The 134751-nt window shown below is 39.9% G+C and overlaps 1 protein-coding gene across 2 annotated transcripts; it reads left to right on the top strand.

Moving 5' to 3' along the window:
- Window positions 1-13193: 13193 nt before the first annotated feature.
- KCNA2 (potassium voltage-gated channel subfamily A member 2) lies at window positions 13194-113762 on the top strand. 2 transcript variants are annotated; one of them, XM_056819191.1, is made up of 3 exons: window positions 13194-13349; window positions 99797-100124; window positions 100609-113762. In XM_056819191.1, the coding sequence occupies exon 3, from the start codon at window positions 100789-100791 to the stop codon at window positions 102286-102288; it is 1500 nt and encodes a 499-aa protein (XP_056675169.1). In that variant the 5' UTR covers window positions 13194-13349; window positions 99797-100124; window positions 100609-100788; the 3' UTR covers window positions 102289-113762. The 2 variants fall into 2 exon arrangements, with proteins under 2 accessions (XP_056675169.1, XP_007485179.1); XM_007485117.3 differs by having other exon boundaries at window positions 13194-13547.
- Window positions 113763-134751: the final 20989 nt, after the last annotated feature.

Below are 134751 nucleotides of genomic sequence, written 5' to 3'. Positions count from 1 at the left end.
TTCCAGGACTTTTAAATCCTCTACCAGTAATCTTTATGACAAAAGAAGTGGGATGGTAGAAGTAACTGGGCCACTGATTTCATAAGAAAGGGAATTCCCAGGTGAGGAAACTCCCTACATTAATATAATCTAGTACTCTCTTAGCAATTTGCAGTCTTCATGACTTTGAAAATAATCACTTGGATATCAAGAGAATGGAAGATGGGATTTCTTATTTGATTTAGTGAAATTAAATGTTAAATTTTCTATGTGACATGCTGAAGAAGCACACAGATTTGCTGGTGAAAAATACAGTTGAACCTTGCTTTAGGCAAGCCAAAATTCTATATTCGGGAATGAGATAAACCAGGGAGTTGTTAAAGATTCTTTGCTTTATGTAGGATTCACCTTATGTTACAGTCTATTCAGAAACACATCATTGCTTTCACCCTTTTCGCCATGTTGTCTCTCTCTCACCATAAGGGTTCTAGAAATATTTTGCATCAGTTATAACCTAACATTTCTTAAGTTTTAGAATTGGATATCAAAAAGTATTAGAAATTTAAATGTTTATATTTTTATTTTTTGAAAATTGGCAACATTAATAATTAGTGGTTCTAGTATTTAAAGAGATAACAGAATAAGAAATGCACTTAGTCAAATTTCTAATGTTCTTGTGTCACCTGAAATAAGCACAAGTATCTGCATTAAATATCAACTTCATAATTTCTACATTTTATAGCTTTACCATTGAGTATTGATTTAAGTATACATATAAGATATATATTTACACTCCTACCTAAGGCTACTCTTTGACCAGCAATATATTCTTAAGACTTTAACAGATCTAAAGTAAATATATTTTAAAAAGAGAATTAATTGATCAAGCACACTTTTGCCACATATAAATAATGAACTTTTTTTGGTCCTTGTAATAGGTACCATGGTGTTGTTTTTTTAATCATGGGCATTTGTATGGTATTTTGATCCTGTCAGAGGAGGCCCAATTTATAATCATTTTGTTGTTATTTGTGTTCATGAAATATAGGTACATTGTGTGCCAAATTGTGGCCAGGGTTGGCATCAACTTATATGTTCAAAGAGTTGTCAATAGTAAGGAGAAGGGACTTGTATGTTCTGCAAATTATACACCCTGACTTTGTACAATTAAAAGGTAACTGATGAAATGCATTTTTCATTGCCAATGACACTTTTCTGGAAGCCAGTCTTATACTATAGAAATAATTTAGCTCTGTTGAATGATATCACTGGGAACATTATTGAAATCAATTAAACTCTTCATTAATTTAAATAATTAAAAAATCTCATATTGTGATATTTATCAGGAGTTTATGTAGTTTCATTCTATCCCCACCATTCAAAAATAAAAAAGAGGCAAGTTTTGATCGCTGATTTTAAGCCTCTGTCACAACTGGAAATGTGTATTTTAACAGAATGATTCATTAAAAGATCATTTAGTCTGGCAAGTTTTCTTTTCAGGTATGCCCTTGCTCTCCTTGTGTATTGGTGTTATTGAACTTTGCTCATAGTGAGTTCATTCATAATGGAGTTAGTGAAATATGCTAAATTTGAAACCTAGTATTTTGTATTACCACTGTTCCTAGCCAAAATTTGTGATGCTTCTCATATAGAAGCTTAACTCATTTTAATGTTTTCATGGTCTGGTTTCTAATGCTGGATTAGGGGGAGTTTTGTGAATTTATTTAAAACTAATTGTCATTGTGATTCTCTAAATAGTCATAAAATCTTGTAATGCTGAATTTCAGACTAATGTTATCATCGTGTAACCATAATCTAGCTCAGAATATTGCCTTGTGAATTTTAACTGTATTGTGTAGATTATATATTAGAATTGTCACACAAAGCATTGTCTTTCTTTGACAAAATCTCTGGTATAATAAGGGAAAGCAAATTAAGTTTGTATAACAAATATGTGTATGTAAAATATTTCTAACTGAATAAAAGAGAAATACAGACTATCTAGGCAACAGTTCCTTTTTAAAGGCCTATCCTGGTGGATACAGCATAGGTGAAGGCACTTGCATATAATTTGCATAGATTAAAATAACAAATACATTGCCTCCACACTGAAACATTCCCTCACCCCCCAGGTGACCACTGCTACCTTTCTTCAATTAAGCTAGAATTTTTATTTCAGACATTCAAAAAATAATTACCTTTAAAGTTCCATTTTTGTGGTACAGGTTTTTTTATGCTTTTTTTTTTAAATTCTGAGAGTTTTTCTTCCAAATTATAGAACTAAATTGAACCACAATGAATTATTTTCCATGAAAATAAAAATCTTTATGTCCACATATCCTTATTATAATAAGTGAATTTGATGTCTTAAATCTATTTTTAAAAATCCACCTTAATGACTGATTTCTGCTTAGTCAAAGGGATCAGCCTTACAGTCAATCCTATTCAGACATAATTATAGCTAAAGCCATCAGATGATTTTTAATCTAATGTTTTCCAGCATATATTTTTTTCAAGATGTATAGGGAAAAATCACTCTTACATTATTTTCTGTCCTAAGAACGAGATATGTTATATCATATGTCTGACGTTAATCTGGCTAAATCTTTGATGCAGGTTGATAAAAATCATGATTTCCCCCCCCCCAGATTTATTCCCTTTCCCCATTTTTAGAAATTTTAAAGTGAATTTGATTTTTAAAAAAATATATAATTCAGGTTAATTCATTAAGGTTTATTGCTAGTCAAATCAGTAACATCAAATTATTTAATTCTAATATTTTCTACTTTCAACAACTTATTTCATCTTTAAGTTCTATAGGCAACTCTAAACTACAGATAGAGTGCCAACCTGCATTGATAGAAGTGGTTTCCTTACCTGGGAGTTCTCTCTACTAATTAAATCATTTTTAGTCCCTATCACTATCCTTTATTCCTTGCACTACTCAAGAACACTCTCCATTTTTTAATACTGATTCATATAGAATAGAGGATCAAATGTAATATTTCATCACAATTTAACTCATGTATGATGAGGCTTATGACGATTCTTTAAAATCTGTTTAAGAATTGATTTCTTTCCCTTTATAACCACTCATTTTGAAAATGGAGTCCAATGAATTGTTAAATGATGTTGCCTCAACAGCATTCCAAATATTTTGGGTGTATATTGTTATGATTCTCTAGAATAATTGATATGCATCAATATTGCATTCCCTATGTGAATCAACCATTTGTGATATATACTGTACTTTTAATGGTTAGTAATGTAATGTTACTATGAATATTTTAATGGAACATACATTTTAGCTAAAATTTCAAATTTCCAATCCGATTTTACTTTATTGACCAACATAGGCAAACTACACAAATACTATTTTTTTTTTTGTAGGGAGTAACATTTAGCTTTTGAGTAATGACCATAATCAATATAATTCTAAATTAAGATAAAACATCGTACATATGCCAAATATTTCATTGCTATGTTTATAATTTCCATTTAAAAATTTTAATCCTGCTTATGTCACACAGGATGTAAAGTAAAAGGTCTTAATTTCTGTTTACTCATTTTGATTCTATTATGAGTTACCCTTTTTGTTAAGTAGCAGTAAATATAAGTGATTTTTGATCATGTGATTAAAAAATCTGATCATTTTGTTTTCATTGGAATTTTGAAATGTGAAGTTATTTCATATGCAAAACTCAATAAAATGGCAGAAATGCATCATGTTATAGTAAGTATTTTTTCTAATTGATAAGAAAGTGAGAAAAAGGCAGGAAGGGAGAGAAAGAAAGAAAGAAAGAAAGAGAGAGAGAGAGAGAGAGAGAGAGAGAGAGAGAGAGAGAGAGAGAGAAAGAAAGAAAGAAAGAAAGAAAGAAAGAAAGAAAGAAAGAAAGAAAGAAAGAAAGAAAGAAAGAAAGAAAGAAAGAAAGAAAGAAAGAAAGAAAGAAAAAAAGAGAAAGAAAGAAGGAAGGAAGGAAGGAAGGAAGGAAGGAAGGAAGGAAGGAAGGAAGGAAGGAAGGAAGGAAGGAAGGAAGGAAGGAAGGAAGGAAGGAAGGAAGATTTAAAGACATTCCTTTGTTAGTAGCCTTAGAATTAGTCATTTTCAAAAATAGCTCCACACATACTTCATGTCTAACTAAACATCTATGGGAAGGTCTTTTGTCTTTGCTAGTTCTTTAGAGCTTAGGAATGCCCTCTTATTTTCCCTCTGTGCCTGTTTCACAGACAAGATGTCATTATAATAAGCATTTACAAGGATAACCTATAAAAATGTGTAGATTTATTACTGCTAGCTTTAAATCATTGCTTCTTAGGTCATCTCTGTATCCTATGGTCAAGACATTTCTTCATAAAAGTTAAGTCAGCAAACACTTATTGAGTACACACTGTGTGCTGGGCTCTGTAAAGATAAGAACAAAGAGAAAAACAGTAAAGGCATCACATATATTTCTGTGGGAACAGGCCCTGATGGCAATAGTTAAGAGTGGTCTGACTTTAATCTGATCAGGAAATCAAGTAGTGACCCAATTCCATATCACTTAACTGGGTAAAAAAAAAAATCTCATTACAGTTCACTGTTTTCTAGTCTTGCCACACCAAAACAATAAATTTGGATTTGGATGTGGTTAATGCTGACCCCCTCCCCAATCTTTTTTTTAGGTTCTCGTAATTAGCTAAAATTTAATCCTTATTTATTATCATCAGTGCTTTGAAATGTTACATTTGCAAATGCTTTTATAATTGTTGCGAATCAGTATAGCATGATAGTTAGAAAGCCTTTCTTGGAGTCTGGTTACAAAAAGCTTAAACTTTTCTTCTGTCATGATTACATTTATTGGTAATACCCATTATAGCCATCAGCAATTTTATTTTTGTTATCATTATGTTTTAAACCCTTATCTTCTGTTTTAGTGTCAATTCTAAGAAAGAAGAGTTGCAAGGACTAGGCAATTGGGGTTAATTTACTTGATCTTGGTCACACAGGAACAGGTAGTTTAAAATAAATTGTACAGCTCACAAATTGAGAATTGGAAGGGACCTCAAAAGCCATCCTACTCCTTCACTTTATACATAATTTGTATGCTAATAAATTTCAGAGATTTTAAAACTCAACTACCACATTTTTTACTTTTCTCATATAGTGATAACCTCAGTAATCTCAAGTAATGGGTATGGGGAAAAACTGAAATGTCCCAAGTCTGTCTATGCTATGAGTTTACTCAAGACGAAGGATTGTACAGTGCCCACTTGTCTAAGGACTCAAAAATATGGGTTGTGATCTCAAGTTCTTACACTTAGTAGCTGCTTAAACCTTCCTTCCTTCCTTTCTTTCTCTCTTTCTCTCTTTCTCTCTTTCTCTCTCTCTTTCTCTCTTTCTTTCTTTCTTTCTTTCTCTCTTTCTTTCTTTCTTTCTTTCTTTCTTTCTTTCTTTCTTTCTTTCTTTCTTTCTTTCTTTCTTTCTTTCTTTCTTTCTTTCTTTCTTTCTTTCTTTCTTTCTTTCTTTCTTTCTTTCTTTCTTTCTTTCTTTTCTAAGATAGAAGGGCAAGGGCTAGGAAATGGAGATTAAGTAACTTATTCAAGGTCACACAGCTAGGAAGTATCTGAGGCCAAATTTGAACCAAGGTCTTCCCAACTCCAGGCCTGATGCTTATCCATTGTGCCACTTCACTTCCCCTTTGGTAAATTTCAGTGCCTCTTTGAGTCTCCTATTCCTCATGTATAAGATGGAGACAATCATATTTGCCCTCCCTATGTCAGGGATGCTCTGAAGGAAATGTTTTTCTAAACTCTAAAATATGTAACATCAATGTAAATTGTTATGATGATCTAGGAAATGAAGACCCAAATGAAGCCCATGATTAAGCCAGTTTTGCTTATTTCACATTTCAAAATAATTAACTAAGAGAAGACAAAAGGAGGAGGAGCTGGACAAGTAACTCCCCCTAATTCTTAATTTCCAGAGACTCTCATCATCAAGACTGTAAGGCACTGTAACATTTACCACCTGGCACAGAGCTAAGTTCTGTTTGGTACTTAATACATGCTTTTGGATGAAGAGGATGAATACATATCAAGTCCTACATAGGATCACATTAATCTTCATGATGTGAATACCTTCAGGAGGTAGGTGTCAGGTATTGCAAGTTTCACTTATATTATTATGCTAACCATGAAAATAAATAATGGTCTACATGATGAGAATTGAAAAGTAAGTGGGAATGAAATAATCAGTAGTAAAAATTAGGTGAAGATCTAGAAGGGGTCATGGAATGGGACTAAAAGATTGTATGTGTGGGAGCTTACCATCACCTCTTTGGTTTTCCTAAAAATCAATATCTGTGGGAGAACTGAAGATATTTACTGCAGGGAAATGCTTGTTTGCTTATATTAGAAATGTGGTAGGAGGTAGAGAGAAATAGCATTTGTTAATATGGTTAACCAGTGTAATTTTACTTATGTTAATGTGTCCTAGATTTAAGAGGAAAAATGAATTCATGATTTGAGAGGTACTTGTGGAATAACAAAAATCCCAAGTTCAAGTCTCTGACTTCCCCTTCCAGGGACAGAAAAACCTCTCTTGGCCTCAGTTTCCTTTTCTGTAAAATGTGAATAATATAATATATTGTTTATTTCAAGGACTTATAAAGATCCAGTTAAAGAAAGAAAACAAGGCAATTTTAAAAGTTGTAAACTCCAATATAAATAGCAGTGGGTAGTAATATTATCAGCATCATAATATTTTCCCCCTCTCCAAAGCATTTTCTATGACAAATGGAAATGTATTGAACGATCTACCATAGAACAGTCTCTCAAAAACATCATCAATTAACAAAGAAATGTTTAAAAAACTATTTGTGAGGTATAAATGGACCAGTGAGCTGATCTCAAGCTTTGTTCCACTTTTGTCATGTTCTTTATGTTCTCTATAATTTTCTGGGAGCAATGTTGATTAAGAAAGGAGAACATTTACTGTCTTTTTCCTTAAAGAATTCTTTGGAGAAAATGCCATTGCCTTTGTCCTTTGGATCAATTACTTGCCAAGCACAGCTTCTCCCTGTTCTACTTGTGTTGCCAGATCAATGGTTATTAGAGTTAAGGCTTGACTACGATCAGTCTTTCCTTTTTTTCCCCCAATTTGATAAAGGTCTTTCCATTTGAAATTCTATTGGTTTGTTTTTATAAAGCTGATGCTCCAATTAAAGTCTCATTCTATTAATTTAAAAAAATCATCGAGGGTATGCCTGATAACCATTCTCCAAGAGACAGAATTTGCTGAGTCTTTCTGCCTTGCCAAGAAAATCTCAAATCTGCAGATTGTATCCCTTTATGATATCCCTTTTTAGATTATCAGTGGGAAAATATTTTCTAAACCCAACACAAGAAGGAATGTGAAACTGTTGCACCTATTCAGTATTACTTTTCCCAGTTAGGCAGAAATATAGATTAAGGCTGGACAGGTTCAAAGGGTATTTGTTTATTGGCTCAAAGGTCAATTTTCCCAGCCAAGTAGAACTATACAGGGACAGAGATGGGGGTCGGAAGTGGAGGGGTGGAGTGGCAAAGAATGGCATAATCATCCTATCCACACTCTTAAAAATACTCTGCTCACATAAGGGTAGTAGTACTTTATATTTCCACAGTACTTTATAGTTTTTAAAACATTTTCACATATATAATTTAAAAGGAATCTGATCATTTCATGTAATAATAATAATAGCTAACATTGTTATAGCACCTACTATGTGCCAAGCACTATGCTAAGTGCTTTATAGCTATTATCTCAATTGATCTTCACAACAACCCTAGGAAGGGGACACTATTATCATCCCCATTTTACAGATGAAGAAATTAAGGCTGACAGAAATGTAAGTGACTTTCCCAAGGATACATAGCGCGCGCGCGTGTGTGTGTGTGTGTGTGTGTGTGTGTGTGTGTGTGTGTGTGTGGCTAGATTTGAATTCAGGTTGTTCTGAATCCAGACAGCATTCTATCCACTGTACCACCTAGTACAACAAAGAGAAGGAAATTGGTATTCTAGACTCCAGTTCAATAAATATACTGTGGTGAGGTATAGATATCATTGGATTTGGAGTCAGGAGATTCGGCATTAAATCTTTGATCTCCCCCCTTATTACCTGTTTGTCTTCTACTTATCTTATACACACACACACACACACACACACACATATATATATATATATATACGTATATATATATCATATAAAAATAAATCTCTGGGATTCATTTTTCTCACCTATAAATTGAGAGGTTTCAATTAGACTAACTCTAAGTCCCTTTTCTGCTCTATGTCTATGAATCTATGAGAAAAGAGGATCTTCTGGCCAAAGGAGAAATGAGTGTGAAATTGTTGCCAGTAATACTTTTCCTAGCCAAGTAAAAATATGCAAGGAGAGAGATGGGGGTGGGCATAGGGGGCATGGAGAGAGGAGAGGGACAGAGAAAGGCATGATCCTCCCATCTTCCAGTCAGGAGTAAACAAGGGATCATAAGGCACAAGCTGATAATACTCTAAACTGAGAGAATGGATTACAACGAGCACAGGTAGGTAGGATCTTGTGTTCTCAAATTTAACAAATTGAGCCAATTTCAAGTGAGATGGGAGGTTCTCTGAAATGCTTTTCTGGTGACAGGAATGCAAATTATTTTGATGAGTAAGACAGAGAGGAGCTCTAGAAAGAGATTATGTGGTTGCTTAAGTAATGTATCTGCCAACTAGATTTGTTTTAAAAATCTTAGAAGCAATACTGTATATTGGTCCCTCAGCAGAAGAGTAAGAGCTAGGCAAAAGGTGTTAAGTGATTTGCCCAGGGTCACATGACTAGGAAGTGTCTGAGGTCAAATTTGAATCTAGTACCTCCCATCTCTAGTCTTGGTTCTCAATTGACTGAGCCACCTAAGTGCTCCTCCCACCCAACTAGGTTTTTAAATATATGCCTGAAAAGAAGATGTTAGCAAGGGTAGATAATTGAGCATATGGTATGATTCTGCAAGAATTTCTAGAAAACAAAAACCCAGAGTAGACTAGGGGTTGCAGTGAATGCTAAGGACAACAAAAGAGACTCTTTAAGGTGTGTTGGGGATGAAGCAAGAGAGGAAAGGGAATATAATAAAAGAAAATGGCAGAAAAGCTCATAAACTAACCCTTTGATCTAGATATTTTCCTGGAATTAGTAAATTCATTTGTTTTCTTTTGAAAAAGCAATTCCATTCAACAAACATTTAAGCATCTTCTATATGCTAGGTGCTAGAGATATAATGACAAAAAAAAAATCCAAGAGATATTGCCTTCAAAGAGCTTGGCATGTGATACCCAGTGGAATCATGCACCGGCTATGGGAGAGGTGGTGGGAGGGGGGAGGAAAAGAAAATGATCTTTGTTTCCAATGAATAATGTTTGGAAATGACCAAATAAAATAATGTTTTAAAAAAAGAAAGAGCTTGGAAAGAATTGGAAAGAGTTGGAATAATATACAACATGTACACAGACAAGTACATATAATTAATCAAAATGAGCAGCTGTGTAGCTCAACAGATAGAGTACTAGACCTGGAGGCAGGGAGTCCCAAGTTCAAATCTGGCCTCAGATACTAGCTTTGTGACCTTGGATGAGTCATTTAAGTTCTGTTTGCCTTAATCCACTCAAAAAGTAAATGACAAAGCACTCTACTATCTTTGCCAAGAAAACTCCATGGACAGTATTGGCCTGCTATGATCCATGAGGGTCATAGAGTCAGATACAACTGAATGAACAACTAAACAAAGTAATACAAAATAATTTCAAGAGGGAGAGAGTGACAATAACTAGGGGACTGGGGAGGAGATATATATATTAGGAAAAGCCGTATAGGAAACATCTGAGCTATATCTTGAAGAGAGCTAAGAATTACAAAAGATGAATGTGAAAAGGTAATGAATTTTAGACATAGTCCTTCACCCTGCCAAGCCCAGTTCAACTTGTACCTTTAGTTCCAACTGTTAAATACAAGCAAGTTCTTTGAGAGCTTGTTTTACTTCTGCCTTTATATCCTGGCAAGTAGGACACTGATTGGCCCAGAGTAAGGACATGAGGGACCATCTGGGCAAAGCCCAGGGACATGAGCTTCTTCACTCTCTACAGTTTTTCCTATATTCCCAACAGTGGTTCTGCAATCCCATTTGTAGATTTTTTTCTGTGCATTGGATTCAGTTTAGATGGCACTGGTTGGATGACCAGACTCAGAGTAGAGATGAATGAAGGGGATATCAGTCTAGAGACTGGTCTCTAGGGTAGTGGCAGAAGACTCTTTCTTTAGCCTTGTTTTCGTCATTAATATCAGTGACTTGAATGAAGAAACAGAGAGCGTGCTTATCACATCTGTAGATGCCATGAAGCTGGGAGAACAATGTGCTGAATTACAGAATCAGAATTCAGAAGTATTCTTGATAAATTGGAGGAATGAGGCAAATACATAAAAAGATAATGTTGTAAAAGAAGTATACATAAGGTCCCCTACTTAGTTATATAAAATCTACTGAATAAGTACTGAATAGGAGAGAAATGGCAATAATATATACATATATCTCTATATATTTATATATAACATATGTGTGATATACATATATACATACATACACATATGTATATGTGGAATCCACATGCCCACAGAAGGGTGTCAGAACAAGATTCTATCTGTCCCTCAGGGTTCTAAGGAAACTCTTTAAAAAATTTTAAATATTTATTTTATTAGATGTTTCTTAATTATAGGTAAAAAATTTTTAACATTCATTTTTAAAAATTCTCTCTCTCCCTTTCATCCTTCCCTCAACCATTGAGAAAGCAAACAATAGGATATCCATTATACATACAAAGTCAGAAAAGTTTCGATATTAGTCATGCTGCAAGAGAGAACACACACATATACAACAAGAAAAATAAGAACGTAATAAATGTATACTTCAAACCTGCACTCGGAGTTCATAATGGGTCCTTTGGAACTGTCTGGATTGTTGTCTTGATCAGAGTAGCTAAGTCTTTTGTAGTTGATCATTGTTACAATATTAGTTACTATACACAATGTTTTCCTGGTTTACTCACTTCATTTTACATCAGTTGATATAAACCTTCCTAGTTTTTTCTGAAACCATCCGGCTGATCATTTCTTATAGCACAATAGTATTACATCATAATCACATACAACAATTTGCTTGGTTATTCCCCAACTGATGGGCATCTCCTCAGTTTCTAATTCTTTGCCATCACAAAAGAGAGCTGCTATAAATATTTTGTACAAATAGGACCTTTTCCCTTTTCTTCTCTCTTTTTGGGATATAGACATAATAGTGATATTGCTGGGTCTAAAGGTATATAGTTTTATAGCCCTTTGGACATAATTTCTAATTGTCTGCCAGCATGGTTGAACTAGTTCATGACTTCATCAGCAGTGCATTGGTGTCCCAATTTTCCACATTCCCTCCAAAATGTCATTTTCTTTTTCCATCATGTTAGCCAGTCTGATAGGTGTGAGGTGGTATTTCTCTAATCAGTAGTGATTTAGAACATTTTTTCATGTGACCACTAATAGCTTTGATTTCTTCTTCTGCAAACTATCCATTTCTTTTTACCATTTATTGTTTGGGGAATGGCTCTTATTTTTATAAATTTGGCTCAGTTCCCTATATATTTGAAAAATAAGATGTTTATCAGAGAAATTTGCTATAAAAATTTCCACCAGTTTCCCGTTTTCCTTCTAATTTTAGCTGCATTAGTTTTATTTGTGCAAAAACTTTTAATTTGATGTAATCAAAAGTATCTAGTTTACTTCCCATGACCCTCTCTATTTCTTGTCTAGTTATAAACTCTTCCTCTAAGAGACTCCTAAAGCATCAAAGGTGTTTCTCTTCTCCTATTAGCTTGAGCCCTCACTTTGTGTGCTTCCCACAAGATTGTGTGTTGAGAATCAATCTACCAGCCTTAAGCAACTTTTAGAAAAAAAAAATTAATAGGGTGGTACAGTGAGAACAACTGGTATAGAATATTTCCCCCTTCCCCCCACAAAAAAAAAAAAGTCTGTGACATCTTTCACAAGTACATACAGCCCCAGTGAAAAAGTACTCAAGCTTAGATAGAACATGGGGCAAAGGGGTAACTCACAGCTTCTAGTTGCTGGAAGTCCTTTTCTCCCATTCATGAACTACTTATCATGTTCCTCTTAAGCATGGTGTATAGTTTGTTTGTTTTTTTACTGGGCTCCTTATACAGCTACAAATCTATATTCTTTCAATCCTTGGCTCCAGATAGAGATACTGCGATCAGCTTGATCTAGAGATGCCACCAAGATTCTTCTGAGAAGTGGAAAGTCCAGTATCCCTCAGATTCTTTGATGGTGATGGAGAGGGTGGGGAGAAGTAATGGGAGAGAAGTTGGAGTCAAGATCTCTCCTTCCTTCCCAAGTTATTCCTCCTCAGGTCAATTAGCTGAAAACTACACTTGCTCCAGTCTTTCAAACCAATCTGGTTTTTCCTAGCTTGGCAAGTTATATATGGCCCTTGGTGCCATGGCCAAGTTTCTTAGTTTATCAAAAAACAAAAAAACTGATGGACATTTTGCATTTAGTCTAAAATTTATATATAGTTATTCCTTCCACATTTTGACTTTCCCCATCACAGTTTTGATATATCACAGGTCAGCATAAGAAATTAAACAGGAATTTTTGGAGAGCCTCATGGAAACCTTAGAGGATACACAAAGGCCAGCAGATGACACAGAAAGAGTTTAGAAACTCAGAAATGCATAAAATATATGCATGGGATTGTATAATATCAATATATTGTGTCTTTTAATATCAGAAATATAAACAATTTCTTTTTTAAAGTTAAAGTAAGTAAAAAGTTACTGTTTACAAAAAGAATGTGAAAGCCAGAAGATGACACACAATGGCTAGAAATGTAGATATCTTAACATTGACCTAGATATAGCCTATGACTAAACACTCAACCCAAATTTTATAGTAAGGTAGTGTAAACCACCCCATAAAAGAAAAAGAAAAAATCCAGACTTCTTCTCTGTATGAAGGGAGGGGAAAAATTTTTCCACAGATTTTCTAGATTGTCAGGGGCCCCACACCTCTAACCCGGTGATGTGGAAGAGATACTGTTGCTGATTGGTTGACAACTACAATGTGTTCTTATCCAGTGAAGTTATCCAGGCTAACATGAAGTCAGATGGTTTCAGCCCCGTCCTCACAATAGAAACAAAATATCTATGACAAGGGACTCCTACTGTACTGTGCCCTGACCAAACCATATATGGATTGTTTTGTTCAACTGGAAGGACAAACTGAGCCTGTTTAGAGAGAGCAGCAAGACTGGTGAGTGGAAAATATCATAGAAGGGTAAATTGAAGAACCTGGCAATGTTCAATCTAGAGGCAGGAGAATTTTGAAGTTAGAATGTTAGCGATATCATCAAATATTTGAGATGCTATCATTCGGAAGAAGGAGTCAATCAATTATTTTGACGTTTCTCATAGGGAAGGATTTAGACCATCAGGTGGACACTTCAAAGAGGTAAACTTGATATGCTTGATATAGATATATATGAAATGTAAATCAATAATATCAAAAAATCATCAATATTTAAATTTAATTTATATAAATTATATTTATATAATCAATAATCAGATAATATCAATAAGCTTGATGTTAGGAACCATTGTTTTACACTCTATAATGATTTGTTTTATGTTTTAACCATCACAACCATATTAGAGTGGTTCCAAAATATAATGGGCCTCTTTTTAAGGTTCAGCAGAATCTGGATGACCTTATATCATCAGAGCTGCAGAGGAGACTCTTTCCAACTCTGAGATTGTATCATTCATTTGATGTTTACAAAATCTGTGAGGTAGGCATGGCAGGGATTATCTGTACTTTCAAGATGAGATTTAGTGAGGTCAAGTGACATCTTCAGTCACTTAGGTAGTAAAAGGTGGGGCTAGAAGTCGTACTCAGGTCTTCTGACCTCAGTCTTCTTTTGGCTTAGTTCCATCCCACCTTGATCTACTCTATAATACCCTTACCTCTAATTCGGACTCTGGGAAAATGGGGAACTATGTGAAGGATCCTCAAATATGCTGGAAAACACAGGGTATGGGGGTGGCAGGAGGGGGGAACCTTCCTGGTTGTTTCACCTCATTTTCTTTTTTCCTTTAAAAAACAACACCACCTTCTGTTTTAGAACCAATACCTGTCAGTTTTAAGGTAGAAGATTGGTAAGGGCTAGGCAATAGGGATTAAGTGACTTGCCCAGGGTCACACAGTTTGGAAGTGTGTGAGATCACATTTGAACCCAGGACCTCCTGTCTCTGGGCCTGACTCTCAAACCACTGAGCCACTTCGCTGCCCTCTTTTTTTATTTTTTAACTTTTAATTTTTCTAATTACAAATAGAAACAATTTTTGACAATTGTTTTCTGACATTTTCTGAATCAAATTCTCCCACTCCCTGAGGTGGTAAATAGTCTGATACAGGTTTCATGCAATGTATATTTCCATATTCCTCTGCATCAGTTCTTAAGAGAAATCCCAAGGGGTGAAAAATCCTCAGATGCTGTATATTTTGAATCAGCTGTTACTCTCCGTTTTTCCTTCTCCTCTAAATTTCATTCAGTCAATACTCTCATATCTCCCATGAGGCAAAAATGACTTTCCAGTTTAGGCTTTGCTGTCTCAATGATCTACCATAACATAATGAACACATTTTCATGTTTTGTTACATTCTCCTTTATGATATCACTTTTTTTGTGGGCCCCCTATCAAATGCTAACTGTATTCAGGGTATCCAGAAATTGGCCTGGGTCCTAACTGACCCCATTGAGGAATACTTTGCTTTCATACTAATGCAGGTCAGAAAGCTTTTTTGTTTTGATAGAGCATCCCTGGCACACACTGATGTGGTTACACAGTCCAGATGCCAAAGGGAAATGGCATAAGTAGGCACTCCCTTCCCCCCACCTCCAAGCCCCTTCAGATTCAAAGTTTTAGACAAAGAACTGAAAGAAGACCAAATCCGTCTTTCTCCTGGCACTTTTCCCTCCTAATTTTGAGATAGCTGAATAGTGCAAAAGGAAAGTAATCTGTCCCCTTGAGCAGTCACTGTTTTAAAAAGCTGTTTGGTATTCAAGGAACTCTCAGAAAGTCTTTTGAGTTAGAAATACAAATCAAATTTTGCCCCAAGTACAATTTTAGCCTTAGAATCAAAGCCATTTCTGATGATTTCTAAACTTCATCAAAAGCTCCTCCAATCCCCAGTTCATTTAAGTATTTTATTTGGACAAGGACTCTTGTGTTGAGTTTTGCAATATTTGCTCCTTGGAAACCACACTGAGGATGCCCAGTTAAAATGAATCCCAGTTGGTAAAATATGTTTACATCTTGTAGTTCTCATTTCATCTCATGGACATTTGCCCACAGAAGACTATGAATTGAAGACCCAGGCTTCAAACTGCAAACCACTATTATCACAAACATTTATTGATAATAACTGCACCCAGGAGTGAGGCTTTGTGATAAGAAGGAAAGAGAAAGGGCGAAGAGAGATATTCAAGGCATTGGAGAAGCCAGTACGAAGGTATGGAGATGGGAAATCGAGTGTCATGTGTGAGGAATATAAAAAAAACCCAGTTGAGATGAACTATAGTGTGTAAAAAGAGGAATAATGTATAGGAGGTACCTGGAAAGATAGAGCGCGGTCAGGTTGTAAAGGGCTTCAAGTGTTAAACAAAGGAAATTGCATTTGATTGTAGAATTCATAGGGAGCCACTGCTATTTATTGAGTAGGAGAGTGACATGATCAGAGATGTGTTTTAGGAGAGTCACTGGCATCTGGGAAGATGATGAATTAGAATAGGGCAAGACTTCAGGCAGGGAGACTGATTAAGAAACCACTGCAGATGTTCAAGTGCTTTCAAGCAAGACAATTAGTCTTAGTTTACTATCCCTTGCCCTCCTGCCTTAGAGTTGTTACTTAAGATATAAGGTAAAAGTTAAAAAAAAAAAAAGAATTCAGGATGATCCCAAGATTGGAAAGTGTAGGTGACTATAGGAAAGTGGTATGTATCCTCAATAGAAATTGGTGCCTTTGAAAGCGGTGTGGGTTTGGGGGGAAGATTCTGAATTCTGTTTTGGACATGTTGAATTTGAGGTGCCTATAGGACATCCAATTCCAAATGTCCAACAAGCAGTTGAATACCATAGCTCTGGGAAGGGACTAGTGGTGAATAGATTGATCTGGGAGTCATCAACACAGAGAAGATAATTAAAACTTGTCCAACTCATTAAGTCATCAAGTTAGAGAGTGAAAAGAAAGAGAAGCTGGCCTGGGCTGGAGCTTTGGAAAACACATATATTAAGGAATGATGAAACAGCAAAGAAGACTAAGAAGGAGAAGTCAGAGAGTGAAGGGGAGAACTGACATCAAGAAAACCCAGAGAAAAGAATTGGGGAAGGTTCAGAGGGAGAAGAGAACAAATGCAGGTCAGAACCTATCTATCCTTGCTTCATTAGGGGTAACTTGCCCATTTCCTCCCTGAGATTTTCCATAGTTGATCTATAGAGCTAAGTGAAGGTGGGTACCAGCGCTGCACTTGGACTATCCATGCCCATCTCTTGCTTTTACTACGTGACTAGCCCACGCCCTTTTCCTCAACGATAGCCATCCCTTATGGCACTCTTCACACATAGGTCATAATTGAAAATATGCTGCAGCCTACTTTCGCCCACCATGCCTTTCATGGAGCCCAATGGTAAGATGTAATTAATGTAGTGTGGTATTGGTGATTTAAGCAGTGACAAATTATAAGGATGCTACTGTAACAGGCTCCCACAGGCTTAAAAGGAACATTTGTTCTATCTTAATGATGGGTCATGATAACCATTCTTAGACAGTACTCTCTATATTTTTTAAAGTGATTATCTGCCTTTCATCTGGCATCCGATTATGTGGGCCTTGACTATAACAGGGTAAGTTTGACAACCCATTGTTTACATCTGAAAAGACCTTTCCCATCCATTATTTACCTGTTGCTGAAGACTTTTAAAAAAAAAATCAACCATATATATATATATGTATATATATATATATATATATATATATATACATATATATATATAGTATTATGGATTTGCTCCTGGTCTCTATAATAATCTCCTACTCCCAAAGAAGCATTTAACCCCGTTGTTCCTTCATCTTTAAAGGATGTTTAAAGGTCTGTATGTTTGACCCAGATGGACTCGTAGTAGCAAGGATCAAAGAGTATGTCACTCAACAAGTAATTTCTCTGCAGATTGCATTAAAGTATCTTTAGGACTGTATATCTGAGTATTCTGTAATCATTAGTTAAGAGTATAGGATGAATTTGTTTAGGTATGAAACTACCTGGGAACAAGAGAATGGCCCTAACTCAATGTGATCCTTCCAAGTCTAGTTTATTTGATCCTAGCTCGTGTTTACAGAGGATTTTGTAGTCTGCATGATTTCCTCAACACAACTACAACCCTCTTTTTTTAAAAATCAGAAACTGATTTTATTGGTTTAGGGCCACCCCTGCTACCCCACCTCAATTAGGAAACACTTCCTATTAGTAGAGATTGGCAACTGTTAGCCACTCTAAGATGCCTATTTATGGTCTTATAAAGGTAAAGTGATGTGGAAGCTAAACCTAACTCAAGTTTGAGCCTTCCATCCTCAACACTAAGTTGCCCTTCAGGGAAAAATATATTATCCCCATTTTAAAGATGAAGGAACAAGGGGGTTAAATGCTTTGTCCAAGACCATATGAATACTTACAAGAATAACTAGCACCCATGTGGCATTTCTTAGGTTTTAAAAATATCTTATATATATATATATATATATATATATATATAATCTTAATTGTTGCTCCAATAATCCAATGAGGTAGATACCATAATATCTCTATTTTATAGATGAAGAAACTGAGGCTGATAAATTAAGTTGCTCAGTAAGCTAGTATCAGAGGTAGAATTTAAATTTAAGTCTCTCCTAATCCCAGACCTACTGCTCTATCCACTGATCCACCTACCTTCTGAGTAAGTAGCAGAATTAATATTTATTCAGGCTTTTGGGCTCTGGACATATCACATGTGGTCTCAAAGAACAAGATCACCTAATCCTTCCTCCTAATTCTCTAGACATAAAAGCAGGCTTTCTGACTCGCAAGTCTATTTTTCTTTTCCACTGCACTCAGATATTTTCCCAGGAATCCAGAGATAATGCATAAGCATCCTTGTGACCAATGACAAATTTTCTAGGATTTCACACATCATAAGAATAAGTTGATATTAACCAGATTTCAAATGTTTCCCTCATTGCACTTATGTATTCCCAATATGCCCATTCTTCCACAGAGATACACCTCGAGGTTTGCAAGCACCCGACTCATTTCTGTGAGTCATTGTCTGATTCATCTAACAAAGCAGCTAAACCTTTTGTCTAATCATACTGGCCCTGATTTCTCAGCTGGTAACTCGGAAGTAAGCCTGCAGCTGTTGTACATCATTGTTATTGTTGGTTGTTAAAAACACGTCAAGATTTTTGTTTTGGTTTGGTGGTGTTTTTTGGATGCTTTTTTGGCAAGGTTTAGGAGAGACTTAGAGATCATGAGATTTATAGTAGGAAAGCGGTTGTGTGAAGCAGGAACTGAAACTAAGCTAATGCTTTTAAAATGACATGTGCTTTTGGCTTCATTTCTTCTCAATTTCTATCCAACAATCTTCTTTTCCAAATATTCTGCAAAAATCAAGCAAAACCCCATCCACACCACCAAAAAAAAAAAGCATCAAGAGTTTACAGAGAGGGAATGTGCTTAAAAATACATCTTTTAAAGGAAAACAAAGTTAATAACTCTTATATTTGATTTATAAAAGTCAAAGGAGAAATTTGGGTCAATGCCAACCAAGATTCCTTTTGGGCCTTCAGGATGGGAAGCTAAAAAATGCTAGAAAATCTTGCCACATTCCCCATTTGAAAATACAACAGAAAGGAGAAATGAGTGGATCAAGCAGCAGACAAACCAAACACAGGACCCTCAGGAAACTTTTCTTAGGCTATTAGAATCAAAGGCAGTATGAAGTAGTGGGATAACCTTGGACTAATGAAAAAAAAAAGCTAACATTTATAGAATGCTAACTATGTGCCAGGTCCTTTATCAAGTGCTCTTATTATCTCATTTTATCCTTAAAAGAGCCCTTGGAGATAGGGTTTTTGTTTTTTATACCTAGTTTAGAGATGAGGAAACTGAGGCAGGCAGAAGTTATGACTTACTTGCCCAGGGTCACACAGCTTGTGTCTGAGGCTGAATTTGAACTCAGACCTGAATACCTTTCTCAGTTAGAGTCCTGCCTCTTAAACATATTGTGTGACCTGAGTATCTGTTTCTTAAAATACTAAGAGGACTATGAATTCTTGGAGGAAGGTCCTCAAGTACAGCCCTTTGTACTGATAAAATCAGGGGTCTGGATTGAAATCAGAACCTACATCAGAGATCACCTAATTTCTTTGTGAGTGATTGGTTGGGGGAAGGAAATCACTAGCTATATTCTACCTTTTTCTGCCTAATACATAGGTCATATCTAACAGTATCTCAAAAATTTGGGGAGTGGACAATAAAAGGTGAGACATGACCGGTTGACTTCCTTCCTCCACCCATCATGCAAAAAGGGAAACTTGAAAATCTTAGGTGCATTTCTAAATTCTGTGGTTCTGTTATCCTAAAGTAAGTCCCCTGAGGACCCTAAGTTTGATCCCTTTGGTTGGAGTGTGGCCCTTTCTTTTCCACATTTTGTGTTCCATTTTCAAATTATATTATATAAATATAAAAGTTGGGGCTGATTTGAGTCAGTCAATGAATCTGTTATTTATTCCCAATATGTCCATTCTTCCACAGAATTTGTTAATACATTCAGGGCTCTAGTCCTAATATCTTTGTCAGATGCTGTTCAGTCATTTCCTTCTTCAATGGAATGAGGCAAACAGAGGTTAAATGACTTGCCCAGGGCTGTGTCTAAGGTTGAATTTGAACTGATTCCACACCCAGTGCTATATGCACTGAGCTAACTAGCAGCCTTGAAATAGGAGGGGTAAACAGAGATGGACTTGATTTACCATTGTCCTGATGGTTTCTCCTTTATCTTTGTTATTGTTCACTTGTATCCAACTCTTCATGATTCCATTTGGGGTTTTCATGGCTGAGATACTGGAGAGATTTGTCATTTCTTGCTGCAGTTCATTTTATAGATGAAGAAACTGAGGCAAACAGGGTTAAATATCATTCCCAGGGTCACTCTGTTAGTAAGTGTCTGAGGCCATATTTGAACTCAGGAAGATGAGTCTTCCTGACTCTCTGGCACTGTATTGTTAAAATTAATTGTGGTTGAGACTGAAATATATTAATTATGTGGTTGCCAGGGATTTAATTTCTAAATCCCAAAATGAATTACTAAAGTAAATGGAATTTATGGTAGTTTATTTACAATAGAGGGAAGATATTAAGGAATGGGGGGGGGGGGGACTCTGGCTTCCTCTGAGCCAGGTAGAAATAAATACTAAGGCCCTAACTAGGGGAAAAAAAATCCCAAGGAGATGGGCCTTTCTCGGAGGTTTATAACTCTGAGAAAGGCAGGGTCACTAAGTCAGCCTTTCACTCACCTATGGTGACCATCTAAATGGAAAGAAGTCTGGGTCTCTGTCTTCACGGTCACTCTTCAAGTGTCTGTCTGCCAGTCTCTCCTCTGAGTAAGAGAGCTCTTTGAACTCCTCGAATCAAATATTGAATATATTTCTTCTGGTCTCTGGTCCTCTTTTAAAGATCTTTTTCTCTTGTGTCACTTCCCCTAAATTTCACTTTGTGAGATTTAAAATGGTTGATGTCTTAAACTGTAGTGAGTTAAAATGGTGGAAGATATAAATTGTGATAGATATAAGAGAGGGTGAGTAAATTTGACCACAGAAATATGTTTCACTACAGTGTCTTGGTTTTTAAATCAAATATAAGGTGGTCGCCAGGGAAATATTCCCAATTATTCAAATACCCAAGTCAATTGGGTTTTATAGAGATTTTAATTAACAATACAATGAGTAATCAAAGAAAGAGAGAGAGAGAGAAAAAGTATAAGTATGAAGGGCCTTAAGCCAACATGGCCTAGACCTGAGTCTTAAGAGAGAGAGAATCAGTCAGTTTTTTTTTTTATCACTCACCACAAGATTTGTCTTAAGCAAGGATGTCTAGTGACACCAGGCCAGCTCCATCTCAGCTGACTTCACCAGAGAGAGTTCCAGCCTCAAAGTCCTCCTCAAAGAGCCTTCCAGCCAGAGACTGTTCCAAAGGGCCTCTCTCCAGAGCCTCCAGAGGGACAGAGTCCCCTCAGAGGAGCTCCAGCGAAACCTCCTTAGAGATTGTCCTCCAAGAGCTTCCCTTTTCCAGAGCCTCTCTCAAGAGATTTTTCCCAAGCAATCCTCATCAGAGATCCTCCAAAAGGATTTCTCCAAAAGGATATCTATCCTCAAGAGATTCTGCTTTTTCTTATATAGGGGTTTTTCTCCCATGTCACCTCCCCTAAGTCCCTACATCTACCAATCACTGTAGATGCTTTCCAAAGGACTGCCCATCTAAAATTCCTGCTAAGTCAACCAATCTCCTCAGTAAGTCTGAACTAGAGAAAACACAGCTGAGTCAACTAATCTCATCAAGAGAAAACTTGCCTGACCCTTTTAGGTACCTATCATCCCATTGTATCAATTCTAAAAACAGGCCTAGCTCAAAGAACTCCTTGCCTTATTAAGTATGGTTTTCAAGTACTTTCATTGTTTAGCAAGGAGTTTTCTCCCCTAAAGCAGTCTTAAGTATGGGTGGAGTAGAGGTCCTCCTATAGCAAGGAGTTTTCTCCCCTAAAGCAGTCCCAAGTAGGGATGGGGTAGAGATCCTCCCATAGCAAGGAGTTTTCACATTCAAGTAGAGTTCTCACTATCTGGTAGGGAATTATTTCAAGTAGGGAATTGGAGGATTCCTCAATGTGGAGTAAAATTTTTAACATTCATAAGTCTGTGAAATTTTAAGGTTTATAACTTCTACCAATCACAGCAGACGCTCCTCTCCAGGACTGCCCACTCTTTAGTTCACACCTTCTTTGGTTAGATTATACCTTTTGGGTTACTTAACACCTTTTTTGGTTAGTTAACCTTTTGTAATTACTTAACACCTTTTTGTAGTTAAAATGGGTAAATATACTTCAAATACTGAGTTACCACCTTTTGGGGATTAAAATCTAAAAATACATTGTGGATTACAATTCAATCCTCCCAATAAAGGAAGAGCTAAGTACCTTCATTGTTACAATCAGGAGATAGCTAAATCCAATCTTCACAGTATCCACTCCACTCCTCCACCTAGCTACAAGTCAGGTGAGAACAAGGCTATTGAATCAATCAATGACATGGAAATAAATGACAGCAACCTACTTACTCTATTTCTACTCCACTAGTTTAGAATGATAAATTAGAGGGTCTGGCATAGGAGAGGAGACAAGATTTCCTAAGATGGACATGTTTGGTGATGGAAGTGGTAGAAAATCTTTGTTCTCTCCCCCCTTACCAACATCTTGTTCAGAGCCAAAGCCTCCGAATTTGGGAGGGTCAGAGGAATCTGATTTCTTCTTGGTGTCCACATTTCTTGATTAGCCACATTCCAGCAGCAGAAATGACTGGCATCAGTGTCTGCATAAGGCATAATTGACCAAGGGTCCATTAGATATACTTAAGAACAGCAGCTTTAGGACTCTGCTAAGAATCTAACTGAAAACTACAGAACACATGAGAGGAATATCTTGAGGACCCTACTAAAAAGATGTCCAGGAGCAGCGAGTTATCCCCTCTGCCATGGGTTCCCTAAGCTTTAGTCCTGTTTTTCTTGGCTTGTTTGTGTCCTTGTTAGAGAGTATGCCACAGGCATGTTTGTGGGGGAGAGAAGGAGAGATGGGAATACTTGAATGAATTATTATTCTTACTATAACACTTTAGTAAAGACCTATTTCTAAAAACTCATTTTGTCTGGCAGGTTCATTGATATTAGTTTATGAGATCAAACAAAATAGTGGAAAAAGCATCCTAGTGGGGAGCATGGATTGTGTGCCACAGAACTACAAAAACCATCTCGTGCCCTCTGGGTTACCTCCAGACTTGGTTGTGCCAGTAGGTTCTTAGAAAATATAAAATTTGAGGAGCAGGTAGGTGGATCAGTGGATAGAGAGCCACACCTAGAGATTCTGGGTCAAGTCTAGCCAGGGACACTTCCTAGCTGTGTGACCCTGGGCAAGTCACTTAACACTTCTTGTCTAATCCTTATTGCTCTTATGCCTTGGAGCTAATACCCAATATTGATTCTGAGACCAAAAGTAAAATTTTTTTAAATGTACTTGGGAGATATTTTAAAAAATAAATAAAAATACAACAAAACATAGACAATACTACCTTTCAAAACTAAGTCAATATGTAGCCTGCAGAGACATGTACAAATTAGTGGCTGCCAGTTTCTATCTGAAATTGTACTTACCTAGAGAGCACTGATTTCTGCTTATATAAAAATGTTTAATTTTAAGCAGACATAGAATGTGTATCTTATTATGACCTGAATTTGGTAGCTTATCTGAGTTCCTTGTTGACAATAGGTTCATAGGACAAGGTTTGTCTCTTGGCCTAGAAACTTGGAGTAATCAATCCTAAATGAAACATCTCTTCTTGGAAGCCCTACATCTTTTTGAGGGTTTTTTTTATGAGGTCTTTGAATTTAACCTGCTTGTTTTAGGGAAAGGTGAATAAAAACTCCTTTCTGATTGCCTTTGAAGTGTTTTAGATTTTCTGGGGGAAATTTGGGGTGTTGTTTGGTATAGGGACCCATAGGAAAATTTGCCTAGATGTCCCAGGAGATAGGCTGAAGAAAGTTTGGTGTGCACTATGTAGAAAGGGACCCTTTTTGGCCCAAATACTCAGGCTTTGTAGCCTGAGGAGACTATGGAAGAGCTTTTAACCAGGACACAAGGATGGGAGGGTGATTTTCTGTTGACAGCAGGTTTATAATCTCTGTGGAGAGAGTTCCATGTATTCTGAGATCTGTGTAGGGAATACCTTTCCTTCTGAGATAAGAAGCTTGGTTTTTTCTTTTCTTTTCCAGTTAGTCAGTGATGTAAACTTGGTGTCTATATGTAAGTCTTGAGTAGAAGAGTATCTCAGGAGAAGAGGGAATGGGTAAAGGTTACAGCTCTACTGTTGGCCAATGGATGAGGGAGGAAATAGAGGCTCCTGGCTTTCTTTCATTTCCCAACTAAAATGTCATCTTCTCCAAAAGCCTTTTCTGATTCTGTTTAATGTTATTGCCTCTCCCGTCTTGATTATCTCTAATTTATGAGATATGTGTGTTTACATATGAATATATATCTCATTTATATATATATACACAACATACATCTCATTTGTAAATCTCTCTCTCTCTCTCTCTCTCTCTCTCTCTCTCTCTCTCTCTCTCTCTCTCACACACACACACACACACACACACACACACACACACACAATTTGTAAACAGGTATTTTCAGTTTGTCACCCTCATTAGACTATGAACTCCTTTAGATCAAATCTTGTCTTTTGCCTTTCTTTGCCAGCCTTAGTACAGTGTCTCAAATTTAGAGGGTGCTTCTTAAATACTTAATGAGGGACAACAAGGTGGCTTAATGGATAGAGAGCTAGACCTGGATTGGGGAGGATCTGAGTTCCAATCTGACTTTAGATACTTTCTAGCTATGGGCAAGTCACTTAACCACAATTGCCTAGCTCTTGCCACTTTTCTGTTATATAATTGATATTACTTTGAATCGATTCTGTGACTGAAGGTAAATACTTAAAAAAATACCCAATGATTGACTAATGAGGACTAGTAAAAATACAATTGTGTAGGGACTTATAATCTTAAAATGGAGAGAGAGAAAGAACATTGTGTATGTGGGGGGGGGGGAGGAGAGAGAGAGAGAGATTTACAAATGAGATATATGTGGTGTATATATATATATATATGTACATATATATATATAAAAATGAGATATATATGCATATGTAAATACACACAGATTTCTCTAAATGATAGACAAGTGAGTTTCATTTTTTCTAGAACATAGTATTCAATATTTTTTTTGGTGAACTTTTAGAAAGCCTTCATCAGGAATATGTCTCATCAACTTCATCTCTTTTTTTCAATGGCCTCTCTGTACTGGTGGTTAAGGAGAGTGACACAAGTACAGTATATTTAGGATTCAGTAATGTATTTGACAAAAGTTCCTCATGTTATCCTTGTGACCAAGATGGAGAGATATGGATTGGATCATAGCAAAGGAAGGTGAATTTGAAGTTGGTGAAGGACCAGATCCAAGGACTATTAACTAATAAATCTATGTCTCTTTGAAAGAAGGAAGAATCTTCCTTCAGCTCTATGCTGTTCAGTAATTTTGTCAGTTACTTAAATAAAGACAAAAGGATTAGAATTAGGGGTCTTAATGGATTTGATATTAGGTCCCATTCTTATCAAATTTGTAGGTGACCTAAAGGTGAGAAGTATGGCCAATGTCATAATTAAAATGTCAGTGTGATGTTGCTGACTCTTTTGTTCTCAGAAACCTCCCAGGCCTGTGGGGTGTATGGGGTGCTCAGGGAGGGGTAGTATCTCTGGTATGGAGGGCAGCTCTCCAGTCTCTGACCCTCACTTGACACCCAGCTCTCACTTGTGGCTCCCAGTAGCTGCTAGCATGTGGCAGCAGCCATACCCTGGGCAACGGCTTCGACAGGCCAGCTAAACCTTGTGAGGGTAGCCATCAGGTCGTAGACCCCTGGTGAACCAGGGTTTTGCTCACCCAGCATTTGAAGACTGCTTCGGCTGAATAGACAGAAGAAACCAATGAGAAGGTTCAACGGCTGAGATGGCGACGCAGCAAAGCACTGTGGAGTGCTTAGGGCATGTTGGAGCACAAAAGACAACATGGCCATCCAATGCAGCTGAGGAAGTCTCCAGGTGTAACGACTTTTTGTGCCATTGGACCCAGGCTTCCAACGCCAAGAGAGTGGGACTGTCTCTGTGCAATGACTTTTCCACTTAAATCTCCATGCACAAAGTGTCTTTGTGCACACTCATCTATACACCATAGATGAAAACGCACAAAGACAATCGTCATTCTCGGTTACCAAGATACTACTACTACTACTACTAATATATATGTGTGTGTATGTGTGTGTGTGTGTGTGTGTGTGTGTGTGTGTGTATGTATTTCCTCTTGGGAAAGCTCAAGATCCAGAAATGACAGCTTACTTTTCTTCCAGAGATCAGATCTTGGCCACTGGATCCAGTGCTGGATCTCATGTCAAGGCAGATCCCTAATTCATCCCTTGGATGACTTGTAAATTCTTGGAGTGGCCCCAGCTACTTAAAAGAATGGAGGATGGGGTTGCTAAATATCGCCTTTTCATTTTGCTGTTCTCCCTCTTACTTTTTACAGGGTTTTCATATTGCCAGAATCAGAATCTTGTCATGGAAAAAGAAATTGGAGGTCATCTAATTCAACTCATACCTACATAGAAATTCCCAATATAACATCCTAACTAAAAGCCGATTAGCCCTTCCCTCCCCCAGATCTCAAAGCTTAGTTTCCTTCTTCATTCTTTTATTTGAGGTAATAGCATCCACTACATCCTAACCCCCCAAGGCTAGATTTTTAATCTTGCTATTTGAAATTATTCATACAGGTCAAACTCAGACAGAAAGGTATATATATGTTCCCCCCATGGCTTTTACTGGAGGGTTTCCCTGAAAGTTATCTCATTGGTATTCTGCTCAGACAGGAAACCTCCTTTTCAGAGCAGAGGTGGAGGGAAATACAGCTCCAAGTGCTATAAATAGTATATTTTATAAAAACGTATTAAAATAGTTGAGAAATGGAAAAAGGGTAAGGGGTGGGAGGTTTCCATGGTAACTCAACTGCCGCTCTTTCTCCAGAGAGAGGGAAAGGAGAAAGAGTATAGTAAATAAGACAAGAAAAGGGAACCTAGGAAGCTGAAATGACATGTAATCACAAATCTGATGTGACAGCTCAGCAAAGAAACCTGTTTCAGATTGAATGTTCAAATTGAAAGGTGTGAGGCTGTTCTCTGGGCAAGAGCTCCCTTTTTCTGGGTGGTAATTGGATATGCAGGGAAAATGAACTGCCTTCTGTCAGCCATGTTTTTAGTTCCCCAGAGATGGGGGAATATGAACGTCATGAAAGGTACTGTCCTCTACCCAGATCTCAGGATCCAAGGGCTGTGTCCTTCCAAGCATTTGGTGAAAAGTATGTCCCTATTCTTTTGGTAGCCACAATTGATTAGTCCCTTAAACCCCTGGATTTATTGACATACCTTTGCCACTTCTGAAATGGAATGAGAGCAAACTTGAGAGAAAAATTCCAAACAGGAGTTGTCTCAAGGGTTCTTGGCTCTGGGGTCAATGGGAAACAGTAATAAAGAATGCTGCATTTGAAGTTAGGCTACTAGGGCTCAAATATCATCTTTGTCACTATCTAGATAAAAGTAGACAAATTACTAAGCCTCTTTTTTCTTGTCTAAAGATAAGAGGGTTATATTATACAGTCCTTAAGATCACTTTCAGCTCAAATTTGTGATCCTATAATCCTCTGTGGTTTTGAATTGGACTCAGAAATTAGGAATCTCCTTGCTCACTATTAATGAGGTTAATATGCTGCTTACTTTATATGTGTGGGTACAGGTATATATGTATACATCATGTGTTAATGATGTATGCCTACCTATTGTTACATTTGTAAAGTAAACTGAGAGACAATGATCTGAACAAGATCAATGGCTATCAGTAACCAATAAATTGGGTCAATGACCTCCCTAAATGACCAAAAACTATAGGGTAGGGTTCACCAGCTTTAATATAGTTTCGAGGAAAACAATGTGATTGGTTAAGTGTAAATAACATCATGGGTGTGGGGCAAACAGTCTAACACACATGGAACTAATGACTACCCCTCTTTGACGATTAAAGAATGTTAATTGTTTTATGGGACCCAACAGCATTTTTCAGGTCTTGTTAGAAGATCTGAGTTAGCAGATTCCCTAGTGCCTAGAAGGGTTTGATAGGGAAATAAGAATTTATAAGAACAGGCAAAAATGGACAATATGCCTTTTAAGAAGTTAATTTGTAACTTTAACTCAGAGAAAAAGCCAACTCAGGGACAAAGACCAGGCAGTTATACAAAAATGATTCAGTAATACAAAAGAGGGTCAATATAATCAATTATCAAATGATAGAGAATAATTTTAATTTTCTCAATTCCCCCCTTTGATCAATGGGAGAACTGTCTCCTATGGATCACTTATCTCTAAACTAACTCTAGGATCTTTAAACTTTCTGGTGTAAGTTCAGAATAAGTTTTAACACAGCAACTAAGGCAAAGTCTAATAAGACAGAGGGCAATAGGGGCCCATTCATCAAGGTGGGATAACTGGCTATTTCCCTACAGCCAAGTGAACCAAGAAAAGAGATTCCACCAGGGGTCATTTGGAGTGTGCAGTTACATGTCTCTGCTATCCCTTTTTGAATCTTACATAAGTCTGTCACAATTTTCCCTAACTAATTAATATAAGAACAACAAAATTGATCAATTTTAACATGAGCCATTGTTAGGAGATTTACATGTCACCAAGATAACCAAGAAAAATCAGCAAATAGATACTGTGAAACAAAAATCCAAAATAATCCAGTAATGATCATAGAAATCAACTAACATCAAGTGCCCTTGTATCCTCGTAGCCCACAACCAATATTCATTTAATCTGCACATTTTATCTTGGATCCCAGATGCCTCATGTAGTGACCCAGTCCCTGAAAACAGTTTCTCTTGGACAAGCTAGGATAGATCTCATTCTCAAGGCAGGTCTGAAGAAGACTTCCTCTTCAATAGAATTGTTTTTATCTTTCCAAGTCACTTATAGAAATTCTTAGATGTTTCTGCTAAAATCTTTTGCAAAACAGATCTCAATCCAATTTAGCATATCCTCTTTAATTTTACTTCTCTAAATATCTTATTCATGTTGTGAAAACTACCGAAAAAGCTTTATAGTTATGATTTTATTAACAATAGAGCTATAAGAACCTCAAATTAGACCACCATCATTCATTTGAAACTTTAGAGAATTTGTTTTTACATACCTCTTGCTGTCTCTGTCTTTATCTAAACCCTATACCTGATATCAACAATGCCAGCAACAAAAGAATCTATGAGGATCTGATTCATAAAAAGGCCTTCTGGTTAAAGATATATACCAAAGTAGACAGGAAAGCTAAGAGTAAGAGTGCTTTTTCTAAATTGACATTGACTCCATTATCATTTAACTTCTTATGATTTGCATTCATTTGTTTCCTTCTTTTTTTCAGACTTAAGCTTCACAAAAGGAAAAATTTCAATCTATTTGTAACTATCCTATGATGTAAGCAAATTGTTATGTTGCTATATTTAATATAATCGTCTGATCTTGTTTTCTCAAAATTTTCCACTAAAAATGTTTCCACTCCAGCTTATTCCACTCCAACCAATTTCCCCCTTAGGAGCATCAGATGATGTTAAGGATCTAATCCTATACATGAACACATAGATAACAACATTCTTTATAAGTAAATGACTTCTATGCCTAAGTTCAATGGTTATACAAATGAATTTACTGAAATGATTCCAATTATTCCACTTGTAACAAAAGATCTGGAATGAGATGTGTAAATATACTAAGTAAAATTCATTTCAGATTGAAAACAGTGTATATCAAATGAGTTGTCTATATTAAAACAGGACATACTCTACACATAGGTGTTAATCTCAAATTAAATAATAAACCTAAAAAATTGAATTTCTTTTTGAGGTAACACAAGATAATTGGTAAGTTATTTTCCTCTAAGTTAACTGATTGTACTAAAATTCTTTTCCTTAAACAAAACAGATATTTCTGATTTTAGCCTTACTAATTAATAGATTTATATCTGATTCCCACAAACTCATATCATTGTCTAATTCTTCCCATATCATTTTGAGATGTTTCCAAGACTTTATCTTATACATAAAGTAAATAATTATTAACAGGCAGATGGCAAACCCAAGTACTCATCTACTTAACTGCTTAGGATATGGAAACAGAATTTCAGGCTGAAAACAGTTAAGATCTTATATACTTGCATCCTATAGTAGTGCAGAGGTGTTGGAGTATTGCAACAAGATTCATTATATTTTTTTAAATGATAGCCTTTTGCCTTGGTTAAAGATATTTACTATGTAAGGAAGAAGCAGGGACATAATGATAATAGCATCGAAACTGGCCCTCCAGGTCTAAACCTAAGAGCATAGAATGACAACATAGGTATAAGAAATATAAGCATCCTTAGTCTGTTTGACTTCAGATAAGAGTCATATAGGCAGCCAATTGTATGACAAAATGTCATAGCCAGGCTCAGAATTAACCAGTTGGAAAAATTACTTATATATGAAACTGAGTCAAGAGGATCCTCCCTTAGTTTTCCCAAGATCGTGCCCTCCTCCAACTATTCCCCAAGGCCAGATGTCCCCTGGTAACAATTCATAGATGTCACTCCCATTGAACTGCTAGCATTTTTCTTGAAGCAGTGAAACAATGACACAAACATATCTGAAAATAAAACTCAAAAAGAAGGTTTACAGCCCCCAAAGGGTTTACCTTAAACAGCAAAGCATCACTAATCGAATCTCAACTTTGGATATAGTTATTACTACTGTAATGTTGTTGCAATAAGTCAATGATAAAAGTTTATCAGACCCCACACACAAAGACACACACACACACACACACACACACACACACACACACACACACATAAATCTCTTAGTGGCAGTAATTCCCTGACTAACAGATATCCATCTCTTGGATATGAGATGTGCACCACTTTAGCAAAATTAAATCCCTAAGACTCTAGAGTCTGTTCAAACTATCTTGGGAAAGATGTAACTTCAATATATACTCTTCTAGGTATAAGGCTAAAATGTTCATAATCACATAAAACATTTCTATACTGTAAAGAAACTTTCAAATTCTACCCTCTTTGTCAAGGACCATTTGTAATGGAGAAAAAGAGCCCATTTCCTAAGTAAACCAATTCATAAATGCTTTGGTAAGGCTGATGAGATTTTTATGATCCTGCTAAAGAGCCAACCAGGACAGCTAAGTAGCACAGTGGATAGAACGCTGGGTCTGGAATCAGGAAAACTCATCTTCCTGTGTTCATGTCTGGCCTCAGACACTTCTTGGCTGTGTGACACTGGATAAAGTCACTTAATCTCCACTGCCTACTCCATATTGCTTTTCTGCCTTGGAACCAATACATAATATTGATTCCAAGATGGAAGGTAAGAGTTTTTAAAAATCACACAGCTAACAAGTTTTCCGAGATTGGAATGTAATTCAGGTTATCCTGGTTTATGTATTTTCCAACATTTTGTCAATGCCAAATAGTAAAATAAATTCTGGCTGGTCATAATTGTCCTAATAGAAGAACATATCCCATTTAAAATAGGACTAAAATAAAGGCAGTCACATCTGGATCCATTTTTGTAAATGATATTATACAGAAAGGGAAGCCAAGTTGTCCAGTGGATAGATCCTGGAGTGAGGAAGATCTGAGTTCAAATCTGACCTCAGATACTTACTAGCTCTGATCCTGGGCAAGTCACTTAACCCTGTTTGCCTCAAATTCCTTGTCTATAAAATGAACTGGAGAAAGAGTTGACAAACTATTCCAGTATCTTTGCCAAGAAAACTGCAAATAGAATTGCAAAGAGTCAGACATAACTGCACAACAACAATAACAACAATGATCATACTCCCAGCTCCCAATAACCTTTTCTCTATTTCCTTTCAAATCATCCAAAGAGCCAGATCAATTCCTTTTGTGCCCATGATATAGTCCCCACCCTAACTTATTCCCAAGGTTTTTCAGGTAAGGAGTTGCCCTAAGTAGCAGCTTCACATCCTGTCCCCCTGCTTTGGAGCCTGGGAATTTCAAACTGCAATTTTTATTATATTTTCTATATCTTAAAAATATATGCATAAAGGTTCCTACATCCTTCTTGTTTCAACAAAAACAAAAACCTTCCTCAGATCTTACTTTTCCAACATGCTTAAACTTTCTTTAACTTGATTTTTTAAAACCCTTATCTTCTGTCTTAGAATCAATATTTAGTATTGGTTCTAAGGCAGATGAGTGGTAAGGGTTAAATGACATGCCCAGGGTCACACAGCTAGGAAGTGTCTGAGGTCAGATTTGAACCTAGAACCTCCTGTCTCTAGCCCTGGCTTTCAATCCAATGATCCAACTTCCTGCCCCTTGCTTCTTTTCTTTATATACACCTCTAGTGACCTTCAAAACCACATCTTTCTTCTTTCATGTTCTTTTCCTAAATTTTTCCTTACTTGCTCAATTACTAGTCTTTTTTATTTCAAATTTAATCTTTACTGCTTTTAATTCCTTGTTTAGCACAAAATGTTGTTAGACCAAACCAATGACTTACTAAGCATTTGCCTCCTAAATTGCATAGTTCACTTGAACTTAGGTGACTTAATCATTAATTTACCTTTAACAACTAAATTATTCTTTTTTTAATTAAAAAAATTATCATGCAAAACAGAACTCCATTTTGGTCATTGTTGTAAGAGAAAAATCATATATAGCCCAAACCTTAAAATAAAACCATAAAAGTACTCATGTGAAAGACGACTCCAACAGCCCTTTCTCAGGAGGTGGATAGTATTTCCCATCATGTCTTTCAGGATTGTCCCAAATTATTGCATTGCTGACAGTAGCCAAATTTTCACAGATAATCATCTTACATTATTGCTGTTACTGTGTATGTTCTCCCAAGTTCTGCTTATTTCGCTCTGCATCAGTTCCCACAGATCTTTCCAGTTTTTTTCTAAAATCACCTTACTTATCATTTCTTATAGCACAATAATCCATTACCAACATGTACCACAACTTCTAACTACTAATTCTAAACTAAATTATTGCTTGATTAGTTGTGATTGTGTTACCTGCTGGGAGAGAGAAGCACCTCATATCTTTCCCACTCTCCCAAAATGTGGGGAAAGACCTACACTGCAAGATTTTAGTCCCAAGGAAGTTTGTGGGACATAAACCCTCCAAAAATCCCTTAAGATGTCCTCAATGATTGTAAAAACTTTTAACAAAGGGAAGCAGGAGAGAACCTCTGAGTTCTTTAAACCCTAATTAACAGCGTACAAAAGCCTGATCTAAGTAACCATTATTGGGTTATCTTGTTCACAGAAGTGACAGAAAACATTTTTCCAAATTAAACTTTCTTCTTTCCCCTCTTTCCATAACCCTGGAATCCTAATGCCACCACTCAATTTCTCAGAATCCAGATGATGTTCTCCACGGAGAATCCATATTTCTTTCCCTTCCCCTAAACACTCAGATAACACCCTGCAGTCCCAAATCAAGGGGGCTGCTTTCTCTGATCTTCAACATTTCCCACACAATAGCCCTACCACAGTAGTACACATTGTCTCAGGTGGAAAATCATGAGTTCTTAGAGATTTTTTCCTGGAGGACTATTTCAGGGATCATTCTCCCAACTTCCATCACTTTGTGGGTCACCAACTAATTATGAAATTAAAAGTATTCTCTATCATTTAATAATTGAGTCACTTCTACAATTGACTATTCTGTATTACTGCTCCATTTTTGTATAATTGCCCAGTCTCTGTCCTTGAGTCACATTTTTGTCTGGGTTGGGTTAAAGTTACAAGTTTGCTTGTTATCACCTCCAAGAAGCATATTGTCCCTCTTTGCCTGGTCCTCTAAAAGTCTAATCTCCCTTTCTAGGCACCAGGGAGTCTGCTGACTCAAGTATGCTAACAAAGCCTGTCAAAGAATCAAATTAATTGTCAAAGGGTTACCAGTTCCATGTGTGTTAGCCTGTTTTCTTTAAAATAATCAGTCATGATCAATTCACCCCATGATGCTGTCTACATTGCAACTGATTGTATTGTCTTCCTCACCTACCCAACTCTGTTACTCTCAAAACTATGTTAAGGCTGGTCTTGTTTTCCTAGGGTCTTTGCTTATTGAGAGAGGCCATTGGCCCAATTTATTGGTTACTGGTAGCCTAACTAATAAATTGATCATGCTCAGATCATTGTCTCTCAGTTTACCTTAATTTCCAATTATAACTATGTTATGGATGTGTACATATATGCATGAATTTATACACATATATAACCATACATGCACATGTATACATATATTTAAATATATATATATATATGTGTGTGTGTGTGTGTGTATCTTTTGTTGTTTAGTTGCTGTTGTTTAGTTGTGTCTGACTCTTCCTGACCCCATTATGGGGTTTTCTTGGCAAAGATACTGGTGTGTTTTATCATTTCTTCCTCCTGTGGATGAAGGCAAATAGCTAGTAAGTATCTAAAACCAGATCTGAACTCAGTTCTTCTTAACTCCAGACTCAGTACTCCTAGTACCCCAGTCACCTAGCTGCCTCCAACAGAAGAGGGAAATAGAGCAGAATAGATTCACCATTTTTGTCCTAATGGTTTCTCCTTTATCTTTGTTGCTGTTCAGGCACTTCAGTTGTGTCTGACTCTTCATGACCCCATTTGGAGTTTTCGTGACAAAAAAATAATACTGGAGAGATTTTGCCATTTTCTTCTGCAGCTCATTTTACAGAAGAGGCAAATAAAAATTAAATGATTTGTTTTGGGTCACACAGATGGTAAGGGTCTAAGGCCAGATTTGAACTTGGGTCTTCCTGTTGTTAAACTTGATGTTCTATCCAATGTGCCATCCAGAAATGTGTTGGAATCAGAGCATATTAGTTCTGGAGCCACTCAGTCATTTCAGTAGACTCTTAGAGGATTAAAAGATGATGGGGGTACAAGACCAAACTGGAGTCCACAAAATATCTCCAAAATAAATTTGATTCTATCCTTTTTCCTCAGGGAGCTCTGGGAGTTCTTCACTTTCCCAGAACTCTGGGAATTCTCCTCCCCAAGATAAATTTACTCCTTTTCCTCCAGCCCCCACTCTTGGAACCAAAGACAAACCTATTTTAATTGTCTGTGTAGAAGAATTTCTTATCTCTGCTACAGACTAGAAATTAGTGATTTAAAAAATGTTTGTAGCTTTTTTCATTTCTGGCATTATTTTATCTGCTGTGTTTGGTTATATGTAATTCCTGTTATCACACAACATTTTGATTATTTCCTTCTCTGTATTTGTTTGTGCAAAGGAAGATGAGTGAACTACACACACACACACACACACACACACACACATATACATAAATATCAATCAGTTAATAAGACATTCGTAGGCACTGTACAAGGTGAAGGGTTCTAGAATGGTGTGGTCCATGGCTTCTGACCCAGATGTACCTGAAAGATGAAGCAAGAACTCAGATGTTACCAGTTTAGCTGTGGCTGACTTTGTGACAGTCATAATGTGGCACTGTGGAAAGAGGAGTTAGAAGTTCTGGGTTCAAATCCAGATGAATTCCTACCCAGTGATCCTGATTGAGTAAATAACTTAACTTCTTTGGGCCTTGGTTTCCCCATCTGAAAATATAGGGGTTGAATTAGATGGCCCCTAAGTTGTCTTCCAAACCAAAATCTAAGAACTCATGATGACTACTAAACGGATTAAGGAAAAATGCTGTTTTCCTCCAGAGCGAGAGCTAATTAATTCTGAGTTTTAGAATTAAGCTTATTTTGTTTTCATTTTATTTCCTTTTTTTTGCAACGTTGTTAATATAGAAATGTTTTGCATGATTTCATTTGTGTAATGGGTATCACATTTCTTGCCTTCTCAATGGGTCAGGGAGTGGTTGTGAGAGGGAGAGAATTTGAGACTAAAAATAAAAATTTTAAAATACAAATAAAAATATTTTAAGAGAAAAACAATCATATAAATAACTTCATGAAAATGCTTATTGCAAATATTTTAGTTATATTTATTCTATTTAAAATATTTTATTCATTAAAATATTAATCTTGCCTCAGACATTAGCTGCATGACATTGAGCAAGTCATTTAGTCTCCAACTCAGTTTCCTCACCTGTAAAATGGAGATATTAGTAACACCTTCCTCCCAAGTTCATTGCAAGGATGAAATGAAATATTGTATAAAAATACTTTGTAAACCTTTAAGGATTATATAAATGTTAGCTATTGAATGATGATGATAATGGTGGCGGTGGTAATGGTAATGAAGATAATGGTGAAGACTAATGATACTGAAGGGCCATCACTCACCTCTGAGATTGACATTGGGGAAAGTGTCATATCCTGCCATGAACAACCTACTTTAATCACTGACAGAGGCAGCTAAGTGGCTTAGTGGACAGAGAGCCAGGTTTGGAGTCAGGAGGACCTGGGTTCAAATCTTATCTCAGACACTTCTTAGCAGTGTGACCCTGGGCAAGTCACTTAATTCCCACTGTCCAGTCCTTGTTGCTCTTCTGTCTTGGAACTGATATGATACTTAGTATTAGTTCTAAATGAGAAAGTAAGGATTTTTAAAAAGGAATCCTTGAATTACATTAACAGATTCTGGATGAGCATAGAAGAGATGCCAAAGACCATCTAATCCACCTCCTTAGACAGTATCTCATAGATCTTCCAAGGTCATTGCATATTCAGACCATGAGTTCACCTGGTCCCTACCCAAAATCTATGGAAGGGGGAAAAGCCCTAAATTCTGATCCAAATGACCAGGCACTAACCAGAGAAAGTAGCTGCAGTGAACCTTGTTTCTGCAGCTTTGGCTGCTTGGTACATTCACAATGTCGGCTGGGCACACAGATATTCAAAGTTACAAATTGTGAAACTGCACATCAGAGTATTTCCATCACTTTGCCAACTGCATACATGTTCTAGAGATTAAACTCCTGTGGCCATAGCATCTGGGGTTGGAGGAAAACCTAATCTTATCAGTATTCACAGACATACTTGTCTCTCTTCTTTCTTTCTTCTTCCTTTTTATTTCTTTCCCACTTGGTCACACACATACACAGTGGCCCTTTCTCTTCCCTTTCCCTCTGTCTCTCTCCTCTTCTGCACAGATTGGATCTACACTAGGCAAATATTTACAAACCTCCTGCTCAGCTGGGTCCCAGGGGCCAGATGGCTTTATCCATTCTTGGATTTCCAAAGATGCAAAAAAGGGAGGATTGTGACTTTCTTCTCCAGCTCCTGTCCTTCAATAAGTCACTATTGTTAATATTTGACAATTTTCAGCTCCGTTTTAAATTTTTTTTTCTTTAGGAATTTTTTGAACTTTGATAAATAGATTTAAATGGCATAGAAGTCTTGTTTTATAAGCAGATAATTCTATTTTGTAGACAACTGAATTTTTTAACTCTTCCTAGCTTTTTTTTTCCTGTGGGCAGTTTAAATGCATATTTGTAAGGCTTCAAAATATCCTTTTTCAATAGTCCTGGGTCCTGCAAAACTAACTGCATTCTCTTCTAATCAACAAAGGCTGCTTTGTCTGATGCTTGCTCCCTTTGCCCACCACGGCTCTCTCTGAAGGCAGGAAGGGTTGATTGAGTGAACACAGGGCCTTGCTTTGATTAGCTAAAGGCTCAGGCAGTTATGCCAACAGCTCGAGGGAACAGTCAGTTTCAAGATCTATGGGCTGACCTCTCTTCCTGAAGCCAGTCACCCTTTTCTCCATTCTGCCTTTCCACCTCCAGAATGAACCTCCAAGGCTCCCCAGAGAGCTGAGAAGTTGAAATGCCATGGATAAATTCCACTTTTCACCAATCCCTGTACATGAAGAGAATGCCAAGACTTAGAAAATGCAGATGAAGGAAAAGGAAGCTTCTTTATTGGACAGATTCTACCCACTGAAGACTTGGGCTGCCTATTTCATCTCTACAAATCTCTCAATTTGCAGGCATGAGCAACTCGGCATGTGTCTGCAATTGGCTGGATTGAGAAAATCTGTCTTTGCAAAGAAATGCCATTTAACAGTTTCTTCTTTATATTTGTTGCCTCCCTAACAAAGCTGCAAGCTGTAGAAAGACAGAGATTATGTTTTATAATTATCTTGTTTAATCCCACACAATACTGGGCACATTAAAAACACTTGATATATCTGTCAGAATCAAGTTAAATTGAATGTTTGTATAAAACAGGCACCGCCCTCTAACATCTATGTTTTCATTAAACCTTATTTAAAGCCAGCACTGATCCCACCTCATCCCTCCCAGCACACACAAACTCTATAGTTCAAGTGCAAGTCACTAGAATGAAAGCAGAACTATCTTGTTGGAAAAGTAGGGCTTTCTTCAACTATTAATCTATTAATTGGGGAGAACTTAGAAAATGACAAATCCATTCTGCTTAAATATCTGAAAACCTCTTGGACCAGTGATGGAGAACCTTTTAGAGATTGAGTGCCCAAAGTGCACCCTCGTGCCTTCTTTGTGAGCCATTCCTGTACCCCAGACGGATGAGGAAGGAAGCGTTCCCATTGGGCTGCTGGGCAGAGGGGCAGGTGATGAGAGAAATGTCCTCAAGGAATGTGTGGAGAGGGGTAGGAATGGAGCCACTCTGGCACATGTCCTATAAGTTCACCAACACAGCACAACCCAACACACCATCAACCATCAGCATTTGGAGAAGAATAGTAGGAAAGAAAGGTCAAGGTTTTAAAGAATCTATGCTTTGGTTATAGCTCTTGCAGTGGGAAAAGGATCAAAGGACCCTCTGAAATTTCCTGATTTATGTGGAGGGGAAATCTCTTTTCAAAGATTGATAGGCATATTAGCTAGGTGGCTCAGTGGACACAGTGCTGGGCCTAGGGCCAGGAAAACCTGATTTAAAATCTAACCTCAGACATTTACTAATTGGGTAAACCTGAACAAATCACTTTTGTATGTCTTGGTTTTATTATCTGTAAGATGAGTTGGAGAAGGAAATGGGAGGCTATTTTAGTATCTTGCACCCCCCAAAAAGCTCCAAATGGGTCACAAAGAGTCAGACATGACTGAAAATGACTGAAGCACATTGCAAAGAAGACAGAACAGGCCTTTCCCTACCCCCCACCCCTGTGCAAGGCTGACGAGAATGAGTCAGAATCTTACTGAGTAAAAGCAAGTGTTTTGGAATAGCAGGAAAATAAAGAAGACCATGGACCCAGGCTATTTTACTATTTATCTGCTTGCATTTTTGGAGCCAAATTAGATGTGAGAAATGTGTGCAATAAACCATCTGTGGCTGAGGTAAAGGGATAGGAGTGGCCCCGCCAGCTGGTCTCCAACTGAATGACATTTAGTTGGCCCTTTAATAGAGCTCTGAAGGAGACTAGAGAAGAGGACAAGGGAGAACAGGCTTAGGAAGCCAAGAGTCCAGTTCTTAGGCCTCCAAAGCCCCATTAACTCAGTCTTAACTCCCATCCTCTTATCCAGGCAAGCTGTTTTTTTAGGGGCTCCTCCCACACACCTGGATCTGTGTCTTAGCCCTCACCAACAAGCATGGAAACTGCCTTACCGCATCCTGTAATATGACTTCCTTTCTGTTGTAACTCAACGTCTTCTCTTAAGTCTTTGCTGATCCACCCCACCCATTGCCAACCTTTTACAATGATTTCTGACTCCACCCTTTCTTATTAGAGCAATGCAATATTGCATCTATTTATATATACATTTCTATGGAATATGTTTTCATCTTATCTCTATAACCTTGTTTACTCAATATCCCAGACACATAGGAGAGATTATACCAGTTCAGTCAATACTTGGAGCCTAAGAGATATTTACTGTGACTTAGTCACTAGCCTGAGGGAAATGTGACTCACCTGAGAAGACACTGGCAACCTTTGGGCCAGAAACAGCTAAGCAGTTGCCTCCAGAAGGGTTCTTGGGGAACCAGATCTTCCAGCTTCATTGGTTTAGACAGTACAGAGGGAAGCTAAGCAGCCACCTTGGACAGCACCTCCAACCTTCCAGACTTGGGCTCCCAGGCTTCCCTTCCTTCACCAGGCTCTGAGAGATAGATAGAAATGATTCCAAACCAAACCAGAATTTGATGCCGTGTTTGTTGCTTAGATTGGGGAGCTATAGCACTCATGGGATTGGAGCTTCAGAAAGCATTTGGTCCAGAGGTTTTTGACAAGTTCTGTGTCTTGGTTTGCTTTGGCAGACTGCTGAAGTCTATAGAGCCCTTCTCAGAAAAATACAAGAATAACAAAGGAAGGGGGCAGCTAGGTGATTCAGTGGATTGAGAGCTAGATCTAGAAATCTGGCCTCAGACAGTTCCTAGATGTGTGACCTTGGGCAAATCACTTAACCTCCATTGCCTAGCCCTTATTGCTCTTCTGCCTTAGAACTGATATATAATATTGATTCTAAGATAGAAGGTAAGGGGTTTTAAAAAGAATTATAGGAAAGGAAGAAATTTAAGACCAAGAAAGAGACAGAGAACATTGCAAAGTGTAAAATGAATGACTTTGATTATATAAAATTAAGAAGGTTTTGTATCAACAAAACCAATGCAACCAAAATTAGAAGAAAAGCAACAAACTGGAAGAACATTTATATAACAAAACTCTCTGACAAAGGTTTAATTTCCCAAATATATAAGGAACTAAGTCAAATTTTTAAAAAATCAAATCATTCCTCAATGGACATATGGTCAAGGGACATGAATAGGCAGTTTCCACACTATGAAATCAAAACAATCAATAAGCACATGAAAAAGTGTTCTAAATCCCTCCTGATAGGGAAATGCAAATTAAAACAACTCCGAGGTACCATCTTATACATAGCAGACTGGCCAATATGGCAGCAAAAGAAAGTGACAAATGTTGGAAGGGATGTGGCAAAATTGGGACACTAATATGCTGCTGGTGGAGTTGTGAATTGGTCTAACTATTCTGGAGGACAATTTGGAACTATAATCAAAGGATTTTAGAAGAATGCCTACCCTTTGACCCAGCCATGCCACCTCTGAAGTTGTACCCCAAAGAAATAATGAAAAAAAAGACTTGTACAAAAAATGTATAGCCGTGCTCTTAGTGATGGCAAAAATTGGAAAATGAGGGGTTGTCCTTTGATTGTGGAATGACTGAGTAAATTGTGGTACCTGATGGTGATGGAATATTATTGTGCTGAAAGAAACGATGAACTGGATAAATTCCATGTGAACTGGAAAGACCTCCAGGAATTGATGCAGAGTGAAAGGACCAGAACCAGGAGAATAATGTACATAGAGATGGATACACTGTGGTACAATTGAACATAATGAACTTCTCTACTAGAAGCAATGCAATGATTCAGGACACTCCAGAGGGACTTATGAGAAAGAATGTTATCTACATCCAGAGAAAGAACTGTGGGAACAGAAACACAGAAGAAAAACATATCACATAGTTCGATAGGGACATGATTAGGGTATTGATGTTAAGAGATTACTCTACTACAAATATAAATAACATGGAAATAGGTTTTGAACAATGATACATATATAACCCAGTGGAATTGCTTGTTAGCTGTGGGAGGTGGGGAGGAAAGAACTGGAGAGGAATATGAATCATGTAACCATGGAAAAATATTCTAAATAAAAAAAATTTGAAAACAAAGTACAAAGGAAATTAATTATATTGAAATAGTAATTATTTTTTAAAGCAAATTCACAGAATCCAGGTTAAGGACGCCTGGTCTAGTAGTCCAACCCCCTCATTTTATAGATAGGCAACCTAAGGTCTAGATAAGGTAAATGATTTGCCCAAGATCAAATAGCTGGTTATGTAAACTGACATAAAATCCTGTAACAAACCCTAACCATCTCAGAAAAGGAAGTGGTATCTGAGACTTTCACTTCCTCTGTAGGCTGCAGAGTTGGAAACCTCCACCTAGTTCTGAGCTCAAATTATATTTTGTGGAATCTCCACCCATTCCCTTCTCTTTCTATCCAGGTGAATTCAAGTTACTAGGATCCATCCAGAGTTTCCTAATATACAGCACTGCCTCCTATGTACCTTTGGGCTGATTGTCCATCATGACCAGGATGCACTGAATCCTCATCTCTGCCTTTTGGAACCCTTAGTTTCTTCAAGGCTTAAGCACCACTCTGTGTGCGTAGTGTGGTGTGTGTGTATTTAAAAAAAAAAAAACCTCTTACCTGCCATCTTAGAATCAGTACTGAGTATGGTTCTAGGGCAGAAGAGCAGTAAGGGTTAGGCAATGGGGGTTAAGTGACTTGCCCAGGGTCACACAGTTAGAACGGGTCTGAGGCTAGATTTGAACCCAGGACCTTCTGTCTCTAAATCCACTGAGCTACCCAGCACCCCCAGAAACCACCTTTTATATAAAGTTTTTCTTGACCCTTCTCAGGTACCTCCTCCTACTAAAAATAAATAAATAAATAAATCATACCTTGTATTTAATGTGTATATACCTTTATATGTGCCTGGCACTAAGTGGCACCATAACACACAGAGCACTGGTCCTGAAATCAAGAAGGCCTGAGTTCTTTTTATTTTTTTAATCTTTACTTTCTGTCTTAGTATCAATTCTTAAGCAGAAGAGTGGCAAGGGTTAGACAATTGGGGTTAAATGACTTGCATAGGATCACACACAACTAGGAAGTGGCTGAGACCAGATTTGGACTCAGATGCTCTCAGTTCCAGGCCTGGTGCTCTATCTACTGTGCTACCTAACTGTTCCAAGACCTGAGTTCAAATTCATCCTCAAACACATAGTAGCTATGTGACCCTGGACAAGTCACAATCTCTATTTGCCTCAGTTTCCTCAACTGTGAAATGGGAATAATAACAGCGCCTACCTTACCGAGTTTTTATAAGGATAAAATAAGATATTTGTAAAGCATTTCATGGACCTTAAAGCCTTTTTAAAATAAACGCTAGCTATTATTATTAACTATTATTATATGAATAAATTATAAGCTCCTCAAAGACAAGGCATGTTTGACTTTTTTCTTTGTATCCTTGTCAGCTAATATGAGATTTGGTCCATAGTCTGTGTTTAATAAATGTTTGTTGATTGATTCAACAAATTTAATTCAACAAGCATGCATGGTTCACTTCCTGATGCTTCCAGGCAGTGGGAGTATAAAATTATGCATGGCATGCTCCATATTCTCAAAGAGCTTGTATTCTAGCAGGGACAATATGAAGGGGACTTAAATATAAGACAAGATTGAAAGTGCTTTATGCCATAAAGGAGGTATATGTGAAGTGCTCTGAAACTTCCCGGAGAGAGAGAGATCACTTCTAGCTTGAGCAAGCAAGAAAGGCTTCATGGAAGAGGTGGCATTTGAAATGGATCTTGGAATGATGGTTCTTCTGTCATGATTAACATTGTTGATGAAAAGAACTATAATTTAAGTGACAATGATGGGGATGACCATGATTTGGATCACTAAATGGGGAGAAGCATAATGGTGGTGGCTTTAATGGGAATAACCACAAAGATCATTATTAAGTCATTGTTGTTGCTTTCACAAATTAAGGCAATTAAATTTTTCTTAGGGAGTTCTTTGATGGTTTGTTTAATTTCTTTTTCTGACATGAGATTAAGTATTCTATTTCCTCTTCTGTTAATCTAGGCAATTTATATTTTTGTCAATATCCATTTATTTCACCTAGATTGCCATATTTATTGCCATGTAATTGGCCAAAATAGTTCTTAATAATTACCTTAATTTTCTCTTCATTAGAGGTGAGATTCCCTCTTTTTGTTCATGATACTGTTAATTTGGTTCTCTTCTTTCTTTTTCTTAATTAGATTAACCAATACTTTATTTTATTTGAATTAAACTTTTTATATGACCCAAAAATATTAGAGATGAAATCAATCAGTCAACATTTATTATGGGGAAATGCATGGTGTTTGGGGATCAGTAAATGACCCCCATCTGACATAGGGTTAGTGAGGGGAGTAATTGATTATAGAATCATAGTTTTAAATCTGGAAGGGATTTTTGAGAGTATCTAGCTTAATTTCCTTATTTTATAGATAAGGAAATTGAGGCTTAGACAGCTTAAATGACTTGTCCTAAATGTTACATTAACAGAAATGGTAGATCCAGGTATCAAGATCAGATTATGCAATTCCTAGCAGCATTCTTACCATTCTATCTTATTACCTCTTCAACTGTAGATCAGACTAGAAAGATAGGTTGGGACCAGTACCTTAACTAGCTAATTTGCCCCTTCCCCCAGTAAGAATATGAAATATTCCACTACCACTCCCCATTCTAATGATATGATATGTTTAGGGAAATCGATAAATAGTCTATATAATTTTTCTATGCTACTCAGCTTTGTGTGCCAGAAACAAGTAAGATATTATTTGCTTACACTCTAATTAGAACTAGAGTGGAGATCTTGAATGTCAGGCTGAAGATCTGGGACTTTATTCTGTAGGCAACATTTCTGAGCACAGGGATGGTATACTCAGAAGCAGTAACAGGAGTGAAAGATAAGTTGGGAGAGAAGAGAAACAAAAGATGAGATTGTTATAGAAGTCCAGGCTAGAAGTAATGAGGGCCTGGGCTAAGGTGGCAGCAGTGGGAAAGGAAAGGAAGGAATGGAATGGAGAGACACATCATCAAGGTAGAATTGACAAGATTTGGTGGGTGACTTTCAAAAAGAAAGATGAGTTAAAGATGAGAGAAAGGTTTCAAATTTGGGTTATTAGGAGAAAAAGAATTCAAAACTTAACCAATTAACCAACAAGCAATTATTTGTCACTTATTGTGTGCCAAATACTTCAATAGATATTAAGTATGCAGATAAAAGTAAAATAGTGCCTGTTATAAAAGAGATTATATTCTAATGGTAGAGTAAACATGAATATATAAAGGGACATAAAAAACCCATACAAAGCAGAGATACAAAGTAAATGTGACAGAGATGGGGGGGGGGGGGAAGCAATGCTGCTACATACCTTGAAATTGCAAGCATAGAGTTTTTCTCTGGTGGTGATTTATGGATTTGATCCAATAGTACTTTGTTATCTGCATTCAAAAATTCTAGAAAGTATTTCTTACATTATTTCCTATATGCATATTATCTAGATTTTTAAATGCATTATTTTCTTGGAGACCGATGAATCTTTAAGTTACCCCTGCACATTCTGTGTCCAAGGTCAGCTACTTATACATATTTTTCATTTATTTTCATTTTCATTTATATGTATTTTTCAAAATAATCATCTTTTGTTATTCTGCCAAATTTTGTTCTATTTTGTGTTTTTTAGTTCAAAATCTGTTATTTTTTCTGAGGTGCTACTTCTCTGTGGAGGTTCTCATTGTGTGTGTGTCACAAGTTGAATATGTCTAAATAGACTAATATATAATTTATAAGATCATAGATATAAAGTTGGAAGAGATATCAGAGGACATCCAGTCCAACCCCCTTCCCATTTTACAAAAGGGGAAAGGAGGCCAAGAGAGTTTCAGTGAGTTTTTCAATTTACATATTTCTCAAGGTAGAATTTGAACTCATATCTTCCTGATTCCAAACCCAGAACTCTATTACACTACCTGGCTATGTCATGGCTGGTGATAGAAAGACCATAAGGTCATCATGAGAATGGAGAGTAGTGAAAAGAAATGAGACAACCTGAAAAGTCTAAGAAGTCCTGGTCAACAGTTTTAAAAGGCATTGAAGGATGCAGTAAAAACCAGGAATAAGTCTATGAAGATTCATTAGATGATGTTGAGAAGGAGGGTGGGGAGGGGGAAGCATTGTTGAAATGGAAGAAGAGTGGTCCCATTCCTTTTCTTTGAGAATGGGGGGGCAGGATTGATGGGCTGGTGTCTCCCTTAGCTTTCGGTCCCTTTTAGCACCAGTTGTGAGAACTTCCTCCTCTTCTCAAGATGAATCCTTCCCTGAGTCACAGGCCAACTGTGAAGTACCACAGCAGAGTGGGATTTGGATGAAATCACCTGGCTTCATCTTACTCTGGGGTGGCTCAGAGGGAAAATGGGAGGAAGGTCCACTTAGCAACCCTAACATTCACATCTCAAACAAATGAGAGTCTGTCCTAGGAAATACAGAGCCCTACGTTGAATTAAGTGTGTCTGGCACATAGTAGGTACCATAGAAATGCCTGTTTTCTTCTCTATCCAAAAGGACTTATGGGATTGTCGAAGCAACCTTAAGAATACTTCCCCTCCACCCTCATCCAATTGAGAAACCATTGACTTTTAGGGCTTTTTGGAAGGGATTTCAGAGAGATCAGCCAGTCTCCTCTAATTATACAGAAGAGAGAAGTAGGGCATGGGACAGCTAGGTGATTTATCTTGGGTAAAACCATTACTGGCAGAACCAGGGCTCGAACCCAAGTCACCTGATTCTCAGGTCAGTCACTGTGCAGAAAAGATTTTGTACTAGATAATATCCATAATATTAAATCAGATAAATATCTAGATAGACTAGATATTGTAATATAATAATATTATATAAAAATAAGTCATACCCCATGCTCCAACACCCATCTCTTTGCCTTTGCTCTGTCTGTCTCCCTCTAACGTCCTCTTATATTTTCCTCTGAAACTAAGGCTGGGGTGGGGGATGAGGGCAAGCTCAGCACTTGGTTTTCTCCTCTGGAATGATTCCCACAGGTAGTTTCCTATGCCCAGAATGCACTCCCTCCTCATTCCCACTTCTTATAAACTCTGGCATAATTCATAATAACAACAACAACAACAACATTTATTTATCTCAATATTCTCACAAGAAACCTGGGAGGTAGGTGCTTTTATGATCCCCATTTTACAGTTGGAAAAACTGAAGCAAACAAATGTTAAAAATGTCTTGTGCAAGGTCACTCAGCTAGTGGCTGAGGCTAGATTTGAATTCAGGATTTTCTGAAGCCAGGTCCAGCACTCTAAAGTAGTTAACCACCAAGCTGCCTCTTAGAATCAACTCAAGTGCTGCCTTCTTTAGGAATTCTTTCTGAGTCTTTCCCCACCATCCCACTGCCTGCTAGTGCCTTTCCATCCAAGCTTGTTATCTTGTTAATGCTTCTATAGGGTTGTGTTGTCTCCCCTATTAGAATGTACATTTTTTTAAAAGCAGGGACTGTTTCTTTTGACTTTGAATTCCCAGTATTTGGGACTTTATAGGCACTTGATAAATTCTTGTTTATTGATTGATTGTTGGGTCAAATAGCTTAGAAGCAAGAAACCTCGAGTATGGAACCAAAGGAAGAACTGAGCAATTTTTCTTTTCTTTTTTAGGTGGGAGGTGTAAGTCCTGGAGATTTCACCCCAGAGTTAGAGTCAGTTTGCCATTTAACTGCCAGAAAGCTGAGGCATTTACCTTCTTTGGGCCTCAGTTTTTCTCTTCTGTGAAATGGGTAGAATGATACTTCCATAAAAGGAAAACTACCAGAGATACGGAAAAGTGAGAAAACCAAAATAAAGTACCTTCCATTCTCAGTCTTCCTCCAGTGCCCTATAGCATCCTCTGAACCTGGGGCCTGGCTGGGCCAAACACAGCAGCTGGTTTTCCCCAGAAGAATGACTCATCAGAGGTAGTTTTTCTGACAATGACTGTCAGAAAAGTCCCAGCTGGGCAAATCTCCCTAGGCCTGAGCAATCCCTCTCAGCTGCCCCAAGGCATTGATTTCTGCCCATGGTGAAGGGACCATGCCCTTGTTCAGCATGGCTGCCTTCAGAACACAAAGATCCATGAAATGGCTTATTAGTCAACCCCGCTCTGTCAGACCCTTCTCAAAGACTGATTTCATCAGATCAGTTTTCTACTTAGCATTACCACCAGCACCACCGCCAACATTATGACCAATTGGGATCTTTGCCCAAAGGGGTTTAAGTACAGTGAGATATCCTAGATTAATTTCTGTTGACTTCTGTGTGTTTTCTAAAACTGTCTTTGACCTTGGCATAAAAGTAGCAGATTAGCAAGGACCACTGAACCAAGATGGAGGTCTAGATAATAGAAATTAGGGTAAGGAAGGATGGGATAGAGTGCATTTTTCTCAGTATACTTCACTAGTTCCCTATCATCTCTAGGATCAAATATACGATTTACCAAAAGTCTTTGGGCAGCTTTAACTGATTTTTGGGACACCCTGCATAAACTCTTGTTTAGCTTTTAAAACCTTTAATAACATGGGTTCAACCTATCTAATGATATGTAGAGATGGATGGATGAATGAATAGATGAATAGTTAAGAAGAAAGAGAGAAAAAGAGAGGAAGGGAAAAGAAAGAATGAAAGAAAGGGAGATGGAGGGAAGTATTAAGGGAGAAATGAAGGGAGGAAAGAAAGAAAGAAAGAAAGAAAGAAAGAAAGAAAGAAAGAAAGAGAAAGAAAGAAAGAAAGAAAGAAAGAAAGAAAGAAAGAAAGAAAGAAAGAAAGAAAGAAGGAAAAGAAAGAAAGAAAGAAAGAAAGAAAGAAAGAAAGAAAGAAAGAAAGAAAGAAAGAAAGAAAGAAAGAAAGGAAGGAAGGAAGGAAGGAAGGAAGGAAGGAAGGAAGGAAGGAAGGAAGGAAGGAAAGAAGAAGAAAGAAAAGAAAGAAAGAAAGAAAAGAAAGAAAGAAAGAAAGAAAGAAAGAAAGAAAGAAAGAAAGAAAGAAAGAAAGAAAGAAAGAAAGAAAGAAAGAAGAAAGGAAGGGAGGAAGGGAGGGGAGGAGGGAGGGAGGAAGGAAGGAAGGAAGGAAGGAAGGAAGGAAGGAAGGAAGGAAGGAAGGAAGGAAGGGAGGGAGGGAGGGAGGGAGGGAGGGAGGAAGGAAGGAGGGAGGGAGGGAGGGAGAAGAAGGAAGGAGGGAAAGAAAGAGATTTATTAAGTGCTTATTACGTGCCAAAAACTGGGAATAAAAATACAAGCCAAACACACACACACACACACACACACACACACACACACACTCCATGTCCTTAAGGAATTTACATTCTAAAGGTAAAAGAATAAGTAAACATATCTTTTCTTAGACTGCCATCTCTTGCTATGCACATAACTGCTTAATCTCCCTCCTTCAGTGGGAAGAGGAGTAATGAAAGGTAACCTCCTCTCTGATCATCTGACCATGTACTTTTCATCTCATACTGCACTTGCCTCCAGCTACATCACCAGTCTCCTTTAGGAAGAGTAGTGGCACTTTCAACTCAATGTTGAACATTCATACACTGCAGTGACTTTGAACCTCTCTAGGTCATCACCCAAACCCTATTCCCCACCCTTACCTCCAGATTCCCAATTCCCATTCACCTTAACCTTCTCCAAAGTTTCAACAAAACATCACCATCATCTATCCCTTCCACTGTGCCCTCTGGACTGCCTGCCTGTTCCATAGGCAACAAATAATCTCTTCATTCTAAATCTTTTTTCTATCCTACTCCTTCCATCTTCTAGCTGTCACTTGAACCTTGATCCCCCAATGACAGCCTTCCTGCCTATCCTTTCCAGTACATGCAATTTCCTCATTTTCCATTAGTGGTAGGGAGTTTTCCCACGCTACAGAGTGGACATGGATATTCATACCAGTTGCAGTGACCAACTATAGATCTTCTAGTAAAATGGAGGACCACAAAGTCTTTTCAGCATCTGTCCTTCTACTTCCTAAGGTTCTCCAAGTCTTACAGTCTAGGTGTCATAATACCCTCTAGACCTCTGAGCACTGCCAATTAACCTTCACTCTAAGGACTATTTAAGACTTGTCATTCACTTTACTACTAAGCCCTTAAGACTTCTGTACTTTCCAGTCTACCCTGAAGCTGAATTTTCCTCTAAGTATTGTTTCCGGAGTTAGAATGAGATCTCGCTGAGGGAAGAACCATCTGGATTTTTTTATTTGCAGCCCCAGTGCTTAGCACAGTACTTGGCACTTAGAGAGTACATTTATTACATTAATACATTTTTTTCATTCATTCATTTGAAGGACTGCCATGTGGATGAGGGATTAGACTAGCTTCACTTGCCCTCAAAGGGCAAAACCACGGGGAAAACTCCCTACCCATCTGAGCTACAAAATAGTAGAATAGCCTTCCTTGGGAAGTTGTGAGAAGGTCTCTCATGAGAAGTCTTCAAGAAAAGGATGGATGGCTTCTTGGCAGGCATATATGTTGTTGTGTGTTGTATGAGGGGAATTGGTGGGGGGAGGACTTCTTTTGGCTCAATGGGGCTGAAGGGAACTTTAGAGATTATCTAGTCCCATCCCCACAGCATTTTTCCAAGAGATCAAAATGCCTTGTCTAGAGATCACAGAACCAGGGGGGGACCTTAGAAATCAACTAATTCAATTTTTTTTTTTTAATGAATGAAGAAACTATGGCTGAGAGAGCTTTCTGAAGGTTAAAGAGCAGTGAGCACAGCATTAGGATTAGAACACAGGACCTCTTGCCTCTTGTCCAAATATAGTTCTTTTCCCACTACAAAAGCTGAATTGTACTGAATTATGTAAATGAAGTAAAGAAGGTGCGTGGTGAGGTGGGTAGGCTTTCTCAGCTAAGGAGAGAAAACAGGGGATTTCCTGAAAATGTAAAAGTCCTATTTCTCCAGGACTGCCTACTTTTCCTACTTAGTAATTTCTAGAATCTGGTAACATGTCCCATTTCCTGCAGTAACAGTTACCTAAAGAAAGATGACTTACCAGTAGAATTCTCCAGGAAAGAACCTGGGTTTGCTTTATCCCGCATGTCTCAGCTCTCTCTACTAATCTCAGCTTTTGATCCATTGCTTTCCTTCATCCACTCAGCCAACAATACTTAGCAAAGCTTACTAGGCAGGAAACTGGTTGAGTGAAGGGTTTGAAGTCTTGGTTAAAGTTCCTGCCCCCAATGATAGCTAGCATTTATATGGTCCCTACTATGTGTCAGACCCTGGCTTTATAATTGTTGTCTCATTTGATTTTCACAGCAACCATGGAAGATAGGTATTATTATTATTCCCATTTTACATATGAGGAAACTTAGGCAGCCTGCTCTTAAGTGACTTGCACATAGAAAGTGTCAGAGGCTGGATTTGAACTTGGGTCTTGCTGGTTACAAGCCTTCTGTTCTATCTATTGCACCACTTTGTTGCCTAGGAACAACTCCCCAAGAAACTAGCAATTTGGGTAAAAATATAGAAAACCCACAGGAAGAATACTTCCCCTCACTCCCTTCAAAAGCAACAATAACAGTGAGGTGTCAATAAAGCTATCAGCCTGAGGTTAGGAAGACTTGAGATCAAATCTAGCCCCAGATACCTCCTAGCTGCATGGCCCTAGACAAATTACTTTAGCTCTGCCTTCTTCAGTTTCTACATCTGTATGATGGGGATAATAAAAGGGGCCCACCTCCCAGGGTTGTTGTGAGAATCAAGTAAGATAATAATTGTAAAGTGTTTAGCATGGGCTCTGGCACATAGTTGGCACTTAATAAAATCTAGCTTTCATTGGGGGCAGGAATAATATTGGTAAAGTGCTTTGTAAACTTAAAATCAACATAAATATGCTAGCTGTTAATGTTGTTTCATCATTTTTAGTTGTGTCCAACTCTTCATAGCCCCATTTGGGGTTTTCTTGGCAGAAATAATGGAGTGATTTGCCTTTTCCAGCTTATTTTAAAGATGAAGAAACTGAGGCAAACATGATAAGGTGACTTGCCCAGGGTCATACAGCTAATAAGTGTCCAAGGCTGGATTTGAATTCAGGAAGTAAGTCTTTCTGACTCCAGACCCAACACTATGCACTTCAACTCCTAGCTGCCCAGCTATTATTATTACTTTTAAACCCTTACCTTACATCACACAATCAATATTGTCTATTGATTCCAGGGCAGAAAAATGATAAGGGTTAGGCAATGGGGGGTCAAGTGATTTGCCAAGGGTCTTACAGCTAGGAAGTGTCTGAGTTCAGATTTGAACCCAGAACCTCCCATCTCTACACTTAGCAAATCACCTAGCTGCCCCCTCCAGCTATTATTATTAAGTGAATTTTAATAAAGGCAAAATGTCATGATAGCAAGAAAATAGATTTGTAGTCAGAGGGCCTGAGTTTGAATGTCAGTTTTGCCACCTAATAGGCAAGTGATTTGGAGAACATTAATCTCTCTGGTCCTCAATTTCTTTGCTGAGAGCACTGACCTAGATAATCTATAGCCTCGTTGGCAAAGCTGTGGCACAAGTGCACAGCCGGCACTGGGGGAGCTGCTCCATTGTTCCTCTTCTCAGTGCTGAAGGACATTTTTTGCTTGCCCCAGCCCTCTGGCCAGCAAGCACTTTCTCCCTCAACTCTCTCCCTTAATCTGGAGGCTCAGACAGTTTGAATTTGCCCTCTGGGTACTCGAACTGTGAAAAGGTTTGTCAACCCTGATCTATAGCAACCCTACCAACTGTAAATCTTATGAATCTATGGGGAGACCACATCAATCTCAGGGGAGAGAGAGAGAAAGAGAGAGAGAGAGAGAGAGAGAGAGAGAGAGAGAGAGAGAGAGAGAGAGAGAGAGAGAGAGAGAGAGAGAGAGAGAGAGACAGAGAGAGAGACAGAGACAGAGAGACAGAGACAGAGAGACAGAGAGACAGAGAGAGAGACAGAGACAGAGACAGAGACAGAGGGACAGAGACAGAGACAGAGAGAGACAGAGAGAGAGAGACAGAGAGAGACAGAGAGAGAGAGAGAGACAGAGAGACAGAGACAGAGACAGAGAGAGAGAGAGAGAGAGAGAGAGAGAGAGAGAGAGAGAGAGAGAGAGAGAGAGAGAGAGAGGGACGGAGGGAGGAGGGGGGCAGAATATCAGGCAGAGAAAGTGGACCAAAACAGAACTGGGAATGAACAAGTGGTATGGAATAGGGTGGAAGGGCTGAATAGACAGCTTGAACGGGGGTTCCATGGCAAAGTACAATCTGTATTAGTTTGTTGTTGTTCAGTTGTTCCAGCTGTATCTGACTCTTCCTGACTCCATTGGGGTTTTCTTATTTATTTTTTTTTTTTGGAAAATTTTATTTAAGTAATTTAAAATATTTTCCATGGTTACAAGATTCATGTTCTTTACCTGCCCTCCCTCAATCCCCCTCTCATAGCCCACTGTACAATTCCTCGATTTACTTGTTATTGATTAAGCCCCATTTCCATACCATTAATATTTGCACTAGGGTGGTCATTTAGAGTCTAAATCCTCCATTGGGGTTTTCTTGACAAAGATCCAGAAGTGGCTTGCCATTTCCTTTTCCAGCTCATTTTACAGATGGGGAAACCGAGGCAAACGGGGTTAAGTGACTTGCTCAGGGCCACACAGCAGATCCTCCTGACTTCGGGTCTGACACTCTCCATTGAGACATCTAGCAGCCAATGTTCTTTCAACTGTACTGCCCTTTGCCCAAATTTGTACATAAAGTAGTCCCTTGGGCTTTAGCTTCTTCATCTACGAAATGAGAGGGGTGGACTATTGCAATCATCTCAAAGTTCTCCTCCAGCCAGAAGGTCTTCCCATCTCTGAGGCTGGGTCTCTGGCCAGTATACACCAGCTGGTCCTCATTGTATTATTTGACATCATTCTTTTAAGGGTCCTTCCAAACCTAGAGGACGGCCAAGCAGATGAGAAAAGAAATCCCAGGCAGACAGACACATCTTGTTCTAAAGATACAAACAATGTTCTGCATTTGATACATTCTTCAGGTCCTTCCTCCCACCCTCCCCAGCCCGGGCTTCCTGAGAACCACCACTATGTTGCGTTTTTAAATATAAAAGCCAGGGTGGGAACGGGAAGGAAAGGGAGCGGATCCCAGCCGCGTTAGAGAGAAATCGCGGTTGGGTGTTAATCCTGGTTTCCCGCTTAGTCCCTAAATTCGGGAGGGGAGGGGGGGGTGAGGGGGGTGGGGTTCTCTGCTCCTTCCTCTGCGTATACTGTCTTAACCTTTCTCTAGCTCTCAGCACACATGGACTCCTTGCAGAGAGGGGCGTTGACTCATGCTTGGTCATTACCGTCTGCAGCTGTCGCAGCTACTCTCTGCTGCCCTCTGCTGATCATCTCTGAGACCAGCCTTCTATTGCTCATGTTTTGCAGCCACCAGTCTAGGATGAGATGGATAATGGGCTCAGGCTCCAAGGAGAGGGAAATCATGCCCCAGGGACCCTCTTACCAGCACTCCTCTAGCGTTCTTACTCGATGTTTTGGTGCTCTCTCTTTTCACTCTCTTCATTCATTTAGCTCCGTCACGGATGGAAAGGGCCCTGTAGTCCTATTTTGGTCCAAGGTGTGCTGGATCAAGAATCCTTACTAGAAACATCAACAACAAGTCATCATTCATCAGGATTATCCAGTATTTCTCAAGTGTCCATTAAGTTCAGGGCTGGGACCATGTACAAACAAAATGGAGAATTCTTATTATTTCCGTTCTTTTTACTTCTATCCTCAACTGACTTCCTTCTTTCCTCTATTATCTATGCCTCCCGATCAAGGTTCTTAATCTGTGCTCTATAGATCTTCGTGGTGAAGTGAGATAATCTAAATCATTGACCAGAAAACCTGTTTTTCCCTGGGGAAAGTAGAAATCAGAAATAAACTTTCCTTTGAAGGTCAGTCATCTCAGAACCAAAACAATGTAACAGCCAGGATCCATGAGAAAGTAACTCCCTTACTAACAAGCAGCCAGTGTAGGATAAGATATACAATGCAAAGTCCTGTACCCCCACGCTACTGATGAATATAGCTTCTAGGGGATAAGGTTTGCTTGCTCCATCAAGGTTATGTCTCATTAATGAGCATTGTTTGCTTTGTATCTTGCACCCTATAAAACTGCATTGTAATTTCAGTCCTGGGCAACTTTCATTAAGAAGGTTGCCCTGGCCAGTAATAAATAAATGTTGGTTCCATTAATTTTAACTTCTGGGCATCCAGACTCACTTTATGAAGTGCACCACTTCAATGGATAGATTTCAGGAGGTCCATGAACTTGAATGGGAAAAACTATGTCTTTATTTTCACTAACCTCTAGCTCAGGATTTTAAAATCTTTTTGTTGTTGTTGTTTAAAGGCCCCTACTTAAAGTTTGGACAGCCATTTTTTGGAATAATGTTTTTTAAATAGTCGAAGGAAATGTTAAATTTCAGTTATAGGGCAGGCATTGCAATAACAGGAGACTTTTGGGATGTCAATTTCTGTGGTGTGAGTTTTTAGGGAAAGGACTTAAAAGAAGGGATGCCTCCATGTATAACATATCAAATTGTTCATTCTCTCAGGAAAGGTGGAGGGAAGAGGGGAAAGAAAGAATTTGGAACTCAAAATATGATAAAATAAATGTTTAAAATTACTTTGACATAATTGGGGGAAATATTACTGATAAAAAAGAAAGGCATGCTTCTTTCCAGTTTCCCTCACTACCTAAGTGGTGCCTGGAGTCAGGAAGACTGCATATTTAATTTTTCCTATGTTCATGGAGTTCATAGATTCCCTGAAATTGCTCTAATCCATGGAGTTTATGTTAAAAACAATTGCTTTAGATCCTGTCTCATCAAGTCTCTTTATCATCCAGTACCCAGCACTGTATCTTATTCATAATGATGATGAATCAAATTGAATAATCAGCCAGCATGCATTTATTAATCACTTACTATATTCCGAGTACTGTGCTAAGTCTTCAGGCTATAAAAATATGGTCCCTGCCCTCAAGGAGTTCATAATCTGGTGGGGAAGCCATATATACTTGTACAACACAGTCAGGCAAATCAACCATTGCCTATGCAAAATTAAAGTCTAAACCAGACAACCTCCCACATCTGGGGAAATAGAAGACATCATGGAAATGTCATACATAGTCTGAGCCATCTTCCCAGGTTTCAGAATGAATTTTCCCTCACTTATCTATTAAGTCTCATTTGAAATTCTATTGACCAACAGCTGACCAGAATCAGAGACAGAGATTGTTCTTCATCCTTTGTTTTCTTCTTTTCTCCTATAATTAGTTATCTTCAAATATGTTTGTTTCATTAAAGTTCTCAGGCATCTACCTCCCTCATTTAACTCACCATGCCAGAGAAGGCATCATTTGACAAAAAATTTATATATAAAACTATGTGTTGGATGTTTCTATTTGCCAGTTCTTTCTCTGGAAGTGACAGTTATTTTTCAAACAATATTTCTGTATCATTTATGTTGGTACTGCACATGTTTTCTTGATTCTGCTTGTTTCACTCTCCATAATTTCATGTAGTTCTTTACATGTTCTAAAATTAAACTATTTGAGATTTCTTAGTGCACAGTCATATTCTATCACAAGCATATGCCACACATCCTGTTAAGCCATTCTCCAACTGATGGGGATCCCTCACTCTACCTGTCATCCCAAAGTGAGCTACTAGAAATATTTTAGAACATATAAATTATTTTCCTTTTTCCCTGATCACCTTAGGAAACAGACCTAATAGTGGTGTTGCTGGGTGAAAGGACATACACAATTTTATAACTCTGGGTATAATTCCAAATTGCTCCTCAAAATGGTTGGATCAATTCACAGTTCATCATTTTAGCCAATTTGATAGGTGTGAGATGATGTCTCAGAGTTGTTTTGTTTTGCATTTCTCTAATCAATATGATTTAAAGCATTTTCACATGGCTATATATAGCTTTGATTTCTTCCACAAAAACTGTTCATACCTTGTCCATTTATCAGTTGGGGGATAGGTTTTATTCTTAGAAATTTGACAAAGTTCTCTATGTATTTTAAGTATGAGAATTCTATTTGGCACTGTCTATATAATTTTCCTCGGATTTTCTGCTTTCCTTCTTTAAAAAAAATTGTTACATTAAAATACCCAGTTAACTCCCTCTCTTCTCCTTTTCCTCCATTAGATAAGGCATCATTTGACAAATACACACACACACACACACACACACACACACACACACACACACACACATATATATATATATATATATATATGTACATATATATATATAAACTATGTCTTCTTTCTAGTTATCAATTCTTTCTCTGTAGGTGGACATCTGTTTTCCTTCCAAAATTTGTTAAAATTAGTTTTATTTATATAAACTCTTTAATTTAATGTAATCAAAATTATCCACTTTACATCTCACAATGCTCTCTGTCTCTTATTTATTCATTAATTCTTCTCCTGTCCACAAATCTGAAAGCCAAAATGTTCCATTTTCTTCTAGTTTGCTTGTGGTATCTCCCTTTATGTCTAGGTCATGTATCCATTTATACCTTTTCTTGGTAAATAGTGTAAGATACTGGCCTATACCCAGTTTCTACCCGACTATTGTCCAGTTTCCCCAACAATTTTTATCAAATAATGAATTCTTGTCCTTTGTTTTCAAAGAAGACCAATGACATCTTGACTTGCATGTGAATTGGACTTAACTGAAGCAGAGTAGCACAAAGCTGTCAGACTCATTGTTTCTTCTGGAGTCATCTAAGTTCAGTGGCAAGACAAAAGTCAGGACATCTGGTGATGCTCCAGAATGCAGTGGATGACCTTGGGAGCTTCAAATGTTTGACCAAGCTCTAGGTGCTCCATAGTCCCTACTTCATGTGCCATCATGATCATTGCAATGAATTGTTCTCATCCACCCATTCTGCTTGCAAAAGTCCTCACATGCTTGGAATAAATATCCCCAAGTCACTGATGGGCTTGAACCCCTCAGCCAAGAAAGTTTTATGAGGGTATGGCAGCTTTCTGTGATGCAGCTTCTTGTTGTTACAGGTGAGAGTTGGACACAGAGGTAGCATGAAAAGTTATGTAGGATAGTAAGTAGAATATTGAACTAGGAATCAGAAGATCTCAGAAGAGTAAGTTTCTTTACATCTCAAAGCCTCAGTTTCCTTATCTACAGAATGGAAGCAACACTCTTGTCACCTGTTCCACAGAGCTATTTTGAGGAAAGCATTTTGCAAACTATTGAATATTACATAAATGTGAGCATCTATTCTAACAAATTCTAATAGATGTTTCTAATAAATGACTATAAGCTAACTATTATGAAAGAACAGAGGTGGCTGTTAAACACAGTAAGGCTCAAATATTCATTCCAGGTGTGCTTAGCACCAGGATTTTACCGACTGGGCTCTAACCATTAACTAAAAGAGGTACTGCTGGGTCAAAGGATATACACAGTGTTATAACTCTTTGGATATAATTCCAAATTGCTCTCCAAAATGGTTGGATCAATTCACAGTTCATCATTTTAGCCAATCTGTTAGATGTGAGATGATATCTCAGAGTTGTTTTGTTTGTCCCTGAACAAAAGCATAGATTGAGTCATTTATCATCTGATAGCCAGTGAATGATGAAGATTCATGAAATCGATATAGAAATATGGAGTATGTCTTCCCCTCAGATCCGACCTTGGCAAAGTCTCTTTCTCTCAAAGCCCTCACTCATTGGAAGGAAAGGATTATTCTCTGCATTATGGTCTTTATTGATTATGAAAGTGAATGTGGTAAGATGCAAGTGCTTTGAGATCCTAGGAAATAGGTGCAGGGTAGAGATAAGGCATTATTAAGCACCTTGTTCCTAGTCTATTGTACAGATGCCTGGGCAGACATTTTGGATGCTAGTTTCTATGATGTGAATCTATAGGGAAAGTACTTTAAGAGAAGGGTACCTTAGGTTTCCCCACTAATTAGGGAGCACAACAAAATTGCATTGGGTCTGGAGTCAGGAACATGAGTTTAATTCCAGCCTCAGTCACTTACTAAATGTGTGATCCTGGACAAGTCACTTAACTTCTGCCTGCTTTTTCCTTAATGGGGATAATAACAGCATCTTCCTCTAGATTTATTGTGAGGATCAAATAAGAAAATATTTGTAAAGAACTTATCTCAGTGCCTCCCACTTAGAGATGCTTAAATACTTGTTCCCTCCCATAGGAAAACTATTCTTCTCCCTAATGATGAATGTGAATTCCTTAAAGGCAGAGGTTGTTTTTATAACTCTTCATATCCCCAGTGTTTAAATATATTCTTAGAGGATAGTGTTTACTATATAGTAATATATAATATGCTATATACTTGCTGATTGGTTAATTGGAGGTCTCTGACCCTCTTTCAAAACATACTTATTTATCTCCAACATAAAACCACAAAAAAAATTAGGGAGGGATAAAGGAGGGCCTCTATTACCTTTATTAAATGGGTAACAGAAGTGTGAGTTTGGAAATAGCTTGGTTAAGATCAGATAGTCAATCATTCACCAGACGAAGCCTGTAATCTTAACATCCTCTAACTCTTTTCCTGGTCAGTTGTCTTGGGTTCTCTTCACCATTCCCAATCAGGCCTCCTGGAGGAAATTCCACGTTCCAGTAGAATTAGGGGCTTCAGTTATTGGTGAACCCTTTCTAACAAGAGGAAAGAGATTACAAAGAAAAGATGGAGGAGAGTCTTCATCCATACCAAATGTGGATTATATTTGTTTGACTGATAGGAGGAATTAAACAGGGAAACTATCTTAAAGTCTGCTTGCTGTTATCTGTAGTCAGGAGTCCCCTTTATAAAAGACATCCTTTAATCTGCCCAGAGAAAAGGAAGAAGATGAGTGGGTTTTGGAATCTACCAGTACTACAACTGGCACATCTGGGCTCCTCCGCTGGCTTAATTACAAAGCATATTCATAACAATACTCAAAATAGAACAGACTATTCACATACTACAGTCAGCTTTCAGTTATCCATGCTAATAGAAGGTGAGGAGACTATATTATTTAGGCAGTTTTAAATAGCAGACAGTCTAATAACCTTGTTTTCTTTGCTTGGCTTTAAAATGTATTTTGATGATTTAGGGGGCAGATGACTTGACTTTCTAATTATGTTTACCTTAGATGGATATTCAAATTAGCTGGTATTCCCTGGGCACATGCCAGATGGTCAGTGAAGGAAGGCAATCTAAGAATGTCAGAGGACGTCAGTCCAGGATTCCATAGAGAAAATCCCCAAAGCAGATACTCCTTCTGTGCACTGGGGACCTTTGCTGTATAATAATAATGAAGGCAAATTTCATTTCACATATATTTTCTCATTTAGTTATCACAGCTCTATGAAGTAGATAGAACCAATATCATCATCCCAATTTTGTCATTGTCATTATTCATTTTCCAGGCATGTTCTACTCTTCACCATCCCATTTGGGGTTTTCTTGGCAAAGATACTGGAGTGGTTTGCCATTTCTTTCTCCAGCTCATTTTATAGATGAAGAAACTGAGGCAAACAGAGTTAAGTGCTTTTGCCCAAGATCACACAGCTAGTAAGTGTTTGAGGCTAAATTTGAAATAAAGAAGATTAATCTTTCTGACTCCAGGTCATGCACCACCTAGCTGCATTTCCTCCTGCCCACAAACATATTTCAGCCTTCCCATCCTCAAAAAACCCTCACTCGATCCATCCATCCTTGCTGGCTATAATCCCATATACCTCCTCTTTTTGTAGCTAACCTCCTTGAGAAGGCTGTCTATTCTCTGTGCCTCTGCTTCCTTTTCTCTAGATCTGAAGTACCAATGACCTCACTCTCATAAAAACCAGTTGTGTTTTAGAATACAACTGTTGAGGGCAACAAGGTAGTATGGCAGATATAGTGCCAGACCTGGAGTTGGGTAAGAAATGGGTTCAAATCTGTCTTCGGATGCTTCCTAATTCTGTGACTCTGGACAATTTACTTAACTCTGTTTGCCTACTTCTTGCCCTTTTGTCTTAGAATTGTTACTAAGACAGAAAGTAAGATAATTAAAAAGAAGATAGCAGTTACAGCAGATTTTAAACTTCTTTCCCCCCAAATTAAAGAACCCCAATTCCTTTTTAAATCTTTGTTCATAGAACACATTCTCGATACTTTTAATTGCCCTTAGCCAAGGATGTATTGATAAATGTTTAACAACCAGATCTCTGGGGTGGGGGAAATATACATATGACAAATTTTTAAGTTCAATATGTAATATTAACTTTTGATGAATTGCTTTCTTATGTCTAGACAATGAAAAAATAAATCAAGCCTTGATTTGTAGCATTTGCTATTTTCTGGAGAATAAATACTTATCCTGAAATTTTTAAAATGAATATAAACTGGCTCCAACACACCATCATCCTTAACCTTCTTATCTTGGCCCTTTATAGTTTTTCTCCATTTTAAAAATCCAGGGACCAAAATGGAACATTATACTCTAAGCAGTGTATGATTAATGAAAGCTATAGTGAAAGAATAACTTCTTTTACTTACATGATATATTCTCATTTATATAACCTTTTTAAAAAGGGGAGGGGGTGCAGCTGGGTAGCTCAGTGGATTGAGAGCCAGGACTAGAGATAGGAGGTCCTATTTTCAAATCTGGCCTCAGACACTTCCTAGCTGTGTGACCCTGGGCAAGTCAGTTAACCCCATTGCCTAGCCCTTACCACTCTTCTGCCTTGGAACCAATACTCAAATGAATTTCAATGTCCCCTGAGTCAGTTGTGAACACAAATATATTCACAGTACCACATATTTAGTGCTGGAAGGGACCTCTGGAACTGATGCCCTAAGGACAAAGAATGGAGGACCTTCAGGTTCTCTGCTCATTGGATGCTGAGACATCCAGTAGAGTTGCTGCCTTTGTACATGAAGTTGGTAGGACTAATGCTGTGTCAGAAATGAGCTAAATTGGATCTACTTTCCCAACACAGAATGGGGTATGCCATAGAGATATTGGGTGAGTGGGATGTTTATACTTTGTTCTTGTTGACTCAGAGTTAAAAAAAGATTTCTTGGGAACTTCTTATTTTAGGGGATCCCAGAGACTACTATATTTCTTATGTATTGCCTCATATTGCACTAAAAAAGTTCAGGTCATTCTCTCAAAGTTCCCTTTTTTTGCTTGTCTCTCATGAAGAGATGGTCCTTCTTCCTGCAAAGGGAATCTATATACATAAATGACCCCATTCCATCCTGCCCTCTTCTCCTTTATCATCTTTGTCTCATGGCTGCTTCTCTACTGCCTCCAAACATGTCCATAAGCCACCCCATTCACAAACAAACAAACACATCACTATATCTCCAACCCTATGAGATATCATCCTATATCTCTTCTCCTGTCCATGACTAACCTCCTTAAGAAGACTGATGCCTCCCCACCCCCAAACCCCTTTCTGTCTTTCTCTTTTCTTAACTCTCTTCACTCTTACTTCTGGCTGAATTGGTTCCATCCAAAGTTACCAGTCATTTATTATTTTCCAAATCTCAATGCCCATTCTCAGTTCTCACTCTTCTTGACTTCTCTGTAACCTCTGACACTGTCTTCTCTTTCCTATTGCCTTCTCTCTTGGTTTTCATGACACTGTTCTGGTTCTTCTCCTAATAATCCTGACTAGTCCTTTTCATCTCCTTTGCTGGATCTTCATCCATGGTGCATCTGCTAACTCTGAGTACCCCCCAAAGCTCATCCTGAGCCCTCCTCTCTATTCCTTCTACTCTTTCACTGGGTTATCTTATCAGTCCCCTTGCATTCAATTTATCATCTCTATACAAATTATTCTCAGATCTATTTATCCAACCCAAACCTTTCTTCTGCCTTCTATCTTGAACTAGATATTCCAGATACATATCTAAGCTATTAGGAAAACAGAACTCATGCTCTTTGCTCCCCAGAACCTCCTCTCTTCCTAATTTCCCTGTGACTTTAGAAGACACTACTTACTTCCCAACCACCTGGGCTTGCAACTTGAGTATCATCTTCAACTCTCCACTCTCACTCCCCAAGCTCCATATCCACTTGTTGCAAAGTCTCAATAATTCTACCTTTGTAGCATCTCTCCTATATACCCCCCTTCCCTGCCCTGACATTGTCAGCATCCCAATAGAAGTCATAACTACCTCACACCTGGACTATTTCAGTAGTCTGCTGGTTCATCATCTTGCCTCAAGTTTCTCTTCATTCTAATCCATTCCCCACTCAGTTATCAAAGTAATCAATGCATAAAGGGCAGTTTGATCATGTTGTACTCCCTGCCCCAATTAAATAAACTCTAATGACTCTCTTTTACCACCAAGATCAAATATAAAACCCTCTGGTGTTCAAAGCCCTTTATAACCTGGCTCCAGTCTTCTTATATCACATCCAAGTTTTGTTTTGTTTTGTTTTGTTTTGTTTTGTTTTTAACGCAATGGCATTGGCCGCCTCGCTTTTTCTCACATGACACTCTCCTTCCCTCCTGACTCCATACATTTTCTTTCTTTTTTAAAAAATAAATCCTTGCTTTATATCCTAGAATCAATGCTATGTATTGGTTCTAAGGTAGAAGAATGGTAAAGGCTAGACAATGGGGGTTAAGTGACTTGTCCAGGGTCACATAGCTAGGGAGTGTCTAAGGCTAGATTTAAAACTAAGACCTCCTGTCTCCAGACTTGGTACTCTATCCACTGATCCACCTCGCTGTCCCCTGACTCCATTTTCACTCTGTCTCCCATTCCTGGAATCCTCTCCCTCTCACCTCTACCTTCTGGGTTCCCTGACTTCTTTCAAATGCCAACTAGAATCCTACCCTCTGCAAGAAGCCTTTCTTAGGCTCCCTCAATGCTAGGTAGTATTTTCTTTTTGAGGATAAATCTCCAATTTATCCTGTGTATGTATATACATATGTATGTATCTATGTGATATATATCTTGTTTGTATATGGTTGTTGGCATTTGGTTTCCCCAGGCTCAGCAGGGGAAGGAATTAGTATTTTCTTTGTATCCCCAGCCCTTAGCACATAGCCAGGCACATAATAAACATTGAATAAATGCTTGTTGACTAGGAGAGAGTAGAGTCCTCAGGGGGAGAGACATGGATTTGTTTCAGTGGAAAGAGCATCTGATTAGGACACCTGAGTTCTGGGGTCCACTTTGCAATTCACTAGCAGAATGGCTATGGGCAAATTGTTTCATCTCTCTTCTAATGAGGCCTCCCTCATTATCATGCTTCCTCATTAGTAAAATAAGAGCTTTGAACTAGATGGGCTCTGTAGTCTCTTTCAGCTCTGAGATTTTAAGATTCATTGATTCAGAGAGGTCAGAAAAATTCTAATGAGAGGAAGAGGGCAGGCAAAAATGTGAACAGATGGCAAATGAGGTGAGACACTATAGACTCTGGGTAATGGAACACCTAGGAATGGGGCCTTTGAGCTCCAAAAATATCCTCCATCCCTTTCACCATTGCCAGCCCTAAGAAAGATCCCTGATGGGGATTTGGATATTCAGGGTAAATGGGTAGTTTCAGGCAGTACAGAATAAATCTAAAGGAGACCAGACTCTGACTTGGGACTCATCAATATCGTGAAATTTGGATTATTTCATCAAACAGTGACAAAGAACCTGTTGTATGAAAGGCACTCAGCTAGGTGGGGTGGGGAAGGGGGTAACAAAGATAAAAACTAAACAAAATCTAGCCATCAATTTTGCAGTATACTGGGCAGGACACAACATTTGCACAAATATACATAATACAAGGGAAAGAAGGGGAGTCAACAACTAGAGGGATTATGGAAGAATTCATGGAGGAGATGAAGATGAGTTTTAAAGGAAGACAAAGAAGAGAGGGAGGGAGACAATATAGAATTTGTATGATTTCAGAAAATGTATGTTAAAATTGTTATTACATGTAATTGGGAAAATAAAATACTAAATAAAAATTTGAAAAGAATACAAGGATTCTTGGAAGCAGAAATGATGGAGTGCTTTCTGGGCAGAAGGAATGCATGGCAGCAAGAGATAATGTCAGGTTTGAGGAGAATGCTACTAATCTGGTTTTGCTAAATTATTCAATTTGTATTGGGGAAAATATAAAACCTTTGGACACTTGGGTGGGAGCTATATTGTGGAAAATCTTAACTTCCAGGCTAAAGTATCCATGATTTATCCTATAGGCAATAGAAACCAATGATGCTTTATCAACAGGAGAGTGACATTTATAGATCTGGGCCTTAGCAAGGATAGTTTGTCATCCATGTGGAGAATAGAATGGAGGGAGGAGAAATTTAAGACTGGAAGACCAATTAGAAGGTAATTGTGGCAACCGAGGTGTGAAGTGATATGGGTCTGAATTTGGCTTTTAGCCATGAGAATGGAGAGGAAGGAACAAATTCTAGAAACATTTATGAAAGCAGAAACAATAAGACTTGGCAACTGATGAAATGTGTAGAGTGAGGGAGAAAATCTAGGTGCTGAGGTCACCTTAAAGTTGTGAATCAGAGTAATAAGGAAAAGGTAAGTTCAGTAAAGGAGTGGGTTTGGTGAGGAGGCTGAGGTATGGGGTGAAGATAGCTTCTATAGTGGGTTTGTTGAGTATGAGATGCCTACTGGATATTCCCAGTTGGAAATGTTGAATAGCTAGTTGGTAACTCAGGACTGGAGTTCAGGAAAGCAGGTTGGATCGGCATAAATATGATAATTGAATCCATGGAGGTTGATGGGATCACTGTGAGAGAGTATAGAGAAAAGAGGGACAAAGCTTTGGGGTCTATTTATAGGATGCATCTACTTTTCATTAGGTATATGTGTAGGAGGATCCAATCAACAAGGGGTATATAAGGAAAGAAAGGAATGAGAGTAAAGTAGCCTTATACATACTCAAACCTTTAGTGGCAAGATCAAAAAAGACCAGCCAAGATGGCTCTTCATGGGCTCAAGGGCTCTAACTCATACATAAATATCTAATTTTGGAGAATTCTTTCTATTTTAAGTGTATAATGATAGGTACATTATTTTGAGACATCAGTATATCTATAATCACCTTGATTGAGTTCTTCCTCCATTGCTACTGATCACAAAATATCCATACTATCTCATCTGCATAAACCTTGTATGTATCCTTCCATAAATCCTCCACATATGGTTCTTGCCATTTCATCATACCCCTTTTCAAATGCCTTGAAAATCAATCCATTAAGACTATCAAAATTGTGTTATTTTAAACATGTATTTTTCTGTATATATTTGGTCTAGTCCTGCCTCTCTTCCCATCTTTCCTGTTTTCAATGCCATTGCTATTCCTTCATTCACATGAAGTACTGTGATATGAAAGTTGAGATGAATAGGCTCTATTATCAAGATAATTTGTCAAAGGGAATCTTTGTAGAGCCTTTCCATTTTTCATCTATTCCCATCCTCCTTTCAGATTCATCCAAAAAGTATTCTCAGAATGTCATGTATCTTCAAGAATGCTTTAAATGTCTTTTCACAATCTGGGCCCTGTGCTTTTTATGAAGCACTATAGCTGATAATTTTCTGTCATCTTCTCTAAAACTATCTATTCCAAACCAGCATTGTCATTAGATTCCATGTATGTCTACTTGAAAAGGGTACCAAATGTTTCTTAAATCAGGTGATTTCTATGTTCTTTTTACCCCCTTTCATGAGGATTCATTCTAATCAGCCCAGTTAAGCTTTCCTGGGAAATAGTAATGTTTCAATATCTGTTTATTTATCCATTTCCCATTTTCACAATAAATAATGCATTAAATATCTCCACAAACATATACTTCAGGGTGTTCTCTGGCAGGTCCTGCCATACTATGATAGATAGATTTGACATAGAGATAAAAATGAAAATACAGATAGTAGATTGGAAAATAGACAGTCTGGGTAGCATAGTGGATATTGTGAAGATTGGTTTTGGCTCTCCCCTGATTGTAACAATGAAGGTACATAGCTTTTCCTTTATTATAAAGATTAAATTGTAATCCCCTGTCTATCTTTAGATTTTAATCCCCAAAGTGTTAACTCAGTATTTAAAGTAGATCTACCCATTTTAACTACAAAAAGGTGTTAACTAACCAAAAAAAGGTGTTAACTAACATAAAAAATCTAACAATAGAGCATTGTACTTGGAATCAGAAAATAATGAATTCAAATTCAAACCCAACCTCAGTGAGCTGTGTGATTCTGGGAAATTCATTTTAACTTCTCTGTATTTCAGATTTCTCAAGTATAAAGTAGATATAATAAGAGAATAAAATGAGATAACATTTGTAAAGTGATTTGCAAACCTTAAAATATTACATAAATACTAGCTATTAATATCATACATAGAAAAATAAGAAGATGGACAGGAAGATAGGACAATAGGTAAGTAGGAAGATAGGAAGAGATGAAGAAAGATTGAAAAACAAGAGTAAGAAGAGAGCTGGGAAAATAGAAAAAAAGTAAGAAGATAGGAAAAGAACCAAGAGAATAAAGTATCATAAGAATTCAAATGATGAAAAAGTATCTAGGAGCACAAAGTGGTCCACAAATGTCAAATATTGTGGAGATGAGGGGGAAATGAGGATTGAGAAAAGGCCATTAGGTTTGTAAGAGATTACGGGTAACTTTGGAAAGAATCATTTCAGTTGAATGATGAGGTTGGAAGTCACAGATCAAAAATAATTGAGGAATGAGTGAAAGGAGAGGAAATGGAGATGGAGATAGCATTTTCTGGGAGCTTGATTATGAAAGGGAAGAGCTTATCGGATAATACCTTGAGGACACAATAGGGTCAAATGAAATGAGGATTGGGCATATTTGTAGAAAGCAGGGAAGGAGCCACTGAAGTTTAGAGATGTACAGAGGGATCATGATCTGACTCAGTTGAGAATAACTAGAGATTCCAAAATGAGGAAAGAATGCATTCCAGGCATGTGCAAAGGGAAGGAGCCAGGAAATGGTGTGCCAAGCTCAGCAAGCTGGCCAATTTGGCTTAAATGTAGAGTTCACAAAGGGATCTTTTGTTCAATATGGGAGATGGAATATTGAATCCAGGGAACAGCAAATGGGTCAATTGGACTGTAACAGAGAGTATCTCAATAGACTTTTGTCTGATATCCTCTTTGTCAGTATCCATTCCAGTTGAGTGATCAGTCATTCTGGGCACTGTTGACTATGCCCTTGTCTTAAATAATCTCTTTCTGAGAGTCCATCATTCTGTAACTTTTACCTCTTTCCATTGATTATTAAAAAAACCATATCAGCTATAGCTAAAGCTCTGAGGGAAGGTCCTTAAAGTGTCAGATAAATTTACATTATCAGATAAACTTCTATTGATATTAATGCCTTGTGGACTTACTCTCTTATTCAGGGTTTCTCAGCTTCTCTTTTCTCTGTACCTTGTGTAAAGGATTAGCCCCAAGTACACATAGCCTTTTAGCCAGGTAGCTATGAAACATCCTAGAATCTCAAGTCTGCCCCCAACCAGGCCAGTCCTTTACTTGAGATGCCTGATGCCTATATTCCCAGAGTTCAGGAATCCTCTAAGTCAAATGCTAACAAATATCTCTCCAGTTTTTCTGCTGCCAAGTTGGACATCTCACTTATGCCCACATTGATTTAAGATTTAAAACACATTAGAGTTGAAACGAATGCTTTATGATTTCCAAGGATGGGCCAAAAAAGTCAGCATGTCATAAGCACTTAGTAAATGTTTGAACTGAAATGGAATTATTCCTTTAAAGAACTTTATATCAGAATGCCAATTTGATTCATTCACAAGTCAATGTTTTTGTTATTTTTATGGGCTGAAATATATGGCTAAAGTCTATACCTTACTCTTCATTCATATTAGTAGTAGGATATAATAGAAAGAAAGGAATGAAAAAAAATAAGTATTCATTAAATGTCTACTAAGCACCAAGTACTATGCTAAGCATTTTACAAATATTATCTCATTTGATAATCACAATAACAATAGGAAGTAGATAGTATTATTATCCACATTTTACAAATGAAGAAACTGAGGCACACAGAGTTTAAGGTATTAAGCTAATGCAATAAAAGCAGAATAGGTAAGAGGTACCATAGTGCTGGCTATATGAGTAGAGAAAAGGGGTTAGATGCAAAAGATATCATGGAGTTGAAATGGCAAATTTGGCACCCTATAGGATATATGGGGTGAGGAAGTGTGAAGATTTATTTTTAAATATTTTTACATGTTTACATGATTCCTTTTCTTTCCCTCTCCTCTTCTGTCCCTGCTTCCAGAGCCGACAAGCAATTCCACTGGGTTATACAAATGTTATCACTTGATACCTGAGAGTGAAGATTCAAAGAGGATATTAAAATTAGGAACCTGAAAGACTTGAAGAATGATGATATCTTTTACAAAAATAAGGAAGTTTCAGGGGCAGCTGGGTGGCTCAGTGGATTGAGTCAGGCCCAGAGATGGGAGGTCCTGGGTTCAAATCCAGCCTCAGACACTTCCTAGCTGTGTGACCCTGGGTAAGTCACTTAACCTCTCCATTGCCTAGCCTTTCCCATTCTTCTGCTTTAAAACTAATACCCAGTTTTGGTTCTAAGATGGAAGGTAAGGGTTTAAAAAAAAAGAATAAGGAAGTTTGGAGGAGAGGTTGGTTGTCCTTTTTACTCAAAGAGGATCAAAATGATATCATTGGTGTTGTCTTTTGACTCATGCCTAAGTTGGATTTAAGTGAGGCAGAGTTGTATAAAGTTATCACTTTCTCTCTTTCAGAGTCATTGAGTCCAGTGACAAGACAAGTCAGGATGACTGTGTATGGCCCAAAGTGCAGTAGATGACACTGGCATCTTCAATGTCTAACCAAACTCTGTGTTTCACATCATCTGCTTCAGCTGTCTCAATAGCCATTGGAAAAAAATGATCCCATCTACTGATTTCATTAGGAAAAGGCTTCTCGTGCCTGGGGTAGACACATCCTAACTCAATGATGGGTCTGAGGTCTGTTGGTTATTGGCCACATAGTATAGCCCAGTTGCCAAGACATGTTTTCTAGGATGTGGCTGCTGAGTATGCTATGGCTTCTTGGAGGCACAGATGAGAACGGGGTGGCTTGTGGACAGCAAAGGTGAATGAGCAGCCCTGAAAAGGACTTGGTAGACCCTGACACTAGAGGTGCTAGTCTTCTCTGAACACCCCATGTACCTCTAGAAGAGAGGTAGTAGGTTGGGGACAAAGATGACCAGTTCTGTTTTAGATATATTGAATTTGAAATGTATCTGGAACATCAAGTTTGAAAAGTCCAATTGACAGCTGATGATATTGGACTGAAATTCAGGGGAGAGGTAAGGGATGGACCAATAGACCTGTGAATCATCTGGTTTGTTTACATACTTCTCCTTGTCCATATCCAAGGCTTCCATGCTTGTAGTCACTCAAAAATTCTTGTCTGGGGTGGGAAAAGCTTAATTTAATACTTAAATTAAATTAATGAATTTAATACTTAAGGATTTTGCTGGTGGTGATCCTATGCTTCCTCCAGAAGTAGTGATTGATTCATGCTGAGTCATCTATGTCTTTCCCTCTTGACCTACTTCAAACCCTTTGTTTGATAGACTGTAAATTCGATGATCATGAGTTAATAGATGTAATACTGGAAGGGAACTTAGATGTCATCTAACTCAACTCTATTATTTTACAGATGAGGAAATGGACCCCAGGGATAGAGGTTAATCCCAGACCATTCAGGTGTAGAGAATCAAGAGCAAGAGCAGACCATGACATATTGCTAGGTAGAAGTGGGACAGAAGTCACCAGCCTTTGAACCCTTCTCTAGAAATCTCTGTTCTTTTAACAAAGTACAAGAATCATCATGGGTGAAGATTAAAAACAATTCCCTCACTACAGTGTCACTAAGGTCAAATGCCTACTGTCCATCCCTCAGATGCTCCCCAAAGAGATAAGTATCATTCATTCTTGAGCAAACAATTATATTCCAGAGATATGTGGGTGTTTAAGGAGGATGAGCACCTCTAATACGATGGCTTGCCAAATTATTTTCAGGGCTGCTCATCCATCTTTGGTGTTCACCTGGTGCTCAACTTTCACTTGAAGCTCCAAGGAGTTGTAGTATTGCAGCAAGCACACCCCAAGAAACCCTCTTGGGAGACAGGCTGAACCAGGTTGAGGGAAACCCACAGGCCTTAAACCCATCAGTGAGTTGGGGAGGGGGTGTCTACCCCAGGCATATGAACACTCCCCCTAATGGAATAGGCATGAAGACAGCTGAAGCAGGTGCTGTGGAGCACTTGGAGATTGGTCAGAGATCAATGATACCAATGTCACCCACTGTCCCCAAGCCATCACCAGTCATCTTGACTTTTGTCTTGCCACTGGGCTTTGATAATTCAGGAAGAGAGACTGAGACCAATGACTTTGGGTAACTCTGCCTCACATAAATCCATTTCATATACCAGTCAAGACACCACTCTGTGATGTCATTGGTCCTCTTCAAAATGAAGGACATACAACAGCAACATACCAGCCACTAAGGTAGGTAGACAAAAAAGAAACAACCTCGGTCTTAAAGGAGTTTTCATTCTACTGGAGGGAAAGGGCATACATCTAGATAAGTAGAAAATATGTGCAAAGCAGTTGTTGGGGCAGTGATGTACTAGCAACTGGGGAGTGGGGAGAGTAAGCATAAGTCTCATGTGGGAGGGTACTGATGAGCTGAGCTTTGGATCATGCCAGAGATTTCTAAGAGGGAGAAGTGAGGTAGAACCTTCTAGATATGGTATAATGGGAGGGACCACTTGTAAAAAGATACTAGGTTAGGATATGGAATTTCCTCTAAAGGTAACAATGGCAGATATGTGTGCGTGTGTGTGTGTGTGTGTGTGTGTGTGTGTGTGTGTGTGTGTGACAAAGTAATCTGGGGTACTAAGTAGCTAGGGCAGAGGCAACTAGGGCTTAGTGATTAAGAGCACTGGGCTTGGATTCAGGAAGACAAGTTCAAATTCAACTTCAGATGCATTCTAGTTATGTGGCTCTGGGCAAGTCACTTAACCTCTGATTACCTGACAAAATGATCCCCTGGATCGATTGGAAAAGGAAATGGCACACCATTCCAGGATCTTTTCCAAGAAAATACCATGGATAGCTGTGATCCATTGAAATCATTAAGAATCAGACATGATTAAATAATTGAACTACAGTAGCTGAAAAAAATGAGGAGTCTCAGGTAAGAGGGGACTTTTGAGCTGAACTCTGAAGTGAGGGAGGGATTTTCAGAGGTGGAAAGAGGAGAAAGTGACTTCCAGGTATGGAGAACAGGCTATGCAAATACTTTGAGATGGAAAATGAAGTTTTCTGTGTAGAAGGAAGAGTAAATAGGAACAGCAACCAATTTGGCTGGAATATTGAGTTTGAGAAGGGTAGTAAATAGGTAATAAGCCTGGGAAGTCACATCACAAAAGGTAAAAAAATGATTTTAATTAAAAAATTAAAGGTCAAATAAAGACATTTGTATTTTATTCTAGGGTAATAGGGAGCCATTAAAATAGCCTGCTCAGACCTGTACTTTAGGAATATCTCTTTGGTAGCTGTTTGGAAAACAGATGGGAGATTGGAGAGATGAAGCAGAGACCATTTAGGTCATTCTTGCCAACCAGGCAGAGTGAAGAGAGTCTGAATAAAGTGGTGGCCCTATGATTGGAGATAAGGAAATAGATGCAAGGGATATTGTGGGAATAGAATTAATAAGACTTGGCAATTGATTGGATGTGTGGGGTGAAGGAAAGTGATGAAGGAAGTGAACCTGGATAAATGGCAGTGCTCCTTATAGAAACAAGAAATTCAGAAAAGGGATGGATTCCAGGGGAAGACAAAAATGTATTCTTTTCTGGAAATGATGAGTTTGATATGCCTAAGGGAAATCCAATTTGAAATGTCCAGTTGGTACATGGGACCAGAGGTCAAGATAGACTCTAGAGTTGGATATATAGATCTGAGAAGTCATCTGCATAAGAATAATTAAACCCATGGGAACTGATGAAATCTTTGAGACAGAAGATATAGAAAGAGAGCTAAGAACAATAGAGTTTGGCAGTGTACTCACTATTAATGAGGGCATAAGAAATGATGACCCAGCAAAGGGAGATGGGTAGAAGAGAAAACACGAGAGAACAGTGCCATGTTGATACTGATTCAGTCATTGATTATGTTTGCTATCCCTCCTTGTTATCTGCAAATTTGATAAGCATGCCATCCATCTCTTTATACAATTAATTATTTAAAGTATTAACTAGCACAGGACCAAGTACAGATCCCTGGAGAACTCTACTAAAGACCACCTTCAAAGGTGGTGGTGAACCATTCATGATTGCTATTTGAGTCCACAACCATTCAACACATTGTAAATCCATTTAATTCTATCATCTAGCCTTTATCTCTCCATATTTTCCATAAGACTAGCATTAAAGACTTTCTCAAATGTTTTGCTGAAATCTAGGCAAGTTATGTCTCTATAGCATTCTCTTCTTCTACAAGTTTAGTAACCCAAAAATGTAAATGAAGTTTAGCATGACCTAATCTTTTTGAAGCCATGTTGGGGTTTTGTGATCCCTTTAATAATATATTCTAGAATTTTGCCAGGAAACAAAGTTGGGCTTGGTGTGCTATAGTTTATAGATTCCCTGTTCTTTTCTTTTTTTGAAAATGGAAACATTTGCCCTTTTCCAATTCTGTTATCCCCAGTCTTTCAAATGTCACTGACAGTAGCTTATCAATCATACCCACCAGTTCTTTCAATACCAGAGGATGAGCGTAGTAACTTGAACTTATCAAGGGCAGCTAAGTGCTCTCTTAAATAGCTCCTTATTTATCAACTCTCTGTTAGTCATTTCTGTTCTGTCCTTTCCAATCTAAAGGTTATTGCCCCTGGCAGAGAAAACAGAAGAATTCAGGAGCAACCTCACTGAAGAACTCACGGATCTTTCCAAATGTTCTTATGAATACCTTACCTAGACTATTTGAAAGTGCTTTCATCTCTTTTATCTCATGTTTCAGGCAATATTTTTCCATCTCCCAACTTTGCTGATTTTAGGTCCAGAAAGACAAGCCAGGGGGCAGCTAGGTAGCTCAGTGGATGGAGAGCCAGGCTTTAAGGCAGGGTCCTGAGTTCAACTATGACCACAGATATTTCCTAACTGTCTGACCCTGGGCAAGTCACTTAACCCCAATTGCCTAGCCTTTACTGCTCTTCTGCATTGGAACCAATACTTAGTATCAATTCTAAGATAGAAAGTAAGTTTTTTAAAAATATAAACTTGTGAGCCATAGATCAAGACTACAAAATATTATTTATGAGTGCAAATATCAATAATATGGAAATAGGTCTTGATCAGTGACACGTGTAAATCTCAGTGGAATTGTGCGTTGGCTATGGGGGGATGAGAGGAGGGGAGGGAAAGAACATGAATCTTGTAACCATGGGAAAATATTCTTAATCAATAAAAATTATAAAATAAAATATTAATTATGAAAGGAACCCTAGGGATAACTTTATGTAGCTCATTAATTTCATAGATAGGCAAACTGAGGCCAAGAACATGAAGTGACTTATCCAGCATCATAGTCTTTGACAGTCCTAAAGGCCATGCTCTTCCTCCTTCTATCTTGACTGAGACAGCATCGCTAGGGGCTTCCCCTCACGTTTACAAGTCTTTCTGCATTTGGGACAACTCTCTTCCTGGCTTTATTCAAGTCTCTGTAAACCAAAAATACATGCATAGTGGAAGCCCCTAAGGGGCTGACATTGGGAATTTCCTTGACTGGCTTGACATGTTGGCCATAGAAGGGTCCATGTCCATGACATCATCAACTCTGGTATTTATTCTGCCACATGCCTGATCATAGCTCTCCTGTCCCAAGCAGAGCTTCCTCAATCTATGGCACAGCCAGATTACTTAACGCCGCATCCCCAACACAGAGTCAAGCTATTCCTCTTTATCCCTCTGTCTGTGGCACTAAAGATTATGAGAAGTCACTCTGCCAGGCCATGGAAGGCTTTGGAGAGTCCACAAAGTCTCCTTCACACCCCTATTCCCAACACACACACACACACACACACACACACACACACACACACACACACACACACACACTTCAATGGAATCTCCTGGAAAGCCTTTGCTCAGTATAGGGGAATTAACTTGCATTGACAAAAAAGCTGTCCCAGAACTCTTATTCCTGGATCCTGAAAGACTTCTGTATTCCCCAAGTCCTCTGGATATGGGGACCCCTTGTTCCTAACCACTGAGGGGTGAAAAGAGAATTTGGTTCTAGACAGTCCAACTTGGAATGGTTGGTGGCCCCTCTGGGAGAGAAATATTTTCTGGGGTCCCCCAGGGTTTCTGACCTTACCAAGAAGGAGAATTCTTGGGTTTTTGTAGATAATACAGCTAATGTGGGCATAAGGAGTTCCTCCAGGAGACTGAGGAGGGGAGATTTCACAGAAAGATGTGTCAGATTTATAAGGAATCTGCTGAGGATCAAAACCTGGGTTCTAGATCTTCTAGAAAAAAGTTATCCAACACAAGGTCTGCTGGTCTGCATTGCTGCTGCCTACAGCACTCTCTAGTACACAGTATTGATTCTCAGATTGAAGATAAGGATTTTTTAAGATGTAATTAGGAAATATTTAACAAAACAAATAAGATAACAAAATATAGATAATGTTCATTTGTAGTTTTCTATATCAATATGTGACTTCAGAATTTAGTGGCTTCTTTCTATTTGAATATGGCACTATTGTTCTAGAACAAAAATTATTAACCTGGCATCCGTGAACTTATTTTAAAAAATACTTTGGTAATGATTTCAGAATAATTACTTTTTTTGCATAATCCTCCATATTTCATTTCATACATTTAAAGGCATATTCTGAGAAGGGGTTCCTGAAGGCTTCTTTAAGTTTCCCTGGTTCTCCCAAAGGGGTCCATGATACAAAAAAAAGAACCTAGAACCTGTCTGTCTCTCTTGTGTCCCGTGCATTTAAGAATGGGCTGAAAGTAAAACACCCCTTCCCAGTCTACCCTTACCCAATCTATCTGCTTCGGGGAAGAGAAAAACAAGCAGCCAGTGTTCTAGATGAGGCAAGATAAGGCCACAAGCAAAATTGGTGGTGCATAGCTATGTGGAGTCTTGTTTTTTGAATAGGGTTTTTGCTTCCAGGAAGAACTGTGAGCCACAGAAAGTTTGTCTCTAATTCCTCCTCCTTCTCAAGTACCCTACTCCCTTAAGCTTATCTTGATGCTTCCTTCACACCTCACACTACCTTGTGTCTCTTTGCTTCTGCCTTTTGCTGACCATGGAACTCACCCTATAGTGCCATCACCCAATCTTCTTTTGTAAATGCATGGAAAATCGAAGCACTGTGCTAGGCACTTTGCAACTATCTCATTTACAACAACCATGGGAGGTAGATGCTATTATTATCCCCATTTTACCAAAAAAGGAAACTGAGACAGACAGAATTGAAGTGACTTGCCCAGAGTCACACAGCTAGTAAGTGACAAAAGTCTGATTTGAACTCAGATCTTCTTGATTTAAGGCTTTAGATCTCCATCCACTGCATGAATTATATGGGGTCTTATGCCCTGTTCTGCTGGAGAAGTCTATCTTTGTCTATCTCTTTTGCCTTCTCAGCCTCCCTATTCAGATTTTCTCATCTATTCTGTACATATCTCTGATGTACCCAGATGTTTACACATGTTTGGCTGCTGCAGCAGCAGTTGTGCAGGGTAGCAAGGGATATGGAATAGCATTTGTAATGGAAGACCCGAGACTGGAGAGCAACCTGTAAGATGGCAGACCAGGGCCCTAGTGACTCCAGTTTCCCCAAATTTTAGCAGGTAGAAGGGAGAGTGAGTAGTTGTTGATTTACCTTGTGGGAGATGATGTTAGACTGTAAAGTACAAATGTGGGTGCCCCTTCATTTCTGACTGAGAAGGGCTTCATTCCAAAGCCTATTCTGTTTTGGCAAGTTATTTTTCTAATTTCTTTTAAAGTAATTTGAATGCCTTTTTCTCAGCTGGATAAATCTGATCAAATTAATTGCTCTTGACGTGTGTGCTGCCTTATTTGTGAACCAATGTTTAGTGTTGGCATACAGAGATTCAGGAAGGACCAGCGTTTGAACCCTGGACCCTAAAAGTGCCAGCTTTTCTCCTAGCTGGGAGCTAAACCAAATGGAGAGGAAATCTTATTAATATTTATTTTTAGTAATTTTTGGATAAATTTCCCAAAAGGCAGAACTAAATTGGATCTGGGGCTTTCCTTTCTTTTCCTTAGGTTAAAAATAAATTAGAGCATCATTCTTGCTATTTCAGACAAGGCTGAGCTTTGGGGACATGTGACTTCACTCCCTCCTTTCCCTTCCCCTCCCTTTTCATGGGCAGAGAAAACTCTCTGTAGGCTTCAAGTTGTAGGCAATGAATAGAAAGTAGGAACTGCCAGGTGGATGGGGAAAAATGTAGCTGAACCTCACGGACAATGTCCACATTCAGAAGGATCAGAAGATGGAGTGGCATTTTTTTTTCTCTTTTAGCTTCAATTCCTGTTTTAAACCATTACCCAGAAAGACAGAGAAAAACTACTCTTAGATATACATCAATGGATGTGTGAGATTTTAGAACAAAAACTAATAAAGACATTGATATGCTTCCCTAATCTCCTCCCTCAAATTCCAAGCACACAAATGACTAATCTGATAAACCAACCATTATTAGTACACAGAATTTTCTTAGCCTTAAGTATTCTGTGGACTGAGACAATTTAATTTTTGTCTTTGTTTCCCCAACACTTAATACAGGACCTTGACTATTGTAAATACTTAATACATGTTTCTTGAGTTGAATTATTTTAAGTTTGCTAAATAAAATACTTGAGATAGGAGTGAAAGAAGGAGAAAGCAGATTTTTGCTGACTGGAAAAAAATTAATTCTAAAAATGTTTGTTGAATGACTCAATCAACAAATGAATGAATTAATGGAGTGCTTGAGACAACAAATATTAAATTGTGAACTCTTTTAGGGCTAGAACTATCTTTTGTCTTTGGATCCTTAGTGATCAACATGATGCCTAGAACATAGAAGGCACTTAATCAATGTTTATTGGCTCATAAAGTGAGTCATAATCTTGTCTATATGGGTCTTCCCTCCAATCAGTGAGTTTCCCATTTCCATTTCCATAGCTTTTCTATTCTTTCTTATCCGTGTAATCCTTGTCCAAAGGTATATTTCTGTAATTCTTTCTTATCCTGGAGGTCTTCTTCTGAGTCTTAAAATATTTCATGGTAGGGGATACATGGGCAAAAAGATACATAGACACAAAAATAGAACTAACAATACAAGATGGTAAGAGTGTGAAATAAGTGCCATTCACTCTAAGAGGCATACTGAATAGTGGCTAGAGTGCTGGATTTGGAGGGAGGAAGCCTTGGATTCAAGTTTTGCCACTACCCTCATTAGCTTTGTAGCCCTTGGCAAATTTTGTTGGCTCTCTGCCTCAGGCAACATCCTGATGCTTAGATTCAGAGATGAATTAGTGAAGGAAGCTCCTGACACTGAGAATTCATGTAATAATAGCTCCCATTAAAATAGCACTAGCCTAGGTAGTGTTTCCCTCAAAATAGCCTGTGCAATAGGTAATAGGAATACTGTTATTGCCATAACATAGATGAGGAAGCTGATATTCAGCAAGGTTAAGTGACTTCCCTTGGATTAGACACCAGTTATTGGTTCTTGGGACTCAACTCTAATCCAGTGATCTTTTCTCTATACCAATAAATGCCCAAGGCAAGGGTATGCTGATAAATGTTTAACAACCATCTCCCTGGGAAAAACATGACTTGGTTTTTATGTTTAATCTTCATTATTAACATTTTCTGTATCACTTTCTTTTTTTCAATGCAAACTAACTTTATTAATCAATGCATTCAAACAAAAACAATATGCTCTAGAAACTATGCCTCTCCATGACATTTTAGAGATTTAGACAGGCTTCTTTTTTTTTTGAAAATTTTATTTAATTAGTCAATTTAGAATATTTTCCCTTGGTTACAAGTCATGTTCTTTCCCTCCACTCCCCCCCACCCCCTCCATCTGTATCACTCTCTTAACAAAACAATTAACCAATCCCGGATTTCTAGAATTTACTGATTTCCAAGATTGAAATGTTCATTCACTTTTCAATCATGTTCAATTCTTCATGATCTCATTTGGAGTTTTCTTGGCAAAGATGTTCTGGTGGTTTGCTGTTTCATTTTCCAGATCTGGAAATTGAGGCAAATACAATTAAGTGGCTTGCTCAGGATCACACAGTGAGGAAGAGTCAGTCAGATTTGAATTTAGAAAGATAAATTCTCCTGACTCCAAGCCTGGTACTCTATCTAGTGTACCATCCAGCTTCCCCAAAGTGTGAATACTCATACTGAAAACTTGGGTTTTCCTACTAGAAATCATCAAGTCCTAGACATAGGAAAGGTCCTGCCATAAACAAGTCAAGTGACATTGAGCAAACCACATAACCTCACCAGACAATAGTTTCCTGAGCTATAAAATGAAGAGATTTGGGTTAGATGATCGCTAGAGCTTTCCTATCCTTAACATTCAAAATTCAATCAGTTAACAAGCATTTATTAATCAGTCGGCCAATGAGCATTTTTTTTATTAAGTACCTACTATGTTCCAAGCACTGTGTTAAGCTCTGGGGATACCAAAAGAGGCAAAATAGAGTTCCTGCCCTGGAGGAGCCCACAATCTAAATGGGGAAACAACTATGTACAAGTAAGCTATGTACAGAATAAATAAGATATAGTTGTCAAAGGAAAGACACTAGAACTAAGAGGGACTGGGAGAGGCTTCTGTAAATGGGCTTTTTGCTGGAACTTGAAGGCAACCAGGAGGCAGGGATGAGGAGAAAGAACATTCCAGGGCAAGAGAAAATACCCAGAATCAAGAGATGGATTAGTTTAGGGAACAGCCAAGAGACCTGTGACCCTGGTTAATTAGTATGTGTGGGAGGAGGGTAAGGTAGGGGGGATTGAGGGATGTAAGGTGTAAGAAGACTAGAAATAGAAGATCCAAGTAGGCTTTGAAGGGCTTTGAATGCCAAAGAGAGGATTTTATATTGATCCTCTAGGTGATGGGAAGCCAGTCGAGTTTATTAGGAGGAAAGGGACAGTGTTGTGAAATGATCTGACCTGCGTTGATGAAAATCACTTTGTGGCTAAAGAGAGGACAGGAGCAGGGAGAGATTTATACCAGATAGACCCACCAGCAGGCTATTGCAGCAGTCTAGGTTTAAAGAGATGAAGGCCTCCCTCAAAATGGTGGCAATATTGGAAAGGGGCAGTGCCAGGTACTGTACTAGGTATGGGGGATACAAAGACAAGTCTATGATGATAGGTTTATCCTTCAAAAGTTGAAGAAAGAATAGAACAGGATTGTGTGTAGAGAACGTAGGAGAATATTCCAAGCAGGAATTATTCTTTTGAGAGAAGACTGGAAGACAGAAACATTCATGCTCAAGGAAGACTAAATAGACAAATTAGGATGGAGTAAAGAGCTTGTGTAAGAAAATATTAGGGAGGAGGAAGCGAGGTGGCTCAATGGATGGAGAATCAGGCCTGGAGATGGAAGTGCTGGGTACAAATCTGGTCTGATACTTCTTAGCTGTGGGACCCTGGGCAAGGCACTTAAACCCAATTGCCTAACCCTTTCTGCTCTTCCAATATTTAGTATAGATGCTAAGACAGAAGGTAAGGATTTTTGAAAGAGAGAGAGAGAGACAGAAAGAGAGACAGACAGACAGACAGACAGAGGAAGGAATGGAGGTAGGAAGGAGGGTAAAAAGAAAGAAAAAAAGGAATGATGAATGGATGGAAGGAAGAAAGGTAAGAAAGACTAAAGAAAATATTGGGGAATAAAACACAGCCTTGTATATTGGATGGACAACTAGTTGGCACAGTGGATAGAGCATAAGCAAGTCTGGAGTGGGGGGAGCCAGAGTTCAAATCTGCCTTAGGAAAGAGCCCATTCCCTCCTCTGCCCTAGGAAAGTGCCTTAAACTTTTATTAGCTATGTGACCCTGGAAAAGTCACTTAACCCTGTTTGTCTCAGTTTTCTCATCTATCAAATAAGCTAGAGAAAGAAATGGAAAATCATTGAAGTCTCTTTGTCAAGAAAATCTCCAGATGGGATTGTAGACATGACTGAACCAACAGAACACTTGTATGTTGGATTTGGTGTCAGAAACACCTGGATTCATATCCTATCTTTGACACGTATGGGCTCTGTGACTCTGACCAAAGCATTGAATCTCTCTGAGTTCCAGTTCCTTTATCCGTAAATGGGTGCAATAATTCTCACCCTCCCCTATCTCATAGGATTGGTGCCAGTCTCAAGTGAGGGAAATGTATCCAAAACACTTTGCTGTTTATTATTAGTTCTATTTGGACATCAGTGTCTCCATTTCCTCATCTAGAAAATGGAGCAGAAACAGCACTTGGTTCACAGTGTGACGCTGAGAATCGTGTAGAGGAGGAGCATGAGATAATGTAAATAAACTATATAAACATTAGTCACTAGTTCTTTCCAATGGCTTTTTCCACTTCTCTTCCCTGCAGTCTTCCCTTGTGGCCGCGAGGTTGCGCTGTATGCATGCCCATAGAACTCTGTTCAGGAAATGTAGATTTTAGGCTTTTCAGCCTTGGAATTGGGCTCAGAATGCGGAAAGAATGCGGAAAAGTCCACGGACTGCATCTAGTGTAGCCGAACAGCCTTGATTGGACGGATTTGGTTTGTATTTTATTACATAAGTCAATTGGTTCTTAGTGATGTGTAGCGATATAGTTTTCATTTTTGAGTTTCCATTAAAGAAGCCATGTGGGGCAAGTAGCCAGAGAGCCAGCCTTAGAATGAACCCAAGAAGACCTGGGGTCTAGACCTGCCTCTTTGTCTTCTCTGAGAAAACTTGGGCAATATCCAACTGAATCAGATCTTTGTATTTAGTGAACTGAACCCACTTTATATTGGGGGGGGCTGTGACCAATGTGGGGATTTATTTTGTTTGCTTTTGAATATTGGTTATAAGGACATTTTTCCTTTTTTCTTTTTCTTTTAAATTGGGAGGATGTGATGAGAGAGAGAGAGAGAGAAGAAGAAGAAGAGAGGAGGGAAGAGAAGGGGAGAGAGAGGAGGGAGGGTGGAAGGGAAGGAGAGAGACAGACAGACACAGAGACACAGAGAGAGGCAGAGAGAGAGGGAGGGAGAGACAGAGATGGAGAGACAGAGAGACAGAAAGAGAGAAAAGAGAAAGACAAGGAGGAAGAGGGAGGGGGAGAGAGAAAGAGAGAGCCAAAGAGAAAGAAGAGAGAAGGAAAGAAAGAGTGAGAGAGAGGGGGAGGAGTAGGGAGAGGGAAGGAGAGGGAGAGAAAAAAGGAGAGAGAGAAAGAGAGGGAGGAAGGAAGGGAGAGAGAGAGAGAGCAAGTGAGTCAGAAGGTTAGAGACAGAGAACATAGATGCTTATTAGTTGAAAAATAAGCTATAACTAGAAAAGGAGAAAAAACATTCAAAGTATGAATGAATGAACAAATGAATGACGTGATGGAATGGTGAGAGTATGAAGTAGAATAAGGTCTCAAAACTGCTTTAGGATATTCAGTTTCATACTTGCAGATGTTCCCTCCAACTAGTATAAACCACAAAGTTTCCATTCCTTTTTATATTCTACAATTCTTGCCAGCTGTTGTTGTTCAGTCATGTCCAACTCTTTGTGACCCTGTTTGGGGCTTTCTTGACAAAAATACTAGAGTGGTTTTCTATTTCCTTCTCCAAATCATCTTATAAATGAAGAAGCTGAGGCAAACAGGGGTTAAGTGACTAGCCCAGGGTCATATAGCTAGGAAGTGTCAGGGACCAGATTTGAACTCAAGAAGATGAATCTTTCTGATTCCAAACTGACACCCTATCCAATGCAGCACTTAGCTCTTCTGCAATTCTTGCCCATCTTTCTGTAATTCCTCCATAGTGCATCCACTCTATGACCTGGAGGTCTTCCTCTGGGTCTTCTAATATTGTATGGATACCAGTGTATAACTAACAATACAACAAAATAGGTGTTAATGCATGGAGCTATTAGCTTAAGAAGAAGGTGGTATGTTGGTTAGAGTGATGAACTTGAGAAGGAGATCTGAGTTCAAGTTCTGACTCTGTCACATGCTGGCTGTGATTGGGCAAATCACTTAACCTCTTAGGATCCCAGGCAATTCTCTAAGGCTATGTTCCCAATGAGTCACAAAATGTTTTAAAAAGTTTCTACCCTATGTGTTCCTTTTCAGGCCATTAGGCAATTCCCAGGGTCTCTACCCCTCTACTACCTTCAGCTATCCATTTCCCAACCTTCCATCAAAAGGGAAGGTTTCTTCTATAACCCTCCAGACACAATCCCCATTATCTCCTGAAACCCCCTCCCTAAAATATTTCCAAGGGACATCTTAAAATAAACCTTGCTCTGTCATAAGGCTCCTCCATTTCTTCACTCCTAAATATGTTGTTGTCTTCACCAGTTGGTCCACTTGACAGAATAAGTCAAGTTCACTATACTAACCAAGAGTATTCAGAGGTTCTGGGTACCATATTCCTCTCTTCTCTACATCCAGGATCATTGACCCTCTTACCTTACTATCCTTATCTCTTCTACCCCCTGAATCCCTCCTTCCCTCTCCCTTTTTTTTTCTTCCAAGTATTTTTCCTCTCTCCTTCTTCCAAATCTTACCCTCCACTCATTTCCTCCAAGAAATCACTGCATAATTGATTCAGGGCATTACTTCCTATGTCTTCTGACCCACCACTTCTCCCCCCATCTCCCTCCCCCCGAGAATTCACTCCCAGAAATGATTGTTTAGCAAAGCTTGATCCCTGTGACTCTTATTCTCAAGCCTCACTTCCCCTGATATTTGACATTTATCAGGGGACTATTATGGACCTTTCTCTATGGTAGGAGCCCATAATGATCTTTGATATCTTTTGAATTCGTCACTAATTTTGTCCCACTATTAAACAAGCCTGTTCTAATTCTATTCTCATAGACTTGCAGAACTGAGAGGAGCCGCCAGGTTCATTTTATTTAGCAACATATGTTCAGTTAAGTCAATATCAAATTCTCTAAGACTGACATGTGTCTGCCCTACTTTTAAATGTTTCCAAAGATGAAATTTTATTTTTAATCCCTTTGATCAACTTTTCTTTTCCAAGAAATTTCTCTTACAACCAACAAATTTTTCTACAAATCTATCTAAATCTCCTCTTGTTGCCTATTAAATCCATGCTGTCTCATTGGTCCTGAGGAGAGGAAGCAATTAGTGCCCTTATCATCAGGTCATGTCCAAATATTCATGCCCCTTCAGAGATGAAACAGCTTTTAGCTTTTAGCCTGCTCTGACATAACTTGGAAATTTAATAAAATTTGTTATTTTCAAAATGCTTCTGCTAAAATTTCTTTACTGCACTAATTTCTTAAGATTTTCACTTTTGGCTCCCACCAAAAGCCCCTACATCACAGAATGTTAAAATAGATTTAGATATCATGAAGTCCAGTCCCTTCATTTTATAAATGAGGAAAACTGAGGACCAGAGTAGTTCAATGATTCGTTCAAGGCCATATAGATAGTGACAGAGTTGAGACTGGCACACATCACCCCTTTCCCACCATCGATCCCTAATCTGGTCAATGTTCTCTCTTTCTTTAAAAATTCAAATATATTTCATTTTCATTCCCAAGCTTTCTTCTTCCTCTTGCCTTCTCACTACCCACTGAGAAGGAAAACAAGACAAAATTTTTTAAAATCCATTGCAAATAGGGAGTCGGGGTTCTTCGTGTGAGATTCTCTTTTACTCTTCTTTATATCATGCAAAGACAGGGAAGGATAGAGCAAAGGAAAGAACTTCTTGCTCCCTTCTCCATCTTTTTTTGGCAGCACATAACAGTGGCTAGCACATAGTAGGTGCTCAATAGATATTTGTTGAACAATTGATTTGGATCTTGTGATTGGGTCAGCAACGGTGGCCTGAATCTATGGCCAGGTAATATCACAAAGTGCTGCTCTTCTGCTTCCTGTGTGAAGCTTACACATGCTCTGAAGCCAACCTCAGAAGCTAGAGATATCCCTATCACCCATGTCCTAGTGGAATTGGGGTGGGATGGAGAACCTTTATCTTTCTCCTTATGTCTTACCCAAGTCCCCTTGGAGATCAGCTCAATCCCATATTCCTTCTTATGGCAGCTAGGTAGCACCATGGATAGAGTGCTGGGCTTCAGATCAGCCTTGGATGTTTACTAGTTGTGAGACCCTGAGCAGGTCACTTAACCTCTGTCTGCCTCAGTTTCCTCAACTGTAAAAGGGGTTCATAATAGCATTTACCTTGCAGGATTGTTAATCAAATGAGATCTTATTTATAAGGGAGTTAGCACAGTGCCACAGTAACCCCTGCCCCCTTCATTTCTCTGCTAAAATTACAAACCTCACTGCCACTAGCCCACCCTATAATTCAGTCAGCACCATCTAGGGGCTGAGCTCTAATGAGAAAAAGAGTAGGAAGCAAAAGGGATTGAAAAAGCAATCAAGGTGAGCAATAACCAAAATCGGGGGGCCTCTGCACCAAATTTCAAAGAGAAATCTGCTCCCTTCCCCAATTCCTTTGAGAAATTTCAAGGTTTTTTTTTATTATCATTTATCTATCTTTTCTACCTATCCTTTATCTACTCCACTCCTGAGTCACCTGCTTATGGCAATGCAACCACCTTGGCATCACCATAATTCCCATTTCCTTGGTGCTTTAAGGTCTACAAAGTGCTTTTTCTCCCACAACAACTGGAGGGTAAAAATACTATTCTACTCATTTTGGAGATGAGATTCATCAATAGGAGTGACCTCTCCAAGGACACTCACCCAGTAAGTGTTAGGGTTTATGTTTGAACCCTAGTTCTCCCACTCTAGATCCAATATTCTTTCCACAGCATCACCTTGCCCTTTTGTTAAATGGAGCTCAGCTCTGATGCTTACTTACTCTAGGACTTCAGCAAATCCCTTCTTTCCTTTGGGCTTCATTTTCCTCTCCTAGAAAAAATAAAAACTTGGACTAGGTGACCTCTGAGGGCCCTTCTAACACTTAGGATCTATAATTCATATGACTTAGAACTAAAAGGGATTTAGAGGCCATCTGGTCCAAACATTCTCAAATTTTCTTGTGCCACAGACCCCTTTAGATGGACCAGATCAGTGGCCCAATAGATAAGAGTTCAGAGCTTGGCATCCGGAAGACATCTTCCTAAGTTCAAATCCAGCCATAGACATTTACTAGCTATGTGACTCTGTGCAAGTCACTCAGCCTTGTTTGCCTCAGTTTCCTCATCTGTAAAATAATTTGGAGAAGGAAATAGCAAACCATTCTTTTATCTTTGCCAAGAAAATCCCAAACTGTGTCATGAAGAGTCAGACACTACTGGAACTACAACAAAAAAGCCCTTTGGGAGTCTAGTAAAGCCAATGCATGGATCTGTTCTTGCAATAATCTTTTTAAATGCAAGCAAGAAAATATTTAAGATTATAAAGGAAACCAATTATAGTAAAATAGAGTTCTCAAAATATTAAATAAGATTGCAGATTCATTAATTAGCTTTAATTAATGAATTAATTTTAAAAATCATGAATTTGAGTTAATAACCCCTAATCTACTCTAACTTTCTTCATTTTACAGTTGAAGAAACTGAGACCCAGAGAAATCATATGACTTACCATGCCACATAGCTAGTTATTGACTGAGTAGGGTAGAAAAGTAGTATTCAGAGTAGGATAGAACTTGTTCTTCCATTTCCAATTATTTAAGTCTTCCTCCTTAGGGTGTAAGGGGGAGGATGAAACACTTTGCAGAATTATCTTATATCTTTGCCCTTGAACAGATCCTAATTGACTCAAGGCTAACTGGATATGTGTCAGAAATAAGTATTGGCATCCTAGAAATTCTTTCTCAAAGTCTTTATTTCTTCTTTTTAAACCCTTGCCTTCCATCTTAGAATCAATACTGCATATTGGTTCCAAGGCAGAAGAGTGGCAAGGGATAGGCAATGGGGGTTCAGTGACTTGCCTAAGGTCACACAGCTAGGGAGAGTCTGAGGTCATATTCGAACCTAGGACTTCCCATCTCTAGGCCTGGCTCTCAATCCATTGAGCCACCCAGGTGCCCCCCAAAGTCTTTATTTCTGAAAGAATTCCTAGACTGTTTCCCCCTCTGATTCCTCATCTTGTCCCAGATTCAAGTATAGATCCAGCCATAGAGAATTGTATGAATGTCATCAGAAGACCAGCACAGCCAGTTCAGAAAAGTTGATCACCAAGTTGAAAGCAAAGATCTGGATTTTTGAGCCAGAGCAAATGTACCAAAACATAAAGGATGAAGAGTACTTCTGTCAATGAAATCACAGATCCTTTAATTATTAAAATAAACTCAGGACACCTCCCAGATCAGAATGGATGAGACACCCTCAGAATAAAAGTCTTGGCTGTGGACAAGGAGGACCATTCAAATATTCTAGCATGAATTTCTACTGCTTTGCTTATAAAAACCTTGTTTTCAAAGGCCTCATGGTGGCCACTCTGACCAGGATGGATAAGACAGAACCTAATTACAGAACTCAGAATAGAGGGAAGACACACAATCAAAATGCATCAACCCATTGCCTCCTTCAGAGAGGAAGGAAATCAGGTGCTGTCACACTCTGAAGCTGTCACCCCTGAAGCAGGGGGAGGTAGTAGAAGAGAGCATCACTGAGGACAGATTTGAGAAAGGGGTGGGAGGAGAAATGCAGTACCATGTTCATAGACCATTTTTAGTAAGGGAATATGGAAAAGGTGGAAATTTTACTGTTTGTTCACTTGGAGTCTAAGCTCTGGACACATGACCATTTTCTATTTCTATCATTTTGGCCTGACCTCTTTGGGGGAGGGAGGGAGAGGTAATGTTGGGGATGGAGAGAGCTCTGGACTGGTGATGTCCTCTGCTTGGATCTCCCTATACTGAGGCAGGCCTATAGCTAACTCATCTATATTCTATAGACAATGAGTTGACTGTATCAAGGAACAACCAACATTTATTAAGCACCTATGGTGTGCCAGATACTATACTCTAGGATCACAAAGAAAGTTAGACAGTTAATGATCTAATGGGAGAAACAACAATAAATATAAATAATAATACAAACTATATATAGGATAAATTAGAAATCATCAATATTTACTAACTACAGATTACCCAGAGAGGTTAAGTGATTTGTCTAGATTCAGAAAAGTAATATGTCAGAAGCAGGTCTTGAACTCAGATCTTCCTAGGACTTCTAAGGACTGACTTTGGATAGAGTAAAACGTTCTTTTTTTCACCCTAAAGAGAATCTAGTGGATAATTAAAGTGGGTAGAAAGCCAGAAAGGAATCAATTATTCAATAGTTTTTTCAGTTGTGCCTGATTCACTGTGACCTTATTTGGGGTTTTCTTGGCATAGATACTGGAGTGGTTTTCCATTTCCTTCTCCAGATCACTTTATAGATGAAGAAACTGAGGCCAACAGAATTAAGTGACTTGCCTAGGGTCACATAGCTAGGAAGTGTCAGAGGCCAGATTTGAACTCAGGAAAATGAGACTTCCTGACTTAGACCTGGCACTCTATCCAGTTTACTTAGGGACATTTTTGAAACCTGGAAAAAACAGAGTGAAGTGCACCAAATTAATTCCATAAAGTCTTCAGAGAGGAGAAGTCAAGAAATCAAGTGGGGATGAAGGAAAAGTTCCAAAGTACTCACTTTAAAGGGCATTTCTCTTTGACTTCCAATCTCTCTGTCACTTCCCTCTAGGCTTTAACTTTGGAGAACAGGACTTCCAGCTAGAGCTGGTATGGCTTTTTAATTCAAGTGGCTGGACTTTTATGTCACTGTGAGGTGAAGATCACAGAACCCAGAATCTGAATTGAAACAAACCTCAGAAGACTTGTACTAAGATATAGAGAAAATGAGTGGGATGACAACTAAGAAAGGTGATGAGACTAAAGGTCTCTTGAGGCACTTTGTGTTCTAGCCAAGACATCAGACAAAAAGCTTGTTTAAGCACTGGACATTCAAGCCAAATTGGCCTTTTTGTTGGTCACTGAACTTGGCAACCATCTTCTCTTCTTCTGACTTTGCACAATATGTCCCAATCACCTGGAAGGCACTCACTTCTCTCCCTCAACCTCTTAGAATCCCTAGATGCCTTCAAGGCTCATCTAATGTACCACCCCTTACAGGAAGCCTTCTCTGACCTCCTCAGTTGCTAATGCTATCTTCCTCTTCAAATGATTATGTGTATACCCAACTGGGTACCAATAAATATTTCATAACCAGCTCCACAAATAACATACTACATTTAAGTTTAATTTGCATTAACATTTCCCCATCCCTTTCTTAAGTCTAGACAAATGATAAAACAATAAATCAAGCCTGATTTTGTAGGATGTGGATGCTCACACTGAAAATTTAACAATCAGCTCTCATACGTCTATACCAGTGGGTTCCTATAGACAAAGAAAGTCAATAGACATACTATACTATATTAAATCGAATACAGTCCTGTCCTTCAGTGCTGGATTAGGAGTAAGAGATCTGAGTTCAAATTCCCATTCTATCACCTGTACAACCTTGGAGAAGTCACTTAATTCCTTCCAAACCCCACCCCTTTTCTCATTAGATGGATGGAGAGAATACAAATGGCTCAACAAAATTCCCTACTCCTAGAATGTGGGAGGGGCATAAAAAACTCTAGTCAAACAAAACTATGCAAATCCTTTGACCCAGCAATATTACTCCTGGGTCTGTGTCCCAAAGAGGTGAGAGATAAGGGGAAAGGACCTACTTGTGCCAAAATATTTTAGCAAGCTCTTTTTATGGTGGCAAAGAAGTAGAAACTGAGAGATTGTCCATTACTTGGGAAATGGATGAACAAGTTGGAGTATATGGTTGCAATAGAGTACTATTGTGCCATAAGGAATGAGGAACAGGATGAATTCAGGAAAACTTGGAAAGACTTATATGAATTGATGCAAAGTGGAGTGAGCAGAACCAAGAAACAGTGTATACAATAGCAGAAATATTATGTGACACTCAACTGTGAAGGACTAAACCATTATCAACAAAGCAAGTTTCTAAGACAACGACAAGGGAGTCATGATGAAAATGCTAACTACAGTCAAAGAAGGAACTGTTGGACCAAAGCATATCCTCTTCCACTATATTTCTTTCATGAAATTTTCATTATGTTTGATATGTAACTTCTAGCACAACACAAGCAATATGGAAATATGCATTGCCTGAAAGTATGGATATAACCTCTATCAGTCTTAGGGAGGGAGAAAACTTGGATTCCAAGATGCTAAAAAACTGTCAAAAAATTGTTTCTACATGTAACTAAAAAAAAGAAAGAAAAAGGAGAAAAAACCTCAAACAAACCCAAACCCAAACCTCAGCCCGGGCAGCTGGTAAGATAGCAGTAAGATAGAGCACTGAACCTGTCATCAAGAAGACCTGAATTTAACCCCATCCTCAGCCACTGTGTAACCCTTGGCAAATCACTTAACCTCTGTATGCCTCAGTTTTCTCATCTGTAAAATGGAGGCTCCTATGTGGCTCCATAGATAGTGTATTGAGCTTGGATCCAGGAAAACACAACTTCAAATATGACCTTGGTTACATACTAGCTTGGCATAGATGCTGGGTGATTCTTCGCATACATACATACATACATATATATATATATATATATATATATATATATATATATATATATATATATATATATATATATACACACACTTAATCCTATTTGCCTCAGCTTCCCACCTGTCAAATGAGCTAGAGAAGGAAATGGCAAACCACTCCAGCATCTTTGCCCAGAAAACCCCAAAATGGTGTCACAATGAGTCATACATGACTGAAAAGTGCCTGAACAACCAAAAAAGGGGGTAATAATAGCTCCTATTTTCAGAGAATGGGGGGGGGGATCCAATGAGATAATATGAATAATGCAATTTGGAAACTTTAAAGTGCTACAAAAATGCTAGTGTTTTGGGTTATATTTGTGTGTGTGTGTGTGTGTGTGTGTGTGTGTGTGTGTGTGTGTGTGTGTTTAGGTGGTACACTGGATAGAGCTCTGGACTTAAGACAGCAACACCTGAGTTCAAAAGCAGCCTCAGACACTTACTAACTATGTGACTTTGGGCAAGTCACTTTACCCTGTTTGTCTCAGTTTTCTCATCTGAAAAATGGAGATAAGAATAGCACCTACCTTACAGATTTGAGGATAAAATGAGATGATATTTATAAAGCACTTTGCAAATCTTAAGGCACCATATAAATGCTAGTTAGTAGTAGTAGTAGTGTACCTCCTTTTGAGCTATGGCCATTCAGCCCTTAGCTTCGAATGTGTCTGGCAGTAGAGTAAGGAAGGACCTTCAGAGTTTTAGTGAGACTGCCTTCCGTATCAGGACCACCTCCCAATTTAGAATCACACAACCGCAGAGATGAATGGGACTGAGTAGCCTTCTAGTCTAACCCCAAAACAAAAAGGATTCCCACCTACAACATACTTGGAAGAAGAACACCCAGCTTTTCCCTAAAGACTTCTAATAAGGGAAACCAGTCACCACCAGTGGCAGCCCACTTCCTTTTTGTTGCTCTTTAGTTATTTTTCAGTTTTATTTGTCTCTTTATGACCTCTTTTGGGGTTTTCTTGGCATAGTTACTGGGGTGGTTTGCCATTTCTTTCTCTAGCTCCTTTTACAGATGAGGAAACTGAAGCAAGCAGGGTTAAATAACTTGCCCAAAGTTACATACCTAGTTAAGTATATGAATTAAGATTTGAACTCAGGTCTTCCTGACTCTAGCCTCTGTCCTCTGTCTCTGGTCAAGAAGACCTGAGTTCAAATATTGCCTCAGATTCTTACTAGCTATATGACCCTGGGCAAGTTGTTTAACCCTTTTTATTATAGTTTCCTCATCTGTAAAAATGAGCTGGAGAAGGAAATGGTGAACCACTCCAGTAGTTTTGCCAAGAAGCCTTTCCCATCACCCATAAGGGGGAATCATGAAGAGTTGGACACAACTGAAAAATGACTGAACAACAAATAAGGGAAAGTGCTCTACAAATCAATTTAGTTCAACTTCCTGATCTTATTGATGAGAAAGTCAGGGCCCAGAGAGATAAAATAATTCATTAATAGTCCCATAACTAGTTGGCGATGGAGCCCAAATAAGGATCTGGGTCTATTTCCTTTCAATGGAATAATATGTTTACCAGTGGTCAGACCAATTAGAGACCGAGTTAGCTTGATTTTGCATTAGCCAGCCCACAGATGGATATATACATGATGATTTGAAGAGGGAAAGGACAATTGAGGAGATCAGAGAAGGCTTCTTATAGGAGGTGGCACATGAAATGAGACTTGAAGGCATCTAGAGATTTGAAGAGTTTGAGGAGAGAAATAATTTCCTTCCATGTGATTGGGACATATTATGCAAAGTCAGGAGAGATGGATTTCCAAGTTCAGTGGCCAACAAAAAGGCCAATTTGGCCTGACTGTCCAGTGAATGAATAGACTTTTTGCCTGATGTTTTTGGCTAGAACACGGAGTACCTGGTGGAACATTGAATTTCCATGATCTCCTTCTTAGTCCTCAGGGGATCTGTGGAGGCTTCTCCTCTTGCCTATAGAGGCTTCCTAACAAAGATTTGGGGGCCTTTAGCAGACTCTGCTATATCCACTCCACAAGAGGATTTTCCCTTTCCTCCTTTCTGAGGACTTGCTTCCTTGGATCCTTCTCCTCTCTGTCAACAGTCTGTATTTTGCCCTCCTCAGGCTCCTGTCTACTGCTGGAAGAAATCTGTTCCAAGCCCTGGCTCCTTCCTGTTCCCTGCCATGCCAAGGCAGTTCCTTCTTCTCCAACTCACCCACCACTTGCCTGCCCATATTCCTTCAAGACCCAAATCCAATCCTACCTCCTCTACACAACTTTCCCTGATTTCCCCAGCTGAAAGATCTCTCGCCTTCCTCTGAGCTCCCATAGTTCTTTGTACCTCTTGGTATTAAGCCTTCGGATTCTATCTTACTTTATGACCATTCGTGTACATGTTCCCTACTAGATGGTAAGCTCTTCAAAGAGAAGGACTATATCTTATTCATCACTGTCATAGGATCTAAGGATTGTAGATTTAGGAATGAAAAGGACCTAAGACTCCATTTATTGTGCATTTAAGGAACCTGAAGCCCCAACTTGTCCCAGGTCACCCAGGTGGCAAAACCAAGATTTGAATACAGGGTTTCTGATTGCACATCTATTATTGTCCTTTCCAGTGCCCAGCACAAACACTTATGAACAGATGGTACTCAATTCATGTTTGTTGGTTAAATGAATGAATGAATAAATGAAGACATAATAAATACGTAAGGATAATAATTGGGAAGGGATTTGTTGAGAGAAAGGGTATATACTGGACTGTTCCTATAGACTGGAAAAATAGCAAAATAAAACCCCTCCACATTATGACCTGATATTTCCAACTTTATCTCTAGACAGTTATGTAGCAAGGTGGACAGAGCTCTGGATCTGGATTCAGGAAATTCTGAATTCAAATCCTGTCTCAGACATTTACTATCTAGGTGACCCTGAGCAAGTCATTTAACCTCGGTCTCTTATCTGTTTTCTTATTTATAAAAATGGCATAATAATAGTACTCATCTCCTCGAGTTGTTATGAGGATCAAATGAGATATTTGTAAAGTGCATTGCAAACCTTAAAGGGCTTTTTAAATGCTAGCTATATTTCTAAGGAAGTAAGGACATTGGCATCCAAATTGAATGCCAATGGGAAGCCCTAGGTCATATTAAGAATGGATATTGTGTTCTTTTGTTTTTTATTGAAGAAACTGAGGGACCAAGCTGAAATAGCTAGAGCTCCTTGAAGACTTGAGACTAGAAGCCAATTTACCTATTTCTGAGTCTGATATTTTTTGCCAGTTGATACATTACTCTGCAAAAAGGTCTTCCCATGGTGAGATTGTTTTAGAGGTCAAGAGAAGGCACTAACATTCATAATGTTAATCAAGTTAATATAATGAGGGTTAATAAAGGCACTCTCAGTCTGGGCTCAGGAAATAGCCTGGAGGAGAGTCCCTTAAATCAAGATCTTGACTCAAGAGGTTTGATTCCCTCAACCCCTGACCCAGTCTGTGGCACAAACTCTGCTTGGGGGCATTGCCCCTCACTCTCTCCAACCCAGTGCTCCTACCAACCTGGAAGCCTCCCAGTAGAGAACTCTGATATTTCCCTGAGGCAACTGGGAGAACCCTGCATACCTTCTTTCCCAAGATGGTGAGCAGAACGGTGGTGGCCTTAGTTCCTTGGACACAAGCAGCCTGGTATCTGTGCATTTTCTTAGCCTGCTGAGTAGAAGAGGTCCCACTCTGTTTTCTGAACAATATAGCCAAGTTAGTACAGGAACTCAAGTATGCAGGGAGAGCTGATTTCTCTTCCTCCTTTCTTCAAGAGCAAAACCTATAGAGGGATGCCCAAAAGGTTTGAAACAGCTTTTTTCTCTAGCCTATTGTGGCAGAGAGGCAGGTGGCGAATTAGAGAGACAGTGAGCCTTGGAGCCAAGAAGACCTGATTCCAAGTTCCACCTCTGGCAGTGTGTCCTTAGGTAAGTCACCTAAGCCATCTCTGCTCTAGGTCAGTGGGATCAAATTCAAAGAGAAACAGGGGCCACTAATCTGTCCATAAGCTTAAATACTGATTTGGTTTATAACTACAATATTAACTATATTTTGTGTTTTTATTCGTCTCATTAAACATTTCCCAATTACATCTTAATCTGGTTTGGAGCCAATCAGAAGTATTGCAGGTCACAGGCCACATGTTTGACAACTGTTTTAGGTAACTCAAAAAAAAAGTTTCAAAGAAAATGGTGGCTTCTGAGAATGTCCTCGTCCAGGTATTCCTTATGGAAGACCCAGTTTTTAGCCTCATTGAAAAAAAGACAAAGAAAGCATATGGATAAGTGCTAACTAAATTGTAAAGGGCCAACCCCCCAACCCCCCCCCAAAAAAAAACCCTTACCTTCTGTCTTAGTATCAATTCTAAGAGCAGCATGGGCTAGGCAATTGAGGTTAAGTGACTTGCCCAGGATCACACAGCTAGGAAGTATCTGAGGTCAGATTTGAACCCAGAACTTCCCATCTCTGGACCTGTTTAGGCTTTAATACCCATCAGTGCCCAAAAGAGGAAAGTAAAACTGTTTAGCTCTGGGAGGGTAGAATCCCTCTTATTTTTGCCTCTTTATCCCCATCACCTGGTCCAAACCAAGCACTCAAATGGATATTGAACTGAACTGAAGTGACAGGAGATGAGTGAGGTGAAGGCTTCCTGAAGGAGGTGGTACTTATCGGGACTTAGAAGGAGGGAAGGGACTACATTTTGTTAAGAGGAAGAGACAGAGGGCAGTTGGATGGCTCAGTGGACTGAGAGCCAGATTTATAGATGGGAGGTTCTGGGTTCAAATATGACTTCAGACACTTCCTAGTTATGTGATCCTGGACAAGTCACTTAACCCCCATTGCCTAGCCCCTACCACTCTTCTACCTTGGAGCCAATACACAGTATTGATTCCAAGATGGAAGGTAAGGGATTAAAAAAAAAAAGAGGAGGGGAAAGGTGACAGTTCAGAGGAAGGAGAGAATGGAGAAGGAAGAACTATGGAAGAAAAGGGAAATATACATTTGGGAAAGATTGGTTTGTAGCAGAATCAAAGTATATGCTCATGGGAAATTGAGGCAGCTAAATGAGGAATCAGAGGAAGATAATCTAGTTGGTAGAAGATCTTTAAAGACCTTGGCATAGTAGAGTACCTGATACACAGAAAGCATTTAATAGATGTTTGTTCATTTGACTTGACCTCGCGTCTCCAAGGTCATAGGAAACGTGTTGTTTTGTTTTGTTTTAACTATGGCTCGGATGACCCCAGCCTCTCCTCCCCTGGAACAAGCGAGAAGGCTTTTTACTCATCCTTCTGCCACTGCCTTGGAACACACAAGGATCCTGGAGATCTGGCCCACAGAACAATCAATTCATGCAGTATAGCAGCATTCACTGCAGCCCTTCTCTAGATAGTCAGACTCCCCCTCCCCCCCCCCCCCCCGCCCCCAGCTGGACCATTCGAGGTCTTCGGGACACACTGTGAATGATGGGATGGTAGTGGGTTGAGGATCTGTCCACAGAGGAGGGACTTGACTCTGCCCTGAGATACCAATAGTGGACAATTATCATTTCAAAGTCAGTAAAGCATTTGATCTGTTATCTCATTTGCCCCTTGAAGCAAATGGGTGGTGGTTGGAGGACCCCTGTCCATCCCCAGCTGGGCTACAATGAGAGGGTCTAATGGTGCAACACTAGGAGCAAATGGGAGAAATCAATGTAAGAAGGCACTGAGAAACTTGACTGACAGGGCCAGTATGAACCCTCACCTGAGTAACCTTCAGACCAGGGAAGGCAGCAGGTCATAAGATAAGCAGAGTTTCTCTGCTGTTCACACCAGGGATAACAGGTAGGATTCTCTCCTTAGCCCTCTCCTACTGAATTCTTAGAGCAAGGAGGGCTTGGCTTGACAGGTTTAGCCATCCTCATCTCCTACTAAGGACTGCTAGGTGGCTGAGTAGATAGAATGCTAGGTCTGGAGTCAGAAAGCCAACTTGCCAAGCTCAAATTTGGCCTGGGACACTAGCTGCGCAATTCTGAGCAAGTCACTTAACCCTGTTTGCCTCAGTTTCCTCATCTATAAAATGAGCTGGAAAAGACAATGGCAAGCCAGTTTTGTGTCTGTGCCAAGAAAACCCCAAATGGGGTCACAGAGAGTTGGTCACGACTGAACAACAACCTCCTGCTGAAGAGACAGCATGGCATTGTCATTAGAGAGCTAGACTTGGAGAAAGAAAGACCTAGCGGTGAAACCTGCCTCTCAGTCTTGCTAGTTAAGTGGTCATAAACAAATCATTTATGTGTAAAATGGGGATAGAAATACTGGCACTACCAACCCTCAAAGGGCAACTGAGATAATGTAGTTCAAGTACTTTGCTCACTTTAAAGAACTGTCTAACTGTCCAGGGCAGAGTCAGGCTCCTCCTTTATGGATAGAAGCCCCTTCCCATCATTTATTGTGGGTCTGTGGTCCCAGCTGGGTAGCAGGGTTGGGGAGGGAGTCTGTCTAACCAGAGTGGGACTGCAGTGAGATCCTGAAGCCCCTGCTGCATTCAGGCCCTTGGCTTCGCTCTAGTGGGTAAAAGAGGGAAGCCGCAGGGTGGGGAGGGGAAGGGAGGGAGATGGGAAGGGAGGGAGTGGGGTCTGCAGATACTGTCTGGCATGGTTATAATAATAGCAACACTTCTTCCTGTGAGGCTGGATTCCTCATCTCTGTTGGGGATTGTTGCTATTGATTTCCTCCTACTTGTCGATTTCATTGTGTTGGCAAGAGCCAAAGGGATATGGATCTCCCCTGAAGTTAAATCTTCTTGTCTCTTACCCAATCCCCTATCCCCAGACCTTTCTAGAAACAAACTGGGCTCCATATAAGATCTGGGTTGGGGACCTGAGCTCAGGCAAGAATTATTATTACTGTTATTATTAAGAATATTTATTATTATTCATTTTCCCTTTGCTGGGAATTCAGGGATGGTATGGTTAGGATTTGGGGTGGGTGAGAGAGGGGAATAGACCCAGTGATATTAATCTCATGAATATTATTTCTGATTATTCTGGAGGAGTTTAAGGTTTTGCTTTAGGGTCTCTCCCCTTGGTTCTAGCTGAGCTGCTCCCCCCCCCACACACACACACACTTTTATTTCAATTCTCCTTCCCCAAGACCAGGTAAGAAAGGTGGTGCTGGGGCGCAGGAGACTTGCTCTGTATGCATTGCATGTGGGACTGCAGAGCAGGCAAGAAGCCTTGGTTTTCTCACCCGGCCCCCCCTCACCCCCAAGCCGCTAGCTTTGCCATAATCTGCAAAAATGGAGGCTCGGGCTGCTGATCCAGAAGGGTAAATTGGACCAGGGGATCTTTCCCTTTTTGCATGCCCCCTGTCTTCCAGTCCCCAGGGCCACTGTAGTTCTAGTCAGGAGCCTGCAGCAGGGAAGGAGCCCAGGGGTCCTCTTTGGCCATGCAAGCCCTGTGCAGAAGAATAGGAACAGTACTGACCACGAGCCCGGTCCTGACGGGCAGTACCTGGGCCTGGATGAGTCCGGAGCGGATGGCCTGCATCTCTCTCTGAGATGTAGGAGTCTGGACCCTGGGTAGCAAGAAGAGCTGGAGCCTGGGGAGCGGGGCGTGCGCGAGATGCTCCAAGAATGGGAGGCTCGGCTGAGTGAGTTTTGGCTGCTAAATCAGAATAGTCCTTCAGCCGGGAAGAGCTCAAGGGAGGCTGAGCAAGATCACCTGGGCAAAGGTGTACCCTCCCGCCCCTTCGCCAATGGTTTTGAGGTCCTGGGCTCAGAAGGCTAAGGAAGTCAGGCGTGGAGGGCTGTTTGCCTTTTCCCCAGGCCTCCGGCATGCCGCAGAGGTTTCTCTGTTTAGAGAGGAAGGAGGCTGGGATCTGGGGCTACTGCCTAGTCCACCTGGCTCTCGGGCTCCGCTGTACTGCAAGGGCCCAAGAGGGAACCAGACCTTTGGTGCTTCCGCGTCTGGACCCTGGGGAAAGCGAAGGGGACAAAGGAATCGGCTGTTCGGTTATGTCCCCGGGAAGGGACTTAATCGGGACCGGGCAGGCGAGGGTTAACGGGAGGTGCTCTCTGCTGCAAGGCTTGGCAGGAGTGTACTACTGGGTTGCTGGAGAGCGGAGAAGGGAGAGGAGGGTTAAGCTGCAGCCTGGATTGGAGAGAGCCGGGGGTGCTCTGGGCCGGAACCCCGAGGAGTGATGAATGCAGGATGGGGGACCCCTCAATGCCCTGGGGCCTGCGGGATCGGGTTGCATAAGAGCCAGCCCCGAAGCCTCTTCTCCGTTTCTCTCCCCCCCTCTCAGTTCTGCCATCCCGCCTAGAAAAAGAGCTAGGCAGAGCTTTCCATCGTCCTGCAGAGGAAATGCGAGGGGTTTTCTCTAGGGGGGGAATCAATGGTCGGCCGGAGATACTTCCTAGCTCAAATGCCACCCCTGTCTGAGGAAGGCCGGTGGCCCTGGGATCCTTGGGGGAGAGTAAGTCTTCGGGCTTAAGGGCTGTCAGGGCTGAGGCGTGGGGGAGGGGGCTGGAAAGAGGGAGGGGAGTGTTTCCCCTGCAAAGTTGAGATCTTGGAGGGTATTTTTCTGTTTCCTCCAGGACTGGGTCCGATCAGGGCTTAGATCAACCACCCCTCCCCCACCACCACCCCCTACCCCCCATCCCAAGCCCAGGAGGCTTCAGCCTGGGCACATCCTTGGTTTGCCCAAGAGTCCCAGCGGGCCCTGTATCCCCTTCTCCACCCAAGAGGGAGGCGTTGGGCTCAGTTGGGGTGGGAGGAAGGTGGGGAGAGAGTTCTCCAGAGAGCTTGGCCTGGCCAGGCTGACTGGCTTCTCTCCTTTACAAGAAGGAAAGCACCAGGTTATCAGGTGGAGGGGAGCCAGCTGGAGAGGCTGGGGAGCCGGCGCGCAGTGGTCCCCAGGCACTATAGAAGCGGAGCCCCAGCCAGAGGGAGAGGTGGGCAGCCAGGTCCCTTAGAGGGCGAGGGCAGCATCCTGAGGTCCGATTTGTTGTCCAGGGCCAGCGGGAAACTGCCCCACATGCCCTAGAAGCGGGGTCTTGGCAGCCGCTCCCTCAGAGCCCCAGTTCCACCTTGCTGATGTTTTTTCCAGGCAACGTCACACCTCCTGAGGACGACGGGGAGGACACTGGGTTTCGCTGAGGTTTGCATCTTACCGCCGTCAAAGCGGAGGCTCCAGACACGAGCTGGGCTGCCCGGGAGCCAAGGACCACACTGGCCAGTTTTCCTCTACAGTCCAACGCCAGGGCTCACCTCCGAGAGCCCAAGCCTGCCCTCCTGCCCAGAATGACTCACCATTCTTCCTGACTCGGGTGCTAGGACAATATGGGGAGCTCAGCTGTCTGTTTGTGTATCTAGGATTCCCCCAGAGTCTCAGCAGCTTGGTTACTAAGAGACCTCCCTGATTCCAGCTCCTCCAGGTAACCCAATTTATTGTTTTGTTATTTGCCGTTTGCCTCAAGCCTGTGGTGCAGACCCATGCTAAGCACCCTCCCATCCTCTTCCAGAAGTGAGGGAGACTGCTGGGGCACAGGTATTTGCCAGTGAATAATAGTTCAGTGCCAAGAGTCAGGGTGGGGGTAGGAGGGGGCTGTGCTCTAAGGAACAGGGGTGGTACAGAGAAGGAGTCTCTATTTCCCTCCCCTTTCCCACTATCCAGGGAGCGCTGCTTTGGGTATACTGGTGTGGCTTTCTGGAGAGGCTGCTCGGTGTGGTGTCTCCTCCATGCCCCGTCTGTCCAGAGACTTGGAATAAAGTTGCTGGGGTCTGCAGGACTGGGGAGGGGGAAGAAGATGTTTTATCTTGGATCTTCTCATTGGCCAAGAAATGGGAGGCAAGCAGCAGTGGCTTGGAGTAGACTGGCAACTGCTTGTATTATAATGCTCTTACCTGACTCTTTTTCAGCCAAGCCAAACAGTGGCTCGCTCCCTCACTTGCTCTTTGGTGTACAGAGCCCAGCCAGTGCTCTCATGTTCAAACTCAAGCTGATACGCCTGCTTTTCTGGGGGACATTAACATTGTCCTGAAAGCTCGCCCCGGGACAGCTGGAAGGTGTAGAGCCAGGAGCCTTTCCCAGCCCCCATTATGACAGTGGCCACTGGAGACCCAGCAGATGAAGCTGCCGCCCTGCCTGGGCACCCCCAGGACACCTATGACCCGGAGGCAGACCACGAGTGCTGTGAGAGGGTAGTAATCAACATCTCAGGATTGCGCTTTGAGACCCAGCTCAAGACTCTGGCCCAGTTTCCAGAGACCCTCTTAGGGGACCCCAAGAAGCGAATGAGATACTTTGATCCACTCCGAAATGAATACTTTTTTGACAGGAACCGCCCTAGCTTTGATGCCATCTTATATTACTACCAGTCCGGGGGCCGGCTAAGGCGCCCGGTGAATGTCCCCTTGGATATCTTCTCAGAAGAAATCCGCTTTTATGAACTGGGTGAGGAAGCGATGGAGATGTTTCGAGAGGATGAAGGCTACATCAAGGAGGAAGAGCGTCCTTTACCGGAAAATGAGTTTCAGAGACAGGTGTGGCTTCTATTTGAATACCCAGAGAGCTCTGGGCCAGCCCGGATTATAGCTATTGTGTCTGTCATGGTGATTTTGATCTCCATTGTGAGTTTCTGTCTTGAAACTTTGCCCATCTTTCGGGATGAGAACGAAGACATGCCTGGTGGTGGGATTCCTTTCCATACCTACTCTAACAGCACCATTGGGTACCAACAGTCCACTTCCTTCACTGACCCCTTCTTCATCGTGGAGACACTATGCATCATCTGGTTCTCCTTTGAGTTCTTAGTCAGGTTCTTCGCCTGTCCCAGCAAAGCCGGTTTTTTCACCAACATCATGAACATCATTGATATCGTGGCCATCATCCCATACTTCATCACCCTTGGGACCGAGCTGGCAGAGAAGACAGACGACGCCCAGCAAGGCCAACAGGCAATGTCGTTGGCCATCCTCCGTGTGATCCGGTTGGTAAGAGTCTTTAGGATTTTCAAGCTGTCCAGACACTCCAAGGGGCTCCAGATCCTAGGTCAGACCCTCAAGGCCAGCATGAGAGAATTGGGCCTCTTGATTTTCTTCCTATTCATCGGGGTCATTCTCTTCTCTAGTGCTGTCTATTTCGCAGAGGCAGATGAGCGAGATTCCCAGTTCCCTAGTATCCCTGATGCCTTCTGGTGGGCAGTCGTCTCCATGACAACAGTAGGCTACGGAGACATGGTCCCCACTACCATTGGGGGAAAGATCGTGGGTTCCCTTTGTGCAATTGCAGGTGTCTTAACTATTGCCTTACCAGTCCCTGTCATAGTGTCCAATTTCAACTACTTCTACCACCGGGAAACAGAGGGAGAGGAGCAGGCCCAGTACTTGCAAGTGACCAGCTGTCCAAAGATCCCATCTTCCCCCGACCTAAAGAAAAGTAGGAGTGCCTCCACTATTAGTAAGTCTGATTACATGGAGATCCAGGAAGGGGTAAACAACAGCAATGAGGACTTTAGAGAGGAAAACTTGAAAACAGCCAATTGCACTCTGGCTAACACAAACTATGTGAATATTACCAAAATGTTAACTGATGTCTGATTGAAACCTATTAGCATATTTACAGCTCAAGTGGAACTAATGCAGATATTGCATAATAGCCTGCATTGTAGCTATGTCCTACCGCGTGTACTTGGTTCTGCATGGAAAGCAAGAATTGTGAAGTGACTTTTTATTTCTTTAAAAAAATTTTTTTTTAATTTAGAACACAAACTACCCTGTATGTGGCTTTCATGCAGACTTTCATCACAGATTTAGGGATTTCCAAAGACTGAGGGTGTAGAAAGACAGGTGCAACTCTTGAAGCCAGGATTCAGAAAGGGACATTCAAATCATCTCATGTAAGCAGCATGACCTACTGGTGTCAGTGTCTCATCTCTCCCAATGGACTGTCCTTAGCATATGCGAGGGACTCCCCTCCCCATCCTACTGCCCAACCATCCCTTTCCGTCCTCCTTTTTCCTTCCCTCCCTTCTTCTTCCCTCCCTCCCTTCCTCCCTCCCTCTCTCCATCCCTCCCCAGAGCCAGAACGGATCCTGGCTTCACTCTTCTAAGCTTTGGTAACTATTCCAAATGTCAACCCCGTCTTTCGCATTGAAAAGAACACCCAGCCAGCCGTGTGTGCAGAATCCCTTTCTGTGTCACCGGCTCAGTGAATTGCAGATGCCAAGTGGAGGGCTGCTGAGGCTTGTTTCATAACGGAAAATACTGCATTCGACTCTTTCTCTGCAGTGTCAGTGAGAGACCCAGGGAGGGACGGCTAGTGTGACCCAAGGTGGGTGGTTAAGACTCAGATTTCCTACACAAGTCCTCGGGGAGGAACCAACCCACTGAGGAACCCCTCTACGTAGAGGGTCTCCACTGGGACCATGTTCAGGGTCACCAAGGATAACGATGGTCCTTCCGTGGCACCTGAGTTTCCCAGAGTCTCTTGGAATACTGATACTGCAGTGAAACCCAACAGTGCTTCAGCACGCTGCATGGGGATTTGTTGCATGAATCTCAATATCTAATACCCATGAGATTAATCTGTTGTTTTTTTCAGAGTAGCCTACACATAACAGTATTCATGCTTATAGTATTGCTAGACTCAGGATGGCACTGAGTCAGGGGACTTTTTAAACCAGGGGAAGCCCAACCAAAGTCCTTCATCGGAAGGGGCAAAGACATAGCGTGAGACTACCTGGGGTAAAGGCAGCCAGACCTTCTGTGTGCACTCCACAGTTCTTCCAGGCAGGGGCACAGACCTCTGCCGAGCCCAGAAGGTGAATCAGTAAGAAAAAGCCTGAGCAGATCATGCGGACGGCACCTTAGTCATTAATCTTGTTGCAAGCAGGATTTCTACAACTGGACCGAACCTTTAGTTGTGAGAGCAGGTGCATCTGTGAATCCAATGTACATAGATCCAACACCACCTTCATGTGTTCCTCAACCTACCTACCTACCTACCTACCTACCTAGCTAGAGATTAAAATAGTTGCATTCAAACATGGTATAAGCTTATGCAATATTTTTGACACAGGGCAATTTATGCATGTGTTCTGACTATGTGCACTAGTGTGTGTATATGTCTTGCTACATATACACGGGCAAACACACGACACACACAAATATAAGTATAAATAGTAGTTATATATATATATATAAATATATGTAAATGTATACTCTCTGGAGTTCAGGTTCAGAGGGCAAAACCATTGCTCTGTGAGCTGGGGAAATGACTCATGCATGTCTAAGAGGCCTCACGAGTTCATGTTGGATTGATCCTCATGTTGGATTGGTTCCCCCACTGGGCCATGGTTTGCTGCCATCACCTGAGATACTCCAGCCTGTGTGGTTTCTTAGACCATTACACAATGTCTTTCTGCCCTCCATGTGCTGCAGCTCCAGCCCCTGTGGCTGAAGCTTGTCTTTCTGAGTGCACAAGGGCCCATGGCCCTCATGGTTCCCTCAAGATGCCCCTCGGCTTAGCCCCAGGGGCAACCTTTTCATCACTGGTCCTGAAACCCAGCGGGACAGAATTAACTCCATCACCATTTCTCTCCCCCCTCACCCCACCTCACTCTTTCCTCTCCTTTGGGTCTCCTTTTCACTTGGCTCGGTCTACCCAGCCACTTCCTTGGCTCTCCCCAACCCCTGAAGTCTCCTGATTCAATACCAAGGCTAACAAGGAACAGAACCTTTCTGAGATTCATGATTTTTGGTATTTGATTGAACTCTCTCCTCTCTCTGCCCCCACTACCTAGAAAAGTACAAAAGTAGCTTCAGATACTTCCTAGCTACGTGATCCTGGGCAAGTCACATAACCCCAATTGCCTAGGTCTTACCACTCTTCTGTATTAAAATTGATACTAAGACAGAAGATAAGGGATTTTTTAAGTACAAAAGTAAACTTGAATATCTATAAATGGTCCATAAACACTGTTTGGACCCTCAAATTCAACTCTATTCCCCCATAACTCCTTCCTCCTATTAGACCTGCTCAATAGGGAATATGGCAGAACAGAGAGAGCAATGGTGTTAGTGTCAGAAAGCCTTGGGCTTCAACCCCACTTCAAATTTACTAGCTGTGTGATTCTGGGTAAGCACTTAACTCCCTAGATCTCAGTTTCTTCATCTGTAAAAATGACAAAATTAGACCTGACATCTTCTAAAGTCCATTCAGGGTCTAAATCTATTATCCTAAGTGAGTCCATGAGTTTTTTTTATTCTTCTATCCTTTTTTTCCGCCCTCTACCATCCCTCTCCCTGGAGGAAGCTAACCAGCAATAAGAATACCTGAAGCTTCTCAAGGAATGGCAAGATCAGAGCCCCATGCCATCCTGTATGGCTGAATTTGTCTAAGATTTTCACATAGAGGGGAATGGAGCTTCAAGTTGCCTCTTAGGTATCTGTCATTGACTCATGTTCCTGTTTACCAAATTACTCAATACTTGGAGTTGTCATGGGGAGGCATCGAGGTAGGAATCTAAAGGTTCTGGACCACTTCTGTGCATGGATTCCTAAATGTAGTCAAGAGGTCCATGGTATACCCTCATGGACTCGCATGTCTTCAGGGATTTGCCCAGCTCTGTGCAGTCACCCTTATATGCATACAGTCCATCTCAGGCTATTCTGAATCCCCCAGAATTAGGAAAGGTATGTAGCCATTCTGATGACATTTAAGAGGGAAGCAACCTGGACCTATGGAGTCCAGGAGAGGACTATAGGTATTTTATTATAACATTCTCCCAGAAAGAAGTTAAGAGCAGAGGATTCCCCTATGAAATAGAAAGTGCTCTTAAAAAGGAAATGAAAAAGAATCTTCTGATCAAGAGATACAAATACAAGCAATATACACTTGCAAAAGACATATGATACAACATACAAATATGAGCAAAACCCCTAAAAAATAGGGTCAGACCAATGTGGTCTTACAATTCAAATGCACAAATACAACATGCACAAAAAATATGCATCTGATACACAACACACACACACACACACACACACACACACACACACATACCCAACACATACTAGGAGAATCAACATTTCTCTGATCATAGAGCTATAAATGATAAGCACAAACAAAAGTAGACTAAAATAAGATTTATCCCATTTAGCCTCATCTCTTCCCCCAACCTTCCAACACACACACACACACACACACACACACACACACACACACACACACACCAACTCTCAGCTACTTAGGGCTGCTTTTATACTCCCTGAATTCCTTCAGGGACATCTGCTTTTATACCCCTTGAAGACTTTCCATTCTCCTCTTCAGATCTTTCTTTTCTTTTCTCTCTACCCCATCTAATCCCAACTTTTCGTGTATAATGAGAAACCTTCATTTGTGTGTAAAGATAGGAGACTGGACCATCTCTCCCAGAAGGACTTCTGATTGGAGCAGGGAATTTCATAGGGTGTCCCATCAAATCATTTTTTTCCTCCCAGAAATCTGGAACTCAAAGTGGGCAGGCAGTGACTGGTGGATAAACTTAATGGCATCCAAAGAACATTGCCTCCCTGGGGCCCACAATTCTATAAATGTCTATACCACAGTTCTATAAATCTAGTGGGTAATTTTTTTGTTTCTTTTGGGAAGCGGGGTGGAAGCAGGTAGGGGGTACAGCAGATAGAGCCCTGGATTGGAAATCAAGAAGGCCTAAATTTTAATTCTGCCTTAGACATTTAGCAGTGTAATGCCTAGGACCCATTCCTTAGTCTCTCTCAGTCTCAGTTCCTCAGATCAGTTTTCCTCAGTTAAAAAGAGATCATAATAGCATTTACTTCCCAGGGTTGTTGCAAAGATCAAATGAGATAGTCAAAACATTATATAAATGTTAGCTAAAATTATTGTTATTTTCTCTGCACTCCTGGAATCTCTAGGCTCAGCCCTAGTCTTTTTGTGGCTGCTGGCTCTACTGGCTACAACAGGGTCATGGGCTGGAAGCATCAAGTGGGTCCTCCAAATTCATAGCTTTATCTATGACCTTTTCTGGAGTCGTGGATAGCTGGTCTATCTAGCCAGATATTTATCTAGCCAGATAAATAAAGACAAACTATATTTTATCTTGGGGGGTGGGGGGGAAGAAAGTTACTTTTCCTTCCTGAAACAATTCCCTGGATCCCAGGTATTGAAATCAAGAGTCTACTTTTGGTTAGTCACACTGGGATTGATATTGAACTTGGTAGTTGATCTACCATGGGTGGTTTATTAAAAGTGGGTTTCTCCCCACCTATCAGTACATCCCTAGAAGTCAGCTGGTAAGGCTTGAGGAAAGGCTAACTCCTTTTGATGCCAATCTGAAGGAAACACAAAGTTAAATTGATTACTTTAAAATGTTGGGGGAAGGAGTGCTAAATTCTATCACGTTACAGATAAAATAAAGACTAAACCTGTGATTTCCTCTGTATAGGATGCAATGAGGAAATTCCTCCTTCCAATATCAGCCAGCACCTTTTCTTCAACTTAGATTTTTAAAGGGTTGCCCAGAGCACTGAGACTTGAACAGGGATAAGTGACTTGATCAGGGTCACAAAATTAGTATACTATGAGGCATCACTTGAACCCAGGTTCTTTTTTGTTGTTGTTTGTTTGTTTGTTTCGAGGCCAGCTTTCTTTCTTTTATATATCTCTTTCCTATTGAAATGCTTTGACTATCCTTTATTATGGATTCTCTATGTATCACTGATTTCTCTGGACTCAGAAGAATAATTTAGTTGACTTTCTAGTTTGTCCCAAATGAAGACCAGTAGTTGAAGCAGTACCTCTAGACCGAGGGTTTAGGGTTAGACCCAGGGGTCCTTAGGCTTTCTCTCCTCAGATAAGTCACCATGATAGCATTCCTTCCATTTGTCTGCCCACCTACACTTTGTCATCTCTCCAGAGACATCACAAATCAGCTCTGCCATCCCTGGAACTTTTGCCACCAAACTGGCTCTTTGACTCAAGTTGAAAAGATAAGGATCTGTTTGGAAGTCAAGAACTGGCTTTCTCTTTGGTTTCATGTATTGTCTCTGTAGCTTGAATTTCAGAACCCCAAGAATGGAAGAAATATAGTGAAATTTTCAAGATGGTGAAAAGGAAGACAAGACCTAGGGTAGGGAAGAAAGTTTGGGCTGAGGAAGAGAAAATGGAACTGGACAATTTCCAGGCTAAACTATGCAGAAGCCAAAATTAATGGAAGATGAGAGTCTCTGAGTTTATTAGTGTTTATATGGTGCTTTACACACACACTTTCTCTCTCTCTCTCTTTCTCTTTCCTTTTTCTCTCTTTCCTTCCTCCCCTCTCCTCTTTTTCTCACTCCCCCTTTCATGTTCTCTGAGTTTCTCTCTTCCTCTTTCCCCCATTCCCCATTTCTTTTGCTTTCTCTCTCTTTCCTCTTTCTCTTCTCTAATCTGGACTCCTGTGGGACCTAGGGACTTAAAATGGAATCCAAATGTTTAACACCCAAGGGTGGCCTGACCTAATCTCACTGCCTCCAAGCCTACTGACCTGATGTGAGAAAGGCTTTTACATAAGTTTTTCCATTGACTAAAATTTTGATTCCCTATTCTTAACCTGAAGGAGCTGTGAGGCTTTAACATTCTAATAATCTTCTTTGACTTTGGTACTCCGAGCCAGTGAGACCTCCATCCAATGAGCTCCTTCCCCATCAGTCCCTTTCATAAAACATCAGCACCAAGTCTTTTGGAAGTGAATGTGAATAATGCTTCTGTCCACTTCCACAGTAAGTCCCTAATGCTTTAGGGAGGCATTCGTGCCAGTGCTATTTATAGCTAGAGAGAGCAGGACACAATGTGAAATACTTAATTATCAAATATAAAGATGGCACCCCAGCTCCATCATCCAGGAGGTATGTGTTTTGGACTATCTATCCAGGAGTGGAGATGGGTTGAACTGAGCCACTCATTCATTTATTCATTCAATCATTCATTCATTTAACAATTATTCACCCTCCCATCTTCTCTCTCTAGTTCCCCCTTGCAACCAGCAGAAAGCCCATATAAATTACTTTGGTATAAATGTGCAGTCTATATGACTGCAGAATGGAGTCCTTCCTCATTTTATCTTTGCCTCTCACCAATTCATATGTATGATCTTAGTTTCTCTGATGTTCTCACCACCTGAGCCAATTAGCTAATAACTATGAGTCAGAAATGTTCTCCATGACTGGGAGGCAGCCTGGGGTAGTGGACTGAGCAATGGTCTTAGAGCCAAGAACCCTGGGTTCTTCTCTAGACCCTGCTACTAATCAATTAGTTGTGTGACCCTAGGCAAGTTGCTTATTCTCTCAGGGCCTCAGTTTCCTCATCTGTAAAATGAGGGGAGAGGATTGGATGACCCTCCAAGTGTACCTCCCAGTGGACATTTTATGACTTATGGCAGACGGTCTTTATCCCCAGGTCTGACCACGTCCTATTCTCAAAGTCCAGTCATGACCCTCACCTTTGACAAAGGTGCCGGATCTCTGATGCCCTCCCTCAAGAGAAAGCAAGCTGGTCAATGCTGCCTCTCCTGCACTTTCCTAACCCCCTCTCCATCTCCATCCATCACACTCCCCTGAAGCTGAATTTCCATTCTTCATATTTTATTTATCTTTTGAAAAAAAAAAGGAGGAAAAGTGCAATAAAATAAATAGTGACTGTTTTCTTTAGCAATAGCTGTTTCAAAATCTTGCTCTCAGGACTGAATAGTGATAGCACCTGGATTCTAGGGTAAAGACCGGGCTCCCTGGGTGTTCACTCACAATTCAGTAACTTCCTCTCTCCTTCGCACTCCCTTGTGCGGAGTTCTATTGCTTTGAAGCCCTTGACCCTACTGCAAGATTGTAAATGTATGCAGATGGCAAATGCCAATGGGAAGCATGCCATGTAGGCAATGGGGAGGTGGGGGCTGGTGGAAGGCTTGCATGTGCCCCAAAGCCCTTCTTCTCCCTCTGCTGCTCTGAACCTGTGCAAGAGCTTCCCAATCCCCAAATGCTGAAACCATTCCTCTGAGTAGGCTCACACCAGGCCATCAAGTTAGCTCTGAATCTGTCTCTGGCAGCTCCTAATGGAAGCCCAGAAGAGAGGGCTTACCAAGAGATTAGAATAAGGCATCCTGGGCCATTATGAAAAGAACCTTTCCATGGATAAAGAACCATTACCTAATCTGTTGGCCCTCCCTAAGGGGAAAATGGTTTCAGCATTGGGGTTTGGGCAAAGGAACTTGCCTTCCTTCAAAATGAAGAGGATGCTGATTTTTTTTTTGAGAATTCTTTAACTAAAAGAACTTGTATGAATGTTATGTTCGGAAAAGCAGTTGAGGTGATGATCACGTGGGGAAAATAAATGGAGGCATTCACAGTGACCCAGTTGCCAAGATGGATGGCTATTCAGATGAACTGAGTAGGGGCAGGGGGGTAGGAGTCACTGGCATAATAACTAACGCTCAGCCACAAAATACACTGAATAAAGAAGATGCAAGCAATGAGGGAGGTTTTGGAGAGGCCCCTGATATTTTGGGTGTACAGAGTCTTGTACTGGACAATCATGGTTGGTGGATAACCAATGATGGCCTGGAGGTCATTACATTCCTGTTAAATCCACCCTTACTGTATATATAATAGGCATATTATATATATATATTACAACAAAACCTTGATTAACAGGAATGGGGAAGCTCAGGGAAAGGGATATACCAGTTAATTGAATAATCTGTCTAATTGAGTGTTGACAAGAAAACCCTTGTTTTACTATTTATTGTTGAAAATCTTCTTAAAATATATTAAATTAGTCCACGCTTCCCTGACTTAGTAAGTAGAGTATGTGCATAGACATGATGGAAGCTTTTGCAGAGTCGGGATTTTAAAAACTGTACAGGAGCAGAGATGGAGAAGGCCTGGGGAATTATCCTAGATGAAGATGGGATCCAGTGATAACTCCTGGAAATCAGTGATGGAAAGAAACCCCTACTCTGAGCTGATTCTATCCACCTTTGCCTCTTTCTCCTAAAACTATAGTACAGGGGGAAAAAGAAGCAATTCTTGTTCATTGAGGGTTTTGATGATGTGGAGTCTGGTTATTCAAAGTTTTCAAAAAATACACATATGTGTATATATGTGTGTACATATATGTATATGTATACCATGACTTCAGAAATTATATATACACAAAGCAAACTCCCTTAGTTGAATGAATGTGGAATAAATTCAACAAACCATGGAATAAACTGCATATATTTGGTTCTTTGTCCTTCTCTCACCCCTTCCCCTTGATTCCTATCCTCTCTATTTCTCCAGCTTAGCTACTTCTGTCCTGATTCTAGCCCTATTTGGAAGATAGCTCTGATTTTTTTTAAACAAAAAGAACAGATTCCTACTTTGAATCCTCCCCCTACCCCGTAGTTGCCTAACTCAATTAGAAAAGGGGGATCAGTTCTCAGGCCCAGACTGTCCTCCTTTCTTCGTTCTGCCTGAATTTGGCTGGTACTTCCTCTCTACAGATGGCCAGAAACATCCTTCCCAGCTCTGTAACCCTGGAGAAGGGGACATATGAAATATTCCACAGTAGACTAAATAAAGTAATTCTCTCCAGTTCTGTTTGCTTTCTGGGGAGACCATCCTATGCCTGGAAGAGAATGTGTAGACCCTTTTCAATTCCTCCTTTTGAAAGTCTCAGTGGAGTAGAAGATGGATAACCGTATTCTATTGCTTTTAATCAAATCTCTGGAGGTGAAGTAGGAGGGACTTCCAAGGCTTCATTTACCCTATGGGAATAAGCAGTATAGATTGCATTAGAAACAGCCAGATCAGGCCAGGGACATGCTGGAAACTCTTAATCACGCCCTATCTATTGCTCGTTAGACCTATGCAGTATACAATATTTTCCCTATAACTGGCCAGCATCACCTCCCATAGAGGCTTGTATCTACTCAGAGGGAGAGTCAAGAGCATCTCTGCAAAATCCAGTGGTGCAGACATCTATCGTGCCACCATTATTGGTGACCATCAGTCAACTGAGGATGGTTCTGGCCCCTACTGGGTAATGGTAGCAAATGGATCTGGACCAAGAGAGGTATCACCAGGGTTGCCAAGAGTATTGGAAATGGGTAATGGGGCAATGGGCCAGGAGCTGATTTTGAACCAAACATGGGCTATCTTTAGTCTAGATTTTTTGCCTAAGCATCTGAATGGCTCAGACTATATGAATAACAGTAAATTCATCATTTTACATGGTAACAAGTCATGTTGCTGGCAGAAATACTCCTTGTAGATACAGATGTGAACCTGTTTGGGTTCTTTTACCCCCTCTTTTCCCATTAAGATAATATAGAAGTTAACCCAGCTGCAATCTCTTAATCTGTTCTGGGTCAAATTGCTGCTAAGAATTCACCGTTCTAGGATCTAGGTGCACTGGAGGCAGGTGTGCTCACAGGTGCCAGGGCACCTAGGTAATTAGGGCAGTGTAGATGTGGCTGTGTGCTTAGACCTTCCATCTCTACCCAGAGCCCTTCATTTCTGGGCCCCTTCTCTGTTCTCACAAGAGGCCTCTAAACTGCTGCTGCTCCTTGAAAATGACTCCCTGGAGTCCTGGCTGCTTTGTTTGTATGTGTGTGCACAAAAACACCCCGTATGGATGTACATAGTGAGGAGAGGAGACGGGAGGAGGAGAATTTTCAGAGAGGGGCTCGCTTTGCTGCCAGATGATTTCCAGGTCAGTTCTTAGAAATGCTGCCAAAGTCCCTGGGCCTTTGCTGTTCATGAAGTGCATTTTTGCAAGGGCATTGAGATTCCTATTCAGGTGTGGCCAAAAAAGGAGCCAAGCCACCCCAGCCTGCTCCGATGAACAAAGGGAAAGAGATTCCCAGGCAGGTGGAAGGATGAGGGTCAGCTCTGGAGTTTCTGAACAGAGCATCCCCTTGCTTGCCCCACTTCTACTTGGGTGCCATAACCAGCTACCCTGCTTTCCTTTGGCATCTCCACACCAAAAATCCCAGCCCTTGAGAGAAGGGGGGCACTTCCCTATTGAAACCTGGAAGTCTGAGAGTCTCCCCTCAGCCTGCTGAGATGAAAATGCACCAGCTAAATTATCTCCCCCCAAATTCCTGTGCCCACGTGCCCCTCTCTTTGCAGGGCACAGTCTGGGTGCAGCCCAGATTTGCAATGATGGTGACTAAGAACCTGTGCCCAAAGGCTAGTGTTTCTCAGGCCTTTTGGAGCATCCCAGCAAACCTCTGGTTTATGGGATGCTACTTCCTCTCCCAGACTTTTGTGTATGCACAGCAGATATGTATATGTGTATGTACAGTGTATGTGGTGACTGCCTCTCACTCGGAAGCATGGAGCTGTTTGTAACCAAGTACAAAGGCATTAATTAGGGGTTTACACCGGCTTCCGCATTGCTCGAGACTCTGCAGCTGCCCTACCGTGTCCTGTCCCTGGTAACTGCTGGAAAACGCAAAGGGGAGAAGCTGATAAATAGGCCTCATTGGAATCAATAGGAGAAGGAACTCCAAGGCTGGTGGTTAAAGCTTCGTAAGAGTGATGCTGATGTGGAGCCGTGGGTCTCCATGGCAATGGGAGGATGGCGACCAATGGAAACCAAAGGCGGAGCAGGACTGGTGGGGAAGACTCACGGGAGTTTGGGAGTTGTTTAACCATTTCTTTGCTTGTTGAAAATGTAGACACCAGCTGTAACTGAATTGCACAGTCTGTATAGATGTTATCATTCTTGCTGACATGTTTGGGGAGCTTTCAGGCCCATCTCCAGTCCCGCCCTAAGCCCAGTCTTCTGTAGCTGAGAATCCCTGTGTCAGTAAGGTCTGATATTTGTACATAGATTATACATACACATGTACATATGTGCCTCAATGAGCATTGGCTGTCTATCATGGATGTACATAGACTTCATAGAGTACCATAATTTTTTTTTGTAAATATGGACACAGGCAAATAAATATATAAATATATATTACTGAGGATTTATTTTAACATCATTCTGTGTGAAATGACAAATAAAATTTTTAACAGACATCAAACCTTTCCAGTTTTTTCTTTTTCCTGTGCTTTTCCCTGAGTGGGACTCCATCACTCCCACCGGCACCAGGTCACCACCCACTAAGGGCTCTGTGGAAGAGGAGAACCCATGCAGCCACGTGTTCCAGCTCATCCAGCTGAAGGTTCTCTGATGGATCCCCGGGGAGCTCTGCAAGCTTCTGCTCCCTTCCCTCAGTATCCGGGGCCCACAGAGACCCAACACATCAAGTCAGGAACTCCCACTTCTAGCCTCCAGCGTCTCTGGGAATGGCAGAGAAATAGATTTGGATTTGATTTAAAGAAAAATTGTCTAATAATTCAAAAGTTGTAATGGGCTGCCCAGAAGGTGGTTTCCCATTAATAGTACTTTTTAATTGGAGGCTACATATTAGGAGATAGAGAGCCCCAGACTTGGAATTCTACTCCTGCTTCAGATACATTCTAGGTGTATGACCCTGGGCAAGTCATTAACTTCCTTCAGACTCACTTTCCCTTCTCTGTAAAGAAGGGATGATAATATCCTGTACCTCATAGAGTTATTGTAAGAGCTAAAAGAAGTCAAATAAGAAAAGTGATTTGTTGGGGCAGCTAGGGAGTATAGTGGACAGAGTTCCAGGCTTAAAGTTGGGAGGACCAGGATTCAAATTGGGCCTCAGATACTTTCTAGCTGAGGGACCTTGGGCAAGTCACTTACCCCCAATTACCTAGTCCTTGCCATTTTTTTGTCTTAGAATTGATACTAAGATGGAATGCAAAGATTTTAAAAGTGATTTGCAAACCTTAAAGTGTTCATAATAAATAAATAAAAGTTCTAATAAATGTTAGTTTTTTAAAAAAAAATAATCCTTATCCAGGAGGTTCTAGCTTCCAATCTGGCCTCAGACAATTCCTAGCTGTATGACCCTGAGCAAGTCACTTAAGCCCCATTGTCCAGCCCTTACTGCTCTTCTGCCTTAGAACCAATACACAGTATGGATTCTGTAAGGTTTTTGACAAAATAAGAGAGTAGCTTTTAATAACTTAAGTTTTAATGAGAATATAGTAGAGTTGTGAATTAATATTATCCCTTTAAGCTAGAGAAAAAGAAAACTGCTAGCAGCTTTTAACAATTAACAATTTAGTTTTATTAAAATAGAGTAAAAGAATATAGTAAAGGAGAGAAATATAAAGAGGTAGAGAAAGAAATTACCTAATACCTAACTAGCTACCCCATAACTACCTATAACTGTCTAAAACTGCCTTTATTTTTATTCATTTATTTTTTTGCAGTTTGAAGAATACCATTCTTCATTTTTATTTTCTCCATGAATTTTTCTTTACTATAAGCAATATTTGTGTCATTTCCCAACATGATAAACATGGAAATACATATTGCATAATTATATATAATATATATTAATTAATATATTAAGCAATAAACAATATATACATTACTATATATTTATATGTATACATATACAAGCTATATTACATTATCTGCTTTCTTGGGGAGGGGGGAAGGATAGCAGGGAAGGCAAGAACAAGGAGAGAACATAAAATGACAGAAAACAAATATTCAAACCTGAAAAAATAAAAAATAATTTTAAAAGTTTGTTACCTCTCCTGTTTATTGCATATTTACTTATATAAAAGGATGTGCTAGTAAATGCTTAACAATGAGTTTCTTTGAATAAATAATATATAACACACTTTTAAAGTTAATCTGCTTTATTGACATTTCCCCATTACCTCTTCAAGTCTAAACAATCAACAAAACAAAAAATCATGCCTTTAGAAAAAGTCCAGATGATCACCCTTCAGCTCAGCACACCAGGTAGAATCAATATACATATCTCTCTCCCAACCACCAACCAACAACCAAAACCAATTAACAACTAATCACCAACCCACACCCCCAGCAACCAACCCCCAAAGACCAACTACCAACGACCAACCACTTCCCAATCCCCAAAAGGTCAAAAAGCCCCTCTTGGTCCTCATGCTGGCTTTTTATATCCCCCTTCTTACATCACTTCCTGTCTCTCTGGTTTCTACTTCCTTTCACTGTGGGCTGGTTAATCCCTACACATCTCTATGGTAAGAGGACCCCCTCTTACCATACAATTCAAAGACAGAAGGTAAGGGTTTAACAAAAAGTATCCTTACCATTGTGATCCCCCACTCATTGGGAATGCCACAGGAATGGTTCTTGTTTAGGAATAGGTTGGATTAGAATGAACAGCAAAATTTCCTTCTGGTTCTGAGGTCCTATTATTCTACAAATGGACAAATTCCATTTCTTGGCTTTTTTGGAAGACATTTTGTATTCTGTTTTATGGGGTGAAATCTTGGTCCTTTAGATGTGCTAGAGTGGGAATAATAGTCATTGTTCACTTTTACACAAGGATTTAAGCTTTATAAAGCACTTTCCTCCTACCAACTGGAAAGTACGAATCATAGATATTATCATCCCCATTTTTAGATAAGGAAACTAGAGGTCAGAGAAGTCATGCTACTCATTAAAAGCTACTACTTGGCATAGACTTGAAACTGAATCTTCTGACTTCAAGTCCATTAATGTATTTTCTTCACTAAATTGGCATCCCCTTTGGAAAAGTTCACTTGGCAAGTCATAGAGATGTATTTTAATAAAAATCCAAGATTTAAAAAAATTTTTTCTCAAGAAAGATCAAGAAGCTTGCTAACACCTAAAATCCAGAGAATGAACTGTTGGCAGAAAGAGGCCTGAAAAGCCTACACTACATCAGGAAGATCCAGAATGAACTTTGTGTGTGGTTGATTGAACTGAAGGTTGAGTGAACATTTAATTTGAATGTATACTCTTACACCAAAGGGGAACTGCCCCCTAATTGGTTTTTGTCAATGTGCCCAGCAAAACATTAGTTTTGCTATCTCTCTCTTCTATCCCCCTCTTATCTCTTACTATTGTACTTTCCTCTTAGAAGGTGAAATTTTGTATGCACCTGTACTTAGAAGATTTAGAGGTACAAGATGATTATGTTTAGTGATCAGTTGGGGAGACTAGTCTCCAAATCATTATCAGGGGGGATTGTGAATTTTAGATTTACTCCACCCTGCTTAGTCTTTAGAATTTTAGCAGCCAGGAATGTATACACCCCCACTTAAGGATTAATTGTGGGGGAGAATGCTATAACCTGCATGGGCTAGCAAGTGACAAATCAGAAACAACTGACTGACACCCTGGGCTGTCCTAAGCCAAGTTTAAGCCACCATTGGTACATGTGAGACACTGGAAGTGATGTAAATAACTGCCTTTATATCTCATGTCACTTCCTGTGGGAGGGACTTTTGTGGTCTTGGGTGGTGGAAAGGAACTTATAGCTCTAGCATGGGACCTCAGCCTGCTTCCCTTAGGCAACCACATGGTGAATGATAAGGCTGACTTCCCTTTCCCTTGACCTTTCTGAAGGCACCAGCCTCCAAGGAGGCCCCTCATCTTAGAGGAGGCCTCATGGCTGGAAGCTGAGCTAGATTTAATCTTCTGGCAAGGCCCCTTGGCTGAAAGGCCTCTGAACTACCCCTGGCTCAGACTAGGCCAGAGTAGATCTAATTCCCTTTTCCCTCTTTCTCCCTCATTTTAAAATTTCTTCCTTCTATTGAAAATAAACCACCATAAAATTCTATTCTGACTTGAGTATTTCATTAGGATTTAGAATTAAATTCCTGTCAACCACTAAAATTATATTCAGTCTCAACCCTAAAATTTACCCTTAACAAAGGGTCTATTTAGCTCTGGAAATCAGCCCTACATAGGACCATGACCAAAAGTGGTAGTGATGGGTATCATTCTATGATAATCCTCTCCCTAGACTCTCAGTCACCTCCTCTTGAACCCTGAGCCAGGGAGGATAGGGAAGAAGAGAATGAAAAAGGATTTTTACTGAGCATAAAGAAGGTAAAAAAATATCACTACACATTTAACAAGGCTTAGGACAGTCTAACTAGAAGGAGTTGGACTGTGTCTTGTTGTTACCTTCTTTATGGAAGGGACTTGTATTTCTGGACTTCAGGTGCTAAGGCAGTGAGAGATGGGGTACCAGAAAGAGAAGAAAGCATTTATAAGAACTCAGCATCTGAATCTGGTATAGATTTTAAAACATCCACAGGAATGGGAAGAGCAAGATCATCCAGAAAGTCTCCCCTTCCCTTGAGCCCACACACACACACACACACACAACTGCTGTATCCTGTATCCTTTCCCCTCCATTCTTTTAGCAGAGCAGGTTGGCTTGGCCTCTTTCTTTGACTAAAATGAAAAATCAGAGTCAGATTATGTCCTCATCTCCCAGGTACTATGGAAGAAGGCTGCCCCCTTTCTCTGTGGAGTTTGTATAATGTTTAGGGAGAAACCAGGTTGCTAATAGATGTGACAAGGAAATCACTTTAAAAGACTGATATGTATTAATTTAAGGTCGCCAAGGAATTCAGCTATGTAATTCCTAAATGAAAACTCAAGTCAGCAGTCAATCTTTTATGGAGTTTAATTACAAACTGGACTCCCCTAGACAGCCAGAGTAAAAATTCCAAGAAAAGGTCCAAGATGGTTGACAGCAAATGGGAGACCTTCTGAGCAAAGGAGGGAAAAAAAATTTACATGTCTGTGGATTCAATATCAAAGAAAAAATTATCTATGTAGGTATAGTGGGAACCTTAGCTGGAGGGACAATATGGTGGAAAGACAATAGGGTCATAGATTTAAGGCAGAGTTTCTTAACTTGAGGTCCACTTAATAGGTGTGTGACCCTAGGCAAGTCACTTAATTCTGTCTGCTTTGCTTTCCTCATCTGCTAAAAGAACTAAAGAAGGAATAGCAAACCACTCCAGTATCTTTGCCAAGAAAGCCCCAAGTGAGCTCACAAAGAATTGGACAAGACTAAACAACAACAGCATTCTACACATATCTTGTTGGTACACCATTTGCATGTTATTCTTCCCATTAGACAGGAAAATTCTTGAGAGCAAGGACTACTTTTAGTTTTTGCTCTTCTTTGTATCTTCAGAGCTCAATATAGTGCCTGGAACATAGTATGTGGTCAATAAATGTTTATTGACTGACTGAATGATCTAGTCCAAGCCATTCATTTTATGGATGAGGAAACTATCTCAGAATGGTTGTCACCTTCTTAAGGTCACACAGGTAGTAAGGAGCACAGGCAAGATTTGAACTCAAGTCCTCTACTCCAAATTCAACACTTTCCCAATACCAGTGGTGCCACTATTGACCAGGATTTGAGACTCAGCTCTTCCAGTAACTTCTCATAGCCTTGGACAAGTCACTTCCTGACCGTAGCCTTTCATTTCCATATCTATAACTTATTGGGGATAGATTAGATAAAAAATTCTAAACCTTTTTTCTTAACCTTTTGACAGTCTGGTTAAACTTTGAACCCCTCTTTAGAATGATGTTTTTAAATGCATAAAGTATATCTGATTACAAAGGAAACCAATCATATTGAAATAGTTATCAAAATATCATTAAAAAAAAAACAAGATACACCGAGTCCTAAGTTAATAACCCCTGTACTAAATGACTTCAAGCTCTTTTCCCATTGTTACATTATAAAATCCTTGGGTGAATCACAAGATCACAAATTTAGAACATGAAGGAACCTCAGAAGACAGACTCTGTTCCTACCGCTATAAAACTGAGGGACATAGTGGTAAGTCTAGGTCACATACGTAAGTAAGCACTCTCAATCGACCTCATTTTTCTCATCTGTAAAATGAAGGGGATTTGATCAGATTGTGTTTACTAGTCAATAAATATTTATTAAGTACTTACTGTTTGTCAGACATTGTACTAAGCACCGAGGATACAAAATCAAACAAAAGACCATCCCTGCCCACAATATAATAGGGGAGACAACTTGCAAATAACCTTACAAAATATATACTTGGTAAATCGTAAATAATCAATAGCTGGAAGGGATTAGAATTAAGAAGGATTGGGGAAGGTTTCCTAAAGAATATGGCTTTAGTTGAGAGCTGAAGGAAACCAGGGAGGACAGGAAACAGATGAAGAGGAAAAGCATTACAGTCATGAAAGATAGAGTAAAAATGGCCTGAGGAAGGGCATGAAGTATCTTGATAGTAGAGTAAAGGCAGGGACTCACCTGAGCTCTTCCAAAATCCCCTCCATAAAACTTTAAAATAATTCCTCAATACAAATTCTGGAGCGGCAGACATAGGGTAAAACAGTTTTCAGTCTATGACAACTTAGAAGATCTGTCTCACTATAGTAAGAGGAGAATACAATATAGCACAAGCAATGCCTTGGCAAACCAGCATTGGTCTTGGGGGTGACTGAACAGATGGTAGCGATATCTGAAGTTCTCAGCCTAAAGATGGTTAAGGGGACTGGACAACTGGTCAGAAGGAGGTGAAAGGGAACCCTTTGTTGGCACTTGGTGCAAAACTATGTTGCATTGGCCATGTGGAGTCCAGGTCACAGTCCCAGGGTAAGGAGATGCACTAGCCTGCTAAAATATGTTGACACAAGGGAGCAGGGACACTGATCACTGTTTCAGGGCAGAAAAGAGTGTTTGTGGTCACTTACAGACCAGAGCACAGGCCAGGAGAACAGTGACTATGCCTCTCCTTAGATCATGGCACTTTGGAAGAACTGAAAATATACAGACTTCCCTCCCTCCCCAAAAGAACTGGTATTGAAAACAGCAGCACAAAAAACCTAAAGCTTGGGACAGTGCCTTCTTCACTTCAGGAGCATAGTCCAACTATAACATTAAGTTAAAAGTCTAGAAAAAGTTTGAAAAATGAGCAAACAATAACAAAAGAATGTGACCATAAACGTTACTGTGGTAACAAGGAAGCTCAGAACAAACTCAGAGGAGGACAATATCAAAATTACTATTTGCAAAGTCTCAAAGAAAAGTGAGAATGTGTGTCAGACCCAAAAATAATTCCTGGAAAAACTCAAAAAAATCTTAAAAATAAAATAAGAGAGGTAGAAGAACAATTGGAAATAGAAATTAGAGTGATGTAAGAGAATCATGAAAAGAGAGTCAATAGCAAGCTTGGTAAGGGAAGCACAAAATGAGAAAAGAGGTACTAAAAAACACCGAAGAAAAGAACTCCTTAAAAAGTAGAAGGGAGGGCAGCTAGGTGGCTTAGTAGATAGAGAGTCAGGTGTAGATGGAAAGTCCTCAGTTCAAATCTGTCCTCAGATACTTCCTAACAGGGTGAATGTGGGCAAGTCACTTAACCCACATTGCCTAGCCCTTACCAATTTTGTTCCTTGGAACTAATACATAATCAATACATAGTACTGATTCTAAGATGGAAAATATATGAAAAATAAATATAAGAAAAAATAAAATAGAACTAGCTAAATGAAAAAGGAGGTTAAAACTCATTCAAAATCATTCATTAAAAATTAGAATTGGGTAAGTAGAAGCTAATGACCCTGTGAGACATCAAGAAGCAATAAAACAAAATCAAAACAGTAAAAAAATGGAAGAAAACATGAAATGCCTTGCTGGAAAAATAACTGACCTGGAAAATAGATCAAGGAGAACTAATTTAAGAATTGTTAGACTCCCTGAAGTCATGATCAAAAAAGAGCATAGATATCATTTTTCAAGAAATTATAAGAAAACTGCTTTGATATCCTAAATTCTATAAAATAGAAATTGAAGGAATTTACAGCCAAATTCCAGAATTCCCGGATCAAAAAAAATACTCTTAGCATCCAAAAAGAAACAATTTAAGTATCATGAAACCATAATTAGAATAACATATAAATGCTATAATATGTAAAAATTATAGATAGAGATAGAGATCATATAGTAGTTGCTATATTAAGGGGTCAGAAATCTTGGAATATGATATTTTTGATAGCAAAGGGTCTAGAATTATAATAAAAATCAACTTATTCAGTGAAACAGTATAATCCTTTAGGGAAAACAGGGAAAATATAAATTTAATGGAAAAATGGAAAAAAATAGAACTTTCAAGCATTCCTGATGAAAAGACCAGAGCTGAATAGAAAATTCAATTTTCAAATAAAAGACTCAAGAGAAGAATAAAATGGTAATCAAGAAAGAGAAATCACAAGGGAATTCAATCAGGTTAAACTGTTTACATTTCTACATGGGGTGATGACACTTACAACTCCTAAGAACATTATCATTATTAAGGCGATTAGGAGTAGTCTTCACAGGCAGAGGGCATAGGTATGCGTTGACTATGATGGGATGATACCCCCAAACACCCAAACAAAATGAAATTATGGGGTAAAAGAGGGATGAACTGGAAGAAGGGGGAAGAGAGAAGCATAATGGGACAAATCATCTCACACAAAAGAGGTGCAATAGCTTTTTCAGTAGAAAGGAAAATGGTGGTGGTGGTGGGAAATGTTTGAACCTTACTTTCATTGGAATTGGATCAAGGGGGGGAATAACAATCATGCTTAGTGGAGTATAAATATCTATATTACTCTACAGGGAAGTAGAAGAGGAGGGAGATGAAAGAGAGGGGGAATGATAGGAAAAAGGGCCAATTTGGGGAGGTGTTGGTCAGAATCAAAACACTTCTGGGGAAGGACAGGATTAAAAGAGAGAGAAAAGGATAAACAGGAAAAATAGGATGGAGGGAAATACACAATAATCATAATTGTGACAGTTAATGGGATAAACTCACCCATAAAACAGAAGTGAATAGCAGAATGAACTGAAAACCAGATCCTACAATATATTGTTTATAAGAAACACACTTGAAGTAAAGAGATATATACAGAGTAAAGGTAAGGGGCTGAAGCTGAAATTTTAAAAAAAGGGCTGGGGTAGCAATTATAATCTCAGAAAAAAAGCAAAAGTAGATCTAATTAAAATAGATAAGTGATGGAGGAAACTACATCTTTCTAAAATGTACCACAGTCAATGAAGTAAAATTAATGCTAAACATGTATACACAAAGACACAGCTAGGCAGTTCACTGGATTAAGAGCCAGGCCTAGAAGCAAGAGGTCCTGGGTTCAAATCTGACCTCAGATACTTCCTAGCTGTGTGACGTTGGGCAAGTCACTTAGCCCCCATTGCCTAGCCCTTACTACTCTTCTACCTTACAACCAATACCCACTATTGATTCTAAGATGGAGATAAGGGTTTAAAAAATGTAAAATACCCAGGAAAGACCTGGAAAGACAAACTTAGGAACTATATGAACACAATTACAAAACACTTCTTACATAAAGTCAGATCTGAACAACTAGTTTCTCGTGGATAGACTGAACCAATAAAAGAAAAATGACAATTCTAGCTTAATTTGTTATTCTGCTCCATGCCAATCAAATTACCAAAAATTAGTATAGAGATCTAGAAAAAAAAATAACAAAGTCATCTGGAAGAACAAAAGTTTAAGAAAATCAAGGGAATTAATGAAAAAAAATTTAATGGAAAGTAGCCTAGTACTGGATCTCAAACTATATTACAAAATGATAATCATCAAAACAATCTGGTACTGGCTAAGAAACAGAGTGGTGAGCAAGTGGAATAGATTGGACACCTAATGCATAGTAGGTAATAACCATAATAATCTAGTGTTTGACAAATTCAAAGACCCCAGCTTTTGGAACAAAAACTCACTATTTGAAAAAAAAACTGCTGGGAAAACTAGAAAACAGTTTGGCAGAAACCACATAAAGACAAAAATCTAACTCCATGTACCAAGATAAGGACAAGATTAGAAGAAAATCAGAAAACTGGGGGGTGAGGGTGGGAATTTATAGCAACTTTCTCTGATAAAAGTCTTATCTCTCAAACATAAAGAAAGCTGATTCAAAGTGTATAAAAAATACAAGTCACCCCCAGGTGATAAATGGTCAAAAGATATGTCAGATGAAGACATTTTCAGATGAAGAAATTAGAGCTTTATATGTATATTTGTATGTATGTATATGGAGTCATTTGAAAAATACTCTAATACTCTTGATTAGAGAAATTCAAATTAAAACAACTCTGAAGTACCACCTCATACATATCAGATTGCCCTATATGGCAGAAAAGGAAAATTATAGAAGTTGGAGAAAATGTGGGAAAAGTGAGACACTGATGCACTATTGGTGAGTTTGTGAATTGATTCCACTATTCTGGAGAGCAATTTGGACCTGTGCCCCTCAAGGTTCTTAAACTGCATACCTGTTGACTCAGAAATACTTTGATTTGATTCATATCCCAAAGAGTGGGGAGAAAAAAAGGACAAGGATCTATATGTACAATAATATTTATAGCAGCTCTTTTTGTGGTGGCAAAGAATTGAAAATGGAGGGGATGTCCATCATTTGGGAAATGGCTGAACAAGTTATGGTATATGGTTGTGATGTTAAACTGTTGTGCTATAAGAAATGATAAGCTGGTTGCTTTTAGAAAAAACGTGAAAGGAATTATCTGAACTGATGCAAAATGAAGTGAGCAGAAGCAAGAGAACATCCATACACAAGTATAGCAATATTGTAAGGATAATCAGCTATGAATGATTTAGCTATTCTCAGCAATATAAAGACCCAAGACAATTCTGAAGGACTTATAATAAAAAAAAAATGCTATCCACTCCCAGAGAAAGAACTGATGGAGCCTGAATGCAGATTGAAGTGTACTATTTTTAACTTCATTTTTCTGTTTTTTGTTCTGTGTTTTCTTTCACAACATGATTAATATGGAAATATGTTTTGTCTGACTGCACATGTATAACCTATATCAAACTTTGCTTTCTCAATGATGGAGGGAAGAAGAACAGGAAAGAGTTTGGAACCCCAAATTTTAGAAAATGAATGTTAAAAATTGTTTTTACATGTAATAAGAAAACATAAAATATTTTGCTTATGAAGGAATGTCAAAGAGGTCAGTATCAATGGATCACAGAATATGGGGTGGGATGGAGAGAAAGAGTAAAAAAATGGAAAGGAGGAGTTGGTTATGAAGGGCTCCAAATATCAGATGATTTTATATTTGATCCTAGAGATAATAGGAAAGCAGCGGAGTTCATTAAGTGAGAGTTAGGGGACGTGACATGATCAGGACCTTTAGGAAGGTCACTTTGATAGCTGAGTGGAGAGTGAACTAGAGTGGAGAAAGATTTGAGTCAGGAAGACCCTCCAGCAGCCGACTATAATGGTACAAGTGGGAGATAATGAAAATCTACACTAGGATGGAAGAAGCATCAGAGGAAAGAAGGGGGTATATTCAAGAGATGTCATGAAGGTAAAATCAACAAACACTGGCAATACATTAGATATAGGTCAGAGGGAGGAGGAGGGGGTTTAGAGAGAAGGTTCAAGGATAATATCTAGGTTCTGAGCTTGAGTGACTGGGAGGATAATGGTTCTTGTGACAGTAACAGGGAAGTAAAGAAAAGGGAATAGGGTTTGGGAAATTAATTCAATTTGGGACATGTTGAGTTGAAGATGTGAAAGAGACATCCAAGTAAAGATATCCAATAAACAATTGGAGATTGAGCCTGGAGGTCAGTAGAGAGGTTAGAGCTGGATAAGTAGATTCAAGGATATATGGTAGCTTTTGACAGTTCTGTCTCTCTGCTAGGGTCATGGAACTTTCCCTCCTCCTCAAAATGACTTTCCATTTCCCTATTCTAGGTCATCTATATTTTTCTCCCTTTATGTACTTCACCAGGGGTACAGGGAGCAATAGTGGGATGAGGAGAGAAAGTGTGGTTGCCATTTGCTTTGCAGTGTAAGGGACAGATTTAGCAGGGTAGAGAAATTTCAAAGGGAATTCTACACATATGACTGACATAAAAAATTACTTGCAAGAATAGCACAGAGTCTACATTTTTCAAGTCTACAATCTGATGGAATATTATTAAATGGGGCCAACATCTTCAATTAATAAAATCATAGCATTTAGAGCCTGAAGGGATCACATAGAGGTCATCTTATCCCCTAAAGCAGTGCTAAGATTTTAACCCAAGTCTTCTGTCTCTGATTAAATCCAGGGCACTTTCTGTTGCCCAGTAATTCTTCCCAGGGGTTCTGTGAACACATCTCAGGTGATAGTAACTAGTTGTGACTGTCAGATCAAGCAAAAATCCAGGCAAGGGTGTGCTAGAACTACTTCTTATCTGAAGAGCTGGTGGTTAAATTTCCAATATGAGCATTTACATCTCAGAAATCAACAAATGCTACAAATCAGGGCTCAATATTTTATTTAGTTGATGGGAACTAAACTTTAGAAAGTGATGGGAAAATGTTAATAATGCAGATTAAACTTAAAAGTATGACTTGAATACATTTTTCCTCTGGAAAGCCAGTCATTAAACATTTATCAGCACATCACTGTATAAGATCATCTAGTCCAACTAAGCCATTTTGCTCAAATAGGCATTTAAGGGACAGAAATGGAAGGGGGTGGGAGGTGTAGAAGCTAGGTTGCCTGACTCCTTGTCCACTATAAAATGAACTCTTCTATTACCTTACAAGAGGTTTCTTCTTTGGGCTGGTGTTTCTGGGGTCAGTCAACTAACAGTGAGAAAAGCGACTACATCTGGAGCCCAACCACCAATACTGGTGAGCTATTGGTCAGAATTCTAAGCATCTTGGGAGAATTGCCCTCCAACGATGGTCCAGTACCATATCAGCCCTAGCCATTGATCCTGTCTTCAGGAGCCTTCTTCAACTGGGACAAAGGAAAAATTCTTCCTCAGGAGATGGATGACTGACCTCTAGGGAATGTGATTCTGCAATAGCCACCTCAATGGGTGCCAAACAGGGCTTCTTCCTCTGCTGAGTGACAGTCTTGCTCTGCACAGCCCCCTTAGCTTAGATGAATAGAGCCTCTAGCCCCTCCTGTCCTCCTATTGGGCTATACAAAGGCATGGAGATCCCTTCTGCTTTGCTGGAAAGGACAACAGGCTACACAAAGCTACAAACCACAAATAGTCCCTTCATATCACCAACAGAGCAACAGCAAAGTAGAAGTAGCAGCAGATAGAGACAGACCCCCAGGACCGAGTGGGGAGAAAGAAAGCAAGAGAGTCAGAAAGGGGAGGTACTAGTCCATGGAAAGCTGGATGCAGAGTCAGGAAGACATCAATGCAGATTCAGCTTCACACCCTAAGCAAGGCAATTAACTTCAGTTTCCCCATCTGTAAAATGGGGATAATAATAGCATTTGCCTCCCAAAATTGTCTTGAGTATAAAATGAGATAATGTCCATAAAATGCTTGACAAACCTTAATGCATAAGATAAAGTGAGTTGTTATTTTAAGGATAATAGGAGACAGAACTATGAAGTCTGCCTCCCAATATTGAAATGAAGTTCTTTTTTAAAAAATATTTTGGTAAGTGTATTTTCATATATTTGGTGTTCTTCTCACTGGTTTCCACACACAACCCTATTTTTTTTCTTGTACATTTAACAATGTTATTCTGGGGAGGGGGCAGCTGGGTAGCTCAGTGGATTGAGAGCCAGACCTAGAGACAGGTCCTAGGTTCAAATCTGGTCTCAGATACTTACTGGCTGTGTGACCCTGGGCAAGTCACTTAACCTTCATTGCCTAGCCCTGATCGCTCTTCTGCCTTGGAACCAACACCCAGTAGTGACTCTAAGGCTTATTTAAGGGTTAAGGTAAGGGTTATTTAAAAACAAAATTTTAAAAAAATGTTTTTCTGAGTGGGAGTCAATCAGTTTCACCAAGCTGCTGAAGAGATCCATTAAACAGAAAAGGTTAAGAATTCCTGGGTGACCTCCAGAGAATTAACTGAGAAGTAGAAACACAAAAGACGATCTATATATTTTGCAGGTGGTGACTTCTTTGGTATGGGAAGGGGAGGGAGGGGCTGAATAAAGAATGAATTTTTTAAAAAAAGAATTCTTGGGGGAGGGGCTCCAACTGAGCCTATCAGACTTTCTGGTGCCTGGGTGCCTTTCTCCAGGGAGATCAGAAAATTGGAGCATTAGCAATGGAAGGGACCTCAGAAGCCACTAAATCCATTTAAGTTTATCTAGGACTCCCCTCTATGGTCCCAGGACTAAGGAGTTGGAGCTAAATGGGATCTTAGAGGGCATCTAGCCTGTTCCCCTCCTTTTACAGATGAGGAAACTGAGGCCCGGGACATGAAGTGATTTATCCAAGAGCACACAAATAGTAAGTGGCCAAGTCAGGATTCAAACCCAGGACTTTGACTCTCATTTCAGTGTTCTTTGTACCTCACAGTGTGAAACCATCATCCTTCAGCAAAATCCTCTTCTTTGAGCATCAGTTTCCTCATCTATAAAATGAGAATTATAGTATAATTCTCCTCCTGTGATACTATAACAAAAGTCCTTTGTAAAGGATTTTTAACAATTTATGAGTTAGTATTAGCTAGTCATCGAACTCTCTTCATTTTTCAGTTGGAAAAAAACCACGACTGAGATTTTAGGGACTGGCCTAAGGTCTCATGGTGGTGACTCAGTGGCCAAGTTAGGACAGGATTCTCTGGGTGTCCTCAGACTTTGCCTAGCTTTCTTTTCAATAAATTATTCAGGTTTGGGTTTCCTTTTCTTTCCCCCCTTCTGAGAAGGCAGAGGACAAACAGGATGATAGGGAGATGACAAGGGACTTGGCTGCCCCTGGATGATTGGAATCCTGTATAAACTCCATGGGGTTGGGTCCAAGTGATGCTCCATCACCAGCACTGAGCAGGCTGGCCTCAGGTAGGGTTGGATCACTGACTCCCCAGGCCTTTTCCATCTCTCCTTGTATGAAGACTAAAGCTTGGGAGCTTTGGGGTGAGGGGGAACTTTTAATATAGCATTTGCTCATTCACACCCGTGCAACCTCGTGAGTCCCCTTGATAAAAATATCCCAGTTGGGCGATGGATCCCGTGGTACTCCTGTGCTTGCTGTCTCCTTGCTGGGAGGTCCCAGAACCTGTTGTTTGCAGGGAGGCAGGAAGTTCCCAGCCACATAGCCCCAGGAGACTTAGGGAAGGAGGAGAGAGGAGATAGCTTCTTAGGAATCTTGCTGCAAAACTGTTGCAAGATCAGCTTGGAGCTTATGCTTCCTCCCAGTCTCAAATACTGTGATTCTGTGAAGAGGGAGAGATTTTCCTCTTCTGAATTTTATAGTAGTCAAGAGTCTGTGGCCTGAGAGTGTGCTAGAAGGGAAGCTCTGACCACTGGAGAGTGTTGTTCTCTCTCTCTCTCTCTCTCTCTCTCTCTCTCTCTCTCTCTCTCTCTCTCTCTCTCTCTCTCTCTCTCTCTCTCTCTCTCTCTCTCTCTCTCTCTCTCTCTCTCTCCTTCCCTCCCACCTCTCCTCTCCCCCCTTCTCTCTTCTCTGTCTCCTCTCTCTCTCCCTCCCCTTTCCTCTTTATCCCTTCCCCCCCTCCCCTTTCTTCCTTCCCTCCCACCTCTCCTCTCCCCCTTCTCTCTTCTTTGTCTCCTCTCTCTCTTTCCCTCTCCTTTCCTCTTTCTCCCCTCCCCTCTCTCTGTCTCTCTTTATCTCTCCCCCTCTATCTCTGTCTTCTTCACTCCTCCCTTCCCTCCCACCTCTCTCTCTCTCCCTCTCTCTCTCTCCCTCTCTCTCTCTCTCTCTCTCTCTCTCTCTCTCTCTCTCTCTCTCTCTCTCTCTCTCTCTTTCTCTCTCATCTCTGTCTTTCTCTGTGTCTGTCTCTCCTGTTCCCATCTGTCTGTCTTTCTCTGTCTCTCTCCTCCCTCTGTTTCTCCCCATCCCTCCATTCCTTCCTTTCTATTCTCTATTTTATTCTTTTCTTCTCTCTTTTCCATTCCATTCCAGACCCATACTGCGCTCTGGTAACTGAATCAGAAGGAGAAATAAAACATGGCATGTGAGTGAAGTGACTTGTCCAAGGTCACCTAGAAAACTAGTAGAGGAGAGTGGAGTAGTTTCTTTTCCCTTCCCTATGCTTCCCCTCAGCAGAGGCTAAGAGTTAGAAGTTTGATATAAACTTAGGGGATTTGACTGGAGCCAGGGTTCTTTTTTTAAATTTAATTAATTAATTTAGAATATTTTACCATGGTTACATGATTCATACTGCTTCCTCTCCTTCCTCCCTCCTCCACCCCATAGCCAATGAGCAATTCAATTGGTTTCACATGCATCATCAATCAAGACTTATTTTCATATTATTAATATTTACACTAGAGTGATCATTTAGAGTCAACATCCCCAATCATATCCCCATCGACCTTTGTGATCAAGGAAATGTTTATCTTATGTGTTTCTGCTCCCACAGTTCTTTCTCTGTTCTTTCTTCTAAGTTCCTAAGAATTGTCCTGGATCATTGCATTGCTGCTAGTAGAGAAGTCCATTACATTCGATTGTGCCATGATGTGTCAGTCTCTGTGTGCAATGTTCTCCTGGTTCTGCTCCTTTTGCTCTGCATCAATTCCTGGAGGTCATTCCAGTTCACATGGAATTCTGGAGCAGGGGTTCTTAACATGAAAACTATTAACTTAGTTTTTCTAAAACATTTTGATGACTATATTTTGATATAATTAGTTTCCTCTATATTCCTAAATATTTTTATGTATTTAAAAATATTCTGAGAAAGGCTCCATAGGCTTCATCACACTCCCCAAAGTATTCATGATAGTTTCAAAGGGTCCTTTTAGAACTGACATTCTGTGATTCTCCTATTTCCCCAGTCCATTGATCTTTAAAGCAAGTCTTAGCAGGGTTAGAGCCCATGTGGTCAGCCAAGGCCAGGCCTTAATTTCATTAAGAGATCGATTCTCTAAGGATGCTCTGCCAGAACAAGAGTGCTCAGGGGCAGTGAATTCAGGCAGCACCTGGGAGGGGTTTCAGATCCAGGACATGTCATAAGGAGTTACCCTCAAGTGCTTATCCGTGATCAACATCCAACCCTGCTATAAGAGGAATAAGGAATCTTTTTTTTTCTGAAGAAAAGCAATGAGGGGAGCAAAAGTAAGTTTAGGATCAGGGCCAACCTGATCTGGCACAATTCAGGACACCTCTAAACCCCCCAGTCCTCTCACATATCTACTTAATGATGCATGAAATTCCATCATGAAGGACTCATTCCTTTTGGTTTAGGCTATCTTCTATTAAGATATAACTATTTCTTCTGGGAGGCACCTTATATAAAATCTTATCACTACTTTATACTTCAGTGGGAATATATTTATAAAATAAATCCTTTCTTCAGAGAATGTCTTGATAGGGAGGAAGAAGAATGAGAATGAAGATAGAGGAACACCTAGACAAGTGGAGAAGTTAAAGGTAAAAAGTCACAAAAAGGAGAAGTCAAGAGCCAAATCACCAGAGATATAAATTCATCCCCTTTGCAACTTTGCCAAGAAATGGTCCCAACATGGTAAAAGTGCACTTCAGTGAGGTCATGATGATTCTTTCATAAAGTAGGTTAATGTCCAGATGACTTCTAGTTTCTTCTAACTCCTTAGTCCATCAATGACCTTTATCAAACTCTCAAAGGACATATCATAGTTCATCCTCACCTTCTCAGCTTTTGCAGTCCTTGTCCATGTCTTCCCCAAAGTCCTCAAAGATCTTCCCAACCAATGGAGGTCATTTAACATCCCTTGGGTACCAGTCAGTATAGCTGGGCTGTCCAGCCCATTGTCCTCCATGATGGCCAGATCACTTCCCTTTCTAATCATATACCTCCTAGATGACATCTTTAGCACAACTCTTTATACATGACCTTCTTCATAATAAACTCATTAATGTTTTCAGGGTCCCCCCCCTCGGCCCCTTGGGGCACTCCACATTTTTATTTTTCCAAGTCATGACCCTATAGAATAAGCAAAAGAATATTGGAGCTCATAAAATTATTTTTTTGTGTTAGGGAGCAGTGTAGGGTCATTGAAAATGTTATACAACTTCCCAAATCCAATGTAGGCCATTCTGCTGATTTTTCAACCCCTCTCTTTGTCCATCTGCAGTGCCTACCCAAAATATATGGACTATGACCAACTGCAATTCTAGAGGACTCATAATGAAACATGCTACCCACCTCCAGAAAGAGAGAAGTGATGGACTCATGATTCGGATAGAGACATATTTTTCTAAATCACCAAAGTTAGAATTTGGTTTTAACCATATGCATTTCAATCAACCAATCAAAATGTAGTAAGCCCTTACTATGTGCCAGATAGTGAACTAATTTGTAATAGGTTTTGTTTTTCTTGCTTTAGGGGAGGGGGGTGGGACAATGAAACGGAAACAATGCAGAAATGACAATTAAATTAAATACACATGTTAATGGAGTAACCTTAGTCTAACTTCATGCTTTTGTCTGAGCATTATTGATCCATTTGATTTTTTTGTGTATCATTACATCTGTTTTTTTAAAAATCTCTTTGTGTATTACATTAAAATACTCAGTTAACTGCCTTCCTCCCCTCCCCATTAGAAAAGGCACCATTTGGCACCCCCTATATATATATAATATATATATATATATATATATATATTATATATATATGTATACATATATATATGGATGGGTGGATGTATTTATATATATATATATCCACCACTCCCTTGCTATCTGATAGTGACACTCTCATAAAAGATAAAAAAGGCATCAGCAACAGGTGGAAAGACCACTTCAGTCAGCTTCTCAACCGACCCTCTTCAGTCAACCAAAGCGCCCTTGACCAGATCCCCCAAAACCGCACCATTGAACAACTTGACGTCCCTCCTTCAATAGAGGAAGTCCAAAAAGCCATTAAACAAATGAGTGCAGGCAAGGCACCCGGTAAAGACGGGATCCCAACCAAGGTGTACAAGGCCTTATTGTACTCCAGGCGCTCCAGGCATTCCACATAGTGCTGACCAGCATATGGGAAAAGGAAGACATGCCCCCAGAACTCAGAGATGCCTCCATCGTAGCCCTATACAAGAACAAAGGTGCACGGGCAGCCTGGGACAACTACAGAGGCATCTCACTACTCTCCACTGCTGGAAAGATCCTCACCCATGTTATACTCAACAGACTCCTGTCATCTATTTCAGAGAAGAACCTGCCTGAATCACAATGTGGCTTCCGACCAAATCGCAGCACCATCGACATGGTCTTCATGGTGAGGCAAATGCAGGAAAAATGCCTTGAGCAGAACCTGAGTCTCTACATTGTCTTCATAGACCTGACAAAGGCATTCGACACAGTGAACAGGGATGCATTGTGGGTGATCCTCAGCAAGCTCGGTTGCCCAGCAAAATTCGTCAAACTGATCCAGCTCTTTCATGTCGATATGACAGGGGAAGTCCTATCTGGTGGAGAGACTTCTGATTGCTTCAACATCTCCAATGGCATGAAACAAGGCTGTGTCTTCGCTCCAGTACTATTCAACCTATACTTCACCCAAGTATTACGATATGCGGTGATGGATCTAGACCTGGGCGTCTACATCAAATACCGACTGGATGGCTCACTATTTGACCTTCGCCACCTGACTGCAAAAACAAAGACAACAGAGAGACTCATCCTGGAAGCTCTCTTCGCAGATGACTGTCCTCTCATGGCCCACCAAGAAAATCATCTCCAAACCATTGTGGACAGGTTCTCCACCGCAACAAAACTGTTTGGCCTGACTATCAGCCTCAGCAAAACAGAGGTGCTCTTCCAACCTGCACCAGGGAGGCCAACTAACCAGCTGTGCATTACAATCGACGGCACACAGCTTTCTAACATCAACACTTTCAAGTACCTGGGCAGCACCATTACCAAGGATGGGTCCCTAGACCATGAGATTAATGCCAGGATCCAAAAGGCCAGCCAGGCACTCGGGAGGCTGCGCTCCAAAGTCCTCCAACACAGCGGTGTAAGCACTGCGACGAAGCTCAAAGTGTACAACGCAGTGGTCCTCAGCTCGCTCCTGTACGGTTGTGAGACATGGACACTGTACCGGAAGCACATGAAGCAGCTGGAGCAATTCCACCAACGCTCCCTCCGGTCAATCATGAGGATCCGATGGCAGGACCGAATCACCAATCAGGAAGTCCTCGACAGAGCCAACTCCACCAGCATCGAAGTCCTCAAAACCCAGCTACGATGGTCTGGACACGTCATCCGCATGGACCCACAGTGAGTACCAAGACAGGTATTCTACGGTGAACTGTCAGCTGGATTCAGGAAACAAGACCGACCAAAGAAAAGATTCAAGGATCAGCTAAAGTCCAAATTGAAGTGGGCTGGCATTTCACCAAAGCAACTAGAACTCGCTGTCTCTGACAGAAGAGCTGGCGAACCCACATTAACCATGCTGCTACCACCTTTGAAGATGAACAACGTCGACGTCTCGCCGCTGTGCGTGAACGCCGACACCAAGCCACAACTGCACCTCCCGTAACAACTGGTGTCCCATGCCCCATGTAAGCCACAACTGCACCTCCCGTAACAACTGGCGTCCCATGCCCCGTGTGCCAGAAACTCTGCGCCTCAGTCTTTGGACTCCAAAGCCACATGAGGGTACACTGTAGATGAAACTGCACAAAGACAATAGTCATTCTCAGTCACCGAGAGACTACCACTATATATATATATATATATATTTCTATATCTTATTTATTTCTATTTATCAGTTCTTTCTCTGAAGGTCGACATATACAAGGAATTCTTTATTCCTTTTTTAAGTTAATGAAGGGCCTGGAGGTCTTCTTACCATAGAGATGTGTAGCGTTTAACCAGCCCACGGTTACAGGAAGAAGAGAGAGGAAGAAGGAACAATAGAGACAGGAAGTGAGGTAGGAGGAGGTTATAAAAGGGGTCAGTTGCTGGCAGTCTGGACTTTCAGTTGTTGTGAGTTGCTGACAGTTAGGGCTGGGAGTTGTGGGAACTTGGCTGCTGGGCATGAGTTGGTCTTTGGGGGTTGGTTGCTGGTGGCATAGGTTGATGATTAGTTGGTGGATAGCATTTAGTTGCTGGAATATAAATGTGGGCCTGACCTTACTGAGAGGGCTTTTGGCTTTAGCCTTTAGAGGGTTTTTTTTGCCTTTGAGGTTTTTGGC

The sequence above is a fragment of the Monodelphis domestica genome, chromosome 2 (genome assembly GCF_027887165.1).
Source record: "Monodelphis domestica isolate mMonDom1 chromosome 2, mMonDom1.pri, whole genome shotgun sequence".
In the NCBI taxonomy this organism is placed as follows: domain Eukaryota; kingdom Metazoa; phylum Chordata; class Mammalia; order Didelphimorphia; family Didelphidae; genus Monodelphis; species Monodelphis domestica.
This window is presented reverse-complemented; position numbering and strand designations above follow the sequence as displayed.

Excerpts from the sequence above, each read along its gene's own strand:
- KCNA2 (XM_056819191.1), top strand. The coding sequence starts at position 100,789 with ATGACAGTGGCCACTGGAGACCCAGCAGATGAAGCTGCCGCCCTGCCT.